The sequence below is a fragment of the Marmota flaviventris genome, chromosome 19 (assembly GCF_047511675.1).
Source record: "Marmota flaviventris isolate mMarFla1 chromosome 19, mMarFla1.hap1, whole genome shotgun sequence".
NCBI classification, from domain to species: Eukaryota; Metazoa; Chordata; class Mammalia; order Rodentia; family Sciuridae; genus Marmota; species Marmota flaviventris.
This window is the reverse complement of record NC_092516.1, coordinates 33,502,795-33,646,034: the sequence shown is the minus strand read 5'-3', so window position 1 is coordinate 33,646,034 and position 143,240 is coordinate 33,502,795. Positions and strand designations below refer to the sequence as shown.

The 143,240-nt window shown below is 42.9% G+C and overlaps 5 protein-coding genes, 2 long non-coding RNA genes, 1 other non-coding gene and 1 pseudogene across 11 annotated transcripts in view; 5 read left to right on the top strand and 4 right to left on the bottom strand.

Annotated features, from left to right (window-relative positions):
* LOC139702891 (archaemetzincin-1-like) overlaps positions 1-3,848 on the bottom strand; it is a 5,368-nt gene extending 1,520 nt beyond the window's left edge. Inside the window, exons 1-4 of the mRNA XM_071605444.1 lie at positions 3,839-3,848; positions 1,731-1,856; positions 1,139-1,167; positions 700-876 (exon numbers count right to left, since the gene is read on the bottom strand). Of these exons, the coding sequence (XP_071461545.1) occupies positions 700-876; positions 1,139-1,167; positions 1,731-1,856; positions 3,839-3,848 (342 nt within the window). The remainder of the gene's footprint in view (positions 1-699; positions 877-1,138; positions 1,168-1,730; positions 1,857-3,838) is intronic.
* A 6,202-nt stretch (positions 3,849-10,050) lies between these two features.
* Positions 10,051-15,550, bottom strand: LOC139702890 (speedy protein E4-like). The gene is made up of 6 exons (XM_071605443.1): positions 15,445-15,550; positions 14,666-14,896; positions 14,028-14,086; positions 12,953-13,038; positions 12,102-12,270; positions 10,051-10,700 (listed from the first exon to the last, which is right to left on the bottom strand). Exons 1-6 carry the CDS (start codon positions 15,548-15,550, stop codon positions 10,641-10,643), a joined length of 711 nt encoding a protein of 236 aa, XP_071461544.1. The 3' UTR covers positions 10,051-10,640.
* A 20,512-nt stretch (positions 15,551-36,062) lies between these two features.
* On the top strand, positions 36,063-45,793 carry LOC139702889 (guanine nucleotide-binding protein subunit alpha-12-like; annotated as a pseudogene).
* Positions 36,081-67,001, top strand: LOC139702969 (putative sperm motility kinase W). 4 transcript variants are annotated; one of them, XM_071605778.1, is made up of 5 exons: positions 36,081-36,350; positions 37,571-37,744; positions 41,702-41,937; positions 50,439-50,527; positions 65,504-67,001. In XM_071605778.1, the coding sequence occupies exons 4-5, from the start codon at positions 50,459-50,461 to the stop codon at positions 65,975-65,977; spliced, it is 543 nt and encodes a 180-aa protein (XP_071461879.1). In that variant the 5' UTR covers positions 36,081-36,350; positions 37,571-37,744; positions 41,702-41,937; positions 50,439-50,458; the 3' UTR covers positions 65,978-67,001. The 4 variants fall into 4 exon arrangements, with proteins under 4 accessions (XP_071461879.1, XP_071461877.1, XP_071461880.1 ...); XM_071605776.1 differs by lacking the exon at positions 37,571-37,744; XM_071605779.1 differs by lacking the exons at positions 37,571-37,744; positions 41,702-41,937.
* Positions 67,002-67,796: 795 nt separating this feature from the next.
* Positions 67,797-81,254, top strand: LOC139702970 (uncharacterized). Its single transcript, XR_011705528.1, has 2 exons — positions 67,797-70,181; positions 79,958-81,254. It is a non-coding gene; the product is annotated as an uncharacterized lncRNA (long non-coding RNA).
* A 3,914-nt stretch (positions 81,255-85,168) lies between these two features.
* Positions 85,169-113,929, top strand: Daglb (diacylglycerol lipase beta). Its single transcript, XM_071605643.1, has 15 exons — positions 85,169-85,345; positions 86,743-86,894; positions 93,042-93,213; positions 94,122-94,380; positions 96,248-96,370; positions 97,251-97,378; positions 99,287-99,413; positions 100,107-100,190; positions 101,875-101,952; positions 106,084-106,164; positions 106,251-106,378; positions 110,232-110,300; positions 110,386-110,458; positions 112,711-112,961; positions 113,071-113,929. The coding sequence occupies exons 1-15, from the start codon at positions 85,251-85,253 to the stop codon at positions 113,267-113,269; spliced, it is 2,019 nt and encodes a 672-aa protein (XP_071461744.1). The 5' UTR covers positions 85,169-85,250; the 3' UTR covers positions 113,270-113,929.
* LOC139702940 (uncharacterized) lies at positions 88,145-93,046 on the bottom strand. The gene is made up of 2 exons (XR_011705508.1): positions 92,314-93,046; positions 88,145-88,263 (listed from the first exon to the last, which is right to left on the bottom strand). It is a non-coding gene; the product is annotated as an uncharacterized lncRNA (long non-coding RNA).
* Positions 90,011-90,140, top strand: LOC114078708 (small nucleolar RNA SNORA42/SNORA80 family). Its single transcript, XR_003580387.2, has one exon. It is a non-coding gene; the product is annotated as a small nucleolar RNA SNORA42/SNORA80 family (small nucleolar RNA).
* Positions 113,930-117,857: 3,928 nt separating the features above from the next.
* Rac1 (Rac family small GTPase 1) lies at positions 117,858-142,336 on the bottom strand. Its single transcript, XM_071605644.1, has 7 exons — positions 142,088-142,336; positions 131,556-131,627; positions 129,086-129,203; positions 121,221-121,277; positions 119,638-119,700; positions 118,526-118,685; positions 117,858-118,198 (listed from the first exon to the last, which is right to left on the bottom strand). Exons 1-7 carry the CDS (start codon positions 142,120-142,122, stop codon positions 118,068-118,070), a joined length of 636 nt encoding a protein of 211 aa, XP_071461745.1. The 5' UTR covers positions 142,123-142,336; the 3' UTR covers positions 117,858-118,067.
* Positions 142,337-143,240: the final 904 nt, after the last annotated feature.

The following is a 143,240-nucleotide window of genomic DNA, read 5'->3' as shown; positions in this document are numbered from 1 at the left end:
TGGCTCCCCACTAGGGAAGAGCTGTCCCTCTGCTCCCAGGGGAGTCAGTGCTATAATCTGAAAATACCTGGCCTCTACTTCAGGCCTCCAGCATCACAGGGGACTGTTCTAATGCGTCCAGGTGAGAACCCCATCCCACCAGGGAATTGTGACACCAGGGCAGGCTGAGAGCCACTACCCTGCCAGAAACCTGCATGAGGAAGGGACTCCCCAGAACCATAAGAGTCCGGCCTTAAACCCAGGGAAGTTCTGACAACAAGTTTTGGTTTTCAAATTGATAGGTCCTGTGCCTCCATTGAAAATTTGTTTTCAGCCAAAGGTGGATTTAAAGAGAAATAAAGAGAGAGTGAAGTTTCTGAGTTTACAAACAAATCTTCCCATGGAAATAAGAAAGGGGACCGTGCTCTATGGCCATGCCATATACTACCAACAGAGGGCAGCATACCCCTTGCCAGCACTGCCAGAGGCAGGAGCTCCTGTTGAGGACTGGGTTGGTCTGGTTCCCTCTTCCTTCTAGTGACCCACAAGTCAGCCAAAGTGCCCCAAAGTGCTGGGGGCTTCCACTTGTCAAGCACCTGCTAAGGACTGGATCTGCCATCAGGGAGATCTGTGAGGTCCTGGAGGAGCAGGACACAGCACAGGTCCTCTGCCTGTGTGTGGCTTCCCCTGGGCCAAGTCGGCAGCCAGGGCAGCGCTCACCTTGTACCTCTCAGCGAGCCGGAAACTCAGGACTTGCTGCAGCTTCCTCAGGCAGATGGGGCAGAGGTCTGGGGGCCACTGCAGGGCTTCATCCAGGCTGAGCGCCCCTTTCATGAGGCAGCGGAGCCAGCGGCAGCTCCCCAGGCCCAGGAGGTGGCAGAGATTGTGGCATGTGACCTGAGGGGGAAGGCCACCAGCCTTGCCTCAGAACCTTTCCCTCTACCCACAGACCCCCAACCCCTGGTGAGGACAGACTGCTGGCAAATGGTCCAAGCACACCTTCCCCTCTGGGGCTCAGGGGAAGCCAACAGCATGGGGCTTGGGAGCCAGGTAGATCGTAGGTCAGATCCTAGCCGTCCCCCAGAGCTATGTGGCCTTCGGCAAAACACTTGGCATCTCTGAGCCTCAATTTCCTCACTCCGTAAAGTGAGGGACTGACCTCTTCCTGGAGAGAACTGGACAATATAACTGGGCAGGCAGAAGGCTCAGCCAGAGCCCACTATGACCTTCCTCTGAGGACACATCCATAGCTGCCCAGCCACCCACCCTCTTCCTGTCCCCCATGCCCACCCTGCAGCACTGTTCCACCCCCATGGTGCTAAAGCACTGGTTCCTGCCTGTGTCCTGCCACCGCCTCAGGTAGAGCTGGATCAAGGTCACTGAGCCCCACCTATGAGAATTCCCCTGAGAACCAGGTGAAGCTACAGATGCACCCTTCTGGGGAGAGCGAAGGACAAGGAGACTCAGTGGGCAGCCTCGGATGCAGGGAGCCTGGAATGAAAGCAGCCCATCCTCTCTTGCAACCCAGGCATGGCCTGAGGATGAGCAGTCCAAGTAGACCCTGCCCTGCCATTATGCCCACATGAAGGCCAGCCCTGAGGCAGCAGCCAAGCCAGCCTCTTGCCCAGGAATAGCAAAAATGTGGGGGATCAAGATCACGCAGCTGTTTCCACAGGTGTGCATCACCCTCCCCTGGAGCAAGAGCACATGCCAGGCTCCCTCTAGGTGGAAACTGCAGGGCCCCAGCTCACCATGCCCTGGGAGGGACTTGCTGAAGGTGAAGCTCCAGGTCTCGTGGGGGTACAGGTCAGAAAGCGTGAGGCCCAGCACACACAGTGCGTCATCTGGCTTGTTGTTCTTTAAGGACAGGATACCATCTGGGAGGAGAGTGCTGGGGGTCAGGAGGTGGCTAGTGACTCATTTCCAGCTCCTGTTGAGGGCAGACTAATAAATGTGGAAATGGGGACATTATTCTGCATTATCAAGAGGGTCAAGTTCAGAGTGAAAGATCTGAGCTGCTGCACTACTGTTTTGGAGGATGGAGGAAGGGGCCATAAGCCAATGAATGAAGATACCCAAGAAATTGGAAATGCAGACAGATTCCCTCCAAAGCTCGAGAAGGAATGAAGCCTGCCCACACCTTGACCTCAGCCCAGGGAGACTCCTGACCCACAGAACTACAGGACCAGGTGTATGGTCACTAGTCACAACGGTGATAAAGAATGATACTTCCCAGGAGTGTGGGCATGGACAGAGCTCATGGACAGACACAACCAATGCGGAGCCCAAGGGAGCGAGAAAGAGTGGCCAGGAAAGCCAGGAGGGGTCTCACTGTGACTGATGAATGGGATGGTGCTCAGAGTGACCAAACAGGAAGGCTGGGTCATGGAAGGAGCGTGCCACAAGGGGATTGGACCCTGCTCCCTGACCTAGGGAGGTAAGCCACCCCTCCCCTCAGCAGATAACAGTGAGATCACAGTCACTATCCAAGACCTCCAGAGGGGAGCACTTACTGCAGGGCCACTGAGAAATTCAGGGGCAGGGCTGCTCCTTTTCTGTGACCAGGGATGGCTGTGTCAGACATACTCCCCCAGACTCAGACGATACACTAATGAGGAAGAACCTCCTGCCTGAACTATACCCCAGTAAATTTCAGATCCATCAGAAACCTCTAAGGAACCAGGACTCGGGGAGGATTGGAGCTCAATGCAACAGAGCTGCACTGCTCCTGAAATGAGGAGCCAGTGTGATCTAGTGACCCTGGCTGCCATCCTGAGGTGCCATACTCTGGGAGGGATGAAGTCTGTATCCCTGGGGGCCCTAGAGCTGCCCAGAGAAGGGTCACATCTTTGTCACAGGTGGAAACTACCAGAGGGAAAAGAAAATCCTCTCTACAGAAAACTATCATCCCAAGGCATAGATACTTCTAAAGATTAAACTAAGCCGGGTGTGGTGGCAGAGTCCTGTAATCCCACCTATCTGGGAAGCTGAGGAAGGAGGATCAGAAGTACGAGCCCAGCCTGGACAACTTACCAGACCCTGTCTCAAAATTAAATATCAAAAGGCTGGGGCTGGGGCTCAGTGGTAGAGCACCTCTAGGTTCCGTCCCTAGTATTAAAAAGAAAAAGAAACAAAAACAAAGGACAGGAATTGTTGTCACATGTGAAACCCGGGGAGGCAGGGACTTCTGCAGGGACACCAGAACATTGTAAGCTGACCAGGTGAGGCCCTCTAACAGGTGGCAGGAGCAAGCATGTTTCTCAGATGAAAAGTCAGCCTGGCTGAAACAGGGGTGTGGGCTTATGCTGGGGAGCATCAAATTGGTAGAGCAGGGAGGAGCCGTTGGAGGGAGGGACACAACAAGATGGCATACTAGAAGGACAGATGGACACAGAGCAAGGATGGAGGATGGAGGCTGTGAGAGTGGTTGCAAGGTCCCCAGACCAACTGCCTTGGCCTTACCCTGGAGTTGTTAGAAATGCAGGTTCCTTGGCCACTCCAGACCTCCCACCCATCTCAGCAAGGTGTCCACATGTCAGAGAGGAGAGCTCCCAGAGTTGTAAGTAGGACACGTTTAGAGGCTCACTACCCAGATGCCAGCCTCAGGGGAAGGACATGGCACAGTAATGTCTCAAACAGAAACTTGTCATTCCTCTCCAAAGCCCAGCACCACTTCTGCCATGTTGAGGCCACCTGCACTTGGAATGCTCAAAGCACACTCACCAACCTACCTCTGATCCTCCTCATTCCCTTCCTGGGTCATTCTTGTGTCCCTTGCATGGGCCTGTGTCCTCCAATCTCTGAAAAGCCACATGTTGAAGAGGGATAGACCTGAGGCTGCCTGGACCCCAGTTCTCACCTCTTACCATGTTCCCACTTTGTGTAGCCTGGAAGACTGGGAGCCCCTAAACTTTGCTTCTCTCAGTTCTCTGCACTATGACCTCTAGCTCCCATGTCTCCTTAGATATTCTCTCCTTTCTGCTGACTCCATGTCCCCTCCTGCTCTCTAGATTGGACACTCCCTATCTGGCCAGTGAGCTGGGCTCTCTCTGGACTGGCCTCTCTCTCAGGGATCTAAACTCCTAAACACCGACACTCCATATATTTTGCCCTCTTTTTAATTTTGTTTCAGCAGGGACTGTAAACTAGACCCTTGAATCCATATTGGGCAGAAACAACAAAAATCCACCTTGGATGCTCCTGTTTTTCCAAGGATATCACTGGATCTGTGGTCACAAAGGGAACTTCTCTTTGAGATGCAGAGACCTTGACTCACCAGAGGACATAGAAAGGTGAGAAGAGCAGACTCAGCTAGGTGTGGAGAACCTGCTGGGGAGGTGTGTGGAGTTTCCTTGGAAACATCCTATTCACACGGACCCCAAGGTTAGAACCCAAACTGGGACAAGCCCAAAGAACAGACACATGGCTTGAGGTCTGGAGGGTCCCATTGAAAGCTTCCATGTCCTCAGGATATATCATCTTACCAGGACAGTGATGTGTACACCCAGCAGGGAAGTTCACCTTGGTTTCAGTGTTCTGAGTTTTTATTGGAATTCATTAGGTAGGCATGATTTTTCAATTGTCTTGCAGTGGAACCCAATCTCTTGCCTTCCTCTCCTTCCTTAAGTACTAGCTGATATGAAGCTCAAAGTTGCACACGCCCCACAGTCATGTGGTAACTTTTCTATTGTGGCTGGCTGTTTTGGGATCACCTTGTTATCATAAACTCAGATTTAGTCCCAGAGGCCCACTATGAGTAATAGAATCTTCTGTCACCCAGAAATTTTCAAATACTGGTTAACACAGATAGTATAGCTGACAAAGCCAAGGAGTCACAAGGAGCAGAACAGTCACATGAAGACAGCTTGCTGTGACTGGATATGTGCCTACAAGGGTTCAGGTGCAGGAAGCTTGGTCCCAAATGTGGCAGGGTTGAGGTGGTAGAAACTTTAATACGTGGCATCAAATGGAATGTAATTAGATCATGGGGACATTTTCCTCAGAAGGTATTAATGCTGGTCTCACACACTGAGTTATGAGAACAGGTTGTTAATGGATTTGGCCTCCTTTGTACTTGGCCTGTTTCCTTCCTACTTCTAAACCACACTGTGATATGGCCAGGGAGCAGGAGGACTGCCAATATTCCAGCACCATGCTTTTGGGTTTCCAGAACTATGAGCTCAATAAACTTCGTTTTGAAGACTGAGGTTATAGCTTAGCAGTACAAGACTGGCCTCGCAGGCATGCAGCCCTGGGTTCAATCCCTGGTAGTTCAAAAGTAAGTAAATAAATTCCTTTTCTTAATAAAAATTTCAGCCTCATGTATTTCTTTATTGCAACACATAATGTACTAAATCGGAGCTCCAGGAGATGGGCAGCAATCAGAAGCAGGATGAAGGTGATAGTTGAAGAGCAGCATGAACTGTAAGCTCTGCAGACGCTGAAATAGCTAGAAAATGAAGAGGAGAAATGGTCTGGTGAGGGCAGCTTGGAAACAGATCCTGTTTATGAGACACATAGGAATCACAGGTAGTGAAGTAGCTCTAGGTCCACTCAGGATGGCAGACGTGGGTAGAAGAGGACATATGAGCAGCTAAGATGAGAAAAGAGCTGAATGAAAAGGGGTAACCTAGGAAACCAATAATGTATGTGAACAATCTATCAGTAACAGATAGGGTGAGAAGGTCAGGTGGCCAGGCTACAGGGTCAGGGTGGGAGCATTTGGAAAGACTGGGGAAGAAGGCTGTGGTATAAGCCCAGGGGCAGAGAGAAGCCTGCAGTGAGTCCAGCTGAAGAGAGGGGAGGTCACTGGGAAGGGGGAAAGCTCAAACCACTCCCAGGATGAAGATACGGACCAGCTGAGAAAGTGAGAGGGCTGGAGGCCACGGAAAGCTGGGAAGGAAAATAAATCAAGGGAGTCGCTTTGGAAACGCATTGTGATGACAGAAGGAATGTGACTCCCAGAGAAGAGAACACAGGAGCAATTAAGACAAGAATATGGCAGACTCGGAGCGCCCAGGCTTCTGGAATTGAAGAACCTACAGAGCTGTGGAGGCTGAGCAGAGCTGGGGAGAGGACAGCTGTAGTTTCGGGTCACAGGAACAGCTGGCTTTCTTAGAGAAAGAGAAGTGTGGGGAGAATTCAAAACCGTGTTAGGAATGATTAAAACAGAAAAATAGGAGGTCAAAGGAATCAAGGGTTTGAGGTTATAAAAACTTATACAAAGTGGATCAGATGAGAAAATTAAAAGAGCAAAGAATCAGGAAACCACAATTTTCTATGAGGAGAAAATGATGCCACAGGACATCAGAAGATACGTAGGATCCCAGACAGTTATGGAGGTGGGCTTTACTGAAGGAGAAGGTCGGGGATAGTTTAAGAGGAAGGAAGAAAACCAGTGGCAGCAGCTTTATGAGGACAAAATGTTTAGAGATCAGAAAGATGCAACGGGAATGACACAAGAGTCCATCAGGCCACCCAAGGACACTGTCACTTCAGCTAATCCCATACACTCAGGTTCTCTCCTATGATTGCAGACACATCTTCCTTCCTGTATCTACACTGTTCTGTCTTCTGCCTCTGGATTTCTAAAACAGATGCCCAATTCCCAACCTGGCACAGGTGCAGTGTAAGGTGCTCCCCTCTGGTCCTTCATATATGTGTCTTCTCACATTTGTGGCATTCTATGTACCCCCTGAAATTCCTTCCAGGATGGATCCAACCACCTCTTAGGCCTCCTCCACAAGTGTTGCTCACTGCTTTCCAGACAAAGGCTGGAGTCCTTCAGAAGGTGTGTGTCTGGCAGAGACCTCTGGACCAAGGCATGGTCCTCTGTAACACTTAATAGGGCTGGTGCAGTCCTGTCTGAAGATGGTCCTCTGGGAGTCCCTTTTTTAGAAGCTGACTCCAAGGGGAGGCTTTTCCTGGTTGTGTTGCTGAGGAGCAACCTGGTTTCTTTCCCCAGCTACCTGGCCAATGACATGGAGGAGGACAACCAGGCTCCTAAACAAGAAATCTTTCGTTTCCTCTACGGGAAGAGCTACGCCCAGCGTCCCCTGTTCCACAAACTGCGCTATCAGTTCATCTGCTCCATGGGCTGGAACACTTGGGTTTCCAAGGAGGAGTATGAGGAGGTGGGTGGTGCTGTGTGTGCTTGTGGGGGGAGAGGGATGGGCTGACTGGAGAGACACAGGGAGGTGGGTGGCTGCAGGTGGGCTCTAGGGAGGAGAAAACTCCGACAGCTGTGCAGGGAGGGAAGGATTCTTTGTTCTCCTGTATCTCTTGCCTAAACCAATCATAGGCCACACCAACTGGAAAGCTGGAAAAATAAAATAGGGGCGGTAGTACTAAAAGGGAGAAGGGGGAATGAATGAAAGACAGCTTACCTGTCACTGCTACCTGCCAAGCTCTATCTCAGTGTTCCAAAATCAGGAAATATAACTCTTGTTTTCAAAATCAAGTTGTTATATTTAATATTTCTAATCAAAGCATTCATTTTGATAATTTGGGGAAAATTTAATTGACCATTTAATTATCACCAAATAATAAAAGAGATATTCCTGTGACTTTTTCCAAAAGGAGCAACCCAGCCCCTACCTCTAGGAATCCACCAATCCGCCATAGAGAAGAACAGTCTTTCCCAAAGATGCATAAAACAAGAATTGAACAATGCTCTCCAGGCTCCCGAATTTTCAGTCAACATAAATGCTTGGTTGAAAGTTTTTACTTTCTTATTTCGTCACAAGTTTCCTTGACTCTGTATTTTGAAATAAAAAAAAGTTTAAAAATTCCAACCATCACTGAATCAAGACGCAATTAGGAAAAAAAAAAAAAAAATGAAGGAAATGCATTCTAGACATTCCCTTAAAGGCTCTCTTGATCTAAGGAGAAGCCATGCTGGAGGGTGGGAGGCCTGTGGGCAGCCAAGGCTCACAGCATGTCTCCTCTGCACTGTTAGAAGAGGCAGGCACATTTCACACGGTCCCTAAATTGAGGGTGGTGGGAAGCGCATAGACTTTTGGGAAATAGAAATAGAATCCCAGTACTTGCCTAGGGACCTGCTCTGGGCCCTGGATTACGGATTTCCGGTGAGCTGTGCATGCAGACTACCGGACTTTCGGTGCGGTGAGGAACTCGGCCTTGCAATGGGAAAAGGAAGGCCCACTGAAGTGGGCCGAGACAGACCTATTTCCGGTGGGCCCAGGGACTGGGAGTCCGGTGCCTGCCCGCCCAGCATTAACCAAGATGGGCCTTTTACTGGTCAGAGAGACAAAGCCAGTCTGGAGACCCTGATGCTGCCTGGTGCCACCCTCACGCTGTGTAGGTGACATCATGACGTCCCCTGTCTCTATCCACACCCTCTTCCCTCGTCTTCTTTCCTGGACACTCGCCTGTCTCCCCCACTCTATGGTAAGCACCCACAGGGCAGGACCTGAGCCTGGATTATCGCTCTACTCATCCCACTCCTACCAAATGCTTAGTGAAATTCCAGTAAAAACTCTAGACACTGAAATCAAGGTCAGCTTCCTAGGTTGGTCATATACATCGAATGTCCTCTGAAGGTGCTGCATCCTAAGGACATGACAGCTTTAATTCAAACTTTCCTAGACCTTCAGCCACGTGCCTCTTTTAGTCGGTGCCAATTTGTGTCCTTTTTCACATGACAAAACAGTAATTATAGGATTTGTGCTCTCTTAATCTCAGTGAGATGTTTTAGAGAATTATACAATAGGAATCCCCGAATATGCAGTCGTTGGTGAGAAGTGCCAGTAGCTTGGGAAACAGTTTACAGCTGGTTTCTGAAGACAGGGCAGTGTAGAGGGGGCCTCAACCTGCAGCATGTGACCTCCATGCAATTGATCAGCATCAGAATTGCATTGCACAGTGCTGGTCTTTAATGACTTTTTCCTTCAGCGAACTTTTACCTCTTCAGTTGCTCCACTCACCCAACCACCATTCCTCTTTTAACACATTCAACCAGTCTTAAGCTCATTTCATGCAGGTACTTTCCAGCCTCTTCACATCATCTCCACTTGCCTCTAACCCCACATCACATCTCATCACTGGCTCTGTTGCCACCTCTCTTTAGCTTTGTTTTTCTTCTGACACTTTGCTTCACCTGCTTCTTTCCACAGCTGCTCCCGTATTCTCTGAAGTTCCCATCTCCCAAGACGCTTGTCTGCAGTCATTCAGTGCCCACACTGTTAGCCCTTTCCTCTCTGTGCCTATCTATTTACCAGCTCGAGCTCTTCCTATCATCTCATTCTTCTCACAACTTGCCCTAGTACCTTCATTTCCCTTCACCAGTTTCTATTTCAACAAGACCCTTTGGGTTTCCTTCTGTTATGTAAAACTAGTAATAGATTGTGGAAAAGACTCAAACTGCGACTCCAGTAGCAAAGTCTACCATTCCCTGTGTGTCCCCATCCTTGGACCATTACCAGGAAGGCATCTCCTGTTGAGATGCCTCTTCTTGATTTTGGATTTAGATTGTTATACAGCTCTCCTAGAATTTTCTTTCACTCTTCTGTGTTGTCTCTCTCAATGTCCTCCCTGTGTTTCCTGCTTCCAGTCTCTAGTATAAAGTTCTGCAACCTTCTCTGTTGTTTTCAGACGTGAAAAATAATTGAGGTGTTTTCCCCCCACAGGTAAGAAATTTGGTCAATTAACAACAACCCTGTTAAACAATAGTAACATTTGTCAGCAAACAAACAATCCAGAATGTCATGATCAGATGCATCATTAAGGTAAGAAGATTCTCAACTTTATTCAGTTTCCCCACAAATGCTGTGCTCTTGAAAAGCATATAGCTCCCCCCCCAAAAAAAATGTACATAGCACATGTGTTCTCTTACAATACATACTTTAAAATGACAGAAAAACATGTCAAACCAAGTTAAATAACAGCAGCTTGATATTTACAATAATGATGATTGAACATCAAATGAAAATTTATATTTATAAGACTATGGGGTAATACCACTGAGGTTTAAAAGTAATAGATAAAATAGATAAAAAAGATTAAAAACTTCAGAGAAATAATTATATACACAAACCTGTTATAACACTCATCACAAAACTAATAAGAAACAACAATTTTCCAAACAACATATGTCTCAAAACAATTTAAAATAAACATAGTTCAAAATAAGCATTTATTATATATACTAAAACTATGATAATCCTATAAATAAATCATCTTCATGCTTGGTATCCTTAAGAGATGCTTGACCCAAGATGAATTAAAAGGAGAGGGTAAAAAGACAATTTACAGGGAAGTGAGATATTCATGGCTAAAGGACATTCACTTTAGACCAAGATCAGCCTTTCACCACTGCTGACATTTGGGCCCAATTTGTCTGGGTTAAGGATTTCTAGCACATCCTGTGTGATAAGCTGTTCTTTCTCAGGTGTGGCTGAGTAGCCTCATAGCACTCAGCACATATAGAAGCTCATCTGTGTGGTTGGGGTTTGAGACCATGAAGCTGACTTGGATTCAGTCTGTTTCACCATCTGCACACAGTGGCTATGAGTGGAGGTGTAAAGGAGTGGATCGAGAAGTTAGGTCCTTGAGCATCCTAAATAGACAATCAGTGACTCTGTCATAAGGCCAGAGATACAAAATTTTGATTCTCCCCTCAGGCCTCCATTCTTCCGGGTCTTCTAGGGAATAAGAGTGCGATCTCGGCCCCACACCCAGAGCTCGGGATCATAAGCTTGAATCTGAAAAGAAAAAGAGCCCCCCAAAAAGCTGATGAGTTTACAAGATATTGAGTGTTTTGAAGTCATGGTTAATCTATTTTCACATTCTTTAAAATTAGTTCACTTTGATTTGAGTCAGGAATTGTGGGGAAAAAACTATACACAATGCTACAATTTCTTCTTTCTAGTTACTATGATTCAGCAGTTTACAAATATCTTAAATAAAATGTTGAGAGGCTTGATTCTATTAACAGGTTCTGTCAGCTATCAAGGTGTAATTATTAGATTTATTTATCCTGGTGACAAATGAAGTAGCTATATATGGATATCACAACATTATTTTACTTATTACTAACATGGCTATATATTAGGAGCATATTATGTAAGATGTGGGACATCATATTTTCGGCTTTCTTTTCAATAAAAATTGAGTATATTTTCCCATTTTATATTAGACAACTAAATTATGCTACCTGTGTGGAAAATTTTGTAAAGATGCTTTGACAGAGACAGTGGTTTTGGTGTCCCATTGAATCAAATTTGGAAACTTGATTTTATCAAGAGACAGCTTTATCATTGTCTCTGATTTGAATAGAATAATGGTTTAATGTAGTGAAGTTTTTGCTTGAGTACATGAAAAAAACTTTTAAGTTACATGAATAATCACTGAAACCCTATTATAATTTTTACATGACTATAAGACTGGCAGATGAATAATTTTGGTATGATTTTTGTTTAAAACTAAAGAGTATATCTCAGTGTTCTAGTGTTCTAGACAAATAATTAAACTATAATTTTAGTTACATCCAAAGTAGAAATTAATTGTGTAAAAATTCTATGAATGAAAAAAATATTTCACTGTAAAATGTTCTGCTTTGTGAATAATTTTAGTCTAGTATAAAGATTCCTTTCATCTCATTTATCCACTTCCTTTAAAATAAACCATAGTTTACAATGGTTAGATCCATCTATACATAAATATATATTAAAGACCAAAGATACATATGGAAAAAAATCACTTGAATCTGCTTTATTAAACTGTAGTTCCCTTATTGCATAGAAATTGGACTTGTCTTTACACTTTTAATGTACTTTACTTTTCCTCAAGAAGTTCATTTTCTTGAAATGAGACTTTCTTTTATTACTTGAATCACTTATATATATCTGATAAATTTCCACTAAATTTTTGTTAGATGGTATACAGTAAATTGAGGTACACATTTTCTTCACTAACAAACCCCCGCCCCCCCCACACAAAAAAAACAAAAACAAAAAACTGAAGACTGCCCAGGAAATCCTTCCCTCCCTGCACAGCTGTCGGAGTTTTCTCCTCCCTAGAGCCCACCTGCAGCCACCCACCTCCCTGTGTCTCTCCAGTCAGCCCATCCCTCTCCCCCCACAAGCACACACAGCACCACCCACCTCCTCACACTCCTCCTTGGAAACCCGAGTGTTCCAGCCCATGGAGCAGATGAACTGATAGCGCAGTTTGTGGAACAGGGGACGCTGGGCATAGCTCTTCCCGTAGAGGAAATGAAAGATGTCTTGTTTAGGAGCCTGGTTGTCCTCCTCCATGTCATTGGCCAGGTAGCTGGGGAAAGAAACCAGGTTGCTCCTCAGCAACACAACCAGGAAAAGCCTCCCCTTGGAGTCAGCTTCTAAAAAAGGGACTCCCAGAGGACCATCTTCAGACAGGACTGCACCAGCCCTATTGTTACAGAGGACCATGCCTTGGTCCAGAGGTCTCTGCCAGACACACACCTTCTGAAGGACTCCAGCCTTTGTCTGGAAAGCAGTGAGCAACACTTGTGGAGGAGGCCTAAGAGGTGGTTGGATCCATCCTGGAAGGAATTTCAGGGGGTACATAGAATGCCACAAATGTGAGAAGACACATGTATGAAGGACCAGAGGGGAGCACCTTACACTGCACCTGTGCCAGGTTGGGAGTTGGGCATCTGTTTTAGAAATCCAGAGGCAGAAGACAGAACAGTGTAGATACAGGAAGGAAGATGTGTCTGCAACTCCAGTCTCTCTGCCAGGGACAGGATGTGCCCATGCTTTCCTCCACTCTTCTCAAGTTTCCTTTATTTTTTTAAAACTGGCTTTTAGGGAGCTTATGTGTTTGTTTTGAGTCAGGAATTGTGGGGAAAAAACTATACTACAATGCTACAATTTCTTCTACACAGAGTAAACCGGACAAACAGGCCAAAAGTAAAGGACAGTTTCTACCCTCCCAGGTAGTGAGTTCTGATTGATGGAGACCAAATACTTACAGGGCCAGAAAGAAGTGGATTCGTTGATACTGCCAGGAGAAGAGGCCAGCCCGGCTAAAATAAGCTATGACCATAGACAGGAGGTACTGATGGAGAGAGAGGAAAGACAGAGAGGTCACATCCTGGAACAGGAGGAAAGAGGGGACAGAGGAATGGAGGTCTGGGGTAGAGAGTGCCACTAAGATAAAGTAACCAAGTAAAGAGACCTGCTTCCTTGGGGAAGGACAAGAAGGACCAAGGTCAGTCGGAGCAGTCAGGGGGAGAGGAGGCCTAGATGTGCACTGGGCCAGCTCCGAGGTGACCTTTTGAGAGAAGGCATGTAGGTCAGCTGGGTGAGGAGGGTCTTGGGTAAGCTAAAGAATAGGAGATCCTAGGGAGAGCAAAGAGGAGAGGAGCCCAGAACCTCAGGTGGTATCAAGCAGAGAGGTGATAGACATGCAAGACTGTGGTCTCGGACTTGGAGCCCAAGCAACCCAAGCAGAAGCAAGGTCCACCTGTCCTCTCTGCAAAAAGCTGCTAGGCCCTGAAGGGAGATGTTGACAAGTTACAAAGGTGCCAGGACTTGGTACATCTTTTTGGCTGTATGCAGAGGCAGAGAGAAGGACCATGTGGAGCTTGTGTGTTTGTTTTGACTAGGGAATTGTGAGGGGGAAAAAAACTATACTACAATGCTATAATTTCTTCTATAGCCAATGCACTTTTCCAAAGTGCCCTGCTATGGCTGATCTCTCCCCCATGTCTGGAGGACTCAGAATGCATATACCTGAGAGACTATTAGATGATGGATGCTTACATTAGTTTAGACCTGACAAGGTCTCTGCTTGGGATCACAGAGCTTGGTTCCAATCATCCTGATTGCAGACATTATGACTCTAATAGATTTCCTCCTCCCTGAGGGGTGAGTAATGGGACCATGTTCACGGGGCTTCAATGGGTGAGAGAGAGCAGAGAGAACAGGACCTCCCTTGGAGAAGGTGTTGGCTTGGAGCCCAATAGAGGACCATAGGGTCAGAAAGCCCTTCCCACTCCAGGCTGTGCTGGATCAGTAACACTTCCCAGTGGAAAGCAACCTCACCTTGTCAGACACCCTCAGGTTCTTGTCCCAGGCCAGGAATCTTTTGACAACAGGATCCTCTGTGAACAGAACACTGGTGTTAGTTTGGAACCAGAAGGGGTTTCAATGGGTGATAGAGAGCAGAGAGAACAGGACCTCCCTTGGAGAAGGTGTGGGATTGGAGCCCAATAAAGGTGGATAGATAGAGGACAGGAACATTCCTTGGGCAAGTTGCTTTGACATGAGACCCACCCCCCCCCCCCCAGAGAAACAACTGAGTGAGGGTTTGGGTAACATCTGGATATCTATATGAATAAAAGCTTTGAGTAAACTGTGAAGGCTCATCATCACCCAAGAATATACCACCACCTCAGAATCAGAGAATTACTAGGTCATTTTCTCATGGAGGAGGAAATCTATTAGAGTCAAGATGTCTTCAATCAGGACAATTGGAACCAAGTTCTGTGATTCCAAGCAGAGACCTTGTCAGGTCTAATGTAAGCATCCATCATCTAAAAGTCTCTCAGGGAGATGGGTCCTGAGTCCTCCAAGAATGGGGATCTCAGGGATAGCAGGGCTCTTTGGAAAAGTGCAGTGGCTGTAAGTTCCTTGTTTGTGTAAAGAAAGGATTGGAGGGCACTACCTGGGTGTCTCCCTACCTAGAAGCCTCTTGAAAACCTCATGGTGTTCTGGTTGCACCAAGTCCATGCGCCGTTTTTTGAGTTTCATTTTGAGGCCACACAGTGACTCCACATCCCAGGGGTGATTTAGCTCACTTTCCAGATCCTCCAGCTCATCCTCAGATTCAGTGGAGGACTCTCTCTTTCTCTTTAGACCAGTGGTCTCAGGCAGGAGGCCAGATTCTACCCAGGGTGCAGAATCAAAAATCCCTGGGGAATCATCCTCCGAGTCTTCCTCAGATTCTGAGGTCCACTCTCTCTTCCTCAAGGACTGACATGGGAGGCAGGGTTTTACCCACAGAGCTGAGTAAAGGAAGCAGAGTCAAGCTCCTGTACTTGGAATTCAGCCTTTCATTATCTGATCCCAGTTCACCTCCCACACCCAAGACCTTCAACTGTTACCTTCTTCTGAGCTATTGTTCAACCTCTCCCCTTTGCTGATAAACATGTGCCCCTGATTCTCTTTACCAGTGTCCCATCTCCCTGTTCCTCAGAACTCTTCCTCATTACGGATACTTTCTTCCATGGGGGAGTGACCCTTTTTACATCTCCTCTACCTACTTCCTATGCTTAGATTTCATCTTCTAACCCAACTCCTTTCTCTACAGATTTTCCATCCATGTGGACTACCTTGTCCCATGGCAAGGAACTTTAGACTTCAAAAGTGGGCTCCCTAGTCTACCTTTCCTGGCTTCTCTACCCCTTCCTCCTCCTTACCAGTCATCATGTCAAATCAGTTCTCACTCTAGCTCTCTCACCTGATGGACCTGGGATCTCATCATCTACCACCACTTCCAGGTGGGTTTCTGAGGTGCTTGGCTGGGAAGGCGATTGCCCAGACTGGGAGATTTGTTGATCCTCCATAAGTTCTCCAATACTCTGTCTTCCTTTTACAAAACCTAGATTCTTACTAAGGCAAAGCCTTCTTCCAGAATTTGGTTGTATAGGAATCTGTTCGCTCTTCTCCAAACGGGAGAAACCAGGTGAAGAACAGTGCTGAGGACAAACTGTTGCCCACTGCACTGCCAGTGGTCCACAGAGTCTGTCCCTTCCAATCAGGAAGGTTGGAAGCCTCTGATGTCATCACTCATTCCAACCTGGCAACCAGTTTGAAGGAAAACACCTGTAACTGTCAGACTGGTGTGTGCACCTGTCCTAGAGTTCTAGAGGAGATGGTCTCTGCTGCTACTAATCCAAACTCTGTCCACCTTGCCAAATTACCCTATGGGTCTCTGACTCCTCCCTCTTTCACTTCTCTCTAGAATGTGGGTTCTTCTCTCCATTCTCAACACAACACATGTTAGATACCCTGCCTTTTAGCATTTCCATTTCAGAGCTTAGTGTGGAGGGAGAGGAAGGAGGATGGCAAGGAAGATGGAGAAGGGCAGAAATGACAAGACCTCCCAAGAAGGAGCTCAGTATATACAAAAGAACCCATGTACACTGAATTATCACTTGAAAAACCTAAATGGAAACACTCAATTTAGCAAATCTATTCCTCTAAGTGCCACTGGCCTTCACTGTTTTCAGAAATCTGTCGAGGCGACATACACTGTGCACTTAGGCATCTTTAACACAGGATTCCTTTTGAAAACATAAAATCATAGGAAATTCTACACATGCTCATACTCTTCACAGAGTGTCTCCACTTTCTGGGAGTCTATGGATCATCTCAAGTTAGCCTCTCATTTCCAATCAATCTCTCTCCAGTTTACATAGTATATTTGGGAGCAAAGATATTGCTCTTGATCTGGATATTTCACTGTCACCCATGTGCCCTATGGAAAATCTGTGAAAAAAGAAACAAATGGAAATTTTCCCATACAAGACAGAATATAGTATTTGCCCAGAAGATGGGAAGTGCAAGGGATGTGTCCCAGCACCCAGTGGAACTGGGGAGCTGCTTCCAAACATCTTAACTCAGCTCCTTTCCAGCTGGGCATTCAATCCATGTTTTTCTTTCTAGCCACAAAATGTGGTTAAATATGTAGAAAACTTACCATGTTAACCATTATGATGTGTAGAGGTGAGTGGTGTTGATTACATGCATGTCTCACTTAATAATGGAGATATATTCCTGAAAATGTGTTTCAGTATGATTCATCATTGCACAAACATTCTACAATGCTCTTACACCAACTGAGATGGCTACAGTCTTACTTATGCTATGTCATATTGTGGAACAAATTCGTGTATGTGGTGTATTTTCCCATCACTGGCCATAATGTCATCATGTGGGGCATGACTATAAATTTCTCTTGTGCATCCACCTCCATCATCCATCTGCAGAGCTTTTCCATCACCATAAGCAGACAGTCTTCACCCATGAAACACTAACTCCCACTTCTCCTCTTCACCTCCTACTGACCACCATTCTCATTTCTATCTCTATGAAATTGACAACCCTCAGTACCTTATCTGTGTTGAGGACTGGGAATTCATACAGTATGTGTCCCAGTGTGTCTGCCTTATTTTACTTTGTGCACTGTCCTCAAGATCCTACATTACTGGAGGATGGATCAGAATTTCCCTCTTTCTTAAGGCTGAATAACAGATGGGCAGACTCCATCTGTTGTCCATTTATTCATCCCTCCATGGGCATTGGGTTGTTTTCCACATTTAAGCCTGAAGTCTTTTATTTGCCATTATTATACCTCATTGACGGAAGCACACTTGTTATTCATGTTGTGCATGAGGTTTTATTTTGCATTTTAATATCTTACATGATTCTGATGATCCCATGCCAAACAAGAGTAAATGCAGGTTGATTCTTGTTATCTACTGAGAGTCAGTGTCAAACTTAATTGGCAGCCATGGATGTTCAGAGTTGAATGAGGATCCATCAACCTTCCAAGAAACCGTGAGTTCCTTGGCAGCTATTTCCCAAGCCTGAGCTGCCCCCTAAGTATCTCCCTGCTGGGGAAGGTCCTGGCAGTCAGGAAGCAAGTCCCATTGCTGTGGAAGACCAATTTCTCTGCTTATTCAGTTTCTAGTCATGATGCCTTTAAACATCAGAGGTGCTTGGGTCCTCCCACAACAAATAGAAAGTTCATATTCTCTTACAGTGGACAGCTTTCAAGTACATTCACATGCAACATGATAATTTTTCGGTCAATGATGGTCCATATATATGACGGAGGTCCCAAACAATGGTATAGCCTAGTGACTTAGGAGCCATCTTAGCTTCTGTAAATACACTCAGTGACTTGGCACAGTGACAAATTGCCCATCAGCACATTTTTCAGTCCTTATCTTACTGGTTAATGATGCACGAGTACATGAGAAGATTCTGTTCCCACTAAAATTCTCTTCCAGACCATAAGAAGTCCCAATTATTTTGGGACAGTAACACGACTAGTTTTTGTCTGATAGGTACCTTCACCTCTCCACTTCTCTTCTCTTCCTGTTGATGCAGTCGTATGCAGCAATGATGATAGTTATACTGGGAAGATAACAGAGTGAGTAGATCTGCTTTGCAAACACCAGCCTTTTTGCATAAGGTCAGAGGTAGGAATACTACAGTACAGTTTCTGGCCCTTGCCTCATAGATTCTAACTGGATGGACATGACAGTTTTCCAAATCTGTCTTTGGATTAGGTAGCAGGGATCCTAAAGAAGCTAAAATCAGGCTTGGTGGAGTAGAACGTGCATGTAACCTCAGAGGGTCCAGAGGCTGAAACAGGAGTCTTGTGAGTTCAGACCTAGCTTCAGCAACTTAGCAAGGCCCTAAGCAACTCAGCAAGGCCCTGTCTCTAAAGAAAATATAAAAAAGGGTTGGGGATGTGGCTCAGTGGTTGAGTGCCCCTGGGTTCTATCCCTGGTACCAAAAAAAGAAAAGAAGGTAAGAAAGAAAATAAAGGGAAAAAAGAAATAAAGAAGGAAAGAAAGCAATAAAGAAGAGGAAAGAAGGAAAGAGGGAGGGAGGGAGAAATTGAAACCACTATAGAAGAAAATAAAGAGGAAACATTTTTATGGGAAGGTGAGGTATGTTGAGGGCCTACCATGGGAGGGCTGTGGTAGTCCTCAAGTCCGCCACTGACGGGGACTATCTGAAGAATGCTGCAGTTGTCCTTGATGCTGGAAGTCCCTTGTTGAGCCTTGCAATTCACATGGATAGGAGCCTCCCAAGGAAGCCCTGCCACCTCTTACCCAGCAAGTTCTCCACACCTTGCCTGGTCTGCTCCTCTCCTTCCCTCCTCCCTGAGGAGTCAAAGTCTCTGGACCTGGAAGAGAAATACCTGTTCTGTGACTAATAGAACCAGTTTAAAGCCTTGGGAAAGAGAATGAGTGCTAAGGAGGATATTTGCCATAACTGCCAAACATGGATTCTCAGGGTTGAGATTTTCTGTCCCATATGAATCATGTTTAAAAAGAGGGAAAATATATGTAATATTGTAATGCCAGATTCGTGAGACCTCAATAGACCTCCAGGAGCTGAATCCGATGCAATCACACAAGAGTCTTTATTGCAAGCTCGAGCCTGGACTCACAACCGTTTCCGATGCAGCGTTCCCAGGAAGTGAGTCCTGATCCTTTGATCAGTGAGATTTTATAGGTTTTGGGGGGATACTCTATGCATCACAACATCACACAGCAAATCATTCCATACCATGGGAAAATCAAACAACAACTCTTAACATTGATTAGCACATCCACTGCAGGATCAAGTTGGGTAAGGGTGATGGGTTAGTGCAAGAGGGAGATTCCTTTGAATTGATTGGTTTAGGCCACAACAGGGGTATGTGCTAAACTACATGGTTTCTCAAATGTTATCAACCACTATAAACTACTGAGGGGTCATCTGGCATCCCAGGTATTTTCCCTGTCTCATGCTGATTGGTAGTTGCTAGGGGGTTGCTATGGGTCCTCACCTAGCCTGACTGAGTCAGGGACACCTGGCACCACAGATCTCTCCTGTTATTTACAGACAACAACTCAGCAGGGTTGGTATGTGCCTAGGAGTGCTCTGTGGGTTTTTCTAAGGACAAGGGTCACGCTTCCTTCCTTAGGACAGGCCTTGAGGTAGAGCTGGTTTCTCAAAAATGGAGTCACATCAGTTTCTCATTCCCCCCTTTGTCTGGAAACTTGGGGACCAATCATGGTTCCCTCATCTGGGGGTCTATATGGGCAAGCCCTACATCTTGGTAGGATTCTCCTTCTGGGTTTAGGGCTTGATATTGGGTATGCAGAACCATCATCTGAACTGTGTTTACTCTGTCCTTGATGAAAGCCACTAGCTTGTTCATAAGTGGTCCTACTAAGGTTGACACTAGGGTAATTTTAGAGTAAACAGTAACCCTCAGGGGACAGTCTTCAACTTACCAGACTCACTCAAAATTGGCCTCCTGACTCGATTTACCTATCTATACTGTCTATCTATTTCTGGCTTTATTCCCCCCTCTAATTTTAGGAACTCCTTATTGCTGTAAGGAGAAGGGGCGATGGTTCGTTCTGGCTGCTTCAGAGCTGAGAGGGGGCATTGAACGTGAGGGAGCTCGATGACGTGGGGGACGACGTTGGGGATGTGAGTTCCCTTTTAGAATTCAGTTTGGTTTGAAGTCTGGTTGGGGAAGAACAGGTTGTAAAGTCATCTGGGGATGGGTGTTTCTATGAGAGAAACAAAAAACATGAGTACTGAATAAATGTTGCAGCAACGAACATGTCATTGTATAGAAATTTCCTCACCAGGCTTTAACATCCCCAGTTATCAGGACTGTAAATATAACATTTAACTTTTAGTGTTACAGATGTCCTTCCTCATAAGATACAGTTTAATAATTTAATGTCATCTGCTCTTGCAAAATCTTTTTACTAGTATGACCTCTGTGTCTAATAGAGAAATCTTTAATTCTGTTACTTCGGGCTGTGTGATCATACTAGCAAACACCAAGCCTACTTGTGTAGGTTAGGAATATCTGTAGGCCTTAAACTAAAAACTACTCTGACAGTTTCTCTTGATAGTTTCTTTTGATAGCTATCAGGCATTCCTGCCTAATAATCTCTTCTGTAGCCTCCAGTCTTACTTATTCTTGGGGACTAACACAAGGTGTACACCTTAAGTTACATTTAACTATTATTATTATTTAAAATGCCCAGGAATAACTGTGTTTTGGTTTTAACTGTCTTTGCTAAGTGTTTAAGATGAAGCAGTCAAACTGACTTTTGTTTCTATCTATTGTTAACAGCTGAGTTTTCATGGGAATCCTGGGGGATCTTTGGAGCAGCTTCTCAGTTCTGCTAGTGCCATTTGCGCTAGGATGGGTCCAGGTCTTGCTTGACTATGTGGCTTCCCTTGGAAGCATCAGGGATGTCTCTCTTCTCTGATGACCCTCCTCTTCATAGCAAATGCACTGATTGGCTTTCTGTTCTCCAGTGGTCTCACTAATCTCCCTGATCGGGAGGTTATGTGGCCCAGAGTTGCAAAGCTCTTTAGAGAAGTCCCCTGTTCCCTGGATTCAGACTGACTCAGAGGGAAAGAGCCAGACATTGGTTTTCTTGGCCCTTTTAATTTAACTTTAATTTTAAATCTTAAACACCCAGCAAATCAATCTCACCAGAGTACTGGGCTTTAATGTCTATCTCTCTATCCTGTAGGTGACAACTTATTATCTTAAATTAACCCAGGTCGTGTGTTCTTAAAGCAGTACCTCTGCAAAACATTAACAAGCAATCTTTAGACCGTTTATAAGAAAACTACAAAATAAAATTAACAAGAGTAAAAACTTATTTAGTTTGTGAAATAGTTACCTTGAACTTTGGCAGAGTTATACATTATATCCCCTGTTTGAGATCCTAGTAATCTTGACAAAAGCCAACTTTTGGACACAACTTTAAATGTACTGAAATCTGGCTTACTTCTTTCATAGTCATTCTCACATGTAGTAAAATGGGACACAGAGCCTTATCTCAGGTAAGGCTGGGCTCTTCATAAATCTTAAGTAAAGTACTGTAGTTCTGAAGCTGATCTTTGTTTTTTAAACATCATTTTACAAAGTTTACATAAATTGTTGCTCAATTTACATGAATATTAGCTAACACAATATAATATCACATCTAAAACATGAATTAAAGAAAGGCTGAAAGCTTTTAACCTTTTGTAGAAAAGTATCAAAGTACTTTTGTATTACAATATTAACCTTTACACAGATAAGGTTCTCATTAACTTAAAAATACATTTAAATTGCACCTCAGTGTAAAAAGTAGCATAAAACTTTACATAACTTATTGATAACAGGTCCAGTTATAGAACATCAAATGATATAAATAAATCTCCAATATGTCTTTTCTTTTAAGCCTAAAATTACCTTACAGCTTTAGAACACCAGCTTAATATAATGTTCTTTTAAAGCTTCTACCTTACAGCCTTGTACACCTGGAAGATCTGAACACATTAATAGCACCACAGTTACATTGATGTTTTTATATTAACCAAATTTACCTTTTAAAGAAATAACATGGTACAATTCTCTAAAATAACAGTTCTTGTTTAACCAGATATTTAATCCCTTTAAGATTACTTGCTCTAGAAACAAGAAACAAAACTTAATAAGCACAATGTTATGGATAAACTAATGTTTTAAGAAGTCTTTGTCCTTTTAACATATGATTGGTTGTAAAAACAAACTTACACGGACCTTCTTTATCACTTACTTAAACTCTCTTATTTATTTCATCACATAAAGACTTTCTTATCAGGAACATTTTTTTCCTTTTATTAAATATGATTTCCATACCTAGAACCTTCTAATTTCTCATTTCCATCTGTTAACCTCCTTTTCTGTTCACATTTTGAAACAATCCTTGTAAATTTCTGAATTTAGGCAGATTATTTCATTTTAATAAAAAGAAATATTTGATTTTACTTATAGTATTCTTAATTGAAACAGTTGAAACTTTGGGGCCTTTATATAAAGCAATCTTTTATAAACCCTTGTATCTAGACTCACATCTGTTTACCATTTCATGAAAACACAATGTCTAAGTATCAGGGATGACAAAGCAACTTTATACCTTTTTTCTTCATTTACCAACTTACAAAAACATCAATAATGTTACCCAGTGCAATTCAAGGAGTTAAGAGTACTCAATGGTATATTTAACATTTAGCATTTTAACCTTGTTAATCAATCAGATATCTAACAAAAGTACTCATAAATGAGTAATCCCATGTCAAATATACTTTACTTATTTTATCAAAATATCAGACAAGTGTATTGAACAGTGTTAGCCATTTCTTCCTTGTTGAAGAAAAGTCCTAGAACCAGAGCATATCAGGCATTTCATAGACATCAACATTTTATTTTTTTTTTTTAACACCTAGGAAAACTTGTAAGCTTAATTTTATAGACATTATTATTTTCATATGTTTACCCAATTTAAATTGAACCATTTAAATCATGTGAATCAAAGATATTTGGATCCATGTTTTAAAATTTCATGAGCACTCCTCATATATCTGCCAATTTTCATGTCATGTGCATGATATATGGACATACGCACATACAGACATACAACACATAACACAAGTGTGCACACATAATACAATAGTAAAGGCCTTGTAGCTTTTCGCAGATGAAATCTCCATTGCAATGTTTAAAAACTCCACAGTTGATCAAAAATAGAACTGATCAGAAAAACATTAACCTAGATCTGTAGGATCAAAATCATGAGCTCAAAAAATACAGAATGTAAGAAAAAGCAAGAGTCCTAGAAAAAAATGACCGGCCAGTAATTAGAAAGTACCATACAATTTACTTTTTTGGTTTAGTCTAGTTTGAGTTCAGGTAAAAAGACACCTTTACTTTTTTTTTTCCTTGAGCCTCAGATCAGTCTCCTACTGAGCTCGTAGGCTTCTTCAATTTGCATTTCAACTCAACATAAGTCCTGGCTGAGGTCTGGAAGGAGCAGGGAAAACTGCTATTCTCAGCAGAAACCTCATGCCTAAGGCATTTTAACCTTAAGTCATAATTTTCAGGTTTTGGATGTTGAAAATTATGATACAAGTTTAAGATACAATTCACAAAATTTCATACCTTTACATCTTGTTTTGCCAAAGGAAAATTTTTTCCTACACTAGAAAAACTTGCTCACACAAAACTGAAAATAGGATCTTACTTGATAATATAAAAACTACCATCCGAAGAAATCCCTTCAGGATCATTAAGCCACTTCCTTCACTCTGAAGTTCCTATAGTAGTATTAAGTTACAAAAGAGAACCCCACACTACCATCTATATCCAAAATTAAGCTTTAAAAATTCCCAAGACTGTTGCTATTCAGTTTCATTCCAATATGCCAGACCAACCCCCAATCCAACACTTTCCTTCCCTAAACACTGAGGGGAACAGATACCATACCATGATTTACTATCCTTGCCCAAATTAATAATGCACTGGTACACCCAGTGAAATCTTCCCAGGCTACCCAATTCAAAAATTGGTGAAAAAACTGAATGATTGGGAGTTACTTGCCAATTTGGAAGTAGAGTTCTTTAGTTTTCCATCCTAAGTATTTAAGTTCTCTGGCATGAATTATCTGAAATCATAAACTAAACAATTACCTAAACCTAACTTTTAACTGCAAGATTGTGCAATGCTTCAAAAACCCATTCAGATACCAGATTGTTACAATAAAACGTCATCTTTTAGACACACATTCAGCCAAGATCATTCCCTAGAAACAACCTAATATCAACACATGACTGCATTCAGTGTCCTTATTTTTTTTTTAAGTAGACAGAGGTAGAGTAATCCTTACAGTGCAGGGAAGGAAGGCAGGAGCTCCCCGAAGCAAAAGGGGCTTTGGCAGCTGCTGGGAGTCCCTCAGTCCCTCCTTTTACTTACAGGATTAGCTCCTCTGGTTCGGTCTGACCCCAGGTACCAGGCATGCTCCATATCTCCTAACATTCCAGTAGTCAGCTCTCAAAAAGTTCATTTTAATCCTCTGCATGCAGTTGTTTGGAGTGCTAGGCTTCCCCAAGAAAGTGGGGCGGGGGTTCCTCTAGAGTCCCCTCTGGAGTGTCAAAATTTGTAACTGAAAGTTCAGTTCCTGTCCTCGAAGCCAATTAATGTCAATTTGATAATGAGAACAGGGTTTTGAGAAAAAGAAAAAGGGAGATACCAAAGTTCTTGTATCCCCAGCAGGCATTTCCCTATGCAGTGGGTACACTCAAGCCAACTAGGGGAAGAAAATAAAACATTGTTTCCATAATCCTGTTTAACAAAGGGGGGGTAAAGCTTATCAAAGTTCTTTAAAACACAGCTCAAAGGGGTGTAAGAGGTGAGAACAGAAAATCTGGCGGTTCTATTGACTTTTGGTCCCTTTCAGGGAAGCAGGAGAAGCATACCAGGGATATTTTCAGGCTAAAATTTAGCTCAAGTTACTTCCACACATCTAAGGCAGATCAGAACTTGGGATACTGCATCTGTCCAAAGTAAAACAATGCCATCACACTTAACTGAGACACAGACAAAAAACCAAAACACAGATTCTCTTTTCATATTGCAGACAAAAATGGAAGTAGGTGTCCCCCTCAGATTGGGGGAGTATCCCCCTTAGATTGGGTCTGATGACCCCAGATCGACGACAACAGAAGTGGGGTGCTGGCCCCAAGCCAACTGCAGCCTTCCCCTCAGACAAACAGATTGGGGAAGTATCCCCCCTCTGATGACCCCAGATTGGGGGAGTATCCCCCTCAGATTGGGGTCTGGAATGTTTCCCAGGAGCCCTTGCCTATGACAAGGCCAGTTGCCAGCCCAGAATTCAGATTCTATGGGCCATAATCAGAACAAAGCAGACAACTGACACACGAATAACAAACAAGACTCACCAGTGTTAGACTCTCAGGTTCGGGGGTCCTGAGGTCTGGGGGATCCTGGACGAGCCCCCAGATGTAATGCCAGATTCATGGGACCCCAGTAGACCTCCAGGAGCTGAGTCCGATGCAGTCACATAAGAGTCTTTATTGTGAGCTCCAGCCTGGACTCACAACCGTTCCCGATGCAGGGGTCCCAGGGAATGAGTCCCGGTCCTCTGATTGGTGAGATTTTATAGGTTTTGGGGGGGGGGATACTCTATGCATCACAACATCACACAGCAAATCATTCCATACCGTGGGAAAATCAAACAACAACTTTTAACATTGATTAGCACATTCACTGGCAGGATCAAGTTGGGTAGGGGTGATGGGTTAGTACAAGAGGGGGATTCCTTTGAATTGATTGGTTTAGGCCATGATGGGGGTACGTGCTAAACTACATGGTTTCCCAACATGTTATCATAAACTACTGGGGGGGTCATCTGGCATCCCAGGTATTTTCCCTGTCTCATGCTGATTGGTGGTTGCTAGGGTGTTGCTATGGGTCCTCACCTAGCCTAACTGAGTCAGGGACACCTGGCACCACAGATCTCTCCTGTTATTTACAGACAAACAACTCAGCAGGGTGGGTATGTGCCTAGGAGTGCTCTGTGGGTTTTTCCAAGGACAAGGGTCATGCCCCCTTCCTTAGGATAGGCCTTGAGGTAGAAGCTGGTTTTTCAAAAATGGAGTCACATCAGTTTCTCAATATCAGTCTTTAACAGTTTAGATTCCTGAGAGAAAAGCCAGTTGAGCTCACTGTCCAGATGGGGAATTTCAAGACACAGAGGGGACATGGGGGAGCCAGCAGTTTCTTTGAGCAGAAAGGACAGAGTTGGTGTCTAAGGAGACATGGTAGCTAGAGGTCATGGTGCAGAGAATCTGAGAGAGATGAGACATGCAAGAGGCTCCCAGTCTGGGTCTGAATGTGGTGAGCGCACAGTGGGAGGTGAGAGCAAGGTCCAGGTAAATTCTGGCTTTACCCCTCTTCCCTTGCTTCCTAGACATCCAAGTATGGCTTTTGTTCATGACCTAAGGCAGAAAAGCACACAGAGAAGTGTTCCCTGGAGGTTGGACATGTGCTCTCTCTGTCACCATTGTCACTTTCACTCCTTCAGCAAGGCCATGTTCAACTTTAGTAAGAGTTGGACATGATGTTGTCGGCCACCCAGACACTTCCAGTAGCAGTGCTGGACATGGACCATTTTTTGCTGAATGAGTTGAATGGCACAGATGAGCTGGGAATGCCAAGAAATCAGGATAGGTTAAGTGCCCACTCATTGGGATGAACCAATACTTATTACTGGGTTAGTAAGATTTCTACAGCAGGGCTCACAGTGTCAGACTACCTGGCCTGATGGTGTATATGGTTGGTCTGCAAAAGGAAGACAGTTTAATTCAAGACTTTGTTAATATTTTAGATCATGGTAAAGTCATGGAGAATTCAATGATTGACATGATTGCATGTATAAAGACATGGGCTAGGATATAGAGGAAAATCCCAAAGTCTCCACCCAAGTATGCTCCACACCTGTGTGTGCTCTAGCAGTCTGTATTTCCCAGCTGTACAGTCAATATCACCTTCATTAACTTTAGTGCAGAGTATTTCTAATATAAGATGCACAGAAATCCCTCATTTCTCTGGTGTAGCAACCACCTAGGTTGGAGATGGTGGCCATTTCACCAGCCTGGGTGCCTCAAGGACCCAATGACAGGGTGCTTGCACATCCACTGAGGACATACAGTGTGCACAAGGACAACTTTCTCATTTGGAGCCACTGAGATGTCTTAGATGGTTTCATGATATAACCTAGTGTATTGGTCAGTTTTCTGTGACAAAATACCCAAATAATCCTCTTAAAAGAAGGAAAAGTTCACTTTGACTCACAATCTCAGAGGCTCCAAGACCATGGTTGCTTGTCCTGTTGCTTAGGGCCTGTAGGTACCCAGAATCTCAGGTTTGGAGCATGAAGTATAGGAGGTCTGCTCACCTCATGGCAGTCAAGAAGGAAAGAGAGAAACAGGAAGGGGCCCATGTTCCAATATCTCCTCAAGGGCACACCCCCATTGACTTGACTACCTCCTAATTTACACCCCCATCTTCTAAAGAGTCCACCACCTCCCAATAACACTACAAGCTGGTTACCAGGCCTCCAATGCATGGGTCTTAGGGGACACTGCAGATCCAAACTACTGTCCCTAGTGCATCCTGATTTTAAATCATTACTGGAAATCAGTGAAATAGTTTTGGATTTACAATTGCTGTATTTTAGAACTGTTACCTCTCACTCAGCCCAAACTATCTTTAAGATATTGGCTAGAAGATATTTCTTCTCATGGGCAAATATAGGCAAAATAATATTTTATGATGCTAGTGGCCAAAATGTGATGGTAGAAATGGTTCTGTTTTTACCTTGTATTTTTAGGGGGGGGGGGTGAACTGCTGGGACTTCATGTATGCAACTATGCGTGTGTGCTCTGTCTTGTTCAGGATGAGTTTTTCCAGGTGTGGAAATACTCTTTAGGCTAAAAAGTGACATGTTATCACCCCTGGTTTCTGCTTTACAAAGCATTTGGATGGAGTGGTGGGCTTAATCCGCTGCTCCTTTTGGAAATTGGTAAGGGTGCTATAGTTAGGAAAAGCAGATGACTACATGGCAATAAGACAACATTCTGCAGAGACAATATGTTCTAACTGATCTAATTCCCCATTGTTTGATTTTTATTTAAACCTAACAAAAATCTATCCTTTTCCCCCATGAGGAAAGTCTGATCAAGTTTTTAATCCAGATTTAGGAGGCTAATAACAGAAGTTCAGAAGCTTAGATCCTTTTTACAAATCTATGTGAATTCAGTTGGAGAAACATTAGTTTTGTTCAAGAGATACAGACTATAGCATTATGATCTTCTCAGTGGGTTCCTTTGGAGGGAATTTGGCAAAGTGAAATGAAAAATCTCCTGAAATGTAAATACTAACAGCAAAATGTAGAGGTATGAACAGATACAATGTTACAATTGTAAGTAAGAGAAATAGATAAACTAAGTGCTATGAAATACTATAAAAGTAAGTGCCAGTCCATTTACATCTGACCACCAGAACTGTGCACAGGGATGTACATTATGTTATAAAATAAAGTTCAAGCCTGTGAATAAAAGGGACTATATACCAACTTGTTTGGAAAATGGATTATATGTTAGAAAAATGAAAAGTTTCATCAATGTTAATGTAAAAACAATCATGAATTGATTTGGTATGTCAGAGTGACAACTTCCCTATGAGGAGGAGACAAAGTTGATGCAGGATACAAACCCAAACCACCTTCAGAAAGTCCATCACATCTTTGATGGCTAAGACAAAAGAGGTAGGTACCAAATGTTGGCAAAGATGTGGAGAATCTTTAACTCCGTTACCATCACTGGTGGGAATGTAAAATGGTGGAAAACAATTTATTGGCTCCTTGCCCAGCTAAACACATATTCCCCCTGTGATCCAGCAATCCACATCAGTGTGTATACCCAAAGAACTGAAAGGAGGTACTCCAAGAAGAATCTATATACACATTTGTAAACAAAATGTGTTTTATCCATATGAAGGAATATTATCAGTTTAAAGAAGGAATGAAGTACTGCATGTGCTGATGTATAGATGTAAATATACAGCCATTGTGCATTCATTGTATATCAGTTGAAAATTCACCCTCTTTGCTTGCTCTGTGATTATGGAGCTGGTCCTTGTATAAATCTCTCTCCTTTGTCATCCTAACTCTGTTAATCCTTGTTTAGAAAGGATGCTGGGAGACATATGGAACTTGATTTCAAACTTAGTCCTCTTTTGTTTGAAAAGAAAACTAGGCTCACAAAGTTGCCCTGGTCACAGAGCAATAAGGGAGAACTGAAGCTAAAGCATGAGTCTGCTACTGGGGTCCCCGAATTTACCTCCTCTGCAGCTTCCTCCCAAGGTGGCCCTTCTGTACTCCCTCCCAGATAAGAACATAGATCTGGAAACCATCATTCCAGATCCTGGTTTCTATTCCCATTCCTTTCCCCGATCTGTCACCCCATCTTGGTTCTCTGCTGACTCATTCAATGTTGGTCCCATTTCAGCTTTTGGACAAGGACCAATGTATTCACAGTTTATGACAAACCTGCATCAGGTGCTGAGTGCAGGTGTGCTTTGGCTCAAGAAAATACTGGAGTGGGTTCAGAGGTTTGACACACCCATTCAGGTGTCCACTGGCAGATACTGAGCCTAGAGTGGTTGAGAACATCATCAACTACTTAGGACCTACAACTGTGGGTCTTTGAGTTCAAACAAGAAAAGCAAATCACAGAAAGGCTCCCTGACTTGCCCAACACCATACAGACATTCTCTCATGAAAACCTGTTGGACTATGTGGGGCTTTATTTTGTCCTATGTTAAGAAAGAGCATGTCCCTTTTGGCATGCTTGTTGATCTTATTTTACATTTTATTTTTCTTCTAAAACCCTTCTGAAGTAGAAGCAGTTATTCTATAAATGGTTTTATTATTTAGGTATTTTTGTGAAAGTGTATTTTTATGTTAAAGTCATAGTGATATTATCCTTGTACATTATTATTTACTAGCACATTTACTTGACAATTTTTATGGACACTGTTAGCTTCATTGTACAGATTTTTTAAAATGTTGGGCTGGAGGTATGCCCTGTGGTATAGTATTGGTCTAGCTGGGTCCCATTTGAAGCACTGCAAATAGTAAATTAATATGTATGTAATGAAAGGAAAGTTAAACTTAGCATGTTGCCAAGAGTTAGAGACTTTTCCTCTGTCCATTTTGTATAGCATTTCCTTGAGGAAATCAGTGATGGATCCCTATAAAGTGATATAAGCATCTTGTTTGCATCTAGCTGGTAATGTGCTTCTGTAAGCCCTGAGGGGGTCTCTGAAATGGGTTGTCTCCCTCAAGGTCCTCTCTGTTTCCTGCTTCTAGTCTCTAGCTTAAGGTCTGCCACCATTTCTTTTGTTTTCCTATATGAAAAGCAATCGAGTATTCTTTTTCAGAGGTAATAATTGGGTCAGGTAACTAGAACCCCTTTAAAAACAGTAGCATTTGACAGCAAAGAAGCCGTCTAGACTGATATGATCACATGGTCTCAAATGTGAGAAGATATTTATTAAGTTTGCCCAAGAATGCACTATGCTGTGCTTTTCAAAAGCATGTAGCACATCTAAAATACACACCCACTTTAAAATGACAACAGGTCAAGGCACATGGCAGTTCAGTGTCAACAACTCAATAATGAAAACTAAACATCAAATGAAAATTCCATATTAACAAAATTTGGCAGTGCTACCACTGAGCTATAAAAATAATAGATATATAAATAAAATAGATAAAAAGATAAAACCCCCTCTTAAATGGAAAATATTTATGTACATATATCAATTATAAGACCCAACAGATAACTAATTAGAAATAGCAAGTTTTCAAAATACTGACTATCTCAAAACTATTTCAAATAAATACAGTAATAATTCTTTGGCCAACATGGTCAAAATAAACCAACAAAATATATGATATGTAGGCAAACTCTCTATGACAATCCTATGGCTCCAATTTTATGTTTAAAAGTAATTCCCTCCCAGAGTCCCTGCATGCCCATTCAAAACATCCTAGACTATGACAACTAAATATTTAAAATATGGGACCAAATCATTTACCTTAGAGACAGTTTTTATTCAACACTCTAAAATTTAGAGGGTGATTGGGGAAAATGGAACAGAAAGAACCCTAGATGCCACGAGTACAACATGGTAACTATGCAAATCCTCCTAGAAGAGTCTAGGTTCTTCTGGATTATCTGTATGGGAGGCTCCTCTCTCCCCTCCTAATGCCTGCCTGTGTCTCCATAGATGTCTTGCTCAAAATGTGTCTCTGCCAGTGGTCTGGAAGGAAGAAGAGAGGTTGTTTTACTTGATGGACACAGTTCTCTAGATGTGAAGATGAGTTATACCCTGAGTCAGTCCTAACTAGGGCTTTAGACCAACCTACTAACCCAGCCTTATCTGATCCTTCATTCTTGACACCAGCACTGAATCATCATTTTCAACTTTGATCCCCAGATTTTACTAACCCTGACTTCACAAATTATTTCCTATGCCCTGGGTCAGGCCCAGAGGTCTGCTTTATAACAAGGACTTGAGCTGATAATGCAGCTAGAGCAAAGCACACTTGGAGAATGGGGCCTTAAACTTAACTCACACCATGGTCTTTGCCACTTATTTCACATCTGTACTAACTGTGTAACAAACATTACTAACATATCAACATCAGGAACCAGGAGACCAGGTGTCTGATCCCTGACCTATCTCCTAGTTTGTCCCTATAATGCCTGCTCCTAACTTGGCTGCTTCCACTTGTTTGCAATAAAACCTTTGCTTCATCCTCTGCCCAAGTCTAAACTGTGTGCTGTGTAAGAAGCTGCCCTGAAGCTAGTATATTTCTTAATCCCCTGTGGTTCTAAAAAACTTGCTTGACCATGAACTTGACAGGGAAAAATATGATTGTATAAGAGGAGAGCTTCATCCAGAAGTAGTAAGTTAGAGGGCAGCAAATATTCAGAAAAGAGTTCTGGCCATAAGCCATTTTATTGAGAGCAAACTGGGATGAAAATAGAGTTAATGAGAATTATTTTCATTGTAGAATATGTGAATAGTTTCATGGAATATCCTATTGTGTCACATTCACATTGTTGTAAATAAATCTCCATACTTGGTATCCTTAGGGAAGAATGGCCCAAATGAACAGGAAAGGGTAAAAGGGCAGTTAATTTTAGGGGAGAGGGAAATTCATGGCTAAAGGAGAGGAGAAAAACCTTCCTGACAAGGGGTACAGAGCTTACCTGGAAACTGACTTTTAATGTGCATCCTCTGAACAAACTGTCCCATTCACAAAAACTCACACCAGCACTATAACTGCATCCTTTACTATCATTACTATCATCACCTCTACAGTAAGATGGTGATGGTCCCCATCACATACTGTACCATCAGCAGGAAGCAGGGGTTCTATGGAGAGCACTTAATGCAGGTCCAGCAGACCCCCTGCTGCCCAGACTCGGGAGGGGGTAGGCTGAGTGGGGCTCGTACCTGTCTTTGCACAGACAAGCTGGGGTCACTCTCAGTAGAGCACCATGCACAGAACAAGAACTGGAACCTCATCATGTCAAGCCACCCGTAGTCATTATTCCCATGTAAAAATAAATTTGGCTAAGACATCACCACCATTTCATGGTGAACCAGGATGACTTCTAATTAAAGGAGGGTGCCTGAACTAGAGTGCAGGACTCGGCCAAGTCCTCCAGTGTTAGAAACAAAGGCCTTGCCTTGTCTGACTCCCCTTATGAAGCACTGTTTCATAGTTAATTTCACTTCTTGAAGAAAGATTATCAGGTAATTAATGGTTTTCTTTTTTAATATTTTTTAGTTCTACATGGACACAATATCTTTATTTTGTTTATTTATTTTATGTGGTGCTGAGGATCGAACCCAGGGTCTCACACGTAAGAGGCTCATGCTGTACCGCTGAGCCATAACCCCAGCCCCTAATTAATGGTTTTCATTGAGGGGTGTGTGTGTGTGTGTGTTTCTTTCTTTTTTTGTAGTGCTGGGGATTGAACACAGGGCCTTGTCCCATGCTAAGCAAGTGCTCTACCACTGATCTACACTCCCAGTCCATGTGTGTGTGAAGTGATGACTATGTAAATTCACAGGCACCAATCCACTCCTGTCCAGTTCAGTCAGAGAGTTTGAATCAAGTTTCCTGCTGCCTCACACTCTGGCCAAGAGAGCAGGTAGAGAAATAGTTTGATAGAAACCACAGTGCCTTATGGGAACTCTAAATAAGAAAAGCATGAGCTTTAGGGTCAGACTTGTGTAAATGCACTTGCTGCTCCCCGGACAAGGAATCTAATATCAGCCTTGTTCCCCTGATTCATGGAAAAATTACTGCCTTAGGATTTCTGTAAGGTTTAAAGGGGCCCTTGTTGGTGAAGCTCACAAAACCAAGTTTGGCATACATTAGTCACCTCCAAGGCCCCATGTTCTCATTAGAGACAGCACCCCTGAAAGCTGGCTAGTACCTGATCCTGGCAGGAACCCCTCCTGTCCAGTTGATGACATTGGTCAGTTCTGCTCAGAATCCTTGTTAGAGAGTAGATGAGGAGAAAGTGCCTTCCCAAATGACCACTGAGGTTCAATGGTGATAGAATTGGGGCTTCAAGAAGAGTTTTTCTGTTATTTTTCCCACTACTAGTCAGAGGTAGAATTTTCCAGGGAACCTGAACTCTACCTAGGATGGGTTCCCCAACCTGTCTGAGGTAACCCTTTTATAGTATGATCTATATATTTTCTTCTCCAAGTATTGGGGATTGAACCCCTGCTTTATCACTGATGTAAAAAAATCCTTGATTTTTTTTAAGTTTTACTTTGGAGACAGGGTCTTGCTGAGTTGCTGAGGCTGGCCTCAAACTTCAGCTCCTACTGGTTCAGCCTCCCTAGTCACTGGTATTATAGGTGTGCACCACCTTGCCCAGTTAATCTTGCTGTAGGTTCTTTACATGTTTTTCCTGCAGGTTTAAATAATGCCTGCTTTGGGCTGGGGATGTGGCTCAAGCGGTAGCGCGCTCGCCTGGCATGCGTGCGGCCCGGGTTCGATCCTCAGCACCACATACAAACAAAGATGTTGTGTCCGCCGAAAACTAAAAAATAAATATTAAAAAAAATTCTTTAAAAAAAAATAATAATAATAATGCCTGCTTTTATACTTGCAATTTAAGAGCAAGTTGCAACATAACACTAATCCTTTTAAATAACTAGGATTTTTAAAATATAATACTGTTAGTCAGCTTTTCATTGCTGTTACCCAAATCCCTGACAAGCACAATTTAGAAGTGGAAGCTTCATTTGGGGTTCCTGATTTCAGAGGTCTTAACCCTTGATCTCCCAGGCCCATTACTCTGGGCCCAAGTGAGGCACCATGGCAGTAGGGCCTGGTGCTCAGAACATGGCATCCAGGAAGCAGAGAGAATGGGCTAAGGCACTAGGGACAAAATATCAAACCCAAAGGCAGGTGACCCCAGTGACCTATTTTCTCTAGCCACACCTCATCTGCCTACACTTAACACATAGTACAGTAGTCCTTTCAAATTATTAATCCATCAAGTTAGTTAATCCACTGATTAAACAGCAGCACTGCTTAGATTGCAGCTCTCACAGTCCAATCATTTCACCTGTAAACATTATTACTTGGTCTCATGAGCTTTGGGGGACACCTCATATTCAAGCTATAACAAATATTAAAATACGGCGCTCCAAATCTCTGTTCTAATTTCACCTCAAGCACTGAAAAGATATAAGTTTTTAGTCAACCCCAACACTGCACTTGACTCTGTTGCAAAATAGAATGAAAAGATAAAACCTATTTACTCACTTAATAAGGTTTCTAGCATAATATGGGTTTGTCATAAGGAAATTTGTGTATCCTAAAACTAACAATGTGATTTATTTACTTTATGGTCTGAGACCTGAAGATCTCAGGACTTTAAAGAATTCTCAGAAAAACAACTCTCCAAATTCCTGGAAAATCACCTGGCCAAAACAGTAGACAACAGTGGCAAATACCAAAGGCAAAGATATTAATTTTACCTGAATAAAATAAATCATTTTACTTGAAACAAAGAAAATCAAGTCCTAGATGGAGAAATACAAGAAGGTATGAATCAATTTGGAAAAACCAAAGATTCATGAAAAGTTTTTCGCAGCTAATATGAAGATATAATGAAATACCAAGTCTCTTAGACTGCTTCCTGTAACTTGCAAATAGCGAAGCTAACCTAAAAGAACAAGCAAAGAAGGATATCAAAGGTATTTTGCCAAAAGTCATGCCAAGACAAATATCATAGGATGTTATCACTTGTTAAAGATGCGGGGGCGGTGGGGGGGAGGCCTGGGGTTGTGGCTCAGTGGTAGAGCGCTCGCCTAGCGTGAGGCACTGGGTTCAATCCTCAGCACCACATAAAAACAACATGTTGTGTCCACCTAAAACTTAAAAATAATGCCTGGGCTGGGGTTGGGGCTCAGTGGTAGAGCACTGTGAGGCACTGGATTCTATCTTCAGAACCATAAATAAACATAAATAAAATTAAGGTTGATTTTTTATTTGTTGTTTGTTTTGAAAGCTGTCTGGTGTGTCCTTAAGTGCTGGGCAATGTCTGTATGTACAAAACATATTCCTCATTAAAAAAAAAAAAAAAAAAAAAAAAAAAGAGGCATGAGGATGCTTTACCTTCTTTACAGCCATACTGTGATCTGGATGGTTCATTTTGGAAATAAAAGATTTCAATTTCTTTCTCAATGAAAAAAGACGTAAACTCGGTGACCAAATGACTGGGTTAGGGAGCCTGTGCAGGCTCAGAGACAGGGAAGGTTGCGCGGGGTGGGCAACATGGGTCAGTGAGCGTGCGCGCGCCTGGCCCTAAGCGAGCATGCGCAGCGCCGTCTTGGGCGCGGATGCGGAGTTGGGCATAAATGACTGGAGTCCAAAGGAGTTGAGGGAGGTGTGGCGTCGTCTGAGGCGGTTCCTGGGTTGCTGCTCTTTGGCGATCGCTTGCCCGCTATGACTTGGTCTTCCCCGCGTTCTTCAAGCTGTTCCTGCGAGTGCTGTCCTGGACGGCGACGAGGAGCAGGGAGGTGAGCCGTCTGGGCTCTGACGAGAGTCGCCAGCCTGTCGGGTACTGACGCGGTCACGGCAATGGCCTTTTAGTCCCTTGCAGGTAGGTGCGGTTGCTGTCCCCGCTTTACAGATGTCAGGCCGAGGCCGGGAGACGGGAGGCTGTGTCCGTGTCCGGGGTCACATCTGCGGCCCAGAGGTCAGCGCTGCAGGGCAGGAGCACGGGCTGCCGCGCGGAGGACTGGTGGGGCGGGGCCGTTGTTGCCAACCGAAAATCACGGCCTCGAACTTTGCGGAGCCAGGTGCACTTGCGTGGTTCCCACTCCTGCGCGGGAGAGCAGAGCTCCTGCCCTGCAAGAGGGAAGTAGGAAATAATGCCCTTCGTTGCCCTTTTGAGCCGGGGTGGCAAAATTTCTCGAGAAGCAGAAAGGCTCCGCATATGTGTGTTCCGGAGTGTGGAACCAGTGCGGAGCGCCACAGGTACTTGAAGTCTGCTGGCAAAGGGTGTGGGCAAGGAATAATATCATGGTTCTAAAAAAGTAGATTCTGAAGGGGAAAGGGATTTCAAAACAAGAAATGTGATCTGCTTTCCAGGAACTTTCCAGTTTTCAGGGTCAGGTATTTTGGAGATCATTTCCCTATTATGTGTAGACATGGAAGCCTGATAGCACAAAACTGATGAAAAACACAAGCACTCAGCCAATGAGCTAAATTCCCAGCCCCCCAGTTTCACTTCTTAAAGGCTGTGGGCTTGAATCTTTAATAGGGCAATCTTGCCAAGTGGTGCACTGCCTTCTGCTAAAATACCTGTAGGGATGGATGGGTCAGGGTCATTATGACTTCATGTTGTTTGGTGCTGTCTTTCATTGTTCTGCAGTGATTACAAAATGGTAGTTTCAAGGCCACAGGACTTCTCCTTTTGAGTTTTATCAATGCTCACCATGAACATGTTTGCATCTCTTTTCAGTTCTTTCCCTCTTGGTTCAGTTTCAATGTGTATTGATCTTGTTAATCCACAGATGTACAAATTCTCTTGTTCGAAATTTAGCAAACATGTAGTTTGTTGGTTTATCAGTTGCATATGGTGAGCAGTTTTTTAGCAGCCGACTTTTATTTGTTTGCTTATGTCTTGAGATGCATTTAAATGGAATATAGCAAGCATAGAATAAGAACAATAACGTGAGTAAGCATGAAAAGTGAAAAAAGAAAGCCACACTCTTTAGTTGGTGTATCTTTATATTGATGAAAATTATTATTCACATCAGGCTTACCTTGTTTTGCAAAATATTAACTCCCTTTACTTTTTTGTATCATGTTTTACAGAGCAGTTTCTTAGGTTCCATTTCTGACCCTCCCTGTTTCTGGACAGGTGGATTGGCATTTTGATTTTATATGTCATGCACAAAGGGAAGTTAGATTGTGCTGTTGGAGTTCTCACGGTCCTGCTATCAGTTGTTATAGGTGCCATGTGGGCCATCATGTGTGTCAACATGAAAGGTAAAGAGTAGCCTTTTCTGTTTGACACCTATTCCTTTTTATTTAATAGCCTTATTGAGATGTAATTTCCATACTATGCAACTCACCCATTTAAAGAGTACAATTCAGGGGTTTTCAGTACATGTCAGAGTTGTGCAGCTATCACCACAGTCAACTTCAGAACATTTTCATCATCTCCAAAAGAAATCCTCTCTTCACTAGTTAGCAGTTATTCCTCATTCCCCCCTCCCCAGTTCACCTAGCCCTAGGCATACACTCATCTGCATTCTATCTCCATCAGTTTGCCTATTCTGGACATCATAGAGGTGGAATTATTGACTTTGTGGCCTTTTGTTCTGGCTTCTTAGCTTAATGTTTTCAAGGTTCATCCATCTTATTCATGCTCAGTATCTCCTTCCTCCTTATGGCTGATTAAGGTTACATGGTAAACATTTGGGTTGTTTCCCTTTCTGAACTGTTACCAGTAATGCTGCTATGAACATTTGCATGCAGGTTTTTTTTTTTTATAGATATGTGTTTTCATTTCTCCCGTCTATGTACCTAGGAGTGCAGTTGCTGGGTCATGTGGTAACTCTGTTTCACATTTTTTAGTAACTGCCACACTGTGAGCAGCTATACCTTTTATTTACCCACCAGCAATGTAGAAGGGTTTTAATTCCTCACCAACACATTTTTATCAGACTTTCTGGTTATAGGTATCCTAGTGAACAGGAAATGGTATCACATGATTTTGATTTGCATTTCTTTGATGACTAATGGTGCTGACCATCCTTTTATGTGCTGTTATTTGGCCATTTTTATGTCAGTTTTGGAGAATTGTCTACTAACATAACAGTATAAACAAGTTTATTTAGCCTTTTATTAATGAGTTAGTTATACTTATTTTGTTCACTCCCCTTTTTTTCATTTTTGATATGGGGATTGAACTCATTGTCTTACACAGGCTAACCACAGTCCACTCCAGTCCTTCCACCTATTCTCAATGATAATTTTTCCTGTATATTCGAGATTTCCACAATATTTTTTTTGAAAATACTTCTGGAAATATTGGAATCTTCCCTTCTTTCATTGCTGTGGTTCACAGTGAGCTGAGCATTCTGTAGCTAATAAAAAAGTACATGGGTGGGGGGGGGCTGGGGTTGTGGCTCAGCGGTAGAGCACTCACCTAGCTCGTGTGAGGCCCTGGGTTCAATCCTCAGCACCACATAAAAATAAATAAAGATATTGTTTCTAACTACAACTAAAAAATAAATATTTATTTTAAAAAGTGCATGGGAAATTTTAAAAATTGCGCAGGCAGAAGGGCTGTGTGACATGTCACCCTCCAAAGGGTGTCAGGATGTAGGCACATGCTTATCAAATTGTGGGTGGCCAACTGGAAGGGTAGTGATACAGTGGGTGATAGAGTGCAGGTCCTGACAGTTTGGGGTAATGGGCTGAAACATGATGCCTACCCCATCACACCCCTGGTCAGAGCCCAGGAGTCCTCTGCAGGTCATGTTGGTTTCATGGGTTGCCTGTCCCACAGCCTTTTCCAAACCAAGCCCTGCTTTGTTTAGTCCATCCCCAGCCCTTAATGCCAAGGGTGTCAAAGAAGCTGACGTGAGCCCAGCTCAGATGATCCCCACATGTGGGTGATTGGTTCAGGAGTGGATGTGGGACCTAGAGTGGGCCACTGAAAGTCAGGAGCATATGCTGGAAGTTTCTGGGGAAGTGCTTCCTTGCTGCTGTAGGAGAGATCAGCATGGCTGTTTTGGGTGGTGTTGCTTCTTCACTCAAACACAGAGGAGGCAGCCCCATGAGAAGCCTGATGCCCATCCACCTCTCACAGCCAGTCTTCTGTACAGCTCCTTCCTGCCTTTAAACCAGGTTGAGTTGGATTTTCTGTTATTTGTGGCTAGAGGTATCCCAACTGAACTTAAAACAATGTTTTATAAAAAATGTCAGCTTAATTACTAATTTGTTACAAATAATGAGTATTAAATGTCTCAGTAAAATTATTATTTATATTTCCATGAAGAATACCATAAAAAAGGTAAAAAGCAAACAAGAAAACCCAATAGGATAAAGCATTTGTAACACGAGAAACAAAGAAGCAGTCTTCTCAGTATAGAAGGGCTTTAGCAGTGTCTAGGTATTGAACCCCCAGGCAGACAACATGAGCAGTAGAGAAAGCAAATTCAACTGTATAAAATGTTCAACCTCAATCACAAAATAAAATCTCTTAGTACATTGCCCGATGAGGCTGGATAGAATAGGCAGCTTCCCCCCCCCCCCAGTGCCAAGAATGGAATCCAGGTCCTCAGCATGCCAGACAAGTACTCTGCCTTGAGCCACATCTCCAGCCCTCAGGCAGCTCATTTTGTTGGTGAGAAAATAAATTAGCCTGTGGGAGGCTAATATGGTAATGAGATTGTGTGAATCCTTACCCTTTTTTTTTCCCTCTATATTTGACTTGTGCAAAGCAGCACTTGTGGGGATCTTCATCATGGTGCTGTTCCTAGAAATAAAACACCAGAGAGCACTATCTCAAAGGTCACTGGTTAGGTGAACTGTACTTTGTCTATGTCATGGTTTACTGTGCACTTTTCCATGAGAAAGTGATTGCTGGATTTGGACTTATGGCAGGCCTATCCCCCTGTACCTCTGATAGTGTCCATTCCAGAGCAAGCTGGCCCAGAACTACTTTTCACCTCTGCCCTTAGACTGATGACACTGAAACAGGTAAAAAACAAAACAACAACAACAACAAAAAAAAAAAAAAAACAGAGAAAATAAGGAACTGGGGCTGTGGCTCAGCAGTAAAGTGCTCACCTAGCCTGTGTGAGGCACTAAGTTCAATCCACAACACCACATAAAAATAAATAAATAAAATAAAGGCATTGTGTCAAACTACAACTAAAATGTTTTTTTAAATAGAGAAAATAAGTTATGAAATTAAAGGGGGATTTCCTATGTACTAAGGTCCAGGATATTGTATGTTATTATGGCTGTTTTCCACAGAATATAATATGTATTGTTTATGTACAGACTCTCCCTGAAGGAGACACAGCTACTGGCTTATTTCTAGGGAAGGGAACTGAAGACTAAGGGTTCAATTTTGGGATAAATGCTTAAAATTTACTTTGTTATTATTATCATAATCACCATTATTTTGTATACTAGGGATGGAACCCAGGGCATTATGCTGCTAGGCAGGTGTTCTACCACTGAGCTACATACGCCTCAGCCCTAAAATTGGGTTTTTACCTACTTGACCTGTTTGAACTTTTTACCCTTTGTTTGCATTACCTGCGCTGAATCAGCGAGGTTTCCCTTCTACAAGTTTTAGTTTCAGGTCTACTTTTTAAATAATTAACACATTGTTAAATCTTATTCTTGGTATGTGTATGACTTCCATTGCCCTTTTTGTTTCATTAATCAAGTCTCAATAATCTATCGCTTGAGCATGAAGTCAATGTATTTAGCTTTGGGCTGATATTTCTCTTTAAAAGAAATATCACACATTGTAGAGGGAGCATTTGGAACAAATATAATTCAGTCATCTGTATTCAAAGGACCAATCCTCTTTTTCTTGGTTATAAATATATGTAAGCAAGTGTTTTGGGGAACATTCTTGAGATTATTATGGTCATTTCTTTTCTTTTTTATTATTTTGAGTGCTTCTGTTTGTGTCTGTCTGTCTGGGAGCTGGACCCTGGGGCACTCGTCCACTGAGCCATATCTCCAACCCTTTTTATTTTATATTTGGAGATGGGGTCTCTCTAAGATGCTGAGGCTGTCTTTGAACCTGCAATCCTCCTGCCTCGGCCTCCCAAGTCATTGGTTTTACAGGCATGTGCCACTCTTCCTGTTTCTTTTTGGATTTAAGAACCTCCCAGATGAAATCCTGTAGTTGTCACTGAGTGAGAGGTTTAAATGGAAACCTCTGTTGTCTTTGCTACTATGTTTTCACAGAGAACGTCCGTGATAGATGAAGGCTGCCATTCGCCATGTTTGGTTTTGGTGATGAGACATCATCGTCTTCTTTTCTGCCTTTGAGCCTCAAGAGCACTTGCTTATCTCCAGCCACAGAAGATGTATGCAGTGACCAGAGGCATTGAAGCTCACGATTCTGTGACACAGGCCTCTTTGTTTCTCTGCCCTCAGTGACTGTGCCTGATGCAGGACCATAGGTCACTTGAAGTAGACAGGTGAGGATGTTGCACCACAGCTGTGCTCCTTGGTAGTGGGTCATTGCATCAAGGCACCTACTGCAGAGGCCAGGTTCATACCTGCTTCTTTATCTCGAGAGGAAAGTGAATGTCCAAATAAAGATGCCTTCCCAGGCAGGTGTAACTATGGAAAGGGACCTTCAGTGTCTCATGTCTTTTCTGGAACCTTGATCTGAAGCACTCTATTTTGCTTCTTATATATATATGTGTATTTCATTAATGCAGCATCTGTAGCTGTTGTCACTTTTGGTATTTTTAGCCCAGGTACTTCAAATAATGTCAGGATGGACGGTGTTAGGTGGGTCCTTGTTGAGAATCCCTGCTTTCCTGGAGGCAGTGTGGAGGTACTGTTTTCTGTTCTCATGGGAGGGCTATTAAGGGATCTGTTTTTACAGGTCTGCACCCTTTATCTGTTCGAGAAAGAGAAGGCTGTTGGAATAAATATTTTAAGAGCTGGGGGCAGTGGCGCATGCCTGTGATCCCAGTGGCTCAGGAGGCTGAGGCACGAGGATCATGAGTAGTTCAAAGCCAGTCTCAGCAATGATGAGGTACTGAGCAACTCAGGGAGACCCTGTCTCTGAATAAATCTCAAAAAAGGATTGGGGATGTGACTCAGCGGTCAAGTGCCCCTGAGTTCAATCCCTAGTACCCTCTCCCCTGCTTAAAAAAAAAAAAAAAAAGGATTAATTACTTTATAAAATCTGTTTGTGTGTCGAAAATAAGTCCAGGGGTTGCCTAATATTTTAAAAATGAGACTCTAGGTAAGTAATTCTAACAGCAGATAATTTTTGGAATTAAATGCCATTTCTTCACCATGTCATTCTTTACATCTTTGATTTTTTTTCACTGTTGTTTTTGTTTTAATCATATGGCATTTTTATTTTGCTTGAATTAGTGTTTATCCTTGCTTTTTCCCAAAAGGAGAGAGTTGATGTTTTACATCGTATTTAAGCACACAGGCCTCTTCTGATACTTGGATTTGTTTTAAAAATACAGTAAAAATGTCAGGTCTCAATGTTGGCTTTTTCAAAGGGTCTCACACATCAGAATTTTTCACTTCTGAAACTAGAGGTGTTGCTCAGTGGTAGAGCCCATGCTTAGCATAAACAAGGCCTTGGGTTCCATCCTCAGCATGAAACAAAAAAGAATAGTTCAGTTTCCCAGAGTGAGGACCACATGTCAAAGAGCCTAGGTCAGGTAGACCTACATTATATTTTAGAAAGTACCTCTTATGCTGTCTGAGCCTTAGTTTTCTCATTTGTACAGTAGGTAATGATTAACCTACAATTTGTGAGGCTTAAAAAAAAACAGACATACAGGGTTTAGGATGGTGTTTAGAACAAAACAGTCTCCTATAAGTGTGGAGCTTGTTTTCTTGGATGCTAGAACCTGGGGGACTGCATCCTGTTTGCCTGGGACAGCCCTGTGGTGTGCTTGTTGCCCCAGCATGATTATTAACAGTGCCCCCTTTTGCTCTCAGAAGTCTCCCCATTTGGGCAGTGATTACATGTACACCCCAGTTAGAACCCAAAAGTAGCTTTAACCCCCATTGAAGCTGAGAAACAAGTCAAGCTTTTTGTCGTGAGTCAGGCTTCACTTTGTCAGTTGCTCTTCAGTGTGTGCAATGTTTACCAAGCACAAGTGGGAGGAATCCGAGGTAGGTGTGGGTGTGCACAGATGTGTGCCCCCTTAGCTGTATTTGTGTGAAAGGGAAGCTCTTCTCTGAGGAGGCAAGTGAGCCATTGGTTATTTTCTGTATTTCAGAAACCATTTGTAACCCTGCATCACAGAAGTCAATGTCTATGATGTTGTACATCCACCCAGCACTCTTTATATCAGAGATTGGTCTAGGCTTCTCTGCATAGTGGTCAACTTCCAGTGTGACAGGACTGTGTGAATGGCATTGTGGCAATCGCCATTGTCAGATGAGGTTTTCCGTCTTCTCATTTAGTTTCTTCTCATCACAGATGCATTTGAGAGTCAGGTGAACAAGTCTTTCTGAGGAACACGACAGGTAGCCCAGTGTCAAGAGGGCTTCTTAACAGTGTTAAAATCAGACTGAGTGACGTACTGGTTTGTATATGAAAAATAATTCATATTACCTTATGCATTTATTGACTTTTTATTTCTTACTGGTTCTTGTTTTTCTGCATTCCCTCTCTTGTAAGAAGGAAGAATAGAGCTGGGCACAGTAGCACAGTGTTATAATCTTAGTGGCTATGGAAGCTGATACATGAGTAGTCCAAGTTCAAAGTCAGCCTCAGCAACTTAGTGAGGCTTTCAGCAACTTAGTGAGGCCCTGTCTCAAAATTTTTTAAAAAATTTAAAAAGAGCTTGGAGTGTGTTCAGTTTTTAAGTACTCCTGGGTTCAATCTGTATTATCAAAAAAAAAAAAAAAAACCAGAAGAAGAGGAAGAATACAGACAACCAAAGCAAAGGCAAAAACAGGGTTTTCTAAGATGAACAAAATACTAAATTTATATAGCATTGCAAACCTAAATTAAATGAATACTAAGTTTTTGGAATGTTTATGTTCTGGAAGTAAGAAACAAAAGATATCTGTTGTGTAGAAACAAAAAGAGAAACAAAAAAAGAAAAAAGTGATTTTCCTCTGGGGCCTGGCAGTAGGGTTTCTGATCATTCCTCCTCAGATTGATGAGCCTCCATTCATTTTGAAATGAGGCATTTGAACCTTTCACCTGTTTTACAGTATGTGTATGACTGTGTAAATGAAATTTAAACTTCTTGCAAAGTTGGGGTAACTTTTCCCTACATCCTTTTCTTTTGACATGTTCTGATTCTTATTTTCTCCTGAATGTCTCCCTCATCCTGTATTTTATAGAACTACTTCCCTAGTAAGCAAGACATCTTGCTGGCCAGGAAGGCCACCAAGGGGATTGTGGAACATTACTTCATTATTTTTAAAAAATCCCTTTTAAGATGGTGGTGTGAGTAGCCGCTGGTCTCAGTGCCTAAATTAGTTCCAGTGCTTTGATGGGAACATGTCAATCCTGTTCATGGTGTCCTCTTGTGAAAACAAACAGGCACACGTCTCGGACAGGCACAGCAACTAGTGAAGGGAGTCATTGAACATCTTTGAGACCATCCTCAACAAGTTCTTCTTCAATGTCTCCATAATTTTTTTCCTCAAGAAGATGGACCTCCTAGTAGAGAATGTGAAGATGGTCAGCCTCAGGAAACACTTCCTGAATTTCAATGGTGACCCTCCCCAACTGGAGGACATCCAGCTATGCCTGGTCCAATGTTTTGACAGAAGGAGGTGAAACCACAGCAAACTGCTGATCCCCATTTCACTTCCGCCATAGACACCGAGAACATCCACTTCATGTTCCATGCTGTGAAGAACTCGATCCTGCAGGAGAACCTAAGGGACGTAATGATACTTTGAGAGAGGAAGCCCCCTCATGCCTTTTTGAGGCTGCCTGCATGGCTATTAGTGCTTGTGGCCTGTGTGGTTCTGCAGGGCTTCTTGGACACATCTGTATTACACCTGGGTCAAGAAAGCTGGACTCCAGCCAAGCCATGAGCTCTAGGCAAGAGGACATGGGAACTCCATGTGAGCTTCTGATTCTGGGGACTGGTGAAATACTGAAATCCCCGTGCTCACCACTTTGGTGTTAATCTGCAGTACCAACAAAACAGCCTCTTTTTTTTTTTTTACAGAAACTCTATTCCTTTCCAGACACAGTTTAATCAAGAATTGTGTGCTCAGCCACCTTCCCTCAATGAGTGAATTTTACACCCATGGTGGGTAGTTTAACAGGTTTTGTACATGTGATTTCTACAAATCTATTAAAAGTTTCCTTAAACGACATTTGTCTTCCTGGGTTGTCACCTCCCATCAATGTGCCAGTTCCCACCACACAGACTGCTGCCATACAGTGTGCCCCCGAATGAGACAACCTACTGACCTGTGTCAAAGCAGAACAGTGCACTTGGGGTGGATCTTGAGTGCAGGGTTACAGGTTTCCTGGATAATTCTCTACCTTTGACTGGTGCCTCTCCTAAAGCAGAGGTCTCCTACAGACCTCGATGTGGACAAAATGCGTGTGTCAGGAACATACGTGGGCAAGTGAGGTAAGTGGGTGCCCCAGTGCACAGCTCTGGCCCAGCCCCTCTCCTGCCTTTCCTTCACTGTGCCATCTTCTACCCTGGTGCTGACCACCCTGGCACTTCTTCATCACACCTAGACAGTCTTACATCCTACCGGTGTTCATTCAACAAGAGTCAGTCATTTTTCAACTTAATAACTATCACATGCTCAGACCTATAAGTGTGGGTGAAATATGAGAAGTCAGCAGGACCAAGGCAGAAAATGCTACAGGTGACAAGAGCATAAACACATGAGGTTCCACATGTATTAGTATTAGTATTCCACCTAAAACTAGCCTCCCCTGTCTGTTAATAACATAAAAGCCTCAACTCTGGCTCTCAAAAATATGGAATTGATGTGAGCATTGATGAAGTGACCAGTCTAATAGGTCTTTCTAAAACCTCCAGTAGATGAGCAAAGATGGGAGGCTGGATGCTCAATATATGGATATCTGTAGGGACATGTAGCCAGGACTCCCAGCCTGTCCTCACCTGTCACATTCCACATGACAAAAACACTCAGGGTCACTCCAGGTGAACTGGGCTGTATGAAATAATCACACAAGGGACAGAGATACCTTTTTCTTTGGGGTCCTGTGACGGCTCCTCTGACCTTAAGGGTCCGCAGAAAGAGAGAGCAAGCACGTGCTGAACCCTTTTATTGAGGAGAAGCCATTCAAATGAGGCATGGGGTCAGGTTTCAGGGGTGTGAGTCTAGATTCATGATGTCTGCTGTCAGCAGGTTGACTGACATCTAGGAAGGCCATACCCAACGGCAGAGCAAGAGAAGGAGACACACAAAGGGAGTTTCCATGGAACTTTCTATCCCAAACAGGGCAAAAGGGTAGTATTACAAAGGAATGGGTAAGCGTAGCTCAATCCAGGGGGTGACACGCCTACATCTGAAGACACGCCCTCAAACTTCCTGGACCAGGGCAATGTCCTGGTCACTACAATGACTGGTCAAAGTCTCTCCACTCCAGGATGGAAGGCGTGAATCATTCAGAGTGGCTCCCCACACTCAACAGCACAGCAGCAGCATCTCGGAGGAGTGCTTGCACAGGGATGAGTGGAACATCCACTGCCACAAGCAGTGCCTTGCATGAAAAACTGTCACACAAGGAGGAACGGCCACCTTGTAGAGGGACTCCCGTGGGAGCCTTGCATTCTAAACAGGAAGGAAGTACTGATTGAGTTGAAATGACGATTTCTCTCATTTTCACTTACACTTCTAATTTGGGCTTCAGCAGTTATTGATATGAGATATAATAGGGAAACACTCTAGAAAATCTGAATAACATAGAACATATTGTGTGTCAGTCACCAGTGATCTCAGTACTAATTCCTGAATTTAGGTGGACTTAAAAACAGTGCCCTGTGGGCAGACAAAATTGCCACACACAAGGTCTGTCATAGGCAGATGCTGCAGCCAGGGAAGGGCACTTATCTTTGCACCCTCCTCTGCCTTTTGCAAGCACCACTCCTGCTTGGGGTCCATGACTCTCAAGAGCCCCATGTAAAGTGAATGTTTCAGGGAGATGTGATGGGAAGGCAGACACAGCAGCAGGATTGAGGAGGGAACTCAACATTTAAACCACTGTGTATTAGACCATATGCTTACGACAGCGTAATTCTAGCCTAATTCTACCTAATTCTAGCCTCCTCTGTCTGTTAAATAACATCAGAAGCCTCAACCTAGGCAGGTGTTGGAAGAAACAGGAAGTCATGTTCCTGCTCCCTAAAGGCCACCTGAGGAGGAGTGGCTTCCAAGTTGATCCAAATTGCTAGGCATGGCAGGTGAGCGTGTGTGCACATGCCTCAAAGTCATGGTTCTTGTGAGCTCCCGCTGACTACTGACCAGTGACAGCCCCTGAAACAAACTCACAGATGGTGGTAAAGTTTATAAACAAACAGAAGGTGCACCTACAGCATGGGCCCCAGTGGGGCAGACATGTCACTTTAGCCAAGAATTGGCATCTGTGCTACAACCAGAAAACCATGCATGCATGGAGGAAAGACACCCTACACCAGGGAGGGTATGGGTGGGACACAGTGTTAAGACAGCACATGCTGTGAGGGGTGAGACATTGTGGCTGGGGCCAGAGGAGGAACGGAGAGCCCAGGTGTAATGGCCTGGCCCATATTAGAAAGTGCAGTGTTCACTTGCAGGCCCAGGTAGTAGCATCTGGGGTGGCCTTGCTCATGGGCCTGGCTGCTCTGCTTTATGGTTAATATGGAGAACTGGGATCATCTGGAAGAGGGTCTGAGGGTGGACAGGCTTGTAAGTTACCCTGGTGGAGCTGTTCCTTGCGGGAAGCAGGTCTTTGCAACCCACCAGTTTTTTGTGAGTGTTCTGGTTGCCTCTGACCATCACTAGGAGTCTGGGAGTCAGGGATTAACTGAAAACCCAGTAACTCCTAGATAATTCTTGGAAATTCGTTTTTAAATCAAACCCCTGACTTAATCTTGTTTTTGTTGTCTTCTTACCAAGAAGCTAAGTTCAAAAAATAAGCCTGTTATTTTGGACTCTTGTGGATTGAGGTGACGTTGGGAGAAGAAAGAACAGTCAGCCATTCCCACTGGCTCTTTGCATTTATTCTAGTAGTTTTAAAAAGCTGGGATCCTTTACATGAGGCAGTGGGCTTTCCCTGATTCCTCAATTATTCAGGAGTGTGTGTCTTTGGTAACCTGTTATTTTTTTTTAATTTTTATTCTAATTTGTTATATATGACAGCAGAATGCATTATAATTCATATTACATATGTAGAACACAATTTTTCTTTTCTCTGATTGTATACAAGTATATTCACACCATTCATGTCTTTTTCATATATGTACTTAGGGTAGTGATGTCCATCTCATTCCACCATCTTTTTTTACCCCCTTGCCCCCTCCCTCCCTCTCCTTCCCCTTTGCCCTATCTACAGTTTGTCTATTCCCATGTTCCCCCTCCGAACCCCACTTTCCATGCTCCCCCTCCTTATATCAGAGAAAACATTCAGCATAAGGTTTTTTGGGATTGGCTTACTTCACTTAGCATTATATTTTCCAACTCCATCCATTTACCTGCAAATGCCATGATTTTATTCTGTTTCACTGCTGAGTAATATTCTGTTGTGTTTATATATACCACATTTTTTAATCCATCTACTGAAGGACATCTAGGTTGGTTCCACAGTTTAGCTATTGTGAATTATGCTGCAGTAAGCATTGATGTGTCTCTGTCCTTGTAGTATGCTGTTTTTAAGTCCTTTGTGTATAGACAGAGGAGTGGGTCAAAAGGTGGTTCCATTCCCAGTTTTCCAAGGAATCTCCATACTGCTTGGTAGCCTGTTATTTTAAGGTCTATAAATTCCTTGGTTTTCATTGAAACCAGGTCCCTCTGTATTTCTTCCATCTTTCAGGATCAGGCTCACAGAAGACCCCAGTTCTGGGAGCCACTCTGTGTGGGCCTCTCCCTAGGACAGCACCTGTGTCCTCCTGGTCTGGCCAGAGTGTGCCAGGGGAGCCCCAGAGAAGGCAATCTCCATCCTCCAGATCTGAGCACGTCCTCAGGAAACCCTGCTGCTCCATCCACTGAGTAGCAGCATCCCTTCTGGGTACTCACCCTCTCTGTAGGAGCAAGTCCACAGAGCTGCAGCAGCCCCAGGCTCTGTTGTGGTTCTTGTGTCAGTGGACACTGGCCAACATTACAACACTGGAATATTTCTTTGAGCAGAGATACTGGCCCTGGGTCAGCTCCATGGCTCTTAGAGTCCTTGGGCCATCCCAGGACATGTGTGAAATCTTGTCCTGCATAGCTCCTCCCCTACTACAGTTATTGTCCTCCCAGGTCCCTGAGCCCTGTCCTAAGAAAAGATTGACTGCCCTCAAGGGCCAACCATTTCAAGGAGCACCATGGGAGGAGAAGCTACACCCACCACCTTAGCCCTCAGAGCTTACCCAGGGTCTGTTGAACACCACACCCCCTCAACTGGGTAAAATTATAAAAGTTCCCATCAGATGGTTGAATGAGCCCCAGACGAAGGACATAAATGAGAAATCAAATCCTTTCACAACCAGAGCTGTCCTTCAATTCCCATTTTACAGCCTCACCAGGATAATAAGAGCTGCCTCCAACCAAGCCCTTTGCCTGGGCCCCCATGACTGGGCAGCTGGCCCATGCAGGTTGTCTCCACAGATGATAACCATACCAGCTGCCATGTTCTGCAGCGACATGTTTCTTTGACTCTTCCTGTGCTGTCTCTCCCTCAGTGTCCTCCCCATGTTTCATGTTTCCACTCTTCAATTTAGGATCTGCCACTTTCTCTGTTTTTTTTTTTTTTTCCTACGTGAAAAATAATTGAACTGTTTTCTTTTCCCCACAGGTCAGAAATTTGGTCAATTGATGACAACCCTGTTAAACACAGTTTGTCCGCAAACAGTCCAGAATGACATGAGCATATGTGTTATTAAGGTAAGAAGAATTTTATCCTCATTACATTTCCCCACAAAATACACTGTACTGTGATCTTCAAAGGCACATAGCACATGTGCTGTCTTAAAATGCACACTTAATTTAAAATGACAAACATGTCAAGGCAAGTTAAAAAATAGCAGCTCAATATTTACAATAATGATGATTAAACATCAAATGAAAATTTTATATTTACAAGACTTTGGGGTGTTACCACTGAGCTATCAATGTAAGTGATATAATAGATTCAAAGATTAAAAACCTCTTTAAATTAAAAATATTTATGTACATAAACCTGTTATAACACTCATCACAAAACTAATGAGGAACAGTAAGTTTTCAAAACAGAAACTCTCTCAAAACTATTTAACATGAGTATAGTTCAAAATACACCAATAACATTAAAACTCTAGGAAAATCCTATGGTTCTCATTTCAAGTTTTAAAGTAATTCCCTCCCACAGCCCCTACATGCCTATTCAAAACATTCTAGGCTGTGACCACTGAATATATAAAATACAGGCAGGATCATTTACCTCAGAAACAATTTTTATTCAATGTCTATCTAAAATGTCAGAGGTGACTGGGGAAAATGGAACCAGAATGAACTCAGCAAATATTAAAAAATAAATTCTGGCTTAAACCCTTTATTTAGAAAATGAGATGAAAATTATGGAATATGGGAAGAGTTACATGGAATATCCTATTATTGCACATTCACTTTGTTATAAGTAAATCTCCATGCTTGGGATCTTTAGGAGGTGTTTGCCCAAGATGAATTAAAAGGAGAAGGTAAAAAGACAAATTCCAGTGGGGGAGAGAGATCCGTGGCTAAAGTTTCTTCACTTTAGACTGAGATCAACCTTTCATCAAAGCTGAATTTGGGATCAGTTGCTTGTAAAAATTTCAAGCACATCCTGTGTGACAAACTGTTCTCTCTCAGATCTGGCTTAGCAGCCATGGAGCATCCAGCACATTTCTAGGAGGTCACCTGTGTGGCTGTGAAGCTGACTGGGAGAGTCAGAGTGCTTCAGCATGTGCAGAGGGTGGCTGTGGGTGGGTGGACAGGAGTGGATTAAGTAGTTAGATCCTTGAGCATCCTAAATAGACAATAAATGACCTTGTCATCGGGCCAGGGATACAGAATTTTATACCTCCTCTCAGACTGATGACCTCAAGCCAACATGGTTCCAGGACTTCTAAGGAATCCCCATGTGATTTTGGCCCCACACCCAGAGCTCAGAATCATAAGCTTGAATCTGGAAAGAAAAGAGCCCTCACAAAAGCTGATAACTACAGGATATTAAGGGTTTTGAAGTTATTTTTTCATTCTATAAAATAACTTCATCTTGATGTCATCTTTCTAGTAGCCATGATTTAACAGTCTACAAATATCTTAAAAATAAACATTGAGAGAGGCATTATTCTATTAACTATGTTCTTTAGGCTATAAAGGAGTAATATATCAAGGTATAATTATTAGATTTATTTAGCCTAGTGATAAATTAATTAACTATATGTGGATGTCACTGCCACATTTTACCTATTATTAACATGGACAACATTTATCAGGAGCATATTCTGTATTATATGTTACGTAAGGTTAAGGGACATCATATTTTCAGCTTTCTTTTCAATAAAAATTAAGCCCATTTTTCTATTTTATATGAGGTAACTAAATTATGCTATCTGTGTGGAAAATTTTGAAAAGATGTTTTGACAGATAACAATTCTTTTGGTGTCCCACCTAATCCAGTTTGAGGAGTTGATTTTATCAAGAGAAAGATTTATCATTGTCTCTGATTTCAGTAGAATAATGCTTTAATGTTGGTGATATTCCTGCTTGGGTACATCAAAAAGTTACATGCTGAAGCTGGGGTTGTGGCTCAGTGGTAGAGCACTTGCCAGCATGTGTGAGGCACTGGGTTTGATCCTCAGCACCACATAAAAATAAATAAATAAAAGTGTTGGGGGCTGGGGTTGTGGCTCAGTGGTAGAGTGCTCACCTAGCATGCACGAGGCACTGGGTTCGATCCTCAGCACCACATAAATGTAAAATAAAGATATTGTTTCCACCTAAAACTATTTTTTTTAAAAGTATTGTGACCATCAAAAATTAAAACATTTTTTAAAAAGTTACATGCTTGGATGCATCTTATAGCATCTAAACTTCATTATACATTCTACATATCAATAAGCCTGGCAGATAAATAGTTTTGGTTTGATTTGTTTAAAACTAAAGAGTACCTTTCAGTGTTCTGGACAAATAATTAAACTGTAAATCTACTTAGGTTGAAAGTAGAAATTAATTGTGCAAAGATTGAATGAATGGAATATATATATAGCATTAAGTTTCCGTTCATCTCATTTTACCCATTCCTTTAAAGTACACCATAGTTTACAATTGGCAGATGTATCTGTATATAAATATATATTAAAGAGCAAAGATATAGGGGCTGGGGATATAGCTCAGTTGGTAGAGTGCTTGCCTCGCATGCACAAGGACCTAACTTGGTTCAGTCCCCAACACCACGAAAAAAAAAAAAGAGCAAAGATATATATCTAAAAAAAAGTCACCTAAGTTCTGCTTTATTAGACTATATATAGTTCACTTATTGCATTGAAACTGAACTTGGCTTTACAATTTTATGTACTTTTATATTTCCTCAAGATAGGAATTTATTTTCTTGAAATTGGACTTTCTTTTATTACTTAAATCAGTTGTGTATCTATGATAAGTTACCACCAAATGTTAGATTGCACAAAGTAAATTGACATACATATTGGGTATACACACATACACACCCACACACAAACTTATGACTGCCAAGGAAGTCTTTTGCTCCCTGCACAGCCTCCAGAGCTTTCTCCTTCCCAGATCCCACCTGCAACTACTCACCTTCCTGTGTCTCTCCAGTCAGTCCATCCCTCTCCCCCCACAAGCACACACAGCCGCATCCACCTCCTCACACACCTCCCTGGAAACCCAAGTGTTCCAGCCCACGAAACAGATGAATTGCTAGTGCACTCTGTGGAATAGGGGTGGGTATAGCTATTCCCATAGAGGAAATGAAAGATGTTTTGTTTAGGAGCCTAGTTGTCCTCCTCCATGTGGTTGGCAGGTAGCTGGGGAAAGAAACCAGGTTGCTCCTCAGCAGTACAACCAGGTAGGACCCCTCTCATTGGAGTCAGCTTCCCATAAAAGAGACCAGGTGGACCATCTTCATACAGGACTGCACCAGCCCTATTAAGTGTTACAGAGGACCATCCTTTGGTTCAGATGCCTCTGCCAGACAGAACCTTCTAAAGGACTCCAGACTTTGTCTAGAAAGCAAGGAGTAACACACTTGAGGAGGAGGCATAAAGGGTGGTTGAACCCATCTGGGAAGGATTTTCAGGGGGTATGTAGAAAGCCACAGACTTGGAAGACCCCTGTAGGAAGGACTAGCAGGAAGCACTTTACACGGGACCTGTGCTGAGCAAGAAATTGGGCATGTGTCTTGGAAATACAAAGGCAGAAGGCAAAACAATATTGGTGTAGGTACAGGAAGAAAGAAAGAGAGCGACAGATGAGGCTGGACACCGAGGAATTAGTAGGAAGCAGGTTTTTTAGCTGCATCAGTCCAGAGGGGGCTTTCATCTAAATTAGTTCATCCCCCTGAACCCCGAGTTCAAAAATGTTTATAACTTTATACCCAGTATGTAGGGGAAGGGGGGCCTCAGAGGCTTACAATCTGCAAAAGTCCACATAAAAGTAGGTTTTTTTCTATTGCAATCAACCCAGGCCTAGATACAAAAATAATTCAAGGATGCTGTTTGTGAAAATCAGTCCCTGGGAAAGGGAGAGTTCCCTTCCCCTTTCTTGCCAGCCGGCTTCAGGGAATCTAATTTGCACCATTCATTCTTATCTTTGGGATTGTGAAGAACTTTTAGGATCTAACTACTTTCCTTTGAAATGTAAATGCCTCTGTGAAGGCTTCAGACCAAGGCCTTCTTGCCTGAAAACTCTTCTGCAGAAATTCTTGCTGAACAATTATGGTGAGGGTCTCTGAAGAAGTTTTGTGGAGGAGCAGGTGCCACCACAATACAACAGAAAAATACAGTTACAATTTATTATATGTACCAGACATTTCTCTAGTAATTCCCAGCCAGCCAGCCTGCCAACCACCTGAGACAGGGGAAAAAGACAGGTAGCTGATTATCAAAGAAAAAGAAATAACTAGATAGCACTTCCCCATCCACCGATTCCTAACACCTCCAGGTTAGTAGAAAGATCTCACTTTCCAACACAAGCAATACCTCGTTGATGCTCTTTTCCTGCCTTTTGGTCATGTAGGCATGAGATGAAAGGAAACCTAAAATCTTTAAGGGACAAGACATCCCCATTCCCAGGGGCACCAGCTGTGGGCCCAATCCTCTCAGGGGAGTGTGTGGTTTGTGTCCTATAAGGAGATTGTGTGGGGGGGAGCTGGTTCAGCTTGGCTTGTGCCCTTATAAGGACAATAGCATTGGCCCTTGGTTCAGTGTGCCTTGTATCCTTATAAGGATAAGGAGAACAGCACAAGCTTTGATTCATTGTGACTTGCTTTGGTTATTTGATTATCTTTCCTCCTATTTATTCATGATTGCAGTAAAATATTTCAATACCCTTACCTCTCATTTTGAGTATGCTGTACAAGCCTTTCTTTGTGGTTCCTATGGGGTTCCATTTAACATGAGAAAGAGATGCCATTCTGATGTGAATCTATAACAATATGACTTCATTTGTGTACAGATGTGACTGCTGTACCTCTCCAACTCCTCCCCTTTGGTTACTCATGTTACAGTGTTATATATGATAATTATTTGATGCCATAGAATAAAATTGGGTGTTTTGATACATTATTGTCTTACATGTAGAAAACAAAAGTAGCACTAGCTCTTATGATTATCATGAATATGGGACCTCTTTCTGTCTTTATCAAGATCTGAGTTCCTATCTAATGTCCTTCAGTGCAACCTAAAAGACTCCCCTCACACAGGGCACATATAATAAGGACCTGCCCTCTGGACTCTTATTTATCATGTGCTGTGGTTTGACTGTATCCCTCCAAAATTCCTGTTGACAGTTCGGCCTCATTGTAACAGGATTGAGGTTAGGCCAGGAAGCTCCAACCCTAGGGATGGGATGTGCACAGGAAAGGGGGAGGCAGGAAGAGAAGCTCCTCAGGTGCCATGTTGGGGTTTTTTTGGGGTGTGGCTGCCATAATACCTTTTCCCAACATTCCTTTTTTGCTTTCTTAGGAACTGGGGCATCGTTGGTCAGATCTGGCTGCTTCCTGCTGTGCGGGGGCAGCGTGGGACCTAGAAAGGGGAAGTGGAGGAATGTTCGGGGGGCAGGTCTGGGGATACCATGGCAACCAGAAATAAAACCCAGTGGCTATAGACAGCTACTTCGGTAGGGGTGAAGTCTATAAAGGTTCCTTAAAGCCACAAGTCATCGATGGCATCGAACCAGTCCTGAATGGAGGAGATTGTTGGTATCAGGCACTGGTCTTGTAACAGAGATTCTAGGAAGTATTGGAAGTGTTGCCTTGACATGGTGTCACCAGCACCTGAAGAAAATCAGAGCGAACAAAAACAGGATGAAGATAAAAATTAATGCAAAGGTCAGTTTTTGGCAGGAGTTCCATGTTGGGGGACTGACAGAGAAGAGGCTGAGGGCCATGAGAAGGCTTAAAAGGACATAAAGGCTCAAAAATCCAGAATGGCAGGCTAAGAGGTCCTCCGGGCTCATTGTCTCCTGCTGTCCATGTCCGTTGCATTCCATCGTGCCTGGTAGTAAGCTTCAGCACTGAGTGAGCTGTTCTCTTAAAGATGTTGGGGGTTCATCGGTCATCAGAGGCTGGTAGTGCCTAAGCAGAAGCTGGTTGAAAGTTTGATTAGAAATTTTCTGGAATTGTGTTTGAAGGAACTTCATTATGCAGGGCAAGAGAGAGCAAAAAAGGAGCATCCCAATAAGGGGCCCCAAGAAATGTAGCAAGTATGTGGCGAGAGAGGATTGGAAGAACCCCGTTATGGGATTAGGGGAGGTGGGTTTGAGCAATTGGGTCGATAATTCCTGCAATTTAACAACATTCTTTTCTATTAGCCCAGACTCATTAACATAGTAGCAACATTCCTCTCTGAGGAACAGGCATGTACCCCCTTTTTCTGCAGTGAGGAGATCAATCACCCTTCGGTTCTGTAAAGCCACCTGTGCCAATGAAGTAACCTGCCACTGCAAGGAGCCCAGAGATTCAGCAGTGGTATCGAGTGCTTCTTGCAGTTTTTGTTGAAGGTCATTGGATGCCCATAGAGCATGACCTATAGCTCCACCAGAGAGTCCGAGACTCGCCACTGAGGTTGTTAAAGTGAGGCCTACCAGAACCGGCAGAAAGACTGCCCTATGGGTACGGGAAGGTGGGACCAGTTGTCGGAATTCGGCGGAAGTGTACAAAGACAGCTGAGGAACTACAGTAACCAAGAAACAGGTGTCAGAGACATTGATCGTTGAAGTACTTAAAGACCCATTACACCAGAGGAAATGTCCAGGTTGCATAAATGCAGGGCTCGATGGGGTGCTATAGCTCAAGGCACAAATGGGTAAAGGATTCATTTTTGGCAGGTGGAAACAGATGAAAGGGAATGAAGCACTGGTGGAATAACTTTCCCACAGTGGGATGTGTGCCACATGTAGGGGTTGTCCTTTTTTGAGAAATTATAGGTTTTTGCTGAAATATTTCCTGCCGCTAATGGGACTGCTGCTAGAAGCAGATGACTGAGTGAAGCACAGAGGAAGCACTGAGAAGTGGGTACAGAAAGAGGGTGGAGTTTAATAATTGGAGAGTTTGGTGTAGCAAATTAAGCCATGTGGGAGGGGGGCCTGAGGGGGTTGAAGGCTCTGAATCACCTTTGGATGGGCTATGGATAAGATCTCGAAGCTTTGATGCTGACTCCTTGATGTGTTCAATTACCTGGATGGTTGCCTTAGGTGGCATTATTAGGGAGCGGGAAACAGTCATCCATCCTGTGGGTTTGGCTGCACTTATCCGAGGGTAGACAGTAAACTCAGTATATTCCCATCATTTGTCTTTGGGGTCAGATATAGTTAAAGTGTACCATGAGGTCGGGTTCACATGTTGCCCATGCCGTTTAAGGAATCTGGTCGAAATCCAGGCCTTACGATTTGTATAATGAATTATGCACGACCAGTAAGGACACCCATTATAAACCTCTGACCACCGGTGGCAATAATTTTCAGTCTGATCAAAAAGAAAGCAAATGGGGCTGGGGATGTGGCTCAAGCGGTAGCGCACTTGCCTGGCATGCGTGTGGCCCAGGTTCGATCCTCAGCACCACATACAAACAAAAAGAAAGCAAATGAAAGGATCATCATAGCTACCTGGATCGAAGAACCTGGAAGGTGTCAATTTTAGGGAAACAGAGGTGCAGTTGTGGATGAAGCAAGTAGTTACATTGATTGTGCGGACCTTCTGCATGCCGTGTTCCGAGTATCATTCCCAAAGGGTGAATTGGTACATGGTAGGAGAGGAAGGTGAAGACCAGTCCCAACAGAGCACAGAAAACAAGCAAAGAGAGAGCTAGAGTGTTGGGAGAGCTCATTGTGCCTTCTTTAAGAGGAATTGGGCTGCGGGGAACACCGTGTGAGCCGTAACTTAAAGGGATGAGATGGGTGTGGAGAGCAGGAGTAAAGGGGAGGTTCAGGAAGTGACTCTTGGAGTTCCCCTAGGATGGTCCTGTCATCAGTAGATGAGACTTCTTGATGGTATGGAAATGTGAATCCAGGGGGTAAGACGGTTGTCTGGTAAGGAGAGTTTGGCGGTGGTGGCGGTACAGAGAATGACCAGATAGGGGCCTTCCCATTTTGGGGCAAGAGGCCCTTTCTCCTCCGAGGTATTATAATAGACTAAACTCCCAGGTGTTAAGGGAGGAGTGTTTGGAGAGGAGTCTGGGTCCGGGAGAAGCCAGTCCTGATATTTCCAGAGTTCCGAGCGAAGATGAAACAAGAGAGGCAAAGACAAATCTCATGAGAGAGGTCCCTGTGAAACAACCAATCCAGGTGGTATAAGAGGTCTTCCATACATTATCTCAAAGGGAGACAGTAAAGATGGTTTCTTAGGGAGAGCTCTGATCCGAAGCAAGGCCAGGGGAAGGAGCTTGACCCAGTCTAAGTTTAATTCCATTGTCAATTTGGTAAGAACTTCCTTCAGAGTCCGATTTACCCTTTCCACTTTTCCTGAAGCCTGGGGACGATATGGACAGTGGAAATGCCACTTGAAGGAGAGGGCTTGAGAGACCTTTTGTGTGATTCTAGAAATAAACTCAGGGCCATTGTCGGATTGTAAGGAAGTGGGCATACCGAATCTGGGAATGATGTCTGTCAGTAAGATTGAAGCTATAATGGAAGCCTTTTTATTGGAAGTGGGAAATGCCTCAACCCAACCAGAGAAAGTGTCCACAAAGACAAGGAGGTATTTAGTACGCTGTACTGCGGGCATGTTGGTGAAATCTACCTGCCAGTCAGCAGCAGAAACATGTCCCCGGGCTTGGTGGGAGGGAAACAGTTTAGGCCTTAAAGGAGTGTGAGGGTTAGTCCACTGACAGATCTGACAATTAGAGGCTATATTCTATAGCATGGCTTTGTCAGAGGGGGTGAGGGAGAAGAAGCTCTGTAAAAAGAGGGTCAAGGACTGAGAATTGAAATGGAATAGAGGATGGAGGAACTCGAAAAGGTCCTTATTCTTACTGGAAGAAGTAGGGGCTTCAGATGGACAGTCTAAAGTGGCCATTATATGCCCCCCCAGGGGGGTCATAATTGGAAGTGGTAGCAGCCATCCGTGCTGCCTGGTCAGCTTTGGCGTTGCCCTCAGCAACAAGAAAGCCATCCTTCTGATGGGACCTACAATGGACAACTCCCAACTGGGTGGGTAAGTGGGAAGCCTCTATCAAATTGGTTATAAGAGCTGAATTAGCGATCACATTACCTTTGGTGGTAAGTAGACCTTGCTCCTTCCAGATTGCAGCATGGGATAATAGAATGTGGAAGACATATTTTGAGTCAGTATAAAGGGTGAGGGATTTGCCCTGCGCTAGAAGGCAGGCACGAGTGACTACTACAAGTTCGGCCTGCTGGTTGGTGGTTCCTGAAGGCAGAGCTTTGGCTTCTATAATCTTAGTAGCCAAAACAATGGCATATCCAGAGTAATGAGTGCCATTTTGCCTAAAGGAACTGCCGTCAGTAAACCAGATAAGGTCGGGCTTGGTGAGTGGTCCCTCAGAAATGGAAGAATGACAGGGGAGGAAATTATCCAAGGTTTCCAAGCAATTATGAACTGGTGCGTCAGGTGTGGAGGTCGTTGGGAGCAGGGAGGCAGGGTTCAGTGCAGGGCAGTGGGGAATGTAATATTGGGATTTTCCAGAAAGGAAGTGAGGAATGACAAAACTCTGGAGGGAGGAAGGGTTTGAAGGCCCTTATAAGCTAAAAGATCCTTCAAATGATGTGGGGAGTGGATAGTTAAAGGGCCCCGAAAGTCAGCTTAGAGGCTTCTTGGTGTAAGATTTGTCCAGCAGCCAGAGCTCTAAAGCAAGGGGCCCACCCACGGATGCTAGGATGTAATTGCTTGGAAAGATATATCACAGGTGCAAATGTAGGCCCATAAGTTTGACCCAAAACCCCAAGTGCCTGTCCCCCTTTTTCATGGGCATATAGATGAAATGGTCTTGAAAGATTGGGAAGGTGAAGGGCGGGTGCCTTTAAGAGGAGTTGCTGATGTCTGCGGAAGTGGAGGGAGGGGGGGCAAGGATGCAAGAGGTTCACCAGGGGGTCCCTTTGCTAGGTCATACAGGGGTTTGGCTAGAAGAGAATAATTTGGGATCCAGGCCCTAAAATATCCTGCTAATCCTAGGAATGATAGTATTTCAGCTTTCATATGAGGCACCAGAAGATTAGAGAGGAGTTGCCTCCTATCCAGTGTTATTTCCTTTTTCCCTGGTGCAAGGGGAAAACCAAGGTAGGTGACAGTAGACTGGGAAACCTGGGCCTTGTGGGGAGACACCCTATACCCCTTATCTGCTAGGAAATTGAGAAGCTGGGCGGTGTGGGATTGAGACTGTTCCCAAGAGGGACTACATAAAAGAAGATCATCGACATATTGAAGGAGGGTAGAGTCAGGACAGGTAGGGTGGAAAGATGTGAGGTCCTGGGAAAGAACTTGGCCAAAGAGATGGGGACTATCCCTGAATCCCTGCGGAAGGACGGTCCAGGTAAGCTGACAAGAATGGCGGGTGCGAGGATAAGTCCATGTAAAAGCAAAGATATCCTGAGATTCTGAGGACAAGGGAATAGAAAAGAAGGCATCCTTTAAATCTAGGACTGAGAAGTGGGTAGTAGTAGCAGGGATCTGAGAGAGAAGGGTGTAGGGGTTGGGCACTAGCGGGTGATTGGGGACTACAGAGGAGTTGACGAGGCGAAGGTCTTGGACCAGTCTGTAGGACCCATTAGGTTTCCTAACTGCCAGAATAGGGGTTTTGAAAGGAGAGTGTGTAGGCCTAAGATACCCCTTCTGTAATAAATCCTGGATGATGGGTTCTAATCCGAGGAGGGTTCTGGTTGTAAGTGGATATTGTGGTTGATTAATATATTTTGAAGTGTCCCATAAGACAATATGAACAGGACTGCACTTAGCCGTAGAGGGCGTAGTTGTGTCCCAAACCTCAGGGTTAACTGGTTTAGATAGTTGTGGGAGAATGTGTAAAAGAGGTGTATCTGTCCCTAGGAACATCATGAGGAAATGAGAGGCGGGGGAGGTGTGGGGTGATATGTGAATGGTGACCTTCAATAGTGAGAGTATATCCCTTCCCAGAAGGGGAATGGGGGCAATGGGTCATAACAAGAAAGGAGTATGTGAAGGACAAAAGGGATCCCTGCATGTAACATGATAAGGGGGGGAGGGTTGCCGAGGGAAAATCTGTTTAACCTCCTACCCCGACAATAGGAGTTTTCGAGGGTGTGATAGGACCCCAATACTCCCTCAAGACCGAAAAAGTGGCACCAGTATCCAAGAGGAAGGTAATGGAGTGTCCATCCACCAGGAAGGTGACCCTAGTCTCTTGCTTCTTGATGGTAATAGTTGGGAGGGAAGGCCCAGTGCCGCAGTCTGGCTGGGCACAAATGCCGCAGTCTGGCTGGGCATACAATCACGAGCCACCACACAGCTTGTAGATTCAAACAGCAACTCTTTATTCCCGAACTCACACCAGCCATCTACAATCACGTTCTGGGGAAATCCACGTTCTCTGCCCAAATCCACTTCACTGGGCTTCTGTCTCCAAAATCTACTGTCTGAATCCCGTGAGAACTCAAGGGGAACTCAGGCAGCAGGATATGCCCTATTCCCAGGAGGAATAATCTTAAACCTGGAATGCCCTAAACTGGAACGCCCTAAACCCGATTATCTTAAACCGGGAACACCCTAATCCGCCCTGGTCCTTGAGCAAGGTCACCTACATTCAATGTCACTGCAACATGGGGTACGCTGGCAAGGAAATTGTCATACCTACTTGGCTAATGGCTCCCAGCAGCCCAGGGCTCTGTCAATCCTCCTCTGCCAAGCCCAGGAGAGGCTGGGGTTGTGGGGCAGCTGACCAACCTCCCCTCTGGGTTGTTGGACAGTCTGACCCCCAATGCCCCCTCTTGTGGCATTTTGGGCAGGGGGTGGAGGGTGTCCTCGGTGAAGGATAAGCCTTAGCCCAATGTCCCTCCTTACCACATTTGAAGCAAGCTCCAGGGGGTATCTTATCAGGACGGTGTGGTGATGACCTTCCCTGAACGACCTGGGCCAACATTTGGAATTTGGCGATTTCGGCCTTCTGCCTGCGGCATTCGCTTTCGTCCTCCCTACCATGGAAAACCTTGAAAGCGACCAGGATTTCGGTCTGAGGAGTAGCAGGGCCCTGTTCAAGCTTCTTAAGTTTGGCTTTACATGATGGCCGTCAGGGGTTTCTGGGTCAAGGTTTGTGTACTGTTGGAGGGCCTTGGTTAGTCTATCCAGGAATTCTGAAGGTGTTTCTTCCTTCTTCTGAATGACCTCCTGCACTTTTTGAAAATTAACGACCTTGCGGGCGGCCTTTTTCAGGCCTGCCAAGAGGCAGGATGCAAAAAGGTCACGAGACTGTAAGCCTCCAGGGGTGTTATAATCCCATATAGGATCCTGCTCCAGGACAGCGTGTGGGCCCGTAGGGTGGTTGAGATTGGTTCTATGATTCTCATCAGCATAGGCCTGGTCTAGTTCCCAGACCTGTTGCCTTTCCTCAGGGAGAAGTGTATTGGCCAGGAGCATGTAAATGTCGTGATGAGTGAGGCTATATGCTTCAGGACCCATTGATACTCCCGAATGTAAGTGGTGGGGTCAGTGGTGAATGAGCCTAACTTCCTCTCTAGCTGAGTAAGATCCGACATGGAGAAGGGTACATGTACTCTGATAACACACTCGGGACCAGCAACCTCACGAAGGGGTACAATCATCATGGGAGCGGGAAGGGGTCCCTTAGACCTGGTAACAGGAGGACTGAAAGAGGCAGTCGGCGACGGGCAGGAAAAAGAGGGAGGGGAAAAGGATGTCTCTGCGGAGGAGGGGGTGGAGGCAGCAGCGGAAGAGGGCGGAGGGGAAGGGGATGAAACGGAAGGCTGAAGATCCATGGGATCAGGCACAGGAAGAGGAGGGGATGGCAGGAGGGGAGGAGCAGGTGGGGCTGAGGGATAAGGTGGGGGTTCGTCTGCCGGGTCAAATGAGGAAGAGTCCGCGAGGTCAGGAGTAGAAGTAGGGGAAGGAGGAGGGGTTTGCAAGCAAGGAGGACTTGAGAGGGAGAACAGGAGGAGCAGAGAGCAGGGTGCTGTTCGAGAAGGCTAAAACCTTCAACTGCAGGGAATCTCCCTCCACTTTTTCAGATGCTGGCAATAGTTAAAAAGGTCCCGGAGAAGATTTGGATCTAATGAGCCTTCTGGAGGCCAATGATTGCCATTATCCAGAGGATATATAGGCCAATATTGGGTACAGAATTTGATCAGAAATTGGGTTTGATATCTGGTGTGTGAGAGAGTGTGGTCAGATTTTTTATTAGACATTTGAGAGGCGAGGTTTCAGGTATAGACAAGGAGGCACCCATGGTCACAGAAAGAGATGGAGAGAGAGAGAGAATCTTCGGGCCAGAATGATCAGCAAGGGCTAAAAGGGCGTCCCCTTTTAGGACCTTGGGGACCGAAGAGACTCTAGGAAGAGCCAGGAAACGGGAGGCAGTGAGGGTCGTCACCCGAACTGCAACTCTCGGGAGGCAAAAAGCCGGAGGCAAAAGCCGGAGGCCACAAAGAACCTAGTACTAGGATTTACTGGTTACGGAAGGAGGAGAAGGAAGAAACAGAGGGGTCTCTCGCCTGCACCTAGAAGCCTCACTCCCCAAAAGGAGAACAGGTCATCAGAGAGTCCACTGCGGCTGTAAAAACCTTAGTGGGGTGGGGTCTCTCTATCGGGCGTCAGGAGTGTGCCGCACGATCACGGTCGCAGTTCCTGCTGTAGCCCGAAGAGGGTGACGAGCCAGGAGGGGAACTTACCTAAGCCCGATCAGTGGTGGGTGTAAGGAGCCTGCGTCTGAAAAGGCGGACGAGGGTGAGATGTCTCGGCAGAGCCGGAGACAGGGCTCTGTTAAAATGCTCACCCGTCTCCCGGGTTTCGGCATCAATGAAAGAAACGACACAAGACAAATCACCGGAGGAGTTCCACTTTATTACAAAAGGCTATGGGCTTATATAGATCTAAGGAGAGGTGGCAGGGCTTAGGTAAATGATGGGTCACCCATTTTATTGGTAAGTTCTTCCAGATGTCAGTTCCAGAGCCCACGAAGTTAGTTCTTATTGGGGCTAAGGTTCCCCTCCAGCGAGATTTCAATATTGGCGCCAGCGGGAGAATTGGTGCCGGCGGGAGTTTTTGGCACTGGCGGGGAAGGGGGAGGCAGGAAGAGAAGCTCCTCGGGCACCATGTTGGGGTTTTTTTGGGGGTGTGGCTGCCGTTATACCTTTTCCCAACAAGTCCTTTATTATTATTATTATGAAAGTGGAAAAGGTCCTGGAGGCCCAAAAGTGCGATGACCACTGGGGGTTGTGCCCAGGTGTGCCTGGAGCCATTGTGAGTGAGTTTCAAACTACAGTATTTAAGAGAGTGGCTACAGCTGGGTTTTTTGGTCCATAAGTACAGGAAGCTCTTGATGGTGACCTGTCAGACTCCCAGATAGTTAGCACATTTGGTGGTGGGTGGTGGGTGGTGGTTGATGGTTGCTGACTGGTAGTTGATGGTTGCTGGCTGGTGGTTGTGGTCTTTGGATATTGGGTTTTTTGATTTGGGGTTTTTTTTTTGTTTGTTTTTGCTTTTCTGGTTGTTTGGTTGGTTGGTTGGATGGTTTTTGGGGGGTTTTGTTTTTATTTTGGTTTTGGTTTTGTTTTAGTTGTAGATGAACACAATACCTTTGTTTTGTTTGTTTATTTATTTTTTTATGTGGTGCTGAAGATTGGACCTAGTGCCTCACACATGTTAGGAGAGCACTTTACCACTGAGCCACAACCCCAGCCCCTGTTTTTTTTTTTTTTTTTTTTTGTTTTTTTGTTTTTTTTTTTTTAAGCTAACATCCTTGTTCCAGTTTAGGATGAGTAGTCAGAGCAGTGTAATGCTCAAAGCTCCTGCTGTGAGCCCACCTTCACGGACCATTATATGGTCCTGCAGAACATTGGGGAAGGGGGCTTTGCTGAGGTGAAACTTGCCACCATCTCCTTTCTGGGACAGAGTTTGCGGTGAAGGTCTTGGCAAAAGTAGCCTCGAACTTCCCCTTCCTATCTGAACCAGATGTGATGGCGGGCTTGGACCATCCAAATGTGATCCACCTCTTTCAGGTCATGGAGACCAACGAATATATCTACCTTATCATGGAGCATACAGTTGGGGGACAGCTAATGGACCTCATCCTACAAAATGATGGCATACAGGATGAGGAGGCCCACAGACTGTTCAGGCAGATTGTGCATGCCATGCAATACTTCCACCAGAAGGGCATTGTGCACCTTGACTTGAAGCCAGAGAATATGGGGGTGGATGCTGGCGGCAACATCACATTCATCAACTTTGACCTGAGTACCGGATTCACAGCTGGGAAGAAGCTGAAGAGGTTCTTTGGCACTGTCCTCCATGTTGCCCCTGAAATCATTCAGGAGAAGGAATATAAGGACCCACAGGCAGATATCTGGAGCCTGGGTCTCCTTCTCTATGCAATGCTCACAGGAAAATGCTCTTTTGAGGCAAGCAGTAATAGGGAGGTGAAGAAGCTGATCAAGCAGGGAACATATGACATTCCCCCACATGTCTCCTAGGGACCCCAGAGCTCCCTCTGTGAGATACTCACAGTGGATCCCATGCAGAGGCCCACCATAGACTATGTAATGAAGCACCCATGGCTGACCCAGGGTGAGGAAACTTCACCCAGTCCTCCTCCTGAGGCACTCCTCAAACTCCTAGATCCTGCAATTTTTGAAAACCATGATCAACATGGGTTGCGACCATTAAAATACCTGGGTATCCATGGCAATGTAGGAAACTCAATAACAGAATGGCAACATACCTCATCCTAAGTGCCAGAGAACCCAGGGGGAGTCCTGCACATTCCAGGTGAAGCCCAACCATCGCCCAGTCCCTGAGGATCCTCCCAGGGTCGGCCCCAATAAGTGTTGTAGTGAGCCTGCCCTTCCCTTTCCCTGTGAGCAGCAGTAGCCTGCGGAGGCCAAGCAATTCCGGCAGAAGCCTGCTGGAAGTGCCAGTGTGCCTGCTATCCCTCTCCACTTCCTCATGTGGACACACCCCCTCCCAGCCTAGCCCCCCAGCATGACCCTGTGCCCAGTCACTCATCCTCCCACAGGACCTCCACAGGGCAACTCTGAGACAGTAGCCAGGGTTGGAAGAGGGAGAGGAGGAGGATTGCCAAACGCATCTAGCATCTCTGCTGTATACCCCGCTTCTGTCAGCCAGTGTCCAGAAACAGAGTGGCTCCAGTGGAAATGCCCAGCCCAGATGGACAGAACTGACAGACAGCCAGAAGACCCTGAGCTGTGTGGGATGTTGACATTATGGTGTGGGAGTGGGGTGTGCTAACTGGCTCAGGCTTCTCCACATGGATTCCAGGCAGGAGCGCATCTGCATCCACCAGAAGATTCCTCTGCTCCCACATGTGAAGCACATCATAGAGACTCTTGATGATGTGCTTCACGTGTGGACATGTGAAGGGACACTTCCTCCTGCCCTGCCCTTTATCCTTTCTCCCATGTTTTCAGAGAAATTTATTCTTAATTTTTTTCACAAATTGTATAATAAAATTGATGTTTCAAAGATTTTAAAAAGGCAGGTTTTTTTGTTGGTGGTTGTTTTTTTTTTTTTAGAGGCCTCACAGCAAGAGCCAGAGCCCAGTAGCCATCCTCTCTAAGACCTGGACCACTGTGCCTCCCTTTCCTGCTCACTGTATATACTTGCTCACCTTAAGCCAGGGTTCATGGGGACTTACTTGCCTAAAGCCAATGTAAATGGCTTGACAGAGTATAGATGGAGATGCTCCCCTTGAGCCAGTGGGTACCTGATTCACTTTGAGCTGGTTGCTTTGGCCAGAAGGAATCCTTTTCCTGGTCTTCATGCCCTTCCATAAAGTATGTGGGGATGACAGGTTGCAGCCATCTCCCAACAGCCCTAATAGTGCATCTTGGGGTAACTGGTCAATCAAGTGGTGCTAGGCAAATGCCCCAGTGACATACACTTCCATAGGGGCCAAACTGCACTCCCCCACACTCACTCCTCCCAAACCCTCCCCTCCACTCCCCTATCACAGTTCAGCTGATCAGACTCTAGCTGTTGAGAAAGGAACATTTTACATGGCATGGTTCGTAAGGACATGCCTAGGTTCCCTGTGTTCACATATTAATACCCTTACAAGCTTTAGGGATTTTCTCCATTGTTTCTGTTCTTCTGAGATTGTTTGGCTGTAAAAAGGGCAGCATTTTCAATTCACTCCTCTGAGAAAAGGACATTAAGCATTTAATAACCACTAGATGTCTCCCTTATCCTCTAGAGGTTCCTTTAGCCCAGAGAGCAGGGAGAATATTCCCCACCACAGGTCAGTTTTTTCCCCTGTAGGTCATCACATTTAAAAGCTGAATGGTGGCAGGAGGAGTTCAGTCATGCTGCTGAGTCAATTCTCCAGGGTCATTGTCATATGGCAGCCTGGGACTTTGTTTATTCTCACTGGTGAGGCAGCAACAAATTCAGAGCAAGGTAGTAAGAGATGGGTTTGCTGGCCATTAGAAGCTCTTCCAGAGAGACATCCCAACAAGATGGACTCAGATGGGACCTTCATTCTCAACAGTATGCCAGGTTCACCACTAGCCTGAATACTGAAAAATTGGGAGTAGTTTGACCCACATATGCTCAGAAAAAGTGTCTCATTTTCTTCTGCTGCCAACCTAATCACAGTTGGAAAAAGAGATGTCTGCATCCAAACCTGGCCTCATTACCAACTGCAGGAATGGAAAACAGTCTCCAGAGTAAACACAAACTATAACACCCCACTCAGGAGACTGATTTTACTAAAGAAAAATAGTGAAAATGTCCTACTTATGGGGCTTTCCCTCTCAAGCTCAAAACAGTAGCTCTCCCTTGTTAGCCTTCTATCAGATATCTCTCCCCCACACCCTCACCTCCCCTCTCTCCAAGGTTTGCATCTGAAATGTAAGCTACAGAGGTGATTATCCAAAATTGGTGTGAGACTGAAAAAAAGAAAGTGTCACTTTTAAATTCAAGCCACTGCAGGACCTAAATAGCTGGCTATCTTATCTGTTCTTGTACTCTACCACCTGCTTTCTTAACAAGTTCCTTCCTAAATGTTACAGCACAAGAGTAAAAATACTTCTATTTTTACTCTCATATATACAAATTTTCTTTACCTTGAGAATCTTTACCTAAGGATTTCTGGATTCTCACCTTCTTGAAATATCTGGAGTGACTCTAATCTGACCCAAAAGTACACTGATCTGATAAACATGTTTTGCATGCTCCTTTACTAGAGTAATTACAGCTATGTCATTGTTTTAGAACTCTCTTGGTTTTGTTTTTTTTTTTCAATTTCTATATTTTTGAGCTCATGGTTTTATGGTAAACTCATATTTGATCCTGCACACCTAAATTAATATATTTTTCTGATCAGACTTATTTTATCTAATTATAGAGGTTTTTACACTCTTTGATCACAAAAAGCCAATTTTTCAAGGGTTAGGATTGGAAAATCTCCTATTACAAAATCCTAAGAAGGACATAGACATGGTGATGTTGGGAATAAATCTGACAGCCATTGAGGACAAGTGGACCCTGAACATTTGATTTTAGTGTCCACCATGTCTGTCAGACTTTATGCCTAGCATTTCCAACTATACAGGCCTGCCCTATATTTAAGTCATAATGTAAAAGTCTGATAGGCTCTGTTTTAATTTCTTTTTTTCCCTCTTTTAATTTCTAACATGTTAAATCTAATAGAAGCTTTAATAAACATTGGTAGCATTGCCTCCTACCTATGAAGATCTGTCTACAAAAAACTGCAAGATCTTTGTTTGCCATCTCTTTTATTTATCTGTGCACGTCTGTTTATTGTATTGTGTCTACATATGTGCTTGTATCCATATATCATGTACATGGTGTCAAATTGGCATAGAGCTAAATGAGTACTCATATATCAAAATTTAAATGAGAAATGGATCTAAATTTAAAATCACATGACTTTTTAAAAAGTTCAATTTATTTTTTATTTTGATTTGTTATATATGACAACAGAATGCATTACAATTCGTATTACACATATAGAGCACAATTTTTCATATCTCTGGTTGTACACAAAGTAGAGCCACTTCCTTCTTCTTACATGTACTTAGGATAATGATGGCCATTGCATTCCACCATCTTTCCTACCCTTATGCCCGCTCCCTTCCCTTTTCCCCTTTGCCCTGTCTAGAGTTCATTTAATCCTCCCGTCCCTCCTCCCACACACAGCATATTATGGATTAGCATCCCTAAATCAGAGAAATCATTCGGCATTCAGGATTGGCTAATTTGGGGGGATTAGCTAATTTCACTTAGCATTATATTCTCCAGCTTCATCCATTTACCTGCAAAAGCCATGATTTTATTCTCTTTTAATGCTGAATAATAAACAAATGAGACTAACGATATTTTTAAAATTACTAACTCACAAGTTTTAGTAGGTACTCAGACAATAAAGTATTGGTTTCTATAAAATGTCTAGAATGTAATTTCTCTTACTTCTAGGATTGGTCTTCAACAGAGAAAAGATGGCTAATACTGTTAACTACACTTGTCTGATATCTTTTTTATATTTAAAATGAGTAAATTAGATTTAACAACAATGGGATTAATCTTTATAAATGTGCTTGTTACAGGAGACATCTGATTAACTTATGAAGCTAAAATGCTAAAACACCAACTGCTAAATATCAAATCAAGTATTCTTGACTTCTTAAATTCCATAAGGTAATATATTTAAACATTAAATGTGTTTCATTAATTGGCAAATGGAAAAAGGTTTGAGAATGCTTTATTTCTGTGTCTTCACTAAAAACAACATTACTAAGAATTAAGATTCTATTAGGTGTAATTCTACATGCAAAGAGTACAAGAGATTTAATTTGGGTTTCATTTCAAGTATTATAAAAAAAGTATTTCATCTTATTAAAGTGCAGTAATTTGTCTAAATTCAGAAATTTCGTTAAGGATTATTACAAAATGTGAGTTTTAATGGGGGTCAACAGGAAAGAGCTATAAAAAGGTTCTAGCATGGAAATATATTTTAACATGAAAGTAGAAGGAAAAATAAATGTTTCTGGATCAGAAAGTCTTTTGTGTGGGAAAGTAAAAAGTTGTGCCATGTCTAAGTTATACAATGTTTGTGGAGGGCAAATCTCAACAAGTTTGTGACTAAGTTGGCTATACTTGGAACAATCGGTTATAAGCTATTTAAGGTTTTTCCTAAGGTCAATATTAATATACTGATATAAAACAATGTTTAATCCTCTATGTGTTAAATTACTTAAAACATTAATCTGGCCTGGGCCACCAGACCACACCCCGCCTCACCCGAACCCAGAAAACTGTGCCCACGCACAGAAGAACATCACACTGTGGTCCCCTATCTACTAACATGTGGCTCCACCCAAACTGCCTCCATCTTGGGACACTGCAGCCACCAACATACCCCTTCACACATGGTAATATCAACTGTGGGACAACAGACAGGGCCAGGAGGCAGCTGCCCATTGCAGCACTGCACACTATAGTGCACCATCACCGAACAGGCCACCAAACACCATCACATAGCCCATCCTTCAAGCCCTGTCTCTGAAAGCATTTGCCTCCATCTTGGGACAGCTCCACCACCATTTTGGGTTACCTCCACTGCAGCTTCTGCCTTCTTTAGATGGGGAAGCTTCCATCTTGGGACACCAACCAGGGCCTGGAAGCCCAACATCAAGGTACCTACAGGCTTGATGCTACTGCCACCACCAACTAGGGATATGGCCATTTCCATCTAGGGACAACAACCAGGTCCTGGAAGACCATTGCCAAGGTCCCTGTGGGCCCAGTTGCACAAGAGGTATCCTTACTAGGTGTGCTAACAGACACCATCCTGTTGCAGAGGCAACAGGGAGCCTTGCATGGGGTTGCCTATCTTTTTTATCCTGCTAACAGACAACTTCTTTTGATTCATCTTTTACTCATCCCATAAACTAATACCTCTGCATTCTCACATTCTACCTCATAAACATCACATCCTACCCCTCCCTGCATTCTCTTTCATTAGAAACTGTAAACCCTTATGGAAACCTACTGGCTTCATGATAGAGGATAACCAAATTCATCATTTCTCTTTACAGCAACAAAACTGTAAGTATCTAAATAGAAGCTAATAGATTCATGGCTATACACTGGTTGCATTGGGTGCTATAAACATTGATCGTCCCCTTAAATGTGAGGTATTAGTAACCTGCAGGGACTCTACAAGATTATAGAGTAGAAGCTGCAGTACCTCAGAGCTGCACTGCAAGAGAGGAAGACACATAGACAACATGAAAAACAAGAGAGAAAAATGCCCCAGACAAACCAAGATACTATAGTAATAGAATCCATTGTCAGTGCAGTAGATGAAATGTCAGAGAAGGAGTTCAGAATGTACATAATTAAAATGATCTGCGAATTAAAGAATAACCTAAGAAGCAAATACAGGCAAAAATGATCACTCCAACAAAGAGACAAGAGAGCAAATGCAGGCAACCATTGATCATACCAACAAAGAGATAAGAGAGCAAATACAGGGAGTAAAAGCTTACTTCAAGAAAGAGATTCTGAAAAAAAAAATAATCCTTGAAATTAAGGAAAGAATAAACCAAATAAAAAACTCAATAGAAAGCATCAACAGACTAGATCACTTGGAAAACAGAACCTCAGTGAAGACAGAAATTTCCCAAACATGAAGAAGGAATTGGAAAATCAAATAGAAGAGGCTTGCAGGACACCAAATGTGCAAAATTACAACAGATCTATACCAAGTCACATTATAATAAAAATGCCTAGCATACAGAATAAGAATAGAAATTTAAAGGCCACAAAAGAGAAGAATCAGATTACATATGGGGGAGACCAATTCAGATCTCAGCAGATATTTCAAACCAGACCCTCAAAGCCAAGAGATCCTGGAACATATACCAAGCTCTGAAAGAATATGCATGTTGGGCTGGGGATGTGGCTCAAGTGGTAGCGCACTCGCCTGGCATGCATGTGGCCCGGTTTCGATCCTCAGCACCACATACAATCCTCAGCACTAGCATACAGAATAAGAATAGAAATTTAAAGGCCACAAAGATGTTGTGTCTGCCGAAAAAAAACTAAAAAATAAATACTAAAAATTCTCTCTCTCCCTCCCTCCCTCCCTCCCTCTCCCTCTCCCTCCCTCCCTCCCTCTCTCTCTCTCTCTCTCTCTCTCTCTCTAAAAAAAAAAAAAAAAAAGAATATGGATGCCAACCAAGAATTAAGCTTCAGATTTTATGCTGAAATAAAAACCTTCCATGAAAAAAAAAAGGTAAAAGAATTTACACCAAGAAAGCCTGGACATTATTGGCAAAATATTCCATGAGGAGGAAATGAAAATCTGCAAAGGGAGAAACTACACTAAAGGAAAATCCAATCAAAGAAGAAACCAAGTCATGTTTAAAACCAAAAGTAAACCCAAATGACTGGGAATACAAAACATATTTCAGTAATAACCCAGAATATGAATGGCCTAACCTCATCAATTAAAAGACACAGGCTAGCAAATCAAACAAAAAAAAGACCCAACAATATGTTGCCTTCAAGAGACTCATCTCGCAGGAAAAGACATCCATAGACTGAAGGTGAAAGGATGGGGAAAAAACATCACTCACATGGACCACATAAACAAGTAAGGGTTTCCATCCTAAAATCAGATAAAGTGGACTTCAAACCAAAGTTAGTGAAAAGGGATAAAGAAGCACATTTCATACTACTCAAGGGATTCATACATTAACAAGACAAACAATGGGGCATCTATGTATATCAAACAAGCCCTTCTCAACTTCAAGAATCAAATAGACCACAACACAAAAATACTGGGTGACTTTAATACACCTCTCTCACCACTGGATAGATCTTCCAAACAAAAACTAAACAAAGAACTATAGAAGTCAATAAAACAATCAATAATGAATACTTAACAGACATATATAGAATATTAAATCCATCAATGAGTGAATACACTTTTTTCTCAGCAGCACATGGATACTTCTCCAAAATAGACCATATGTTATACCACAAAGCAAGTCCTAGAAAATACAAAAAAATAGAGATACTACTCTGCATTCTATCTGACCATAATGGAATGAAATTAGAAATCAATGATAAAATTAAAAATAGAAGCTACTCCAACACTAGAGACTAAATAATATGCTATTGAATGATGCATGGATAACAGAAGACATCAGGGAGGAGATTAAAAAATTCTTAGAAGTAAATGAAAACTCCAATACAACATATCAAAATATCTGGGAAACTATGAAGAGGAAAGTTCATTGCATTGAGCTTAATCATTAAAAGAAGAAAAAACAAATAAATGACCTGACATTACATCATAAAGCCCTAGAAAAAGAACAACAAACCAACACCAAAAGTAGTAGAAGACAGGAAATAATTAAAATCAGGGTGAAAATCAATGAAATAGAAACAGTTCAATTGACAAAAAGCTGGTTTTTTGAAGAAATAAATAAAATTGACAAACCCTTAGCCATGCTAACGAAGGAGAGAGAAAACTCAAAATACTAACCTACATGATGATAAAAGAAATATCACAACAGACACTATAGAAATAAAGAAGATAATTAGAAATTATTTTGAAAACTTACACTCCAAAAAAATAGACAATATCAAAGGCATCAACAAATTTCTAGAGTCATATGATTTGCCCGAATTGAATCAGGATGATATACACAATTTACAGAGCAATTTCAAATGATGAGATAGAAGATGTCATCAGAAGCTGCCATCAGAAGCCTACCAACCAAGAAAACCCAGGGCCAGATGGATACACAGCCCAGTTCTACAAGACCTTTAAAGAAGAAATAATATCAGTACTCTTCAAATTATTTCATGAAACAGCAAAAGAGGGAATACTTCCAAACTCATTCTATGAGGCCAGTATCACCCTGATTCCAAAACCAGGCAAAGACACATCAAAGAAAGACAACTTCAGACCAGTATTTGTAATGAACATTAATGCAGAAATTCTCAATAAAATTCTGGCAAATCAAATACAAAAACATATCAAAAAGATAGTGCACCATGATCAAGTGGGGTAAAATTTTTAAAAATGTCTGTTTGTGCATTATCTACATTGTAAGTATAGGGCTGCATGCAGATGTCTCTGATCTATACCAAAACTAACTGTCTTGCTAAAGCAGGTGCTCTATCCTGTGTGCAGGATAGGAAGCCACACTGGCCTGCAGTGAGCATGATGCATGGCATGTGCTGGACATGCTTCCATGACCTCTCATTTCAAGCCTTCAACTACTTTTGAAGAAGAGAAACGTTAAGGTCACCCAAAGGCACAATGCTAGAAGGTGCCTGGACTTCAGGCGCCACTGTCCATGGAGTCAGGATTCAGCCTCAGGTCTGACCTCAGTCTCACCAGGCTGCCAGGCATTTTCCTGCTCCAACTGGGCCATGTCTGTACTGGGGGGCTAAAGGAAGCCTAGGGTCTCCTCCATTTGTACAATGCAATTTCCAAGGCACCTCCTTGGGCCAGCAGTGATGAGGCTGACCCAGGTCCCAGGTCTAGGCTTCTGAGCATGGGATTCCTGCCATTGCCTCACATAAAACTGCCTTCTCTTCAGTCCCTAGACCCTCTCTGAATTGGAAAATCCTGGGTTTCTTCTGGAAACTGGAATCAGCCAGCATCCCTCATCTCCCCAAACAGGCAGAAATCACAAAAGAATATACACACGCGTGGCTCCAGGAGAGGGGCTGTCACAGTCTTCTGGGAAAACCTAAGATTTCTCTCCATCCAACCCAAAGTACAAGGTCTTGGCAGCTCTAGCAGAAGCCCTGGTGCCATCTGCTGGTCATGTTGAGTATGTCGCCCTGCGGAAGTTAAGTGGGTGCTAGATCTGCTTTAGGTACTGTGTGGGCTCTGGGAAGGGGTGGCGTCAACATCCCTGCCCCACAGGCCATCTGGAAAATTGGGGCATGTACTGAAAGACCATTGTTTTAGTCAGTTTTGTCACTGCTGTGACTAAAAGACCTGACAAGAACAATTAGAGGAAAAGTTTACTTGGGGGCTCACAGTTTCAGAGGTCTCAGTCCATAGAAGGTTGACTCCATTCCTTGTAGCTCAGAATGTGGTGGAGGAAGGTGGTTCTGGACATTAACAGGAAGCAGAGATGTGGATAAAGAGTCTGTTCAACAAGCACAAAATCTAAACCCCAAAAGCAACCCCCAGGGACCCACTTCCTCCAGCCACACCCTGCCTGCCTTCAGTTACCACCCAGTAATTCCTATCAGTATTAATTCACTTATTGGGTTATCACTTCATTTCTAAACCTCCTTGCATTGTCTCAGACATGAGATTTAGGGGACACATAATATCTAAACCATAACAACCATATAGTGACTGGGGACAGCCACAAGCACATGATTTCTGGTTCAGGAGACTAGAAGCAGGTAAGACAGCACATCACATCCCAGGGAGTCTGGAAAGCTGGTCCTGGGAGACATGTACTAGGGGACCCTGACATTCCTAGGGACAGAAGCACCAAGGGGCAAGGAGTCTGGACTGTGCCCACCTTGGTCCTAGAGCAACAAAGAGCCCTAACCAGTGGCATCGCCAATCATGGTAGACGTGTAGGAGAGGGGTGTTGGAAATGTGGATCAAGACCATTGGAGAGGAGCCTAGAATGACAGGACAATAGTTCAGCCTACTGGTGTCCCCCAGAGTGTGTCCAGAGTAGCCACATTATGAAAAACAAGAGGAAAAAGCTTTTGGCAAAATACAGCACCTCTCCATGTTCAAAACACTAGAAAACTAAGGATAGTAGGAATATACCTCAACATTGTACAAGCTGTCTATACTAAGCCTAAGGCCAACATCATTCTAAATGGAGAAAAATTGAAAGCATCCCCTCTAAAAACTGGAAGAAGACAAGAATGCCCTCTTAGGCCACTTCTATTCAACATCATTCTTGAAACTCTAGCCAGAGCAATTAGGAGGAAGAAATTAAAGGGATACGAATAGGAAAAGAATAAATTCAAACTATTACTATTTGCCGACGAGATGATTCTATATTTAGAAGATCAAACAAATTCCACCAGAAAACTTCTAGAACTAATAAATGAATTCATAAAAGTAGCAGGATGTAAAATCAATATCCATAAATCAAATGCATTTTTATATATAAGCGATGAAGCCACTGCCAGAGAAATTAGGAAAAATACCCCATTCACAATAACCTCAAAAAAATATTTGGGAATCAATCTAACAAAAGAGGTGAAAGACCTCTACAATGAAAACTAAAGAAAGAAATTGAAGAAGACCTTAGAAAATGGAATGATCTCCCATGCTCTTGGATGGTCAGAGTTAATATTGTCAAAATGGCCATACTACCAAAACTGTTGTACAGATTTAATGCAATTCCTATTAAAATCATAATGACGGGGCTAGGGTTATGGCTCAGTGGTAAAGCGATTGTCTAGAATGCATGAGGCACTGGGTTTGATCCTGGCACCACATAAAAATAAAACAAAGTATTGTGTTCATCTACAACTAAAAAAAATTAAATTCCAATGATATTCTTCATGGAACTAGAAAAAGCAATCATGAAATTCCTTTGAAAAAATAAGAGACCCAGAATAGCCAAAGCAATCTTTAGCAAGAAAAATGAAGCAGGAGACATCACAATACCAGAACTTAAAACTATACTTCAGAGCCATAATAACAAAAATAGCATGGTATTGGCACCAACACAGATACATTGACCAATGGTACAGAATAGAAGACCCAGAGAAAAACCCACATAAATACAGTTATCTCATACTAGACAAAGGTGCCAAAAACCTATATGGGATATGGGGTTAAAGGTACATTCATACATTATTGATGGTACTGTAAATTGGTGTAATCACTATGGAAAGCAGTATGGAGATTCCTCAGAATACTTGGAATGGAACCACCATTTGACCCAGCTATTCCAGTCCTCAGTTTATACCCACAGGACTTAAAATTAGCATACTACAGTGATGCAGCCACATCAATGTTTATAGCAGCTCAATTCACAATAGCTAAACTATGGAACCAACCTAGATGCCTTTCAACAGACGAATGGATAAAGAAAATGTGATATACACAGTGAAATATTACTCAGCCATAAAGAAGAATGAAATTAAGGCATTTACAGGTAAATGGATGGAACATACTAAGTGAAATAAGCCAGTCCCAGAAAACCAAAGACGAAATGTTTTCTCTGATAAGTGGATGCTGATCCATAGTGGGGGTGGGGTGGGGGCAGTAGGGAAGAATGAAGGAACTTTGTATTATGCAGAGGGGAGTGAGGGGAAAGGCGGGGTGGTGGAGATGGGAAAGACCGGAAAATGAGACAGACATTACTGCTGTATATACAAGTATGATTACACTACTGGTGTGACTCAGCACCATGTACAGCCAGAGGAATGAGAAGTTGTGCTCATTTGTGTACAATGTGTCAAATTGTATTCTACTGTCATGATAAATAACTAGAACAATTTTTAAAAAATATAAAATGAATAAATATTTTCACTTTTAAGAGAGGTTTTTTTTTTGAGCTATTATACTTATATGTGTATTATATTTCTAGCTCAGTGGAAGTAAACCCAAATTCTTGTCAGTACAAATTTTTTTGAGAGAGAGAGAGAAGAGAATTTTTTAATATTTATTTTTCAGTTTTCAGCGGACACAACATCTTTATTTTATTTTTTTATGTGGTGCTGAGGATCGAATCCAGCATGCCAGGCGAGTGCATTACCGCTTGAGCCACATCCCTAGCCCTCAGTACAAATTTTGATTTTTGGTCTTCATTATTGAGTTGTGAACATTAAGCAGCCGTTCTTTAATGTGCTTTGACACGTCTATCATTTTAAAGAAAGTGTGCATTTTAAGAGGTCATGTGCTATGAGCTTTGGCAGAACACAGCACATTTCTTGGGGAAATTTAATAAAGATGAACGTCTTTGCATCTTCACAATGCATGTGATCATGTCAGTCTGGACTGCTTGTTCACTCACAGGGTTCTGGGTAACTGACCAAATTTCTTACCTGAAAAAAAAAAAGAATTTTTAATTGCTTTTCATGTTGGAAAACAACAGAGAAGGTGGCAGATCCTAAATTAGAGTCTGGAAGCAGGAAACACAGGAGGACATTGAGGAGTACAAAGAAGAAAGAAAGTTCTATGGGAACTATATAGAAATCCTAAATCTGAAATCAGGAAGCGTCTCACAGGAGATGCCTTCCTGGCAATGGTCCAAGGAGGGGGACACACAGGGAAAGGTAGAGTTTGCTAGTTAAGTCATTATCACAGTCTTTTCCACAACCTCTAATTCCAGTTTTACATAACAGAAGGACGATCCAGAAGGTTGTGATGAAATAGAAAGTGTGAAGAGAAATGAAGAACAGGTTCTGAGAAGAATGAAGTGAGGAAGAGCTCAAGCTGCTAAACAGATAGGCACAGAGAGGAGGGAAGCGAGCTACTAGTGCAGCCCCTCAACAACTGCAGAAAGGCACCTTGGGAGATGGGAGCATCAGAGAATAGGGGAGCAGCTGGGAATAAGCAGATAAAGCAGAGTATCAGCCAGAAGTAAAACAAAGCTAAAGAGAGGCGACAACAGAGCCAGAGATGAGATGTGAATGGGTTAGAGAGAGAGAGAACAATGCTGAGGGGCTGGAAAGGATGACATTTGGAATGAGCTTAAAACTAGATGGATACTTTAAGAGAGGGAGGGTGGTTGAGTGAATGGAGCAACTGAAGAGGATCCATCAAGGGAAAAGCCAATAAGATAGGCATTGTTGTCAGGCATGGTGGAGCATGCCTGTATTCCCAGTGGCTTGGAGGATCAAAATTTCAAGGACAGCCTCAGCAAACAGTGAGACCCTGTGTCATAATAAAAAAATTAAAAAGGGGCCTGGGGACATAGCTCAGTTGGTAGAATGCCTGCTTCATATGCACAAGGCCCTGAGTTCAATCCCAGCACCCCCCCAAAAAAAAATTAAAAAGGGCTGGGGATATGACTCAGTGGCAGAGCACCACTGGGTTCTATCTCCAGTACCAAAGCGGGGTGGGTGGGGGAGACAGATGGCACTGTGCAAAGCCATTCTAATGCTGATCACCTGCATTGAGATGAAATACCACCAGTTGAGACATGAAGGAGAGAATGTGTCCTATTCACTGAACCAAGATGCTAGAAGAAGTTCCCCCTCAAAGTCTAGGCTATTCCAGATGCCCAGCATTGCTTTCCAAGGAAAGGAAAGAAGACCGAAACCGTGGCTTTTCCAGATGGCACAACGAATGCGCTTCGACTGCAAAAGAAAAAAAAACAGCACACACAAACGAAAAAGAACACCTGTGGCCATGCCTCACCAAGGTCACGTTTAGGGTTAGCTCAAGAAACTGAGCTTGTCAACTTCAGTAACCGATTGTTTCTCCCCTTTCTTTGCAATTCTAGCTCAGTTTGCCAGCCTAAGTGCCAAAGACCATCAATGTCCAGGGACACAATTCTTACCACAGCAAAGGGACCAGATGCTCAATGTGGAAAATCAGAAACTTAACTCTTGTTGCAGTCATCAGTGGTCCTTAAGAATGCAGAGGAAAAGAACCAGAAGATTTCTGTCCAATGCATCTTGCCTTATCTTTTTTTTTTTTTTAACACAAAGAAACTTAATGCTGTATTTGAAAGCAAACACACACACACACACACAGACACACACAAGGGGACAGATCTTGAGGGACCCCCCTATGCTTTATTAAGCAACGGAGGGGCACTTTTTCAGGAGGAAAATGGCAACTGGTTACAATAGGGATCTGATTTTTATAGAGTTAAGTGAGACTTAATCATACACACTTAATCATAGCAGAATATGTGGGCTGGGCAGTCAGAGAAATAGTTGTAGAATGGGAAATTGTGAAAGTCCAGAGCCCATTACTTTCCTTTTCTCCCTGCGGGTTGTTGTTTTCCATACCCTTCTGTATTAATAAATTCAGTGTGCAGTTTAATTGGGGTAGTTTCAAAAGTCATGATTTTACAATGAGTAAGTGCAGACTTTAAAAAAAAAAAAAACTTCTTGAAGGTTGAGTGTGTCTACAATGAAATCGTACTTCTTGGCAGTTGGTAAATTATCTATTCTAACATCTATCAAATTTGAATTCCACTACATTTATTTTTTGCCAAAAGATGAGTCATATTTGTTTGAAATCTGAGACAGTATGTTGAATTTTGTACATCTGTCCAAGTTTATTTCCGCCAGCCGTGGAAATCCTTCCGTGGACATCACAACACTACATTTAAGGTTAGTGTTGGTGACTTGCAAGTCCCTCAGAACCAAAATTTTAAGGTTCTGAATGTAGATGGGGTGTCAACTAAGAGTTGCCAAAGGAGCCTGCTCTTCTCCCTTAAGACTTCCCCAAGAGTTCCAAAGAACTCACTGGCAAGGGCTCTGGACTGCTTGCTATCCAAGTGTGACTGGAGGGACTGTAATGATTACTTTGGATATGAGACCCTACTTTTCTGAGAAACAGAGCACAACTTATCTATCACTTTCATTTGCAGTTCCCAAAAGATTGCCACAACCATGTCCATACTCAGATTCTAATGATTTTTCCTATCAATATTGGATAGTAAAGTGATTTACAATTCTTTTTAAATTGAAAGCACCAATTACCATTCCTAATATTCTTTGTTTTTAACTGAGCTCTTGCATGACTTATGTTATTATCCTAAATAAAATGCTTTAATAAACACAGAATTTTTTATTAATTAGACTTTTTATTAGTTGTTGGTGGACCTTTATTTTATTTATTTATATGCTGTCGAATTAGACTTTTAAACATTCTATGTTGGTGTGATTTGTTTTCATTTGATAGCAAAAGCTCTTTCAGCCTGCAAGCATTTCACATTATCTGGAAAACTTTTTCTCTATTTTGTGGAAATACTAGAATTCCTCCTCTCGATTTTGCCATTATATTGATTTGTAACACTTCTTCGATTTATGCATAAGTATATGACTTTGATTTTACCTGATCCACCATCAATATGAAAGTGTTGAACACTAACAGTGCTTACCACAGGGAGGATATAGTATTTTTACTTCCTGCCTTAAATTGTCTTGTGGGGGAAAGGAGCTGGAAGAGTTGTACGTTTATTTATGTGGATCGTAACAGCTTTCTGAATTGGCAGCATAATCGCATAGTTTAATCCTCATATTATTTCCCCTTTTGCTTCATGTTTTTTTTAATATTAATTTTTTGTTGTTGTTAGACACAATGCCTTTATTTTATTTATTTATATGGGGTGCTGAGGTTTGAACCCAGGGCCTTGGACATGCCAGGCAAGCGCTGTACCGCTGAACCACAACCCCAGCCCATTGCTTCCATGTTTTTGCTTTATGTAGCAGTCTACATTTTTTTCTCAGCATCCTAATCTTGGTTTAGTGGGTGTGGTCTGTTTTCATCCTCCTTGGACAATTCAGAGTATGCAGGAAGGGTGGGAATTCCAGTGGCAGTAGGTCAAGCCAACCACTTGCTGCCCAGACTGGGGGAAAGGGGGTTTATACCTGTCTTCATGCATGTAAATAACACAAACTGGGGTCACTCACTGTAAAGCACCATACACAGAACAAGATTTGGAACCTCAGCATGTGAAAGCCTCCTGTAGTCCTTATTCCCAAGTGAAAATAAAATTGGCTAAGATGTCACCACCATTTTTTTGTGGTCAATTAGGATGACATCTTATTAAGGAGGGTACCTGAGCTGGAATCCAGGTCTGGGCTTCACCAGGGATTTTTGTTGTTTTGCCCTCTAGTGGTCAGATGTGGAATTTTCAGGGACCCTGAACACTTGCCTAGAATGGGCCCTCCCACCTATCTGAGTTAACCTTTACAATGTAAGTATACTTTATATTATTGGGGTTCAAACCCCTACTATACCACTTAGCTACATCCCCAGCCCTTTTTGTACTGGGGATAGGACCCAGGGGTGCTCAACCACTGAGCCACATCCCCAGGCCTCTTTATTTTTTTATTTAGAGACAGGGTCTCACTAAGTTGCTTACAGCCTAAATCGTAGACGCTAGCCTCAAACTTGCTATCCTCCTGCCTCAGCCTCCTGAGCTGCTGGGATTATGGGCATGCACCACAAGGCCCAGCTTCCCCCAGACCTTTTTTCTTTTAATATTTATTTTTTAGTTGTACACAATACCTTTATTTTGTTTATTTGTTTTTATGTGGTGCTAAGGATCAAACGCAGGTCCTCACACGTGCTAGGCGGGTGCTCTATCACTGAGCCACAACCCCAGCCCCCCCCCGCCCCCCAGACCTTTTTAAAGAAGTTTTTATTTTGAGACAGTATCTCACTAAGTTTCTGAGGCTGATCTCAAACTTGAGATCCTCCCGATTCAGCCTCCTTAGTCACTGGTATTACAGGTGTATATCACCTTGCCCAGCTACGGTGAGGAATCTTGCATAGGTTCTTTAGGTGTTTATCATGCAAGTTTGAAGTATTGCCTGCTTTTATACCTGCAAATTTAAAAGCAAGTTGCAACACAGCACTAATCGTTTTAAATGACAAAGCAAAGATAAATTTAAAAAAAATATATTTAGTTAGTTATTTAGTTAGTTATAGTTGGACACAATACCTTTATTTGATTTTTTGTTTGTTTATTTATTTATTTTTATGTGGTGCTGAGGATTGAACCCAGCACGTTGTAGTGCTCTACCGCTGAGCCACAATCCCACCCAAGGATAATTTTTTTTTAACATTTATTTATTTTTATTTTTTTTTAGTTATCGGCGGGCACAACATCTTTGTTTGTATGTGGTGCTGAGGATCGAACCCGGGCTGCACGCAAACCAGGCGAGCGCGCTACTGCTTGAGCCACATCCCCAGCCCAACCCAAGGATAATTTTTAATAAAACTATTAATCAGCTTTTTGTCACTGTTACCAAAATCCCTGACAAGCATAACTTAAAGGAGGAAATTTTTATTTCAGGCTCTCGATAACAGAGGTCTCAGCCCATGGTCTGCCACTCCATTATTCTGAGCCCCAGGTGAAACAGAATATCCTGGTGGTTGTGATGCTCAATTCATGGCAGCCAGGAAGCAGAGAGTGGGTGAGATGCCAGGGACAAAATATAAATCCCAGGGGCTGGGATTGTGGCTCAGAAGTAAAGCGCTCGCCTAGATGCATGAGGCACTGGCTTCCATCCTCAGCACCACAATAAAATAAAATAAAGATGTGTCCACCTATAACTAAAAGTAAATATTAAAAAAAAATATATATATATATATATATACACACACACACATACATACACACATACACACACACACACTCCAAAGGCAGGTCACCCCTAGTGACCCACTTCCTCCAGTCATGCCCCACCTACCTACAGTTAACACCAGTACAGCAATCCTTTCAAATGTTTAATTCATCAAGTGGATTAACCCACTGATCATGTAACAGCTCTCAATCTAATTGCTTCACCTGTGAACAGGGTTACATTGTCTTATGAGCTTTGGGTGGTACACTCATATTCAAGCCATAACAAATACTAAAATATACAGTGCAAATCTGTCCTACTTTCACCTCAGGCACTTAAAAGGTGTGAGTCTTTAGACTTCAGTTAACCAACACTATACTTGACTCTGCCAAAATACAATGAAAAGATAAAACCTGTTTACTCATCTGATAAAGTTTCTATGACAATAAATGGGTTTGTCATAGGAAATTGCTGTGTCCTGAAACTAAAAACGTGATTTATTTACTTCACAATCTGATAATTGAAGATCTCAGGATTTTAAAGAATTCTCAGAAAAACAACTACTCAAAATCCTGAACAATCACCTGGGGAAAACAGTAGGCAAGAGTAGAAAACACTAAATGCAAGGATGTTCATTTCATCTGAATCATAGAAGTTACCCGAATCAAGAAAATCAAGTCCCAAACGGGAAAATGGAGGGAATATGAATCAAAGATTTAAGATAAATTTCTCCAAGTTAATACAAATTCATGATGAAATGCCACGTCTCTTAGACTGCTTCCTGCAACGTGCAAATGGTGAAGTTAAACCTAAAAGAACAGAAAATAATATAAAAAGATCTTTATTTTTCCAAAAGTCATGAGACAAAACGATAGGATGTTATCCCTTGTTAAAGATGCTTGGTAGGGCCCAGCGGGGCGGCGCACACCTGTAATCCCAGCAGCTGGGGAGGCTGAGGCAGGAGGAGCACGAGCTCAAAGCCAGCCTCAGCAACTTAGCGAGACCCTGACTCAAAATGAAATATAAAGAGGGTTAATGTGGCTCAGTGGTTAAGTGCACCTGGTTTCGATCCCGGTACCAAAAAAAAAAAAAAAAAGGATGCCTGGTAAGTCCTTAAGTGCTGCCCAACTTCTCTATAAATGAAACATTTTCATCGATAAAAAAAGAGGTATGAGGGTCCTTTGCCTTCTCCGGAGCTATACTTTGATCTGGATTGTTCATTTTAGAAATAAGATTCCGTATTATTTTTAAAAAGTAAACATCCATCAGCTGTGTCGGCCAGCCTGCGCAGGCGCAGACTGCCGCAGGGCGGGGGGGGGGGGGGGGGGGGGGGGCGCGACGTGGGGGTTATTGCGCGTGCGCCTCGGGTCGGAGCGAGCTTGCGCAAGGCCTCGCCCTCGTGGGCGCCTGCGCGGAGTCGCGGGTCGGTTCGCCCGCGGAGTCCGGAAGGTTTGGAGCTGCTCGGTGCGCTGCTGGGCCTGCGCCATGCCGGGCATGGTGCTTTTCGGCCGGCGCTGGGCCATCGCCAGTGACGACTTGGTTTTCCCTGGGTTCTTCGAGCTGTTCCTGCGAGTGCTGTGGTAAGGGCGGCCGCTCTGCGGGCGACTGTACCGCGCCGAGGAGGAGCTGGGGGCGCGCTGTCCCTGGAGACAGTGACAAAAGTACCAGCCTGCTGACCGCAGAGGCCGGGACAGGGGAGGCGGTGTCGGGGTCAGGTGCGCGGCCAGGACGTCGGCGCTACAGGGCACGAGCAGCGCCCGGTTGCAACGCTGAGACCTGGCACACGGGAGCGGGGTCCTCGTTGCAGACCAAATACCATTGCCTGGAGCTCTCCTTCTCGAGCCAGGTGCACTTGCTTCATTCCCTAACTCCGCGTGGGAGAGCAAAACTCCTGCCCCTGCAAGACGAAAGTTGGAAAATAATGCCCTTTGTTGCATTCTTGAGCCGGTGGTGGCAGAAAGACTCCTCAAGTGTTGTCTTTCGGAGTGTGGAACCAATGGGAAGCGACACTGGTGCATGAAGTCAGTTCGCAAAGGGTGTGGGCAAGGAGTAATACCATCGTTCTCAAACAGTAGATTCTCAAGGAATTTGAAAACAAGAGTTATGAGCTACTTCCCAGGAACTTTCTAGTTTTCAGGGCCAGGTTTTCTGAAGTCATTTCCCTGTTATTTCTAGACATGAAGGCCTGATTTCGCAAAACTGAAGAAAGCAGTTATCTAGTCCAGTACCCCTTCCTCTTTCTTTTCTTTTTTCTTTTTTAATTCCTCCAGGTGGTCCCGGGACTCAAACCCAGGGCCTCAAATCCAGGGTCTCACACGAGCACTCTACCACTGAGGTCAATCCCCAGCCCCCAAGTTCTACTTCTTAAAGATCTGGGCTTGAATCTATGTAATAAGGCAATCTTGCCAAGTGTTGCGCAGCCTTCTGCTAAAATACCTCTAGGGATAGGTCAGGGTCATTATTACTTTGTGGTGTTCAGTGCTGTCTTTCATTGTTCTGCACTGAATTACAAAATTGTAGTCACAGGGCCACAGGACTTCTCCTTTCCTGTCTTATCTGTGCTTAGCATGAACATCTTTGCATTTCTGTTTAGTTCCTTCCCTCTTGGTTTTGAATTACACACTGCAGATTATAGTGTGCTTGTTGTTAAACCACCAATGTACAAATTCTCATTAGTAATTTAGCAAACATAATTTTTGGCTTACCAGTTGCATATTTCCACCAGCAGCTCACATTATATTTGCTTATTTGTGACTTTAAATGGATTATAGCATGCACAGAATAAGAACAATGGTATAAGCATGGAAAGTATAGAAAGCCATGCTCTTTCATTGGCTTGCTTGATCTTTTATTGATGAAAATTGTATTTCACAGTCAGCCTTGTTTTGAAAAATATTAACTTTCTTTACTTCTTTGAATCATGTTTTACAAAGCTGCTCCTTGGATTCCAATTCTGACCCTCCCTGTTTCTGGACAGGTGGATTGGCGTTCTGACCTTGTATGTCATGCACAGAAGGAAGCTAGACTGTGCTGGAGGAGTTCTTCTCAGCAGTTACTTGATCGTCCTCATGGTCCTTCTGGCGGTTGTTATATGTACTGTTTCGGCCATCGTGTGTGTCAGCATGAAAGGTAGTAGTTTCCTATTTGTTACCTATTCTTTTTTATTTAAATAACCTTATTGAAATGAAATTTGCATACTCTGCAACTCACCCATTTAAAGTGCACAAGAATTGTGCAACTATCACCACAATCAACCTCAGAATATTTTTATCATCTCCAAAAGATGTACCCATTAATAGTCACTTATTTCCCCCAAGTTCACCCAGCCTTGGGCATCCACTAGTCTACATTCTGTCTCCATAGATGTGCCTGTTCTGGACATCACAGAAGTAGAATTGTCCTTAATTGGCCTTTTGGTCTGGCTTCTTGGCATAATGTTTTCAAGGTTCATTCATGTTATTCACGTTCAGTACTCCATTCCTTCTTATGGCTGAATAAGGTTACATTGAAGGATAGACCACATTTTACTCACTCAACGGTTGGCGAACATTGGGTTTCCATTGGGGGCTACTACAGATAATGCTACTTTGAACATTTGCTTGCAGGTTTTTGTGTAGATGTGTCTTTTCATTTCTCTCAGATGTGTACCTAGGAGTGGAGTTGCTGGGTCAAGTAGTAACTCTAAGTTTAACCTTTTGGCATGACTTCTGCCAGACTTCTGAGTAGCTGCACCTTTTGCTTTCACATCAGTGTGTATAAGCATTCTAATTTCCTGTCCTCACTAACACATTATTATCAGACTTTCTGATTATAGGCATCCTAGTGAGCAGGAAATGGTATTTCATGGTTTTGATTTACATTTTTTGATGACTAATGGTGTTGACCATCCTTTCATGTGCTTACTGGCTATTTTTATATATCAGTTTTGGAAAATTGTCTACTCTAAAAATATATTATCCTTTATAAAGATTATGTTATTATTATATAAAGATTATCCTTTTATAAATTATTATTATATAAAGATTATCCTTTTTTTTTTTTTCTTTTGGATGCTGGGGATTGACCCCAGGCCCTTGCATGTGCTAAACTTATAGTCTACCAGTGAGATATGTCCAGTTGTGGATGGCCAACTGGAAGGACAGTTATACAGTGGGTGATAGAGTGCAGGTCCTGACAGTTAGGAATGACCAGCTGAAACAGGTGTTAGTAAAGTGTTTCATAAGAAAAAGATCTTAGGGCTCCAGATCACTAAGAAGCAGAGCATGCACTCATTTACGATGGGAATATATAGAAAACAGAGCTCTGTGTATTTCAATATTTAGTAAAACGGTGGATCTGTTGGGTCTGGATTGAAGAAGGTCCCCGTTTTGTGGTCTCTGTTGATCTCTAGTCTGAGTTTTATTGGTACAAATGCTGAAAGGAGGAACTGAATGTGTACAGCATGGCACTTCCCAGTGCAGTGACAGTGCAGTGACAATTCCCAGTCAAGGCCGATTTTCTGAAAGATAAAGTATTTGGACAGGTGTCATTTTAGACATAGCGTTTTCTAATTCATATGCCCTTTTTGTCAAGTCACATTCCATTTGAACCACTGAGTTTCTAACTATTATGGGAGGTTCAGATTTGGAACAGTTAAGTGTGAACTCCCTTTCCTCTTAAATGTTTTTCTACTGTTTTTGGTGGTATCAGGACACGTTTGCATTTCTGTGGTGGGTGCCCCTATTCACTCCTCCTAAATGCTCCCATGATGCCTGTACCGTCACACCCCTGGTCAGAGCCCAGGAATCCTCTGCAGGTCATACTGTAGTTGTGGGTTGCCTGCCCCACCACCTCCCCTAACCTAGCCTGGCTTTGTTTAGTCCATCCCCACCCCTCACATTCCAACAGTGTGAGAGAAGCTGGTGTAAGCCCGGCTCAGGGTGGTCTTCACATGTGGGTGATTGGTTCAGGAGTGGATGTGGGACCCAGTGTGGGCCACTGAAAGTCAGGAGCATGTGCTGGAAGTTTCTAGGGAAGTGCTTCCTTGCTTCTGTAGGAGAGATCATCATGGCTGTTCTGGGTGGTGCTGCTTCTCTACCCACACACTGAGGAGGCAGCCCAGTGAGAAGCCTGATTCCCATCTGCCTCTCAGGACCTGTCCTTTGAGTCTGCACAGGTTCTTCCTGCCTTTAAACCAGTTTGAGTTAGATTTTTCTGTTACTTGTTTCTAGAGGTATCCCAGATAAACTAAAAGCAATATCTTATAAGAACTTGCCAATTTAATATCCAATTTGTAGCCAGGTGTGGTAGCACAGGCCTATAATCCTTGTGGCTTGGGAAGCTTAGGCAGGATTATCACAAGTTTGAGGCCAGCCTCCTCAACTTAGGTTTCACTAAGTTGTGTAGGGCCTTGCTAAGTTGCTGAGGCTGGCTTTGAATTTGCAAGCCTCCTGCCTTAGCCTCCCAAGCTGCTGGTATTACAGACATGCACCACATGCCTGGCCGAAAATAAAAAAATTTTTAAAAGGGGCTGGGGATGTAGCTCAGTGGTAAAGTATCTCTGGGTTCAGTTTTCAGTACCAAAAAAATTTTTTTTAAATTACCAAATTATTACAAGTAATTAGTATTGAATGTCATTAAAAACATTATAGAAATTTCAGTGATGAATATCATAGAAAAGGCTTAAAAAAAAAAAAAAGGACAAATGGAAAAAGGCAATTGTAACACCTGAGACAAAGACAGAGACTCCTCAGTATATAAGGATTTCTACAGTGACTAGGAAGGGAACCCACAGGTAATAGAAACACAGGCAGACAGCATGAGCAGTAGAGAAAGCAAATTCAAACGTATAAAATATTTAGCCTCAATCACAAAATAAAATCCCTTAGAACCTTGCATGGTGATGCTGAGTAGAAATAGGCAGCTTTTTTTGTTTTCAGTGCTGGGGTGGAACTCAAGGCCTCAGCGTGCCAGGTGAGCCCTCTGCCATGAGCAACATCCTCAGCCCTCAGGCAGCTCATTTGTTGGTGAGAAGGTAAATTAGTTGAGTCCTTTGGGAGACCAATATGGCAATAAGAGTGTGTGTATCTATTTTTTTCCTATATATTTGACTTGTGCAAAGGTGCACTTGTAGGGATCGTCATTGAGATGCTGTTCCTAGAAATAAAACATCATATAATACTATGTGTATCCAAAGGTCACTGATTAGATGAACTGTACTTCATCCTTGTCATGGTCTGCTGTGCTCCTTTACATGAGAAAGTGATTCCTGGATTTGGATTTGTGGCAGGCCCCTTCCCTTGGACCTCTGATAGTGCCCAGCCCAGGGCAGACGAGCCCAGAACCACTGCTGACCTCTGCCCTTAGGCTGCTGGCACTGAAGCAGGTTGCACAATGGTGGGGGGAAAAAGAAAGAGAAAATAAGTTGTGAACAGTAAAGGGTGATTTCATGTGGGCTAAGGTACAAGACATTGTATGTTGTTTGCTGCTCTTTTCCACAGAATGTAATATGTGTTTGTTTATGTGCAGACTCTCCCTGAAGGAGACACAGCTACTGGCTTACTTCTAGGGAGGGGAACTGAGGACTGGGGTTCCGGGGTGGGAGGAATGCTTAAAATTTACTTTTATTATCATCATCATCACCATTATTTTGTGGACTAGGGGTGGATCCCTGGGCATTATGCTGCTAGACAAGTTTTCTACCACTGAGCTACACCTCAACCCTAAAATTGAGTTTTTATCAACTTGACCTATTTGAACTTTTTACTCTGTACTGATTCAGTGAGGTGTGTGTATTTGTGTGTGTGTGTGGGGGGGGGGGTTGTTGTTTGTTTGTCTTTACATATTTTAATTTCAGGTCTATTTTAAAATAATTAACACATTGGTAACTTTAATTCTTGGTACAAGGATAACTTCCATTGCCCCTTTTGTTTTATTAGTCAAGTCTTAGTAATTAATCTGTCATTTGAGCAGAAAGACAATATGTATTTAGCTTTACACTGATATTCTCTGAAATATCACACGTTGTAGAGGGAGTATTTGGAGCAAAATAATTGAGTCATCCTTATCCAAGAGACTGATCCTCTTTTTCTTGGTTGTAAATACATAGCTTTGTTGGGAGCAATCACTGTTATTGTAGTTATTTTTTTTTTCTTCAGTGGCACTGGCAGTTGAATACAGGGACCCTACCACTGAGCTATGTTCCCGGCCCTTTTTTAATTCTTTATTTTGAGACAGGTCTCACTAAGTTACTGAGGCTGGCCTTGAACTTGGGATCCTCTTGCCTCAGCCTCTTGGGTGGCTGAGATTGCAGGTGTGTGCCACCACGCCTTGTTGGTTTATCTTTTTATTGCTGAGCAGTATTGCAAGGTGTGGATGTACTAGTTTAACTTCATGTCTACTATAAGAGGCTTTGGTTAGGGCTGGGCTGTGGCTCAGTGGTAGAGCACTTGCCTAGCATGTAGTGAGGCACTGGGTTCAGTTCTCAGCACCACATATAAATAAGTAAAAGAAAGGTCCATTACAACTGAGAAAAATATTTTTTAAAAAAGAGAGTGAGACTGGGAAGACTCTATCTTTATTTGCACATTCACTTTCCTCTCAGGCAGGTGTAACTATGGAAAGGCACCTTCAGTGTCTCATGTCTTTTCTGGAACCTTGATCTGAAGCACTCCATTTTGCTTCCTCGTCTATGTGTGTATTTCTTTAATGCAGCATTTGTAGCTGTTGTCACTGTTGGTGTTTCAGATAGCGTTGGGATGTAAGGTGTTAAGACATGTTCTTGTTGAGGGTCCCAGCTCCCCTGGAGGCAGTGTCAGGGTACTGTTTTCTGTTTCTCTAGGAGGGTCAGTTATGTGGAACTGTTTTTACAGATCTGCTCCTTTATCTGTCCCTCAGAGAGAGAGAACTATTAGAAACAATTATTTTATAAAATTTGTCTTTGTGCCACAAATGAGTCCAGAGATTGCCTAATATTTTTAAGCGAGACTCTAATTCTAACAGAGGATAATTTTTGAAATTTAAAGACTATTTCTTTACCATGTCATTCTTTAGATCTTAGATCTAAGATTTTTTTCAATATTGTTTTTGTTTTAATCATTTGGTATTTTTATGTTACTTAGATAAGTGTATCCCCACTTTTTCCCAAAAGGAGTTGATGTTTTACATCAAGAATTTAAACACAAAGTGGTAGAGCACTTGCCTAGCATGTGTGCACAGATGTGTGCCCCATTAGCTGTACTTAAGTGGAAGGGAAGCTCTTCTCTGAGGAGGGAAGTGAGCCGTTGGTTATTTTCTGTATTTCGGGAACCTCTACTGAAGACCTCTACTGATACTTGGATTTGTTTTACAAATACAATAAAAATGTCATGTCTCAATATCAGCCCTCCTCAAGGGGTCCCACACATCAGACTTTTTACTTCCGGGAACAGGGGTATAGTTCAGTGGTAGAGCTCCTGCTCAGCATGGGAAAGACCTTGGCTTCCATCTTTAGCACTAACAAAAAAGAGTAGATCACTTCCCCAAAGTGAGGACCACAAGTCAAAGAACCCCCGTCCCCCGTCTTACATACCCAGATTATATTTCAGAAAGTACTTCTTACTCCATCTGAGTCTGTTTCCTCATCTGTAAAATGGTATAATGACTGAATCACAGTTCATGAAGATTAAAGAATAACAGACATACAGGGTTTAGAATGGTGCTTTGGACAGCACAATTTTCTGTGAGTGTGGAGTTTGTTTTTCTGACTATCAGAACCTGGGCAATGCACCAGGGAAGCACACCTGTAATCCTTGAGAATTTCAAGTTTGAGGTCAGCCTCAGCAACTTAGTGAGGCCCTAAGTAACTTAGCAAGACCCTGTCTCAAAAAATAAAAAGTGCTGGGGAGGTAGCTCAGTGGTAAAGCACCTCTGGGATCAATCCCCTGGACCAAATTAAAGCAAAACATAAAAAGAACCTGAAGGACTGTATCCTGCTGGTCTGGGACAGCCCTATGGCGTGCCTGTTGCCCCAGCCTGATTATTAACAGTGTCCCCTTTTGCTCTCAGAATTCTCTCCATTTAGGCAGTGATTATGTGTTCACCCCAGTTAGAGCTTTAACCCCCATTGAAGCTGAGAAATGAATCAGGCTTTTTGTTGTGAGTCAGGCTTCACCTTGTCAGCTGCTCTCCGGTGAAGGCAATGCTTACCAAGACGGGTGTGGGTGTGCACAGATGTGTGCCCCCTTAGCTGTACTTATGTGGAAGGGAAGCTCTTCTCTGAAGAGGTAAGTGAGCCGTTGGTTATTTTCTATATTTCAGGAACCATTTGTAACCCTGGACCACGGAAGTCGATGTCTAAGCTGCTGTACATCCGCTTAGCGCTCTTTTTGCCGGAGATGGTCTGGGCTTCTCTGGGGGCCGCCTGGGTAACAGAGGGCGTCCAGTGTGACAGGACTGTTGTGAATGGCATCGTAGCAACTGTCGTTGTCAGGTGAGGCCTTCTGTCTTCTCTTTTAGTTTTTTCCTCATCACAGATGCTTTTGGGAGGCAGGTGAACAAGTCTTTCTGAGAAACAGGACAGGTAGCCCAGTGTCCAGTGGCTTCCTAGCAGAATTAGAATCAGATTGAGTGACTCATGGAAACTTAAGAGACACTGGTTTGTACATGAGAAATAATTCGTTTTCCCTTATATATTTGTTGATGTTTTATTTCTTACAGGTTCTCATTTTTCTGCATTCCCTCTCTTCTAAAAAGGAAGACTATAGATGACCAAAACTAAAAGTAGGATGAGAAAAAATAGAGTGACAGGAATGGCATCAGGGAATAATACTGTAGTAATGTTTAAAATATGGTTTCAAATATTCTAAGCTAAAAATTGAGAGATGATCTAATTCCATCTCCTCCTGTTCTGAGTAATGGGTTCCTGCTGTTGCTGCCTTTCCTCAGCCATACCACCAGGGGGCAGCAGAGTTTCCTCACTGATATGCATCTTCCCAGCAGCACAGTCCATGAACTCTGGGGCGCCTGCGCTCGGTGGGGCAACCTAGAAATATGTAAACACATGAACAAAGGAACTATGGGGTAGCGCACTATATGGAAATTCTTTTGATAAAGGTAGTGCTGTGAAGAGCTAGTTCCAGCTGCTTCTGTGTTCATACTGCAGCTCTGCCCACCAAATAGTTCTGTTTCCTTTGTTTCTTTATTTTTACTACTCTAATCTTTATGGGGCCTGGGTTAGCAGTGAGGAACTTTCTTGAAGAACTGAGTTGCTCGCCTCAGTCAGGATCTGGAAAATCCACATCCTCCTCAGGAAGGAGCACCTCTGTAGAGATGCAGGGGCTGAGCCATCTGGAGGTGGGGCCCACCGTCACTGAGCCTTTTCCACTCTCTGTTTTGCAGTTGGATCATCATCGCCGCCACGGTGGTCACCATTATCATTGTCTTTGACCCACTGGGGGGGAAAATGGCCCCATATTCCTCGGCTGGTCCCAGTCACCTGGATAGTAATGATTCAAGCCAGTTACTTAATGGCCTCAAGACAGCAGCTACAAGCGTGTGGGAAACCAGAATCAAGTTCTTGTGCTGTTGCATTGGGAAAGACGACCATACTCGAGTTGCTTTTTCGAGTACGGCAGAGCTTTTCTCAACCTACTTTTCAGTAAGCTGAAGGGATATGGTTTGGTCTCTTTCTTCTGTTTCAGTAAATGCTTCTCTGTGAAGATGAGCGCACTGCATCTTGAGCTGAGCCCCCTAGTCTTCCAAAGTGGCATTTGAGAACCTGGAACCTTTGGGCATGGGGCTGGGGGCAGACACTGTGTCTGGGATGAATGCTCTGGGGAGCCATTAACTGCAGGGGCCAGGCTTTCTCAGACCCTATCTCGCTGGTCAGGTGCGTCCTGTCATTGACACCTGTTCATTGCATTGTTGAGGGTTTTTTCCCAATACTGCAGATGGAACCCAGGGCCTCACACACACTAGGAAAGTGCTCTACCACTGAGCCATATCCCCAGCCCTCTTTATTTTATGTTTGAGGCAGGGTGTCACTAAGTTGCCAAGTCTATCCTCGAACTTTTGATCCTTCTGCCTCGGCTTCCTGAATAGCTGTGATTACAGGTGTGTTTCACTGTGCCCAGTTTATACTGTCAAGATCTTGAATTCATTTTTAAGGAACTAAATAAGGAAGCTGTACATTTCGAGAATGATTTTCTAGTTGTCGTCTTATACATCCTCTGTCCAGCTGACTCAGTGGATACCTACCTGCATAGGCAGAGTCATGCATCCAGGGTAATACCTGTGATTTCTTACCACTTCATACCATGATAGAAATGATAGACTACTCTACTTTTGAAAGAAAGCTTGAAGTGTTGCGGTACAAAAGAATGTCATTCTAGAGCCTTCTACTGATTTGAAAATATTTGTTTTTCTTTCGTATTTGGTGTGTGATTTTGTCTTTTCATGTAATGTTCTCTGATAAACTGCTGTTATTTTCTGTATTGAGACCAAGTAAGGAGGAAAAGTGTCGACATCCTCCATACCTTCCTGTCTCTCTCTCTCGCTTCTCAGTGGTACCCGACTTTGTACTGTTCAGGGCTGGCCCCAGAGCCTGACACCAGGCCACAGCAGCCTCAAGGGGATTAGAGAAGGGTGTTCCCCTGAATCTTGAAGGAGTGCTTCAACCAATATCTAAAGATATTTAGAAGGAGGAAGAAGAGAAGCTGGATATTCTCAGGATTTCTTATTCTTCATCATAGGCAGAACTGATGACCCAGAGGCCCAGTGACCAGTACATGGTCCTTTCTTGTGTGCTAGAAGTGCCTGCTGTTGGTAGAGGACTTCTGCTCCTCCATATCTGTCCTGAAGAAAAAGGGTAAGGGTTAAGGTCAGACTCCAGAGGACAGCTCTGTTGCTTTTCTTGTTTGGGGTTTCTTTTACTGTATGCTGCACCCAGTAAGCATACATTCAGCCTCGTAAATCTCTGCTGTAGACTGTGTTTTAACAAAACTTTCACAGCGGGGCTGGGGTTGTGGCTCAGTGGTAGAGCACTTGCCTCGCATGCATGAGGCACTAGGATTGATCCTCAGCACCACATTAAAATAAATACATAAAATAAAGATATTGTGTCCATTTACAACTAAAAAAATACTTTTTAAAAAAACTTTCACACCAACTTGAAATGATGGTATAAACTTGGGTTCAAATTGTGCATTACTAAAATGGTGGAGGATTTACCCATTTACTCCTCGACTTTATAAAAGATTTAAAATAGACTAGAAATAGTTAAGTCACTTGAAGTGGAAGTTTTAAAACGATTAATCGTAGGTTTGTCTGAGAACAAGATATGAAAAAATATTAAACTCACATATATAGAGAGTCCTACAAGGAAATTGCTTCTTCAGTGACTTGTACATGTCATTATATCTATGTGTGTCCACATGTGCCTGTGAACGGTGTAAAATGAATTTTAAGGAGTTACTGGGTAGTTCCTGCTGGGTTTTAATGACAGGCCATTTTGATTTCTTTCCCAGGACACAGATCTGGTGCCCAGCGACATCGCGGCGGGTCTCGCCCTTCTCCACCAGCAACAGGACAATGTGAGCAACAGCCAGGAGCCTAGTGAGGTGATCAGCCACTCCCCAGGGGACTCCCAGGTAACCCTGAATTTCTGTTGGATTGACAGTTTTGACATTCACACCTCTGTGTTGATCTTCAAAGATACACAATTAGCCACAAGCAATTTCAATAGCAGTTGAATCCAGTTTGTGGCTTCTGCTTGTACTTTATCACCTGTCTGTGAGGCAGCTCCTCATCTGGAGTCCAGGAGGTGGGAGCCCATTCTCAGCCAATTTACCATCCATCATGTTTTCAAGGCCCTCTGTTTTAGGAAATTCACTGTTGGATTCTGTGTACCAGAAAAATTCCTTCTAGGGTGGGACTTGAGCCTGGTTCCTACCTCCTGGGGTGTGCTTGCTTTCTTCTCTGAGGGGCAGAAATAGTTCATATTTGCTTTATGGTGGTTTTCTGCCATAGATTTTTTTAATTTTTTTTTTTTTTAGTTTTGATAGACCTTCATTTATTTATATGTGGTGCTGAGAATCAAACCCAGTGCCTCACACATGCCAGGCAAGTGCGCTACTGCTGAGCCCTAGCCCCATCTGCCATAGTTTTTTATGCTTTCAAAAGTGAAAACTGCAAACAGACTACTTGTGTTTCCCTGCTCCTTGCTGAAACACCCATTTCTTGGCAGTACCTCTTGCAGTGAGAACCTTGCTAATGTCTCCAGGCAGGAGTCAGAAGAATCCTCGGTCTTTTTGATGTTAGCTCCCTCCGTACTCCCTGCGTTTTTGGGTCCATCTAATCTGTATTTAAGGATTGATTTTCCCTGCAGACGTTCTCTGAGAGTTCTGGTCAGTGAGGAAAGAGCGGGAAGAATCAGGAATTAGAGTTCTCAGTTTTAAGATCTTAGTGTGTTCATCCTCCCTGTAATGAGTTCCTCTAAATGAAAGCTTTTTTTTTTCCCTTCTCTTACAGGAAGCTGATTTGGATGTAGAATTAGAAAATTGCCATCATTATATGCAGTTTGCAGCAGCTGCCTATGGGTGGCCTCTCTACATTTATAGAAACCCGTTTACAGGACTGTGCAAGATTGGAGGTGACTGGTAGGTTGGCTTGCGGTGAGGCTTCCATGTCCACATTTGTCCTTTTAAAAAAAAAAAAAAGTTTTATTTTGAAATCAGAAGTTTTCAAGTTGAGCATGGTGGCACACACCTTAGAATCTCAGCCACTCAGGAGGCTGTGGTAGGATTGAGTTCAAGGCCAGCCTAGGCAACTTAACATAGACCTTGTCTCAAAGTAAAAAGGGGAGGGCTGGGGATATATCTTTGTGGCAGAGCATCCCTGGTGGGTTTGATCTCTGGTATTGAAGGAAAAAAAAAAGCAACAAAGGTGACCAAAGACATCCCTCAGTCCTTTATCTGGAGCCACCAGTTCCGACTCATCCCATGTGTACTCTGTCAGCCTCTCTCCATGGGCATATTTCTTTTTCCCTGAACCGTTCAAGATTTACTTATTACTCCATGCTTTTTTATTACTTCAGCCTGAATTTTCTCAGGACATTCTTTTACAGACCTCTAATAAAATTGAAGAAGTTTATCTCTGATTATTAACTAATTTGCAATCGGTAATATCCCTCTTCATGATTTTTCCTCCACTGGGGATGGTACTTTTCACTGTGGTTGTCACAGCTCCCTTTTTTGTTTGCATGCTGGGTACAGAACCCAGCCCTCGTGCATGGAAGGCGAGTGCTGTGCCACTGCACACCATCTGCAGCTCCGGCTCTTCTGCATAGTCTCCCTCAGCTCGGAACCGCTCCTCCGTCATTCTCTTGTCTTCCAAATTTTGACAGTTTGTAGAAGGGTCCTCTGTTTGTGTTTGTCTGATGGTTTCCTTGCGGTAGATCGGGTTTTGGACTTTGGGCAGGGATGCTGTGCTTTGTGTCCTTCCTGATGCATCCTGTTAGGAGCGCATGAGGCCAGTTGCCCCACTCCTGGCGCAGTTGTCACTGATCGCTTGGCTCAGGTGCTGATGGCAGTTTCTGCCACAGACAGTGGTGCTTTCCTTCCATTTGAAACAAGAAGTCTCCTTTAATGAGACAGTTGAGACCATTTAAATATTTAGTTCCTCTCCAAACTTCCACCTAGTATCTTTGGCATTCATTGATTTTTGTGTGCATCAGTAATTTCTAGAATAATTACAAAATTATGATTTTTTTCACCATTTCTTCTGCATTAGTTGTCATTCTGCTATAAAGAAGAATTTTTCCTTCTTTATTACGTATTATTAATATTTACATATAGATTTTGACTTTACTCTGTGGATTAAGATTCATTGCTAATCATTTTCTAATACATATATTGTTTATTTGGTGCTCAAAGTGTCCCAGACACCTAGGTCCTGTAGACTCTCCTGTGTCCTTTTGATATGTCCCCATCACTTTGTGAGCACTTCCTAAATTTCTGACGTAAGATACTCATCTTCTTTTTCCCTGGAATGGTTTCTGCGGGGCTCCCCTTGCTCTCAGTGTGGGCAGTTGTATTTAGAAACCAAGATCTAAGTGTGTCTATCCCTCCTGGGTGTCATTGCTTCTGGGCTTTTCAGTGGACAGAGTTGGGGGAAAATAGCAATTTCATGCAGTTCAGCCCGATGTGTCTGTTAAATTGTGAATTTAGCTGAGCAGGGTGGCTGGCACATAGCTGTAATCCCAGTGATTAAGGTGACTAAGGAAGGAGAATCCCAGTTCAAAGCCAGTCTCGGCAACTTAGCAAGACTCTGTCTCAAAATAAAAAAATAAAAAGAACTGGGGGTGTGGCTCAGTGGTAGAGTGCCCCTGGGTTAGTCCCCAGTACTGCAAAATTAGTGGGTGAATGAGTGCGTGCATGCCGTTCTCTGTTAGCCAGGATGTCCTGGAAATTGTCAGCTTTAGTTCTTTTTTCCTGGGAAAATATGACCGTATCAGACTCCTGGTAAGGGTTCAGGTTGGCACAGTAACCTCTTTGCCCTCTTTTTAGTTGCAGAAGCAGAACAACAGAATATGACTTGGTTGGAGGTGATCAGCTCAACTGCCATTTCAGCTCCATCCTGCAAACGACGAGGCTACAATACAGAGACTTCATTCACATAAGCTTTCATGACAAGGTGCAGTATCAAACAGGGGCTCTTAACTAATTTTGCATCCTAGAGTCCTTTGAGATTCCAATGGGAATTAGGAATTGTCCTTTATATAATTCAGAGACACACACTCACCCCAAATCTTGTGTACTATTTCAGGAGTTCACAGACACCCCCCCCCCCCACCCCCGAATCCCACACAGGTCCATGGATCCAGGTTTAAAACCCAGGTTTAACACAAGGTAGAACAACCAGGGTTCATCAGAGATACCATGCTGTCTCACCTGACTCCAGTAGGTGACAGGATAGTGCAGCCTGAGAATCTGGTGGCTAGCACCTGTGGTCCTGGCCTCCAGGGCTGGCCTGTAGCTGCTCAGCACAAGACTGAATTTATCCATCGAATGAACAATCAGTGGTGCCGGGACCCAGATGAGGGAGGTGAAGTGAGCCTTGAACCCACCAGGGAGCTGCACAGTAGATTTGACCTAGTGGCAGGGGTGAGAGAGGCTAAGAAAGAAAACCGCTGGTCATGACAGTTGAGTGTTTAATGAAGGCCTTTGGTGTATAGTGTCAAGTGGAGCCCTGGCTGGTGAGGACGAGGTGGATGTGTTTCCTCTAGGTTTCTTGTGGCAATTGCAAGGGATGCAGACATGTTCTAACTTTGTATTGTTAGCTGCATGTTTCCATTATGTAGGCCTCACACTGTTTCTCATCCTTCAGGTGTATGAGCTGCCCTTCTTGGTGGCGCTGGATCACAGGAAGGAGGCTGTCGTGGTCGCTGTGAGAGGGACCATGTCTCTCCAGGTAACACTGGACCCTGACAAATTAGACGGGGGGGGGTGGGGACTGTGCTGGGAGCAGGGAGTACAGATCAGCTAGGCACCCGCGCTCAAAATGAAGGAAACATTGTTAGGCAACAGCAAAACCACAGGGAAACGCCCCGACAGAAAATGCGGAAGCAAATCCAGAATTGTGAAATGCTCCCTTTTCAAAACACTGTGGGATTGTTGGGAGCAGAGATGCCAGCAGGTTCGTCCCCATCTAGGGGGGCTCTGAGAGGAGCACCTGTTTAGTTCCCCATCTGAAACTTGCCTGGATATGTGGCCAAGGCCCCAAACCCAAGGGACCGTCCCCTCAAATCTGTGCCCATAGCCAGAGAGGACTAGCTGAGTCTTGCTGTTGAAAGTCACATGATGCTTCCCAAGTTCCTCTTCCGGTTCCTCACTGGCCCAGTCCTCTTGCCAGTCCCCAGGCAGCTGTAGGCCCCCTTGGTCTCCCCCTGCCCAGCGGCCCCTCCCGTGTTCCCCATCCCAGAGCAGCGTTTCTTCCCTCTCCGCGTGCTTTCCAGTTCCTTCTTGACTGCTCCTCTCTCTCACTTCCTCATACTTATCTGCTGACCCATAAAATGTACTGAGACTCCACAGCTTGTGCCCTCAGCCCTCTTCTGCTGTGGACCAACTCTGGGGTGCCCGCACCTGGTTCCCAGCACCCCATACTTGCACCTTCGAGGCCATCTGGGTCTCCCAGGACCCTCCCCCCTCCCAGGCCTGAGCTTCCTCAGGACTTCCTGTTTATGTCCATTCTGCCAGCAACCCCAGTTGCTCCTGAAGAAACAGTGGAGTTGTCCTTGCTTTCTCTGGTCACTGCCCAGTCCATTCTGTGTGAAGTTCTAGCCCAGACCTCTGGCCATGTCTTCCGTTCCCAGCACCATGGCCCTCATTCTGTCCAGGCCTCTTCTTACAGTGGAAAGGTCCCATCTCCATCCCTGTCTCGGCTCTCATCTTCCCAGTGTGTCCTTTCCCATCCTTTTCAAAAACTGCCCATGCTTCCTGCTGCTTTTAGTATGAAGCCCATGCAAATCACCTGAGGGGCTTTGTACAGTGTAGGTGTGGAGCCTCATCCCAGCAAGCAGCCAGAGTTTAGCTCTTGACTGTGGGCCTCAGGACAGGAGCAGTGCTTTGTTCAAAACCCTGATACAGCTGGGCATGGTGGCACCTGCCTATAATCCCAGCAGCTCAGGAGGCTGAGGCAGGAGGATCGCAAATTCAAAGCCAGCCTCAGCAACATGGAGTTACTAAGCATCTCAGTGAGACCCTGTCTCTAAATAAAATATAAAATAGGGCTGGGGATGTGGCTCAGTGGCTCAGTGGCTGAGTGCCCCTGAGTTCAATTTCTGGTACCAAAAAAATAAGATAAAAAAAAACAAACCTGGTACAGGCTCTGTGCTCTGAGGGTCTGTGGACTCTGTACAGTCTGTTGGGTATAGGATGACTTGGATATACCCACAGTCCCTTCAGGTACATGCTTGTTCCAAGCTGCTGCCCTCAAGGCCTCAGGGCCTGCCTGACTCGTGGGCATTTCTGCTGAGGTCAAGCATCCCAGGGTCCCTTCTAAGCAATCTGACCAGGAGCCTGCCACCCACTATCCCTCAGAGGACATGAGTGCACGCCACAGGCTGACACTTCTCCTGTCTGTGCCTTTTTTATAGGACATCCTCACCGATCTGTCTGCAGAGAGCGAGAGCCTCCACCTGGAGGCCGAGGTGCAGGACTGTGTGGCACACAAGGTACAGTGGGGTCGCAGGTTCTGTCAGCGCTAATGGAGTGATAGTCACCACATGCCAGCTGCCGCGCACAGCAAGTGCTAGTTCTTACTGTTGCGGTCCCCGCACCAGACCTACAGGCGGCGTGTGTATATGTGTTTTAGAAACTGGGTCAAAGAGGCGGAGTAACTTACTGAAGCCACATAGTTATTGGAGTGTCAGACTGGGCGTGTGAGCCAGAAACGCTGTGGCTTTCCTTCCCTCTTAATTAAAGTCCACTGTCACGGTGACAAAGCTCTTGTGCAATACAGAGCAGCAGAGAAAGCTCCTGCCACAGAGGCAGGGACGCCTTGGCAGTGCCGCACACCATCTCACAAGTTCTCTGTGGATGTGTCAGGAGCCAGGGCCTCCGTTTCTCACTGTGCTGTGGGGTAGGGCACAGGAGCACCACCTGATGGGACAAAGAAGCCCCCACGCGCGGAGCACAGCCTTAGGTTTTTAAACCATGCTTACAGTGTTCTATTTTTTTTCCATTTCTTTAGTGATAGTGAAATATACATAATAATATACATAATATTTGTTATGTTAACCATTTGTTTTATATTTTGGGTACTGGGGATTGAACCCAGAGGCAATTTGCCACTGAACCACATCCCCAGCCCTTTTTATTTTTTTATAAAGGGTTTTGCTGAGTTGCTGAGGCTGGCTTTCAGCTTGTGATCCTCCTGCCTCAGCCTCCCAAGCTGCTGGGGTTAGGGGCATGAACCACCACACCTGACTAATTTTAACCATTGGTAAATGTACAGTTTAGTGGCATTAAGTGTTTGCATAATGCTGTGTACCCATCACCATTATCTCTACCCAGGATTTTTTTTTTTTAATATTTTTTTTTGTAGTTGTAGATGGACAGCATGCCTTTATTTTACTTGTTTATTTCTATGTGGTGCTGAGGATCGAACCCAGTGCCTCACGCATGCTACGCAAGTGCTCTACTACTGAGCTACAGCCCCAGCCCTCTACCCAGAATTTTTTATCATCCCCACCATAAACTCTGTGCGCATTAAACACTAACAGCCCCCTCTGCAGCCCCTGGTAACCTCTGTCCTATGTAGTCTCCTTGGATTTGTGTGTTCTAGGAACCTCACGTAGGTGGATTCGTCCAGGTTTGCCCTTTTGCAATTGACTTCTTTCACTTAGTACAGTGTTCAGGGTCCGTCCACATTGTGGAATGTATCGAAATTTCATTCTTTTTAAATCTTCACAATTGTGCATCGTACGGCTGTGCTCGCTTCGTCTACCCACTCACCCACCCGTGGACACTTGAGGTGTGTCCACCTTTGGCTGTTGTGACTAGTATGGCTGTGAACATGGGTATGCAAACATCTGTTCAAGTTCCTCCTTTCATTTCAATCTTGGGGTTGGTACCTCGGAGCGCAGTTGCTGGGTTGTGTGGTGATCCTGTGTTTGAAGGTGAGGAAGCACAAGTGAGCTTCACAGTGGCTGCGGCATTTTACATTTTCTCTGCGTCCTCGTCAGCACTTATTATTTGCAGGCTTTGATGATAGCTGTCCTGGGGGGTGTGAAGCGGCATCTCACTGTAGTTTTGGTTGGCATTTCCCTGATGACTCATGACGTTTGCAGAGCAGTTTGTTAACATTTAGGGAAAGTTGGGATGACTTACTTCCAAAGGTCAGAGGAAGGCAAGGACTTGACTTGCTTTTATATCCTTGGTATGAACAGGTGCTACTTCTGTAGTCATCACTTTAAAATCGACGAGTATGAGTATGAGTGTGAGTGTGGGCTGTGCACTGAACCCGGGCCTCAAGCGGGCTGGGCAAGCACTCTGCCCCGGGCCTCAAGCGGGCTGGGCAAGCACTCTGCCCCGGAGCGACACTCCCAGTGGGAATTTTTTCTTTAACCTTTAGCTGTCCTTTTGTACATCAATTCACAAAAGACTGCAGTTTAACTGTTATTGTGTGTGTAAAGAACTTTGAACACCTCAGGGAGCCCAGGAGGCCTTCAGAACTCATGGGCTCTTTTCAGAGAAAGGCTTTCTGTGACCCCAAGCAGAGGCCTCTGCCTCACACCAGTTGCCATCTCCAGTATAGTTCGTATTCCGGCTGGGGCACCGCTGCCCCAGGCCTACTCTCTGCTCTTGGCCCTGCCGCTGTCCTCAGTGGTCAGAGCCCAGCCCCGTGCCTCTGGGAGCCATCTCGGCATTCCCTTGTTACCACGTGCCAGGGATGCTCACCCGCAGCCACCGTGGGCCAGGGTCTTTTTGGCTCTGTGTGCAGAACTGGCCAAGGGTAGGAACCTGATAAACAGTGCCTAGAGGGAACCATGTGGCAGTCTGGAGTTGGGGTCAGGAAACCCTGTCTGAAAGGGCACAGAGTGTCAGTCAGAGCTTCCGATTGATCTATCCTGTGTGGTGTTCTGCTTGCAGAATTAGCACATTACGCAATCGTATTTGCAGCTGTTGTAGAGATGATCACAATCAGTCTCCCATCTTATAACAGATCCCCTTCCCTCCTCCTCATAGACTGTGAGCCACACAAGGACAGGGCAAGGCCCTCTTGTCTGGGGCCTGGCAGAGAAACTGTCCACAAGTGGACTGGCCAGCGGGGTTGTCTCCTCTGTTGGGACTGCATAATTCAAGGAGCCTCTGATGTAAAATAGCTAAATAGCTGTATTTGTTAGAAAGTTTTAAAATTTATTCTTTGAAGTTAAGCCCAAACCTGAACTTCCTAGAACTCACTTTTGACGAACTTTTTTTTTTTTTGGCCTTTGTAGAGCCAGGGAATACTCAGTGTCATTGGTTAAGGACTGTATTGTAGCTAGACATGACACACCTGTGATCCCAGTGACTCAGAAGGCTGAGACCCAGTCTCAGCCTGCCTCAGCAGCTTAGCAAGACCCTATCTCAAAATAAAAAATAAAAAGGACTGGGGATGTGGCTCAGTGGTTAAGCATCCCTGGGTTCAATCCCCAGTACCAAAAATAAAACTAAAAAATAACTGTATTGTAAGCTTTAACATTGTTCAGAAGTGGTCAGTCATTTATGATCAAAATCTGACCGACCACAGGAACTTGGCTGAAGTAAACTGCAGCAGATCCGCACAGCAAAGCACCAGGCAGCCACAGTGGAAGCTGCAGAAGTATATGTGCAGGCGTGGGAGGGTGCTCCTGGGTGCTGGTTTCTGTTCTCGTGACTAGAAGGCTCAGGGGTCACTCCAGTTGGACTGGGCTAACTGGGCTGCGCAAAATAACCACACAAGAGACACAAATACCTTTTTCTTTGGGGTCGCTGTGATGGCTCCTCTGATCTTAAAGGTCCGCAGAAAGAGAGAGAGAGCAAGAGCACTCGCTGAGGAGAAGCTATTCAAATGAGGCAAGGGGTCAGGTTTCAGGGGGCTGAGTCTATCTTCATGATGTCCACTGTCAGCAGGTTGACTGACATCTGGGTAGGCCATACCCAAAGGTACAATAAGAGAAGGGGACACACACACAAGGCACTTCCATGGAAGATTCTATCCTAAACAGGGCAAGGGGTCGGGGCTGGGGATGTGGCTCAAGCAGTAGTGCGCTCGCCTGGCATGCGTGCAGCCCGGGTTCGATCCTCAATACCACATACAAACAAAGATGTTGTGTCTGCCGAAAACTAAAAAATAAATATTAAAAAAATTCTCTCTCTCTCTCTCTCTCTCTCTCTCTCTCTCTTTAAAAAAAAAAAAAACACAGGGCAAGGGGTTGTATTACAAAGGAACAGGTGAGCGTAGCTTCACTCATGGGGCTGTAGCAAGACACACCCAGGCACAAGACACCGACCCTCAGACCCAAGAAGGGTGGGGAAAGCTCTGCCACATTTCTGTGACTGAGCACCTCAGCACCCAGCCGGGGAGTGTGACTCAGTCACGTGTAAGGTTGGCCTCCCACACCTGGGGCATCCTGATTATTTTTTTAATTCATTTTATAATAGACTATGTATGTAGTGAGTACCTGTTTCATGCCAGGGTCTGGCCCAGGTGCCAGGAAGAGAACAGTAGGGCCCCTGACCACTGGGTCGGGTCCCGTTGGGGAGGTCATTAGGGAGTCAGCAGTGAGTGCACACTGTGGGGTCCTGTGTGTGAGCCGTGCTGACCTGCTTGTCTGTTTCAGGGCATTGCTCAGGCTGCCAGATACATTTACCGACGACTCATCAATGATGGGATTCTGAGCCAAGCATTCAGCATCGCTCCCGTGAGATCCTGTTTCGTTCTTTCCTTCCCCTGTCATTAGCCGTGTGTTGTTGTTCGAAGTTACTCACTCTGCTCTTCGTCCTCCAGGAATACCGGCTGGTTGTGGTGGGGCACAGCCTGGGCGCAGGAGCAGCTGCCCTGTTGGCCATCATGCTCCGGAGCTCCTACCCCCAAGTCCGGGCCTATGCCTTCTCCCCGCCCCGAGGGCTGTTAAGGTAATGCCATGCTGTCCAGCGCTTAACAGGGGCTGCCCACAAGCTGTCTGGTCCACTTATCTTTTTGGGGAACCAGGGATTGAACCCAGAGGTGCTTAACCACTGAGTCACATCCCCAGCCCTTTTTTGAGACAGGGTCTTACTACGTTGCTTAGGGCCTCACTAAATTGCTGAGGCTAACTTTGAACTTGATCCTCCCGCTTTAGCCTCCTGAGCTGAAATGATGTAAATCCAAGATTCATTTTATAATAGACTATTTTTTAGAGCAGATTTGGGTTCACAGCTGAATTGAGCAAAGGTACAGAAAGTCCCTGTCTCCCCCACACTTGCAAGCCTCCCCCATTGTCAGCACCCCCAGCTGTCACCTGTCACCTCTGATAAACCTACATTGTCACATCTCTGTCACCTAGTATCCGTAGTTTGTGTTAGGGAGTCTCTAGGACGTGTACATTCTATGGATCTGGATAAATAATGACATTCTTATGAATTTGCAAAGTATTTTTCTTTGCTGATTCATTATTCTGATTGGACTGTCCTCTGTAACCTTTCACCCTGATTATTTTTTTTAATTGTACCACAGTTAAAAAAAAAAAAAAAAGACAAATTAAGAATAAAAAATAAGAGAATAAAAAAGGGCCTTGTGCCTAATTATAGAAAATTGGGAAAATATAGAAAAGTGAAGAGATAAAAGATCCTTTATTTTCCCCCCCTCCCAGTGCTAGGGATGGAACCCAGGGCCTAGATGTAGTAGGCAAGTGCTCTACCACTGAGCTACACTCCAGCCCCTACAATTTTTTAAATAAAATTAAAAACTCAGAGTAGGGAGCATAGCTGGTGCAGTGGTATGTGCCTGTTGTCCCAGCTACCACGAGGCTGAGGCAAGTGGGGGGTTACTTGAGCCTAGGAGTTTAAGGTGGGCCTGAAACCTCATCCCAAAAATTCATGTAGAGAGAGTTCATTGTGTGAGCTTCTATTTAATTAGCTTCAGTACAATAATCTATCAACATATGGCTCATCTTTTTATGTACCTTCACCCTACTTCCCACGTCCCCCACAGCTGAGTTAACTTGGAAGCAAATCTGAGAGAGCATATCATTTTATCTGTAAATAACCCTAATATAAGTAAAAGATAAAGGGGTTAGGGGCTGAGAAAAGGGGGATCACAAACTGAAACTGATTTCCATGTAACTGTAAAACTCTAAAAAAGAAAAGAAAGAAGAAAAGATAAAGGGCTTGGTAATTTTGTTTTGTTTTGTTTTGTTTTGGGGGGTGAACTGGGGATTGAACCAGGGGCACTCTACTACTGAGCTACATCCCCAGCCCTTTTTATTTTTTGAGATGGGGTCTCACCAAGTTGACCAGGCTGGTCTCAGACTTGTGATCCTACAGCTGCAGTCTCTTGAGTAACTGGAATTGCAGGCACATGCTCCACTGCACCCAGCCACCCAGCTTTAATTTTTTAATAATTTCTTAATATCTAGTAATAGAATCACATTTCCCCAGCTGTCTCCTAAATGTTTTACAATTGGTTTGTCTGTATTAGGATCCAAAACAAGTTTCTTACATTGTATATGGTGCATTTGCCTTGCAACTGTCGTTTTTTGGAGGGAGATGGGTTCCAAGGACTGAACTCAAGGGCACTTGACAACTGATCCACATCCCCAGTCCTATTTTGTATTTTATTTAGAGACAAGGTCTCAGTGAGTTGCTTAGCACCTCACTTTTGCTGAGGCTGGCTTTGAACTCGCAATCCACCTGCCTCAGCCTCCCGAGCCACTGGGATTATAGACGTGCTCCACTGTGCCCGGCTGTACCTGTGTCTTTTAACGTACAGATTTTTCCCCTCTCTTCTGTATTTGTTGAAGAAACCACGTCATGTGTGCTGAAGAACTTGTCCCCTTCTGGATATATATCCATAGTGCCATTGAACATTATCTATCTCACCTAGGTTGTTTGTAGTTCTTTGAAAATGGTACTGAAGGACTTGATCAGATTCAGGGTGCACTTCCTGTCCGAATGACATCGTGGGGATGTGCTTCCTGTTGCATTGCCTCAGCAGCTGTGCTGTGTCTGCTTGCCTCCCATGACATTAGCCCTAATGATTGTTACTGAGATTTGGTTTTTATTGGAGGTTGTAAAATGGTGATAGCCTGCTTCTGTTATTCCTTCTCTGTTAATTAGTTGAAAATTTAAAAACCTATCTGCAAATATCGCTTACTTTGAGGTACGTAGTTCATACAGGAAATTCAAGAGAGATACATAAATGCTGGGATCTTTCCACCTAGCACTGCTGGGAAACAGTCCCTGGCCACATTGACTCCTTAGCCTGTCAACATATGAGCTGTCCTGGCCACGGCCACAGCCACGGGGAGTCCCTTCAGATTGGTTTCTCCAGCCTCTGACCAACCCCAGGTGTTGGCTAGTTTTCTCAACTTTCTGATAAAACAAACTCTCCTAAACTTTTGGGCTTAAAATGGCCTTAATGTTTTTTTTCTCTGTTCAAATTTGGAATCAATCATACTTCAAGGAGTGTCAGTTCCTATTGTGGGAAACAGGACTAATGCAGGGTCAGTTGCGGCTCCTTTTAGCAGAAAGAGGCAGGAAATGGTTTTGTTCAAACCCTTCTCCTGTGTGTGTGTATAAACACAGAGATCAGGGATTGAGAATAGTAACACTAATGTAGTTTCCAACAGTGTGAGTATCAGAAGTAGCTCCAGAGTTCTTTGCAGTTAGTTTGTTCATAGAATCTACCCCTGCTAGGGATATACGATCAAATTGCAGTTGTTTAAAGTCACTTGAAATAACTGATTCATGTATCTCATTTGGCTTTTGATTTTAGAGATTATTTGTGTTATTTGATTTTGTTCTAATTATGTTAATTATTACATTAACAAAATGTTAACATGGTTCCAGAGACAACCCTACAGAGCAGATACCTTCAGAGAAATTTAGTTTCCATCCTGTTCCCTCAAAAATGTCCTTTCTTTCATTCCAGAAGTAACTATGTCTGATTTTTTACTTTTCATTATTATCATATATCAAGCATATCTTCTTCAACTTTTTTTTTTTTTATTTACTTTTTTATATGGTGCTGAGGGTCAAACCCAGTGTCTCACAAGTGCTAAGCAAGCGCTCTGCCACTGAGCCCCAGCCCCGGCCCTCTTCTTAAAGGCAGCTATTATACCTGCTCTTGTGCCTCACTTTTATTCCTTTAACTTCAACAGCATAATCTTTTTTTTTTTTTTTTAAAGAGAGAGAATTTTTTAGTTTTTTTTAGTTTTTCAGCAGACACAACATCTTTGTATGTGGTGCTGAGGATTGAACCCGGGCCGCACGCATGCCAGGCGAGTGCGCTACGGCTTGACCACATCCCCAGCCCCAACAGCATAATCTTTGAGTGCACCATAACAGTACCCAGAACCCTGTCTCACGGCAGTAGAGAACTCATGTGGACGGTTATAGGCTGGACCCAGTTTTCTGTGGACAAATGTTTGGGTGGTGACCAGCCTCTGCTTTTCAAGTAGCACCACAATGAATAGCTTTCTGCCTCTCCTCTTACATTCTTGCCTCTTACATTCTTAGGTAGCTTCTGCTAGGTGGGGTGGCAGGGCCAAAAGTCAACGTGTACCTTGGTCTGCTCTCTGGATCCAGTCTGACGCTTTGCTGTGGAGTCTTCATTGAATGTCCGTGTGGCTCTAATAGAACCTGGCGAGAGCTGCTTTGGCTCAAGCCACTTCTCCCCCCTGGAGGACAGAGAAGAGCTATACCAACCTCCCACTGACCTGGCAGTGTTGCTTTTTTCTCTCTGAAACTGCAGAAGACTGACTTGGCATCTCTCGTTTAAAATTTTCAGCAAATCTCTTTACGAGTACTCCAAGGACTTCATTGTGTCACTTGTCCTGGGAAAGGATGTGATTCCCAGGTCAGTGTGCTGGATGGTTGGTCAGTGGGTTGGGGTAGTTGAAAATACTGAGTACTGAGTCTCAATCTCATCTTTTGCTAAACAGGTTAAGTGTGACCAACTTGGAAGATCTGAAGAAAAGGATCTTGCGAGTGATTGCTCACTCTAATAAGCCTAAGGTAATCTGGGCACCAGTGTTAATGAGGGTCTGCAGGGAGAGGCCTTATGGAGCTCAGGAGCTCTCTGGACTCAGCCTCAGGGAGGGCACTTTAAGCTGTTGCTCTAAATTCTGTTGCTGCCCTCTGAACAGATTTTTGTCTAGGACTTTGATACCTAAGAAAGCAAATGACCAAAGCAAGTACACAAAATGCCAGTTAGGAAGTACTGTAACAGAATAATCCTGTTCTAGTTAAGTGTTTTGCCTTCTGCCAGACTTCCTAGGCCTGTTTTGTGACTATTCTGGTGCTTTTGGTAATATTGTCTGTGGTTAAGAAAATAAGATTTTAAAATAGATTTTAAGGCTGCTAAATCAGATTTTATGTCCACATTATAGATATTATGCAGTTGTAAAGACAGTGATAGAAGCTGGGAGTGTAGATCACTTGCCTAGCATGCATCAACCCCTGGGTTTGATTCTCAGCACTGAAAAAACAGGTACATGCCTGTAATCCCAGCATCTCAGAAGCCTGAGGCAGGAGGATCACAAGTTTGAGGCCAGCCTGGGCAATTCAGACCCTGTCTGAAAATTACTAAAAAGGGCTGGGGATGTAACTCAATGGTAGAGTATCCCTGGATTCAGTCCCTAGTACTGCAATAAATTAATTAATTTTAGAGGAGAGAACATTATATAAGCAGAGGGAGGAGACAAGGAGCTATTTATAGACATGTATGATTGGGTTTTGACAAAAATTTTGAAAAATATATACCAAGGGGCTGGGGATGTGGCTCAAGCGGTAGTGCGCTCGCCTGGCATGCGTGCGGCCCAGGTTCCATCCTCAGCACCACGTACAAACAAAGATGTTGTGTCCACCGAAAAACTAAAAATAAATAAATAAATTCTCTCTCTCTCTCTCTCTCTCTCTCTTTTCCTCCCCCTCTCCCTCCCTCCCTCCCTCTCCTCTCTCTTAAAAAAAAAAAAATATATATATATATACACCAAATTCCAAAATGTGATCTTATTTGGATAATGGAGTTGCAGATGATCATTTCTTTTGTTTTTTAAACATTTATTTTTTTAGTTGTAGTTGGACACAATATATTTTTATGTGGTGCTGAGGATCGAGCCCAGGGCCTCGCACGTGCTAGGCGAGCACTCTACCACTGAGCCACAACCGCAGCCCACTTTTTTCTTTTTTTGACAGGAGAAATAAGTCTTTATTCAGTAGCCAAAGAATGAAAAAGAGGGAGCTTTGCTCATGAATCAGCTTCTCCACTTAAGGGGGCCAGGGTTACAGACACAGATAGGATTAATGATGGTGAGAGACTGGGTAGTAAAGGGGAGGAACACATGACTTTTTTAAGAGATTAGGTAAAGACCTCTTTTTGTTCCTTTTATGGTCCAGTTTTTCCAATCATGGCAGCTGGTATATGTCTTTAGCCTTAGAGTAGGGAGACAGACACAGACATTAGGCAAATTCAGGTCAAATCAACCTTATAGTTCTGGACAAAACATTTCTCAGATGATCAATATGTCTATATGCAAAGCTGAGTAAAATCTGACCCAAAGATTAAGGCAGCAAAGGAGAAAGACACAACATGAAGGCAGAGATGCCAAGTGGTCATATCCCAGTCACCCATTTGATACTTGTAGGTCCAAGTGAAGTCAGAGATTTTAGCAAAAATAGCCTTCAGGTGCCTGAAGAACAGCCGAGGCCCCCCTTTCATCACAGCCCACACAGCAGAGGTGTCTTCAGTTCTTCAACTTTTTTTTGGTTTGTTGCTAATTAAAAACTAAATTATCCTTGTATCAGCCATCCTCTCCAAATTTCCTAGAAGGTAGTTTCTAAAGGCTGGGGTGTAGCTCAGTGGAAGAGCATATGCAAGGCCCTCGGTTCAATCTTTAGCTCCCCACAACCCTGAGAAAGAGAGAAAGAAAAAAAACTAGTATCTAGTATCTTTAAGGGCAGGGTAAAACTAATTTGCAAAATTTCATGAAAAGAATTAAGGCATAAGGCCCAGGGGTCCCATCTCCAGCACCACCAAAATAAAAAGTGATTTTTCTCATCAAAATATGCATAATATAGTTTTTAAATATTGCTACAAGTATGTTGGCTTTATCACACAAGAGGCACCCAACACTGGTTTGGGTGGTTTGGCTGAGAGGACTTCCTGAACCTGAGGGTTGCTGCCACCTAACAGTCCTGTGAGATCCCTCTGGTAAGGGTGGCAAATCCTCAGAGGACCAATGTTCTGTCTTGGTTCTCGCCCTCAGTACAAGATCTTGCTTCAAGGCTGCTGGTACGAACTGTTTGGAGGGAACCCTGATAACTTCCCAACCGAACTGGATGGGGGTGACCAGGGAGACCTGACACAGCCTCTTCTTGGGGAGCAGAGTCTGCTGACACACTGGTCCCCAGCATACAGCTCCTCCAGTGATTCCCCACTTGACTCTTCACCCAAGTACCCGCCTCTGTATCCTCCTGGCAGGATCATCCACCTGGAGGAAGAGGGCAACTCAGGGAGGTGAGTGTGAGGGTGTGCAGGTCTGCACTCACCACCAGGGGAAGAAAGCATGTGCTGGAGACCAAACTCAAGAAACGCTCACTAGCTAGTATTTTCTTCTCTGTTGAAGGTTTGGCTGCTGGGCTGCTGCTCGGTATAGAGCAAGGTGGTCACATGAAGCAGAATTCAGCAAAATACTCATAGGCCCAAAGATGCTGACAGACCACATGCCAGACATCCTGATGAGAGCCTTGGACAGCATGGTGGCTGACAGAGCAGCCTGTCTCTCCTGTCCAGGACAAGGGGTCTCTAATACAGATGTGGTGTAATCAGGTATCCTGGAAATGGCCCCAGAACAATGGATTCACACATTAATTCTTAAACCAACTTAATGCGCAAATAACTTCCATGATGCCAGTACACTGGATGCCCACTGACAGGAATCTGATGGGTACTCAATTTAATGAGCTTCAAGATGACTCAACAGTCCGTTGGAACTACTTTTGATCATAGTGGCAGCAGGATCAGGAGTCAGGGAAGCGTGCCAAGACTACAGGGCTGCCAAGACAGCAATGTGGGGAAGCCAGGTGGAAGCAGCTCCCCCACCCACGCCACCTAAGAACGGCCCCAAAAGGGCAGGAATCCAACGGCATTTGAAGACCCTAAATGGACTGTAGCCTTCCCCCCTCAGGGTCTTGTCCTGCCACCACTTAGGTGGGTCTGAACTTGGATGACAGGTGTATAGTTTATTTTTCCATATCTCAGGGTACTAAGGGCAGCCCTGAGCTCTGTCTTCAAATGAAGATGAGCCAGGTCGGGAGGTAAGCAAAGGCCACTCCTGCTCCCTCAGCCTATGGCTCTGCCTGTGTTTACACCACCTGGGTGTTTAAACAGCGAGAGTTGATAGTTTGATTCTCATGTATTATTTTGGCTCTGAGGCCAGCCAGTGGGTTCAGAAGTTTAAAAAATAAAGTACTTGCACACCATGAGTAGTATTTCCAGGTAGGTTCGCTTTACTGAGTTGTTTTACAGCAATTGTGTTTTAAGTATTGGCTTTTTCTGCCTACTGTAAACAAAAATGAAATCTTACATTTTCTGGGCATTCTGGCTAAATATTAAAGATGCACAAGTACTCCGTTTCACCCACAAGACCAATAAATAAATGGTTGAGGAATTTCTCTGAAAAGCATAAACCCACAAGGATGGGGGAAAGCCAGAGACAAGAATGGTTGGCTCAAGAATGACTCCCAACTGAGCGCCGTGACCACCTGTGATCCCCGTGGCTCAGGAGGCTGAGGCAGGATTTCGAGTTCAAAGCCAGCATCAGCAAGTGAAACCCTAAGCAACTTGGACCCTGTCTCTAAATAAAAAAGGCTGGGGATGTGGTTCAGAGATTAAGCACCCATGGGTTCAGTCCCTGGTACCCAAAAAAAAAAAAGATTCCCAAGTAGGAAAGATGAGCTAGCTGGCTCACCACCCAGGTTCCTAGGAACTGAGCAGATGTGAAAACAGCTTGGTCCAAGGGGTCTGAGGGGGAGGAAAAATCTGGTCTGGCCCTTTGCTCTCGGGCAGAGGGTGGGGTCTGCGCATCAGCAGTTGAGGAAAAGGAATGACCTTCCTCAGCATTTCTCACTCTACTCCCTGGACAATCGGGGAGAACATGCCAGGCAAATCTGACCTCTGGAGACCTTGCTCAGGTAGGCCCCTAGCTGTCTCAGCCATGTCTCTTAAGTTTACATGGGTTCAATCCCCCTTCTGAAGGGAGAAGGGGACAAATATCATAAGAGTACCCCACTGCTGCCAGGTTTGCCTCAAAACACAAGTTTCTACACTTCGTGGGGGCAGATGGTGAGAACTGACTTGCTGCCCTAGTGCCACCACATGCTCCCTTACCAATGAGGAACAAGAACAGAAGTGACAAAGAATACATAGGCTGAAGCTCCAAACAACCCCAAGCTGAAGCTGGGGCCAGAGAGTGCTGTCATCGCAAAACTGACCCAAAGAGCTAAACAGTGAAGAGTTAAAGAACATCTGAACTGAAAGCATGAGATAAATTATCAATCTAAAATTTTAGAACAGGCCATGTGTATCACAGTAGAATGGCTATTTTCAAAGATGTAAAGGCTCAAAAATACACACTTTCCCTTCCCCCATGTTCTCAGGAATCTCTTGGAGAAGTTATTCATCAGGATGAAAGAAATAAAAGATCAACATATAAGAGGTGGATGTCATCAAATGATTTTGAGACTTAGGAAAATCTTGAGACTCAGACAACAGATGGATGCTGACAGTTGAACTTTTAGTGAGTACACAGAAGCTGGGTGTGTTGGCCCACACCTGTAATCCCGGAGGCTCAGGAGGCTGAGGCAGGAGGATCTTGAGTTCAAAGCCAGCCTCAGCAACGGCAAAGTGCTGAGCAACTCAGTAAGATCCCATCTCTAATTGAATACAAAGTAGGGTTGGGAATGTGGCTCAGTGAGTTCAATCCCCAGGACCCTACCCCAAAAAAATAAGTACACAGAAAACCAAATTAAACATTATCCCAAAAATGTAGGAAAAGGGGAAAAAAGAAAGGCAGAGTTACTACAAGGGAAAAATAGAAGTAGTTAGTTTATATAGCAATAATCACATAGATGCTTAAAAAAAAAAATCAGTATTTCAAGAATGGGAAGTGTTTGAGGAGGAGGGTTGCAGTCAGGAGAGAGAGCCTCAAGTCTTTCACCATGGGAGTATATCTGAAAGATTCAACAAACAGGAAAAGCATAAATTTAGGTGTGTAGTAAATATCAAATTTTCAATTGGTACAGCATTTGCAAACAGGGCTCTAGGTTCAGTGCCCAGCACTACAAAAATAACCTGGAGTATTACCTCTGGAGGGCATGAAAGGAATAAGAGACTGCTGTCCTTTGTAACAAACTTTCAGAACTTTTATCTTTAAAAACTGCTTACTTACCTTTGGTTTAAAAAAAGAAAGAAAACTCAAAAATATAAGACTTTTCAAGGAAAACTGATTCTTCTTTTTTTTTTAATAGTTATTTTTTAGTTTTTGGTGGACACAACATCTTTATTTTATTTTTATGTGGTGCTGAGGATTGAACCCAGCGCCCCGCGCATGCCAGGCGAGCGCGCTACTGCTTGAGCCACATCCCCAGCCCCAAGGAAAACTGATTCTAACATCAACTTTTTATGTATGTTTGAGACATAACGGGTTGAGGTGATGTAGTCCACCCCCCACCCTACCAAGCTCTCAACACTGGGATATTGGCCCTGAGCTCTGGCCTAGGACACACGCACATGCACACACATGTCCCAGCATGCCTATCTCCACATGGACAGCTTGCAACAATTCAACAGGCCCAAACATGACCCCCACTCCCCGCCCCCCCCCCCCAACACACACACACACACTGTATGGTTCAGCTATGGACTCGCCCACTTTTCCCCTACAGGTGACTCCCTTTGTCCCTCCAGTGTGAAAATGAAAACCTAGCAATCCAGGATTTTAAAATCCACTTTAAAGTGAGACAAACACACTAGGAGCTTGTTCATCAAATTCTCAAAAATTCGAGTATTACCAGTCATATGATTCAAGAATTTATTAAGTCATACATGCAAAACATACTGCTAATTGCATTAGCAAAAGATCAATGTAAAAACACTGCACAATTCTGCAACTGTCAATTTAAAAAATTTTGTTCTAGTGGTTGAAAGGTCCAACATTGTGTTCTTGCCAGTGAGTTTAAGTTGTACAGAACATTGTTAGCACTAGCACAGTTTACAGAACCTCACAGACCCAAAGGAACATCATTAGGCAAAGCCACAACAGGAAGCATGTGTGTGTGTGTGTGTGTGTGTGTGTGTGTGTGTGTGTGAGGTAAACAGGGTCAGTATTAGTCACGTGACAGTGTTGGTAATCTGGCAAGACAGTGATGTTAAGAAGGTTCATAGTTGAAGAATATCTAAAATATTTTAAAAACTGTAAAGCTGCAACACATGATTTTTACACCTAGTTACTAGAAAACTAAGGAAAGCACTTATTAGCTTTGAATAAAGTAACATGAAAACAGGAATGCACTTTTACTAACCTACAAAAAAACTGATGCATTATCAGAAAGATTTATAGTACAAGTAGGAGTCATATTGCTCATTAAGAAGGGGTTCTATAAGAAAAGCACTTACTAAGTTAGCAACTATGGGAATGGCCGTTCAAAAGTGAATCAAATGCCCAATTCTGGGAGGGATGGCAAGTATAGGAAAATGGAGAAGCTTAAGAAAAGACACTTAATACCGACCTTTCTTCATCTACTGCATTTGACAGAAATTAATCTTTAAAAATCTTTACCCGTGACACTTTTTTATTCAGTTGAATTATTCTGTGTACAATGTAGTGTAAATTAATCTCCACTTATATTTAGTCAAAATACTGTCTTCATCCTTTGATCACGTCGTGTTTCACACACTCCACCCAGCACACCCACGACTAGGAACAGAATACTTCATTAGAGGAAACACGTGAATGAGAGTTCTGTTCAAAGTCTCTGCAAAAGCTAGTCGACTGATTTAAAAAAAAAAAAAAAACTCACTATGAAATCAGAAACTTATCCAAAGAGCTGAGTTATACTCATTTCATTACGACATACAGTACAGTTACGTGGTGAACATGGGCTGATAAGTTACTGATGCATTAAACGGCAACATTTCATCATTAAGGAGGCTGTGCTGCTTCACAGGATCTCAAACTACTCGGAAAGCATCTGCACCTCCTGACTTCAGAAGCGCAGTCTTCTTAGACAAAGGTCTCCCAACAGTTTAGTGCTCAGTGTTCTCAGCACAACGCAACTTAGTTCAGAAGGTATTTTGGCAACTCTTAATCTGAGCAAGAATAGGGGCTTTTGAAAAATAAGGCTTTAAGAAGGCTTGTCACTTTAGGGCTAAATTTTAATAGAATGTGAGTTTGAACTCATACACTTAAAACAAACCCTTAAAATTACTGATTGGTTCAAAATGGTTTTATGGAAAAATTAATCTTTAACAAAAACTTGGCATTGAGTGCAAAGGCTCCACTGTTTTTGAGCAAAGCATACAAAGGTTCCAAGGGGCAGGATCAAGAACGAGAGACTTGGACATTTACAACAGCAGGCATTTTCTCTTCCTCTTCTTGACAGGAGGTGGGCAGAGAACTGCTCGGATAGCTTCATCAAACACTGTCTTGAGGCCTCGCTGTGTGAGTGCTGAGCACTCCAGGTATTTTACAGCACCTACGAGACACACAGCCACACAGCAATGTACACTCAGCATGGCACGACACGACTCTCCTGATCAGGACAGCAGCAAAAGGCTGCTCCCCTGGAACCCTGCACCTTCTTCTGCTGATGTGACATGGCACTGCAGAGCCAACTCTAACCCCACCTCCACCTCCCAAGGGCTAACTAACACTAAGGCCTAGAAGGGCCTTGCTGGTTCCCCAAAAGTAAGCCAACCCTAAGCAGGAAAAATACATTCTCTCTACTTCCCCAGACTAAACCCTAGCCTCTCACTAGAGTAAAAGACATGCAGATCAGGTAGGAAAATGCAGGATTTCATACCAATCTCCTTAGCCATGGCTAACCCTTGTGGATAGGTGATGGGAGTCAGCTTCTTCTCCTTCAGTTTCTCAATTGTGTCTTTATCATCCCTAAGATCAAGTTTAGTTCCCACTAGGATGATAGGAGTGTTGGGACAATGGTGTCGCACTTCCGGATACCACTAGATGTGAAAAGAACAAAGTCTGTACCATTCTCCTCCACAGATGACCTTGACCTAAATTACAACTAAGGTGCCAAACTGTGCCAACCACCCCACTTCAGCTGCTGCCTGTCCTTCACACCTTCCAGCTCAGCCTGAAAGAACTGTAAGAAATAATCTTAGTAAGCCAGGACTCCTGGGATTAAGGAAAAAATCAGAGGAAATCACTTTATTTGGGGGAAAACATCCAATTCTTAGGATCATCTCAGAAAATTCATCACCTGTTCAGGGATAAAAATACACAAACTACCTAGTGGAGTACTCTGGCTCTGCCACCATTGCCCACCCTGAAAATGTCCCTGATTATTGCAACAAAAAGGTCTCTCTCCCTCCTGTTTGACTACACTGACAAACATCAAGCAAAAAGAAATGGTCATTAGACTGACTCCAAAGATGTTCTTTATTTTCTGAATGAGACCTGAAGCTTTAGAAATCTATATCCTAAAGGCATTGCTTAAAAACTGATTACGGGACTAAGGATATAGCTCAGTTGGTTAGTGCTTGTCTCACATGCACGAAGCCCTGGGTTCAATCCCCAGCACCACAAAGAAATAATAATAATAATAATAATAATAATAATAATAATAATAATAATAATAATAAACCTGATAAAGTTCCCAAGAAATAAAATCACTAAGACCAATTTGAATAACTGAAAATTCATAGCACTAAATAATATTTTTTTATTGTTCCTTCCAATATTTAAAAGAAATAAGTATTACATGCCTATAATCCTAGCTGCTCAGGAGACTGAGGCATGAGGATTACAAGTTGGACACCAGCCATAGCAACTTAGTGAGATCCTGTCTCAAAATTTAAAAACTAAAGGGCTAGGGAGGTAAATTTAGTAGTAAAGCACCCCTGGATTCAATCCTCAATACCAAAAGAAAAAACAAAACAAAATCCTACTTACCTTTGCACGGACATTTTCAAATGATGCAGGACTCACAAGGGAAAAGCAAATTAAGAAAACATCCTACAAAAAGGAAACAGGAAAGCATTCAGAAAGCAACCTTAAAATGAGGAAGGTGATTTGCTTCCTAAAGGCTGCTGGGAATGAGTCATTGGGTGCGGTGCTTACTGGTACCAGCAGCTGATGTCAGAGGCCAGCTCCCCCCACTCACCCCACCAGTCTGTCAGACCACTCCCAAATCAGAACCAGCACATCAAGCAACTAGTGAATTATGAGAAAGGAAGGGAGAAGGAAAATACTGAAAGCTGTTGGAGGCTGGGAAAGCATCAAATCAGACCCCCAGGGGGCCTCTTTTCCCTAACTCTCAACTGGAGACCTAATTATCTGTTATAAACAGGCAAAAAAAAGTACAGTAGTACTCTTCCAATACTTCTGTAAAATCTGATCTCTCAGTTTCCCAAAAGCAGAGTCAATTTTAAATTAGCTACAAACAATATGCTTTTCATTACGTTCTCTAATGCAGGTTAAGTACAAACATTTTTAGATTATCACTGAGTTCCAATTAAACTGCTGTCACAGTCCCTGGCCACAAAATAGTGGCTGGTTTATTTGCTGTCCCCACCCTTCCCTCTCCAACAAAGGGTAGTTTAAGTGTGGAAGTAGCATTTTCCTAGCTGAGAACCACCTAGATACAGTCACAGACTCTCAAGCACAATCAGGGCCTCTGGAGAACTTGCCCCCAGGGCAGCTGTTGCTAAATAGAGATGCAAAGGAAAAGCAGCGCAGAGTAAATACTTGAAGAGAATTGCTGGTTAAACAGAAAATATTTGACTTTTTCTTCCCATCTAATACTGCACATAATGTAAAATTCAAATATTTACCTGTATAAAAAATGCCCAAGAGTTTCTAAAATGCTAGGTTTATAAAACATATCCCTAGAAAAACGCAATTATGCTGCTTTTGAAATGCATACAATTCCCAAGCTAGCACTTTAAACCATCCAGCTGGTTATCTTGTACCTGAAAAGGAAAGAAACATCCCATACAACAGCTTTTTTATGAATAACATTGTTTAAATACTGGCTCATGCACAAGCTTGTCCAAGAATCACCAGGGCACCCCAGCATCCAAGTTGATTGCAACCATCTCAAAGCATGAGTGGGTTAGCTCACCAGTGCCGCACAGCCACCCAGACAGCCCACCACACAGGACAACACAGCAAAGAGAGAATGCTCTGGCAGCAAGGTTAGTCCTGCCCAGGCTCAACATGAAGCCACCCCTGTGAGCTCCCAGGTGGATTCTCACACCACCTCCTCTAATCAGCCCAGAAGGGGCCCTCTCACAAACCCTTCCTTGCACTTGGAAGGAGGGAAGCAAGCAGTTCAGAAACTGCTTCAATCAAGCTGGTAGGTGACCTGTCACGCTCCAATGAAAGCTTTTTTCATCAAGCAAAACCTCACCTTGAGTGAATTACAAACAAAACACTCAAGGAACTTGAGGTTCAATAAGAATTCCTAGGAAAACTAAGTGAAATGAGAGAAGAGATAAAGCTTGAGGCTTAAGTCGATTGAAAGTCTTACATACGGCAATCGGCTTGTCTTTGCCCCTGGACGTTATATCCTTACCATACGTGTCTCCAACCTAGTAACGTATGAGAACTTTGTTTGAGTTCAGTACAAACTGAAGAAAATTAAAAAAAAAAAAAAAAAAAAAAAAAAATCAACGTAACCTGTTATTTATTCTTTATCAGAATTTCAGCTCAACCCTCCTGAGGGATCCAAAAGCATTTAATAACCTAAGACATCTTTGATGCCAAACACCACTGAATCATTCAATGAAACCTGGCCAAAGGTTTCATTCCATCAGTGCAGTTCAACAATGGTCAAGTCAGACAAAACAACTGGGGTGCCACAAAGGTGTTCCTTCTACTGTGGAGCACACACAAGAATTTAACACATTCCCATGCAGCTGGAAATGTTAGCAAGTGTCCCCTAACATAAAGGCCTGCTCATGTGCTGTCACTGGCATACGTCAGCAACAGGCACTTCTTCAAAGAGCTGCATGCAAGTTCTTACAGACAAGTCCTGCAGAAGCCTGAATACAGAAAAGGCACCTGCCTGTGAAACATGCCTAATAGACCAGACTTGAGAGTTTTTCCCAGGACACAGCCAGAGTTGAGAGCTGACAATTCTAACACTGAACACTAAAAGCTCCTGTGCAGAGCTGTGTTCCTGTCTTCCTCCTAGTTCTGTGTGTAGTTTGGATTTAGACTTGTATTACTGAAATGAACAATGCGGTTCAAAGTAAGACTCAATTCCAAGCCCCACTATGGATTTGGTGAGGTTGTTCCTTAGAGACAAAAGTTAACAACATTTCCAGTGTTTACCACAATGCTTTTAATTCACTTCTTTGCTTCAAATAAAAATCAATAGACTTATTCTTTCAACACAGAACTCTTGAGAATTCTTCTAAAGGCAAATGAGAATTATTCTAATTTCATCTCACTCAAGATTCTCTAATTTATAATTCAAAGATAATATTTGTTTCCCCTAACCCTCCTGATTTAATGTTTGGGCTGTTTTTAAAGATTTGTCCTCTGAAGGAATTGATGAGGGGCCAAATATTCATTGTGATCCACACTTGCTGAGATCAGTCACACAAAAAAACAGACTCAAAATACCATCTAATCACATTTGTTGTACCCTTTTCAGTTTTTAAGAACATCTTTTTTGATAGATAAGGGACATGCACAACAGGAGCCAAGCAGTTCCAGTTCCCCTCCTATGTGAACACTGCACCATCTGCCTGTTCCTTCCTTGTTGCTTTTTCTTCCCCCAGCCTAAATATAGCTTTCAGAAAACATGTCTGGTGCTTCTGACACTTACTTTCTACCACCTATTCCTTCCAACTCTACTTTCCTAACACCGTGGCATGTGAGGTTGTGCTGGTCAACCTGGCTCTCTGTTTTTCCCTGTCCTTGAACCATCAGCAAGCACTCCTTAGGAATACCTGGCTCTTTCAAGGTCTCTCACTTTCCTTCTTCACAAGTCACATGGCTGTTAGAACACCTCTAGTCCTGGCCTATCTTTCCTGTGACTTGAACACTAATACTTTCCTCAGATCATTATGATGTTTCCAACTATACCAGACGCCCAACATGCCTTTTAAGAAAGTGGCAAGTCTTCCATGTCTTTATTAGTCTCCTATCACAAGCCACTTCCCTTCCTCACTGGTCAAAAGTACAGACAGAACAATTCCACCAGCTGCTCCTCTGCCTATCTACAGTACAGTCCACACTGATGGGCTGGTCTTGGTAGAATGTGACTGGGCAGACATCTGCATGGCTGAAATCTCACTACTCCAAAAGCAGTATTGTTTCTTTCATTTTATTCTCTTTTCCCGTCAGTCTTGGAATTCTGCCCTGCCCTCAACTTAGTACTGAGGACTGAGCCTATGGGTGCTTTATCAATACCCAGCCAAAGGCTAGGGATTGATTAGAGACAGGGAATCACTAATCAGCCCAAGCTTTCCTCGAACTTGCAATCATCCTACCTCAGCCTCCTGATTAGCTAGGATTACAAGTGTGTGAAATTTTCTTCTTGTTAATACAGGCATTTTATGCGCAAAGAAAGGACCAGGATATACATACATGACAGAGAAAAGGCAGAACTAAAAAAAGCTGGACATGTGTCATCACTGTGGAACCTCTAAGAAAATAAGCCCCAGAAAAAAAAAGAAGCAGCCCAACACCTGGGAAGTAGCCTGGCGCCAACAGCTTTGTCACAGTGGGCCTGTTGAATGTAACAATTTCTCAGAACACCAATATCAGACAAGGCCCCATGTGACCACACTGAAATGAGACCAAAAGTAAAGAAAAAGACAAACTTATAATCTTGTCTAAGTGCAGACAAGTCAAAAGAATCACTGCAAAATTGCTAAACATCCAAGCTCCTAGTAAATGAGTTACATTCTTCCACCATAGCTTTAGTTTTGCTTCATCTCCCCACCAACTAGATGATCAAAATATACCAATGCAGAATTACCCTGCTCCTGATGGTATGCATCCACAAACAACAACTTCCTTTTGAGCCCTACCACTCCCCCAACCACAAGAGCAAATCTCACCCCAGTTTTCAGGTATTTCTCTTTCATGGCAAAAAGTAAGAAACCCAATTCTGCTTAACTATAAGTGTGTTCCTAATGACCTGTAGCCGAAGGACACTGACCCAACTAATGAAGGCTGAGGCCTTTTGAAAAAAATCAAAATTTTCCAGCTAAACCAGGCATGGTGATACACACCTGTAATCCCAGCAGCTCGGGTGGCTGCGGCAGGAGAATTCCAAGCTCAAAGCCAGCCTCAGCAAGTCGGCAAAGCCCTAAGTAACTGAGCAAGACCCTGTCTCAAAATAAAATATAAAAAAGGGGACTAGGGCTGGGGGTGTGGCTCAAGTGGTAGCGCGCTCGCCTGGCATGTGTGCGGCCCGGGTTCGATCCTCAGCACCACATACAACCAAAGATGTTGTGTCTACCAAAAACTAAAAAATATTAAAATTTTTTAAAAAGGGGGGGGGGGGACTAGGGTTGTGGCTCAGCAGTAGAGTGCTCACCTCACATGCGAGAGCCTGGGTTCGATTCTCAGAACCACATAAAAATAAATAAGTGAAATAAAGGTACTGTGTCCAACTACAACTAAAATAAATATATATAAATATATATATATATATATTTATATATACACGCACACACACATATATATATGGATGAGGATGTGGCTCAGTGGTTAAGCACCCTTCGTTAATCCCTGTAACCATACCCCCCCCCAAAATATTCCCAGCTATATAAAGCATGGTTTTTCTTTTATCCAATGTTGCAGCAGTCTAACCCACTATTAACCCACTAGGGTGCCACAAAGGTGTTCCTTCTACCTGTAGAGCACACACAAGAATTTAACACATTCCCATGCAGCTGGAAATGTTAGCAAGTGTCCCCTAACATAAAGGCCTGCTCATGTGCTGTCACTGGCATACGTCAGCAACAGGCACTTCTTCAAAGAGCTGCATGCAAGTTCTTACAGACAAGTCCTGCAGAAGCCTGAATACAGAAAAGGCACCTGCCTGTGAAACATGCCTAATAGACCAGACTTGAGAGTTTTTCCCAGGACACAGCCAGAGTTGAGAGCTGACAATTCTAACACTGAACACTAAAAGCTCCTGTGCAGAGCTGTGTTCCTGTCTTCCTCCTAGTTCTGTGTGTAGTTTGGATTTAGACTTGTATTACTGAAATGAACAATGCGGTTCAAAGTAAGACTCAATTCCAAGCCCCACTATGGATTTGGTGAGGTTGTTCCTTAGAGACAAAAGTTAACAACATTTCCAGTGTTTACCACAATGCTTTTAATTCACTTCTTTGCTTCAAATAAAAATCAATAGACTTATTCTTTCAACACAGAATTCTTGAGAATTCTTCTAAAGGCAAATGAGAATTATTCTAATTTCATTCCAGATATGGACCACCTACAAAAACTTAAACCAAATAGTTCTTTGAATTGGCATGAGGATTGGTAAGGGAAGAAAGAGGAAGGCTGGTGGTGAGCAAGTCCCCTACTTTAAGCTTCAAAAACTCCTTAATCTTGGCAGTCCTTCCAAAGACAGACTCAGAATGCATCTGACATACTTTTGTAGGCTTCTCCTATAATACAGCCTCTAACAAAACTAGGCTGTCCCAAACCCCTGGTATTAGAATCGTTTACCTTTATACAAAGAAGGTTGGGAAAGCATCAAAATCTGCACGTGCTGTGTGCCCAGGCAGATTTCAAGGGTATGTGCTGTGAGACCTACGAGATATCTAAAACAAAAACTCATATATCAGCAAGGCCTACAGTGGGTCCACGCTTACTAAATATGCCCAAGACAGGATCAAGCATGCTTTCCTTATTGAGGGACAGAAAACCGCTATGTTGAAGGGACAAGTAGAGTCAGAAACCTACATTTTTAAAAAGTAATAATTAAAAACTGAAGCTTGAGTAATAAAAAGTCAAAAGGCAAAAAAATAAAAAAGACCTTAAACTAAGCAAAAAATATACTACTTGGGCAATTTTGAAATAATGTGTAAATATTTATTATGTTTGCAGAATTGAAAACTTGGGACTTAATGGGTTAAAACCTTCAAGCAGGTGTGGTGGCACATACTTATAATCCCAGTGACTCAAAAAGCTGAGACAGGAGAATCACAAGTTCATCCAGACTTGTTGAGACCCTGTCTCAAAATGGTGGGGTGGGAACAGGATATTGGGGATATAGCTCAGTGGTAAATCATGTGTTCTATTCCCAGCAAAAAAAAAAAAAAAGGTGAGGGGAGGGCTGACCTAAACAGAGGCCTACCATCTCAGCAAACAGGCTACATCAGCTGGATCAGACACCAACAGGGCATAAGCCTTATGATACTGACATACCACTCATGTTCCTACTCCTGTCACTAAGTCCACACAGTGAAATACAAGATGTTGGATTTGAGCATTACTTTGATCTACCTATATGAGCATGCAGAACTTGCAAAAAAATATAGGTAACTTATTGAAGGATAGAAAAGCCCTTAGGATTATTTAATTTGGAAAAATAATTTGAAGGGTAACTTCAACTGAAAATGATGACTAGCTGCTCACTATCTTTTGGAGAACAAAGTAGAAATTAATGGTTTAGACAAGATTTAGTTACATAGAACTATACAACAGAGAAGATGCCAACTTTAAATAACACAAAAAGCATAATATATCTCTTTTTTGCGTGGCCTAAATAAGAAATCTTCAACCTGGCCCTTCAGGAATGGGTTTGAGAAGTCTTGGGTAAGCCACATAAAAAGCCCTGCAGTCCAAAGAGCCAAAATCAGAGATCAAGTTCCATTCAACACTTAGGTTGAGAGGTTTCCCCATTACCAACAAGACAACAAGGTGCCATCCTGTAACTCCCAGGCCAAATCCTCTTGGTAAAAAGTGATTCAAAGTAATGAGACATCTGGGCCCTGGTACCGAACCATTTGGGCCTGCCCCTGCGCTCCCAAGATCATTCCCTTGCAAAAAGGAGTTGAAACAAGCATATCTTTAACTGCTAGTCAGGTGCTCCTTAAGCACCCCCACTCACCCTCCTCAAATGTATTACACAGCAGTCAGTTTATGGGTCTTTTCTGAAAGTTACTTGAGAGCAAGAACCCTGTCTTATTCCTTTTTTCCTACTCAAGTACTTTATAGGAAAACAGTCCACTGATGTACATAGTCAAGACCTAAAAAGTTTAGTCTTAAGCCCCATCATGGCAACACCCCCTTTGATTTCAGGCCTCTAACATAACAACATAGCTTTCTTCAATCTGAGAGTTCACCTTATCTGTGCTCCTCAGCAGAATGGGACTCTTGCCAAGTCACCTTTGACTTGCTATGAGTGACTCCCTCAGAGAAAATGGCCTTGCCCTATCCTATATCCCCTGAGTCACAGTGGGGTGGCTCTCATTTCTCAGAAATGATGCCATACTCTTCCAGATTATCTAGGGGTTGATATTCCTATTCTACCAGTCACTATTTTTAAATCTACTTAAAATTTGGAATGATTTGCCAGGCGCAGTGGTGCACGCTAATCCCAGCAGCTCTGAAGGCTGAGGCAAGAGGATCACAAGTTCAACGCCAGCCTCAGCAACTTAGCAAGGCCCTCAACAACTCAGTGAGACCCTGTCTCTAAATAAAATACAAAAAAGGGCTGGGGATGTGGCTCAGTGGTTGAGTATCCCTGAGTTCAACACCCCCCCAAAAAAGGAATGATTCAACACTCACTGATTACAGAATAGTTTTCAAGATATTTAAGATTTTGAACCATTTTATGTTTATGGGCTGATTTTTAATACTTAAATCACATTTAATTTTTAGCTATAGATTTAACTGAGAAACCACCCAACTGAAACCTCCCACACTATATTTAGCACTGTTTTAACTAAAATTCAGCTAAAGTATAATGTGCAAAAACTACATAGTTTAGACTGTATTTGGCAATACTTCCAGCTAGAAACAAAATGCATGAGACTGTTGGTTAGAGGGAAAAGGCTGTCTGTATTCAAGATCTTAAAACTATCACTAAACAGTAAGTTTGATTTAAAAAACAAGATCTAAGAAGATAATGGTTGGGCTGGGGTTGTAGCTCAGCAGTAGCATGTGTGAGGCACTGGGTTCGACCCTCAGCACCACATAAAAATAAAAAAATAAAATAAAGGTATTGTGTCCACCCACAACTAAAAAAAAAATTTAAATACATAACACTCAATTAAAAAAAAAAAAAAAAAAAGAAAGAAAAGTAATGATTAAGTCAATTAAGTCTACCCTACCAATCAGGGCTCAAATATGATCATTCTCTAAGCTCTTCCTGATCCCATCCTGGATTCCTGGCCAATACTGGGTTGTCCAGCACATTCACAGAAAATGACACTCACCAAGACACAACTTACACCTAATGAGCCTCTAGACTGATCAAATTGTATCAATAAGAATGAAGAGGAATCCAAATAGCAGTTAATACTAGAGTGTGTACAATATGCTAAGAATTTTCTATGTACATTATATGTATTAACTCACTCAAGAAACAAAGAGGCAAAAACTAGAGAAGACACTGTCCAAGGTCACACAGCAGCTAGGAAGTGGAAAAGCAGGATCTGAACCCAAGGAATTTGCTCTGCTTCCTCTTTAAGTACCCACTGTTCTTGCCAGCTTCTGCTCTAATTCACTTTTTAATCTTTTAGTTGTTTTATAGAGAGGCAAAACAAATTTTTTTCTGATTGGCACAGCAGACCCATTTTATAAAAATGAAACCTCAATCTACATGGAAAAGATTTAGGTCTAAAGTCAAAGAATTATATTTTTTATAAGAAAAAAAAATTATTAAGCCCTGATTAATTACTAATGTGGTTTAAAGAGACCTTAATCTTAACTACTTAATTTGATATGGTAGTGAAAAACTGTCCCAAAGCAAATCATCTTCAAACTAACTGCTATTAAAAACTGGTTTGTGACAATAAAAACATTACCAGTTTTATTATGAGTGGGGGAGGTTTAATAAATATGGTAATTCTGCTTCCATGAGGAGAGGACAGATTATTCAATAAATAGTATTATATTTTACCCTCACTTGGAGGGGAGTCTGATGCTTGCTTATACTATACCAAAAATGAATTATAAATTAAAGATAAAACCTTTAGCTAAAAAAAAGGCTAATAAAATTAAATGAAAGAATGTAGAATGCACAAGGCTAAATAACTGGTAATGCTCAAAAAGTAAAAATCTGAATTGCATGTAGGGAACCAATTTATATTGAGTGCTATTACTCAATATACCCAAATCACAGCAAAATAAGCAAACCATAGATATGCATTAATAAAACATTCAAGAATAAAACTTTAAAATTCAGTTTAGTCCTTACTGTTTGTGGATAGGAGAGGGGGCGCAATCTGTCATAATCTTCTTGTCCAGCTGTATCCCATAAGCCCAGATTCACAGGTTTCCCATCTACCATAACATTGGCAGAATAGTTGTCAAAACTGTAGAATGAGATAAAAGTGGTTAGTCACAGACAAAGGATCAAAGTCACTGTCCCAGCAGCACCTCACATCTCATAGAAGGTTTGCTAAAAGGCAGCAAATGGACCTGGATACTGCCAGGCCAGGAAATGACCACAAAGGCAAAATGAGAAAGAGCTCTGAGAGAGAATGGCAGGCAGGCTGGCTGAAATGTATGAGGAACCAACTGAACACACACATGAGAAAGAAAAATGCCTGAGAAACAAAGGACAAACTACTAAATTTAAGTGAAACAAATTTCTGTCAGCAATAAAAAATCTTTGCCTTAATAAACAAAAAGTTGGGGCTGGGGTTGTGGCTCAGTGGTAGAGTGCTCACCTAGCATGCACGAGGCACTGGATTCAATCCTTAGCACCACATAAATGTAAAATAAAAATATTGTGTCCACCTAAAACTAAAATATAAATTTAAAAAATAAAATAAAATAAACAGAAAGTTTTAAGACTTTTTTCCCCAGGAAAAAGTGGAATTAGTTCCTCCTTCAAATCCCACGTGTGGGGTTTTTCATGTACATGTCTTATAATTTTCAACAAGTGTTTCCAGCCCTCACATCTGAGTATATGGAGTGATACTTGGTACAGTCTTGGTCATCCATGCCTACAACCAAAGTACAGTGGTAACAAGACATACCTGACTTTAGAAGCCACCCATGTTTTCAAAATGAGCACACCTGATCACATCAATGTTTAAAATAACTTAAAGCTACTATACACAAATTAGTTACTATAGGAAAAGGCAACAGAGAAAAAAGGCTTATAGGCTGACAGATATTTAAAAAGTGCTACTGGTATCATAGCTAATTAAAACAAAAATAAGGGCTTTATGATTTTTTTTAAGCTTTGCAATTTAAGCCAAGACAAATACCCTAATACATTATTAGTCTATAAAAGTCAAGGATTTACTTTTTATATGCTTTTAATACTTCATGCCTCTTACTATACTGCAAGAAGAGCAGAGTTGAGATCTAAGCAAGCTCCCAATATAATTTACAGAATTTAATGACCTAACTTGTTTTTATAAAGAAAAGGTTTGGGAAGTGCCCATGGCCCCTATTGGTAGCAAAGTAGGTTAAATGAATGTGGTAATTGTACTTCCATGAGGAAAGGACAGATTATTCAATAAATATTCAATAAACAGTATTGTATTTTCCCCCCACTGGCATGGGTGGAAAATCAGATGCTTGCCTCATACTATACCAAAAATTAATTAAAAACATTAGCCAAAAAAAGCCTACGGGGGGAAAAAAAATACTAGATAATATTCTTGCATCGACGCAAAAAAAAAAGGGGGGGGGGGGACCAGTGGTATAATCAGGTATAGTACTTCAAAATCAATAATCATTAGGGATTTAAGCTCTATCTATATGCATAGATAAATTCCCACCACAAATACAAGACAACTAGGACAGAGTGTTACCATTTACATACTTTAAATTGTTCGATGGCACTTTCACAGAGCACCTAAGCAGTGTGCTGTGCTTGAGCAGGGAGGGACTTAAAGCCGTTCCTCTCCACAGTGTCTCTGCCTTCACTGGGATGCACAAGACTCACTGGGCCACAGTGAAGCTTGGCTACTTGAAACTCTCTAGTAACCCAACATCAAAAAAGCATTTTGCTGGAGCTGGGGTTGTGGGTCATCAGTAGAGTGTTTACCTAGCATGTGCGGGGCGCTGGGTTTGATCCTCAGCACCACATAAAAATTAAATAGAGATACTGTGTCCAACTACAACTGAAAACAAAAAAGCACTTTTCCTTCTCCACCCAATTCTGCTGCCCTTGGGGAAGATGCAGCCCAATGGCCATTTCTACCCTACCTGGTTTCAACTGTGAAGCCTGTAACTTAACAGTGACCTAGAACCAACTGATGGATGACTTGTCAGAAAAAGCCAATTAAAATCTAATGGAATACTTCATGTTCCACTTCCCATAGAGCCAAATTTATCCAAAACTCTTACATTCACAAGAATTGTTCTCTGACCAATCTCTGGTCAGCTTCCTTTTGTCTAGCTCTGGATTTCTTTATATTACTACCAAGTGCTATATCTCACACTAAACTTTAACTTTGTTTTCTTGAGTATCTAAAAATTAGAAAAGCAAGGCTGTGTTTGTTCCATCATGTGAGAAAACTATATTAAACCGACCAGGTATTTCTTAAAAGTCCAAAATACTTACAATTAAATCCCAGACAATGTTTGAGAGGAAAACAAATTATATCCACATATACGAGCATTAAGATAGGGTTAACAACAAAACAAATGGAAAAAAATCAGAAAAAAACATATCAGACAATACAAGTATAACTGAAGATACTTACACAGTGGGGATATACTCTCCAGGAAATGCATTGGTTGTATAACTGATCAGTAGGCAAGTTTTACCTACAGCTCTAAAAGGAGAAAAATAAGATTGCTTAGTTGACATGAACATAATTATAGTTTTCTTTGTTCTGTTAAAATAATTTCTAGAAATCCAAACAAACCAGCATTTTTTCAGAAAGGTAAGATTTTGGATCCATCTAGTTCTATTAAGGTTATGTGGTATTAGCACCAATAGTCAATATTTGTACAGTTGTTTGTACAAATTACAAAAGGAAGTTACAAAAGGAAGAACATTTTAAAATTTAAAAAAAGTTTCTTCTGTGAACATCTTCTGTGAACAAGCCTTTCATACAAGAAGTTTTAAGTTCTATACTCAATGTATTAGTTCACTAATACTAATGCAAACATAGCTTGCCCCTGCAACATACATGCAGTTATTTCTGTAAGAACTAACTTATTTTGACATCCTTCAGGGACACAGCTCAAACTCCCACCCACTTCCTAAAGGCTTCCCTCAGTTTTGACTCTTCTCCAGAGCTTTTAGTTAAAAACCATCATACACAAATGTTCTCACATTAATTTATCTGTATGCATTTGCCACGTCATGAGCTTTTAAAAACAGGGTCTAACAATACAGTCTACACATATTAATTAATAGTTCAGAGATGATAGTGTAAAGTTCCCAAACAGTTACAAAGAGAAAGTAAAAGAGAACCATGTAGAAATAAATATTCAGGGCAAAAGAGCCACCTGTACAACTGGTAATGGGTACAGACTGGATCAATATTACCAGTAAACCATCAGGCAAAAGTCAAAGTGGTGATTCAGTCTCCCAACCACCTGAAATGTTTTTCAAGAGAATATTTCTTTTTTTTTTTTTTTTTTAATTTTAGTATTTATTCTTTTAGTTTTCGGCGGACACAACATCTTTGTTTGTATGTGGTGCTGAGGATCGAACCTGGGCTGCACACATGCCAGGCAAGCGCGCTACCACTTGAGCCACATCCCCAGCCCTCAAGAGAATATTTCTAAAAATTAAGATTCCTGGGGCCGGGGATGTGGCTCAAGCAGTAGCACGTTCGCCTGGCATGCGCGCGGCCTGAGTTCGATCCTCAGCACCACATACAAACAAAGATGTTGTGTCCGCCAAAAACTAAAAAATATTAAAAAATAATAATAAAAATAAAAATTAAGATTCCTAGCCCAGGTGTAGTAGCACACATATAATCTCAGTTACTCAAGAGGCTCCCAAGTTGGAGGCCAGTCTGGGCAACTTAGCAAGACCCTGTCTCAAAATAAAATTTACAAGGGGCTAGGTATGTAATCAGTGGTAGAACACTTGTGTAGAATGTGCAAGGCCTTGTGTTCAATCCCCAGTACAAACCAATCAATGGACAAAAATAAATTAAGGTCACTGCACCACTGTGCAGGGGCATGGTTGGAGTTTTACAGCATTCATAGGTTGACTTCTTCAGGGCTTTCCTAAGGGCTCAATTCACCAAATGTCCTCTATAGTGAGCCCAGTTTCTTGCTGTTTTCTGTTGGTTTACCAAAGTTAAGATGATAAGAGTTCACTATGGTATTGGTTTAAAAGTTTTTTACTGTTCAATCCCAAATGCCATAAATGGATTCACCATAAAGTTTAGTGCTTTCCTATTTTTCCCCTCACACTCTAAAGTTTTAAAGTGAAAATGTCTCAACAAGGGCAGATTACAGGCTAATTCGGTCTTGCCAGTACTTGTTTTACTCCTAACATTATTAAAGGCTTAACAGAAGTTGGAACTCTCCACCCCAAAGATCTCACAATCAAACATTACATCATCAGAAGGTAACTTCCAACTTCTAAGGTTTCCTAAATAGAAATGACTCATTGGACATACATTTTGTAAAAGGCTTAGACTTTCAAAATGAACCTATATAAGCAAGAGACAAAAGATTTAGAGTCAGAAGCCTGCGTTTGAGATCCAGAACCAACTATCACTAAGTGGTTCCAATCTTTTGGCAAGTTCCAACTTTCTTTATATGCTTCAGTTTTTGTGTTTATCAAACAGATGCAAAACTACCAACTCATTCAGCAAACTATTGTGAGCATAAATTCAGTTTTAATTTATAGCAAGTGTGTACTATAAGAAGTATATTAGGCACCAAAGATATTTCATTGAACAAGGCCTCACAGAGTATGTGCACTTATTAAACTAAAAAATGAAGAACACAATCATTACACAGAAGTACTGGTATGAGGCTGGGGATGTAGCTCAGTGTTAGAGTGCTTGCCTAGCATATACAAAGCCCTGGGTTCAATCCCTGGAGTCCAAACAAATAAATAATCATCATCATCATCAGTATATTAGTAAAAATGCTCTGGAAATGCACAGCAAAAAATCTAACCTAATCTGGGAATGCACAGAAAAAAATCTAACCTTGTCTTCAGGGTAGACAGAGAAGGCTGCAATGTATGCTAAAAACTTATGAGGAATGGAGACAGAACAGGCAAACAAAGCAACAGCAGATGGGGAGGCCCAGAGTTGAACAAAGCCCAGCATAACTTAACAAGAAATATGGGGGCAGTGGTAGAGGAAAATCTGAAGAGGTGTCATCTCCTTAAGAAGAGATGTGGGACTGATCCTGCCTACAAGCCAGAGAAGGTAAATTGCCAAGAATGCATTCGATTTTCCAAGAAATATCCAAATGCACTGCGGAAAGAGGACTGAGGAAGGTGTGACATGAGGTAGGAAAATAAGGAAGCTGCTGCTGTGTTCCAGGAACCACCTGTGGTAGTCTGGACCACAGAGGGGGACTGTAGGGTGAAAATAAACAGGCTGTTTCATGAGCTACTTAGACACAAAGCAGAACAATCATGGTTTGGCCATGGTTTGGATGTGGTAGTTGAGAAAGAAAGTGGAGTCTAACTAAGGCCAGGATAAATAAACCCTTTTTCAAAATGACAAATGTTGTGTAGAAAACGATAACAATTCTTGTCACTTAATGTCTAAGACAAGCAACTATAAATGTTTTAAGATAAAATATCTTGCTGAAGTGCAGGCCTGTAATCCCAGTCACTAAAGATACTGAGGCAGGACGATTTGATACTCTGTCTTAAAATAAGTAATAAAAAGGACTGGGATTGTAGCTCAGTGGTAAAGCACTCCTGGGTTCAATCCCCAGTACCAAAAAAGAAAAAAGATATTGGCATAATCTGATACTGGCTGATAATTTACTATCAATCATTATTGGCTACAAATCTATGTTCTTTTTTTTTGGGGGGGGGGGGGTACCGGAAATTGAACTCAGGGGCACTCAACCACTGAGCCACATCCCCAGCCCTATTTTGTATTTTACAAAGTGAGACGGGGCTCACTGAGTTGCTTAGTGTCTTGTTTTTGCTGAGGCTAGCTTTGAACTCTCATCCTCCTGCCTCAGTCTCCGGAGCCACTAATCTATAAATCTTTACGAAAAAGATTAAATTGTGGAATTCTGATTTTTAAAATAAGTACATGCCCTACCTTTTTTTAATTATTAAGAACAAAAAAATTGAAATTTTTATTTATTTATTCCTTGTATATATAAAAATATAAATCAGAGGCTGGAGTTGTGACTCAGAGGTAGAATGCTCGCCTAGCACATGTGAGGCACTGGGTTCAATCCTCAGCGTCACATAAAAATAAATAAAATAAAGGTATTCTGTCCAACTACAACTAAATATGTGTGTGTTTATATATACATACATATATATGTATATGTATAAACATATACATATACATATATGTATATGTATATGTATAAACATATATAAATCAACTCTAGAGGTCAGAGTCAACATCTGCACTTGGCAAAACAACTTGAACATAAATGCATGAAGAATGTCAGCCATGTTGGATCACAGTGTGGACAGGCTCTTGTAGAATTTCTGGAAGTTTTGCTTTGGAATTTCCAGTTTTATATATTTAACTGCTCAGTTAAACCTCTTTTTAATCTTTGAAAGATGTCATCACTCTAGAAAATGAACCTGGATTGGCCTGCAGGGAGAAAGCTCATGTCAGTTCTATATTGGATTTCTCCAAGTTCACAACATTACAATTTTTTAAACCTGTATTTGACTAAAGCCAATAACGTACATTCTGTTAGGTTCTTCACTTTCCCATTAAGAGAATGTTTTACTTTTTTTTTCTGCAAACCTTATTATTTCTTGCAATCTATAAACCACAACTTAAAAGCACATAAAATCAATAATTACGAAACAATGGCAATTTCCTCACATTAAAAAAATAAAAATAAAAGGGGGGGGGGCTGGGGTTGTGGCTCAGAGGTAGAGCACTTGCCTAGCATGTCTGAGATAACTGGGTTTGATCCTCAGCACAACATAAAGATATTGTGTCCATCTATAACTTAAAAAAAAAAAAATTTAAAGGGATCTAGGAAGCATAAATAATTTTCTGCACTGCTTTTTAAGGTAAACTGATCTTAGGAAAGAAAAAAACATTCTTCCAAGGACAACTGTAAACCAAAACAAAGAGCATGCAATGTCATCTAAAAGCACATAGTTTTGTTTTAGTTTTTTTGTTTTTTGTTTTGTTTTGTTTTTTTAATATTGAAGAATGAATCCAGGGGCACTCAACCCACTGAGCCACATAACCAGCCCTTTTAATATTTTATTTAGAGACAGGATCTCACCAAGTTGTTTACACTCCCACTTAGTTGGCTTTGAATTCAAGATCCTCCTGCCTCAGCCTCAATTTACAGTGAGAAATAAGGTATGGGGATTCTACAACAAATGCTTAAAGAGAATATGTACAGAAAAAAATATGAACTAGTAAGAGTAGTTCAGGGGTTGAGGTTGTGACTCGGTAGTAAAGCACTTGCCTTGAAAGTATGAGGCACTGGGTTTAATCCTCAGCACCATATAAAAATAAATAAAGGTATTGTGTTCATCTACAAAAAAAATTATTTCTAAAAAGAGTAGGTCAGAGCTGGGGTTGTAGCTCTGTGGTAGAGCGCTTGCCTAGTATGTGTGAGGCACTGGGTTCGATTCTCAGCATCACATATAAATTTAAAGAAAGGCACATTGACAACTAATATTAAAAAAAAAAAAAAGAGTAGTTCAATGTTACAAAAACACAAAACCCAATCTGAAATCTTAAGTTCTATTTCCAACAGTGAATATCACAGCAAATGAACAGAAAGCTAGCCAAAACCAAACAAAAAACAGAAAGCTAGCCATTATCACCATTAGAGGCTCCCTACAAAATTAAGATTCCAGGGCTGGAGATATAGCTCAATGGGACAGTACTTGCTTAGCATGTGTGAGACCCCAGTTCAATCTCCAGCGCAGCGCACACACATGTGCACACACATACACACAAACACACACACATACAAATTAAGATTCTGTTTAAAGTTTCTCAAACACTCAAGGCTGAAGACACTACATATGAATTGTTGAATTATGGGCTGTCTCTTCCTCTGGAGAAGGCCCACATTCTCTCCTGAATGTGTATTTCTTGCTTTATCTCAAAAACTTCTCACTCTTGACACAGCCTACATTATCCCTTAAATATCTCTACTTTCCTAAATAAACAGTTGTGTCTTTGAGAAAGGAAAAAAAAAGAGAGAGAGAGAATGAATACTGAAGTGTGAAGCAGATTTTTTTCCAGTCCACCCTTCTAGAATCAAGTCCAACTATGGTGTAGCAGATATGAGTGAGCTCAAGATACAGAGTTCAAAAATAATATCTTAACTGCATACCACTCCATTCTCCTTCAACTCCTCTATTAAATCCCCTGTTAGTGGGATATCATGTGAGAAAGCAAATAGAGTAAAATACTGACTACAGATTATAGTGGTGAGAATACGGGTGTTGACTATACTCAATTTTTCTGTATGCTTGAAATTTTTCATATTAACCTGTTGGTGGAAAAATGTTCCTTCTGATGACATGCGATAACTACACTGATAACAAGACTCCTGATAAAAACATCTCCCTCTAGGAAGACTACAATCAGAAGACAGAGCTATCTGTGATACAGAGGTGAAAAAGTAGGAAGCACTAAGATATTAAATGACTAATGCAAAAGACAGAAGATTATGACAGATTGAAGGTTTCTAAAAATGGCTTCCTGATACTCCTCCACTTAACCCAATCCCAAACTTTTACTAGTACTGCCATTCCACACCCCCACATTGCTGGGAATTGAACCCAGGGCTTCTGGCATACTAGGCAAGTGCCTGTATCCCCAGTCCTGTATTAAAAAAAAAAAATGTATATTATTATATATAATTTTTCCAACCATTATCAGTCATACATTAAATCTAAGCTTGTAAGCCAGTGCAGAGAATTCAAATACCTTTATAACAGGTCAAAACTAAAGAAGATAAAAAGTAAACCTCAAAACACACCAAGACAATTTATGAAGAACTGAAATTCATTTTTCATGCTATCACACAGTTCAATGGAAATACTAAATGGCACACATTCTTATAAAGATGATGTCACAAGAGGCATTTATCACACTCAACTAAAAAAAACACCTAGGCAGCTATGTCTTAAGTCAGACACTGTGGCGCACAGATCACTGGCCCAACCAAAAATCATTTTGTATGAGGTCTTCAAGTCATTCACCCTCCACCTTCTAGTCAACCAAAGTTAAAACAACACTATTAAATACTGTTTTTGGTTGTGGGTATACCCCAGTGGTGAAGCATATACTATCCCCAGCATCAAAACAATTTTTATTTAAAAAATTTCAAAACAGTTGTGAGATGCTGTCTTACCTAAGTAAAGAGACAATCAATCTTAGGGCAGAGGTCCCCCTCAAATAAAAATTATAGGTCCTACATTCAGGAAAGACTACCTTTTTTTCTTAAAGATTTTTAAGATGAACACAATATATTTATTTTTATGTGGTTCTGAGAATCAAAACCAGTGCCTCACGTGTGAGGCAAGTGCTCTATCACTGAACTATAACCCCAGTGCCAGGAAAGACTATCTTTAAAAAATAAATCCTATCTCATATTTTATACCCAATGCCAATTTACTGCTATACAGGAAATTATATACCAAAAGAATACAAGCTAGGGGCTGGGGTTGTAGCTCAGCAGTAGAGCACTCACCTAGCACGTGCATCCTCAGCACCATATGAAAATAAATAAATAAAATAAAGGTATTGGAGCTGGGTTTGTGGCTCAGTGGTAAGAGTGCTTGCCTGGGTTTGATTCTCAGCACCATATATAAATAAATGAACAAAATAAAGACCCATCAAAAAATTTATAAATAAATAAATTAATTAAATAAGGGTATTATGTCCAACTACAACTAAAAAAATAAATAAAATTTGAAAACAAAAAGAATACAAGCTAAATGATTCTCACTATAATACAGTTATAACATAGTTTATAATTCCTTAAATAAGAAAGCTTGGGGCTGGGGTTGTGGCTCAGCAGTAAAGCGCTTGCCTAGCACGTGCAAGACCCTGGGTTTGATCCTCAGTACCACATAAAAATAAATAAATAAAATAACTACAACTACAACTAAAAAATAAATATTAAAAAAAAGAAAGCTTGCAATTTGTGAAACCTCAATCAGTTTGCCTTCATTGATTTTATAATTTTTAATTGTTTATAATTCTACAACATTAAGTAGCTTTAAGCCCCACAAAATTTAGGCCCATATTTATAATTAGCAATTTCTGAATAAAAAAAATTCAAACTATAATATCAGGAATATTATTTGGTTAAAAGCAGAAAAATATTTCTGGTGTGAAAATTATGTACGTACCTAGATTTTTCACTAAAATAATGTTTGCTACATATTATCCCTTGACGTAACACAGCTTAAACTCTTCTGTAAAGGCACATTTCATTTACATCACTTAGCTATATCACTAGTCAATACCAAATGTCAAATGCAGTCTTAAAAATCATACTGAAAAAAAAAGCCAGGAACTGTGGCTTTCTGGTGTCCAGTATGAGGGTCTCCTGGAATACTCTTCCACTGAGCTACATCCCCAGTACTTTTTATTTTTTTTATTTTGAGACAGGGTCTGGGTAAGTTGCTGAGGCTAGACTTGAACTTGCCATCCTCCACCTCCGCCTCTCTAGGGTGCTGCAACATTATGCACAGCAGGAACTACATATTCCCTCAGAGTCTTCCAGTAATAAAAAGAGCAATAGTAACAATGACAACAATAACTGGAGATTACTAAGCACTCAGCAAAGAGTAAGGCACTTATCAGGCTCTTAATATTTAGCATCTTGTTTACCTTTCCCTTGATGCATCTCTTCAGGATGAGTGATATGGTCAAGGTTACCCCGTAAGTAAGTGGTGGGGTGGGGATTAAGGAAGGATATAGTTCCCATAGTGGGCATTCAACAAGTATCTGACTGTATTTTAAAAAAGCTAGGGCTAAGGTTGTGGCTCAGTGGCAGATGGCGTATCTTGCATGGGTGAGCACTGGGTTCAATCCTCAGCACAACATAAAAACGAAGGAATAAAATAAAGACATCATGTCCATCTACAACTAAAAATTTTTAAAAAAAAAGAAAAAAAAGCTAATACAGGGATGGAGGTGTTGCTCAGTGGTTAGAGCACTTACCTAACACATTCAAAGCCCTGGATTGATACCTAGCAACAGGAGCTGGGGAGCCAAAACAAGACATTACAGGTCCATGACTTGCTCATATTAATTAAATTAAATGTAACTGTTGTGTGCATACATATATATTTGGGGGGGGGGGGATACCAGGAATAGAAGTGCCTCTGGAGGCACTTAACCACTGAGTTACATCCTAAGCTCTTTTTATTATTGCTTAGGGCCTCTCTAAGTTGCTAAGGCTGGCTCTGAATCTGCTATCCTCCTGCCTCAGCCTCCTGAACCACTGGGTGCCACCACACCAGATTTCTCCTTAGATTTTAGTCTTGGAATTCTTCAAATAACATCACATACTATGACTGAGTACTGAATTAGCAGTAACTTTTTATTTTATTTATTTTTTGGTACTGGGGATTGAACCCAGGAGGGCTTTACCACTGAGCTACATCCACAGCACTTTTTGAGAATGTGTCCCACCAAATTGCCCAAGCCAGCCTGGGTTACAGCAGCCTCCTAAGTATCTGGGATAAAGTGGGATTACAGGCTTGCACCACTGCAACTGGCCAATTTAACTTTTAAAAAACTAGTATGTAGTACTTTTATATATCCCATGCCACTACTGATTCAGTATTTTTAACTTTTAAAGGAAGTTCAGATAACTGTATGACATGCAAAAAGAAGAAAACTTCATCTAAAATAATTCACTATAAAACTGAACATCTTTTCCAAGTGACAGAGTAAAGCTTTCTTTCAAAAAGTTAAAGAAAGTCACATATACATTCAAATTAAGTGAACCTTACAATTTCTAGTTATATACATAGAAGCCAGTAAATGGGCAAATCCCAAAGACTGGTTATCTTACAAATATCAGTTGTTTGCCTTTCATCTCAATTAGTTATAGAAACAATTTCAAATGTCCAACCTAGAATCATCTAAATAAGTTGAAAATCAACAAATACATTTAGAAGCATAAAAGTAAAATCAATGTTAAAGTTAAGTTTGGAGAATATTAACCAAAAATTAACGGGATGCCAGAACTTGTCCTTCGACTTTACTCAACTTCACAACGTACCAGTTGCATTCTGAGTTTCATGAAACTGCTAGTAATTCTCCGAGCTTCCTTGTTAACACTAACCTACACAAGCAAAGCTCAGATGCGCAATTTTGCTCGGATTACACTGAGATTCTTGTTTCTATACGGGGGGGAGGCGGGGGGAACGAATAAGACAAGTCTTGTCTTCCTCAAGGGCCTGTAACCACCACGGACAGTAATGAAAAGAAAAGCCTAGAGTCACACGGAGCCCGTTCTGCTCCAGCCATACCTAATGCATTAAACGAAGGTCCATTTGGAAGTTTGGGTTTGTTTCGGTTTTTTTTTGTTTGTTTTTAATCTTTATGACACCAGGCTCTTTTCAGAACCTTCTCTATCAGATCGGGCTCCTCACAGATAGCATCTCAATTAAGTTTCTCCACGAAAAGGATCATTTTAGAACCCTTAAAGTGGAGAGGTGCCAATCAGAAGCAAACTGGTGGTCCTAAGTAAGTTTGGAGGCCGCCAAAGTGGCCCGTGCAAACAGGCATCCAACAGGACCGACTCCGGGTTAGAGATGAAGGAAGAAACCAAAAAGAACTCCTTCCTCCAGGGGGAAAAGGGACAACCACCTCCAAGCCCGCCTAATCTTCGTGCCAACCAGGGCGGGCGGCGTCCGCCCGGGAAGAAAGCAGAGGGTGGAGTTCACTTTTCCCTCCGGCCCGGAGCGCCCAAGCCCTCCCCCACCGAAGCTCCGGAACCAGGCCCGCGCCGCGGCCCGGGAGGCTGGGAGCCAGCGCCCCGCGAGGCCCGCGGCGGCCACGCGAGCCCGGCAGCCGGGCCCAGCCCGCAGCCCTCGCCGCCCCCGGCCCTCCCTGGCCCACCCCGCCGCCCCCGGCCCGCCGGCACTCACCCGTCTCCCACCACCACACACTTGATGGCCTGCATCTGGGCCGCTCGCGGGGCCGCGGCAGCGGCCGAGCGCTGAGACGAGAAGCGGCGGGCGCGGAAAGCGGCGGGCGGGCGGACGCGCGGCTGCGGGCGGCGGGGCGTGGGGTGCCGGGGCCGCTGTCCACGCCGCCTCGCCCTCCGCGGACTGGAAGCTAAAGCCTGGCAGCGGCCACCACCCAAAGCTGAGGAAAACTGCAGAGAAACAGGAAATGGCCGCTCCACTCACATCCGGCCTCCCCTCCCCCCGCGCCGGCGCCGCCGCTCCCAAGCTCCGGGCGGGGCCGCTCCCGCCCGCGCCGCTCCCGGGGTTCCTCTGGGCTTCGGGAGCGCTCGGGAGTGCTCGGAAGCGCTCGGCTCGGGCCGCGGGAGCGCCTCGGAGGGCAGCGGAATGGCCGCCATGTTTGCGCGCTAACACTCCTGGGCGTGTCCAGGCCTGGAGATCCCCACCTCGCGGTCCGCCGGGCTTTGGGTCTGAAAAGGAGACCCAGGTTCCCGGAGCCGCGCGGGCCCTCGTCAGCTCCTGACCAGGCCCGCCGAACCACCTGCATCCCCTTTTTTTAATCCTTTTTATATAATAACCATAACTTATGTCATTGATATGGGTCTTTCCAAAAAATTCGAAATCTAAAATTGTACTCCATACCATTAAAATAATCATAATGAATACTTTGGGGAAAACGGAGGATTGGCTCAGTGGCAGGTCTGTAGTCTCTGCCACTGGAGAACCAAAAGTTCAAGACCAGCCTCAGCAACTTAATGAGACCTTGTCTCAGAAATTAAAGACTAGGGGGTTGGGGATGTGGCTCAAGCGGTAGTGCGCTCGCCTGGCATGCCTGCAGGGTTCGATCCTCAGCACCACATACAAACAAAGATGTTGTGTCCCCCGAAAACTAAAAAATAAATATTAAAAAAATTCTCTCTCTCTCTCTGAAAAAAAAAGAACAAGAAATTAAAATGTGGCTCAGTGGAAGAGCACCCCTGAGTTCAGGCCATCAACAGCAGACACACACACTCACTCACAGAAGCCAGGGTGAGAAAAGAAAAGCCTCTTTTAAAGGTTGTCAATATCTGCAGATAATATATATAATTCATCCATGATTAAGAAAGGAAATCTA

Bases quoted from the DNA above. Each gene is read 5' to 3' on its own strand.
- LOC139702969 (XM_071605779.1), top strand. From the start codon at position 50,459: ATGACAACCCTGTTAAACACAGTTTGTCCGCAAACAGTCCAGAATGAC. The intron at 50,528-65,503 runs GTAAGAAGAATT...CACCTCTTTCAG, and splicing joins TGAGCATATGTGTTATTAAG to GTCATGGAGACCAACGAATA.
- LOC139702890 (XM_071605443.1), bottom strand. From the start codon at position 15,550: ATGGAGGATCAACAAATCTCCCAGTCTGGGCAATCGCCTTCCCAGCCA. The intron at 12,271-12,952 runs GTAAGTATTTGG...TTCTTTCCCCAG, and splicing joins ATCCACTTCTTTCTGGCCCT to CTACCTGGCCAATGACATGG. The intron at 10,701-12,101 runs GTGGGTGGTGCT...TTTTCTTTTCAG, and splicing joins CCAAGGAGGAGTGTGAGGAG to ATTCAAGCTTATGATCCCGA.
- Rac1 (XM_071605644.1), bottom strand. From the start codon at position 142,122: ATGCAGGCCATCAAGTGTGTGGTGGTGGGAGACGG. The intron at 129,204-131,555 runs GTAAGTATCTTC...CTCATTCTACAG, and splicing joins GGAGAGTATATCCCCACTGT to TTTTGACAACTATTCTGCCA. The intron at 119,701-121,220 runs GTATGTAAGACT...TCCTTTTTGTAG, and splicing joins GCAAAGACAAGCCGATTGCC to GATGTTTTCTTAATTTGCTT.
- Daglb (XM_071605643.1), top strand. From the start codon at position 85,251: ATGCCGGGCATGGTGCTTTTCGGCCGGCGCTGGGCCATCGCCAGTGAC. The intron at 86,895-93,041 runs GTAGTAGTTTCC...TCTATATTTCAG, and splicing joins CGTGTGTGTCAGCATGAAAG to GAACCATTTGTAACCCTGGA. The intron at 93,214-94,121 runs GTGAGGCCTTCT...TCTGTTTTGCAG, and splicing joins GTAGCAACTGTCGTTGTCAG to TTGGATCATCATCGCCGCCA.